The sequence below is a fragment of the Pelodiscus sinensis genome, chromosome 7 (assembly GCF_052426305.1).
Source record: "Pelodiscus sinensis isolate ZL-2025 chromosome 7, ASM5242630v1, whole genome shotgun sequence".
Classification (NCBI taxonomy): Eukaryota; Metazoa; Chordata; order Testudines; family Trionychidae; genus Pelodiscus; species Pelodiscus sinensis.
In genome coordinates this window covers 21,085,763-21,229,941 of record NC_143058.1, presented here as the reverse complement: position 1 = coordinate 21,229,941, position 144,179 = coordinate 21,085,763, and the positions used below count along the sequence as shown (strand labels likewise).

Sequence of the window (144,179 nt, the reverse complement as noted above, 5' to 3'; positions counted from 1 at the left end):
ATTCAGAATTTGGCCCAAGAACTTGTTTTCATGATTGTGGGACTAGTGTCAATAACTACTGGGTTATGTCTACACTGCAGGCTTTTTGCCCAAGAACTGTTTTGCACAAGAGCGCATCCACACTGCCATGTGCTTTTGTGCAAGAGCGTCCATGGCAGTGTGGATGCTCTCTTGCGCAAGAAAGCTCTGATGGCCATTTTAGCCAAAGGGGTTTCTTGCGCAAGAAATCCCTGTTGCCCATCCACACTGCCTCCTTGCGCAAGAGGGCTTATTCCTCGTGGGGAGAGGAATAACTCTTGTGCAAGAAGCCCTCTGTTCCGACGCCTTACTGTAAATTTACTTGTGCAAGAACGCGTGTGCAGTATAGACGCTCCGCAAGTTTTTGTGCAAGAACAGCCATTCTTGAGCAAAAAGCCTGCAGTGTAGACGTAGCCCTGTAGTTTTGATTGCATAATAATTTTCCTCCCTAATCTTCTTTTCTTTTCAGTCACTTCTGGATTTTGTAAAGTTTTTCAAACTTGGTCTCTGGAGCAATCCTGGGGTTCATTCAATAACAAACCAGTGAATGAGAAAACAAAACCTGAATAAAACAAACTGGAGAGTGTCTCTGGTGAACCCCAGCATATAGCCATACGGTGTTCCCAAACCCTGCCTCCAGCGCACACTTCTCTGAACTTCAATGCTCTCAACACAATCCCTTTCGGGAGCATCAATCTTCATAAATATATCATGATATCTTCCTTGTTAAAGAAATGTGTATGTATATATATAAAAAAAATCAACAGTCTAATAATGCATACATTAGAAGGCTATCAGCCCATCATGTACATTTCTATAAGTGTGCCAGAGGAGAGGGTTACCAGCACATCATTCACAGTGAGTCTTTTCTACTCGCTTTCCTCAAATAATCATCCAGGCATGTGAGAGAGTCCCTCTGAGTCTTTCAGGATGTTTCATCTACAACTCGGATCTTCTTAGTATCAGCCTTTTATTACAATAGTGATGAGATTTCAAAAAAATTATCAGTAATTGGTAAATAAGATCAGATCCTTTTCCCCACTAAACAGCTGGAAAGAAGCCATTCTCCAACAGTGTACTTCAGTAAATAAGTAAATCTTTATATTAATCATGTCCACTGTCAAAAGTCTTTTAATAAGGTTCTTTACTATCTATATAGACTTTTCACAAATCCATTGGGAATAATTTGGACTTCATGTTTTCTGAGGACAATCTCAATCTATGTCCAATGGCCTAAAATCTGCTCTGGAAAATTGAGGCCCATTATTGATATCATCTGGAATTCTATGTCTGGAAAACATTCCTTTCATGCCAACTATCACTGACTTCTTAGTAGTATTGTTTAGTATACACGTTTCTAAATACAGAGAATAATAATGTATTAAATAATCCTTTGATTGGCAGGTAAATAAATTAGTGCTGATCTTCTCATAAGGTCTTTGAGAAACTGGATAAGGACTCAGTCTTCTGCTTGTTGGCACGGCTTGTATTTCAAGCAAGAAAAGCATTTTCCTATGACACTGGTGATTTGACTGATGTATGGCCAGTATGGCACCTAGTCTGCCCATTCTTTGCATTTCTCAAATCTTAAATGGCCCTCATAGAAATACTATGGAAAATGCCTTTGAAGGCTTATTGGTGTTACAAACTTACTGTCCTTGAAAAAAAGTCACTCATCTATCGGTCAATTCATGTCGGCAGTTCCAAAAGGGTCTTATACTTCAATAGCAAATGCTTATTTCTTCAGGCAACTCTTTAAGGATTTCCAACAACTCAGCTTTCTCCAATATCCTCCCTTATTTGTGGTAGTCCTGTTAGCTATGGGAACTGACTTTACAATCAGATTCACATAGGCTTGCATCTCTGTCTATAAAGTCTTATCTGGTTTCATAGAAGCCACTGCTCTGGAAAATGAACCCGCAATGAACATTAGTTTACAAGGCACACAGGTCACAATTGAATCATACTTCTGCAACTTTATCATCATTCTTTGTATCCTTCGGTTATAGTCATTTAGCAGTTTGCTAAAAACAGAGCCTTGTGGTTCATTTCAATTTCAATTATCTCTCCATAAATATACTAGAGAAATGGTCTGAGGTAAATAGGGTGAAATTTAATAAGGACAAATGCAAAGTACTCCACTTAGGAAGGAGCAATTGGTTTCACACATAGGGTATGTCTACACAGCAAAGTTATTTAGAAATAACAGCCGTTATTTTGAAATAACTTTACTAGCATATACACAGCCAAACCACTATTTTGAAATTAATTCGAAATAGCAAAGCACTTATTACGAATTTGGTAAACCTTATTCCATGAGGAATAATGCCAAATTCGAAATAGCTATTTTGAAATAAATGCTGTGTGGACACATATCGAAATAGGGGGCCTCCAGCCTTCCCAGGGTGTCCTGGTGGCCACTATAGCCTGAACCAAGAAAACTCCTCTCCCTCTCTCTTCCCTAGAGCCCTTAAAGGGGTTGATACTGGCCACAGTGCCTGTGCCAGCTCCAAGCCTGCAAGCCCAGAGCCAGCAGTCACTGCCCCTGACCCAGTGGCCCCAAAACATGAGCCAGCAAGCCACTGGCAGCCAGCCCTCCACCACTCCCCAGGAGCAGTCTGCTAGCTCCCAGGAGCCTGCCATGGCCCGGAGAAGGCAGGTGCCTTCCTGGTCCAGGGCGGAGATCACGGACCTTATTGAGGTTTGGGGGGGATGCCGCCAACGTCCATTGTCTCCACACTACACAGAGGAATGCGGCCATCTATGGCAGGATAGCTGCCAGCCTGGCCACCAAAGGCCACATGTGAACCCAGGAGCAGGTTTGCATGACAATCAAGTTGGTCCACTGAGCCCTGAGCTTCCCCTCCCCCCTTCTTCCCCTTGTTTCCCCCTTCCCTCCCCCACCCTCTCTTCTCCCCTCTCCTGCCTCCTTTCCCCAGACGCATCAGAGTTTCATTCCCCCCTGCCCCAGTTTTGTTAAATAAAGAGAATTTGTGTTCATGAAAATACGTGTATTTTATTTGACATAAAATGGGTGTTAGGAAGGGGTAAGTGGAAGGACGTGAGGGAGAAATGAGGCACAAGCCCCCAGTGGGGCAGACCAGGGAGGCTCTTAGTGCTCCTCAGGGTGGAAGCTCTCCTGCAGGGCCTCCTGGATACTGACAGCCCCCCGATGGACCTCTCGGATGGCAGCCTGCAGAAAGTGCAGCCAGGCTCACAGCAACACATCCACGAGAAGCACCAGAGTGCCCAGGGGCAGCTCTGGCTCCATGTTGCAGAGTGCTGTGGTGTCCCAAGTGAGGGAAACCAGAGTATGCAGAGAAAAAATATTTTTCTGTCCATCATTGAGGTAGGCAAGCAAGCAGGGAAAGCTGAGAATTGGCTGTCGGGGGGGGGGGGGTCCCTTTAAGCAAAGGCCTTAGATAGCCTCAGGCAGCAGCCACACAAAGTAACTCCTGACCTGATGCTCTGCTGGACCTGGCTCTGGCTGACCTGAAGTGCGATTCAGCATCCACTCAGTGTGGATGCTCTATTTCAAAACAACAAAACGCTATTTCAAAATGCATTTTGTGTGTAGATGCGTTATTTCAAAATAGCTTATTTCGAATTAACTATTTTGAAATAAAATATTTTGAAATAACGCTGTAGTGTAGACATACCCATACAGAAAAAGAAAGAGTATAGGAAAGAGTACTGCAGAAGGGGATCTAGGGGCCGTAGTGGACCACGAGCTAAATATGAGTCAACAGTGTGATGCTGTTGCAAAAAGATGAAACTTGATTCTGGGATGCATTAACAGGAGTGTTGTGAGCAAGACACAAGAAGTCATTCTTCTGTTCTACTCTGCACTGATTAGGCCTCAATTGGAGTATTGTGTTCAGTTCTGGGCACCGCATTTCAAGACAGATGTGGAGAGATTGGAGAAGTTCAGAAGAAGAGCAACAAGAATGATTCAAGGTCTATAGAACATGAGCTATGAGGGAAGACTGAAAGAATTGGGCTTGTTTATTTTTGATGAGAGGACTGAGAGGGGAAATGATAACTGTTTTCAAGTATCTAAAAGGGTGTCACAAGGAGGGAGACTAATTGTTCTCCTGGGCCTCCGAGGATAGGACAAGAAGCAATGGGCATAAACTACAGCAAGAGAGGTTTAGGTTGGACATTAGGAAAAACTTTCTGTCAGGGTAGTTAAACACTGGAATAAGTTGCCTAGGGAGGTTGTGGAATCTCCATCTCTGGAGATATTTAAGAGAAGATTAGATAGACTTCTATCAGGGATGGTCTAGATCAGCGTTTCTCAACGTTTTTAGTAGTGCGGATCACCTATTGCCCCCCTAAACCATTCGCGGACCCCCATCAAAGCCAATTCTAGCCACTTCTACACTTCATTAAATGAACAATGAAACGTAAATAATTAACATTTAAAATGATGCAAACTCATTTCTTACATCACAAAAATTCGACTATACATCTCATCACAACAAATTACCATGACTGGGCCTGCATAGCAATAAATAATAAACTTTTGGCTTACCTAGTGAGATCCCTGATGTTTCATTGACTTCAAAGGCAGGTTCAAGGTCTCAGGCCAGGTTAACTCTTTGGGGGTTCCAGGGTTAGTGGAATTTGTGGGCCCCTCTGCAGTCTAAGGTGGGGCCAAAAATGAGGGATCCAGTGTGTGGGACAGGGGATCCAGTAAGTGGGATAGGGATGAGGGTCCAGAATCTGTGTGGAATATAGTGTACAGGAGCAAGGTGGGGATAGGTGTCTGGCCAGGAGGGCGAGGTGGACAGGAGCAAGATGCTGGTAGGGGCCTGGGCAGGGTGCTGGTGGGAATCTGATACCAGAACCAACGATGAAGTTTCTGCTTCAACCAGTGATTTTGTTGCATGTGCATCCAACAATCCTCATTCTTCCATAAAAATCACTGGACCTGACTCTTTCTGTGAAATATCTAATGAGATTTTAATAGGCATCATTGGTTCTGGTATCAGATATTTTAAACCTTCCTTTGGTTCCTCCTGTTCTACACGTCAATACCATTCATTTTTATTGAGGCGTTTTCTCACAGCTGAATGTATGAACTTTTCAAGATGATTAACCATTCCCTGGAACCACTGGATATTTTTCTTTTACTAGGGATGTGGAATCCTTCAGGGGCTGCAGTCTTCCTCTGATCAAGTTTTACACCTTCATTGGAAATAATGTCTCCAAAAAAATTACTTCTCTAACCACTAACAAACATTTTGTCCTACATAGTTTGGGAGTTGCTTCCAGGACTTCCCAAAGTCATGTCCTTCTTCATTGCACCTGAGATGATGACATCAATTATAATGTTAACACCAGTAATATATTCATAGATCATTTGTATGGTTTTGTGGTACACTTCTGGTGCTGAAGCTATGCCAAAGGGTAAATATAAGAATCTAGATCTTCCAAATGGACAGATAATGGGAGGGACCTGCTTGTTTACCTATGTTCATCTGAAACCAATTCAACCCTTCAAACAGGTCATGATACTCCTGAAAAAGAGTGCCTAATAGCAAGCTTCAGTGTGATATTGTGGTACAGCACCTGTTCTACCAGAATTAGTTTCTCACATGCAGCCAACCTTCTTCCAGCACTACAATGAACAGGAGCTGGTACAAAGTGTTTTTATGACTGATGGTAGCAATACACCTACCCTTCACTGGTATCCTTGTTCCAGAATAACCAGACTGGGTCAGACCAAAAATCCATCTAGCTTAGTATCCTGTTTTCCAACAGTGCCAAATGCCCCCGAGGGAGTGAACAGAACAGGGAATCATCAAGCAATACCTCTCCCATCACCCATTCCAGCCTCTGACAGAGGCTAGGGACACCATTCCTACTCATCCTGGCTAACAACCATTGATGGACCTAACCTCCATGAATTTATCTAGCTCTTTTTTGAACCCTGTTAAAGTTCTTGTCTTCACAACATCCTCTGGCAAGGAGTTCCACAGGCTGATCATGTGCTATGTGAAGAAAAACTTTTATTTTAAACCTGCTACCTATTTATTTCATTCAGTGTTCCCTAGTTCTTCTGTTATGGGAATAAGTAAATAACTTTTTCTTATTCACTTTTTCCACATCAGTCATAATTTTATAGACCTCTATCATATCCCCCCTTAGTCTTCTCTTTTCTAAGTTGAAAAGTCCCAATTTTTTTAATCTCTCTTCCTATGGGACCCGTTCCAACCTCATAGGGTTGCCTTTTTCGGAGAACCTTTTCCAATGCCAATATATCTTTTTTGAGATGAGGCAACCACATCCGTAACCACTGTCTTAATAGAGGATTTTTAAAGTTATTTTAATGTAAAGTTAGTAACAGCAAGTTTTATAATTTCATCTTAAACTACTCTTTCTTTTTGACATTCAGCCATTACGTATCCAGTGAACCAGGGGAATAGAATGCCCTTCTCCTCGGAATTCTTTTAAAATAAAGAATATCTGAGGTTGAGGCTACCAACATCATCTTGTACATAATACAGTTAGATAAAATATTCTGTCATAAAACACAAAATACTCACATTAGCCCAATTATCCTATATTGCTCTTCACTGCTGGAAAACCTAGTTTGGTGCTCACTTCAAGGGCTTCCTGTTGACTATTCTACAGGGGTAATAGTCCCTGCCTCAAAGAAAGTTCTTTTAATCTGGCTTTAAGATGGTGGTGAGGGAGGAGTGGCCTCAACTGCAGAAATTGGAATATTTCAACCATAGCTTTGGGGACTCACCTAGGCACAACAACACTGTGCAGAAAATAAAAGTGTCATCAGATTAAAATGGAGTACCAGGCAGTCTAGACTGATAAAGTCAGAAAAGCTGGTTGATGCTGTCAGGAAATTCAGGGAGTGCTCACTTTGCTGCAAGAAGGAAATGGGGAGAAAATATATTTGGTTCCTAATGGTGCAAAGCACCTTTAAAAGCACACAACCCATTATTAAAATACAAGTACTGAATCATCTTGCCAAAAGTAGATTAATTGGAGCTTCCATCTTAGAAAGAACTCAGAGCTTATTTCATATCCACTTTTATTCCCACTTGCATTAAGTTTCTTATGCTACACCATCTCATTTGAATTTTTTGAATTGGTTTTACATAGTATCATTTACTGATGTACTATCTTTAATTACATAACACATATACACTCTCCAACTGCATTGTTAATGAAAGTGTTTTAATTAAATGGGTCTCTGCATAATATTCAGTCATTAATTCCACATGCTTAGGGTGTTCAGATTCTATTCTTATGGTCTGGGAAAAGTTTTGTACTTTAGGTGAGGGATAATTCTAAAGTGATAGTTTTAAATTTCAAGTTGAATGTCATTATGAGTATTGAAATTACCCTCCTAGCAGCTGGCACTGCAGTTCCTTTCTACCGTGCATTATTAATTCTTCAGCTGAAATACTTCTGCTCTTCCATGTGTAATAGGGTGGCTTTTCCTTAACAGGCGAAGAGGCCTGGGGCCAGCCAACCCTGATTATTAAAGAGACACACCTGACAAGGAATCACCCAATTCCCCTTAGAACATCAGGAAGAAAAAGGCTGCTGGCCTTACAATCAAAAAGAAGAAATTGTTCTCACAGAGAAGAGAGCAGAATATAGATACTATTGGAGCAAATAGGCTCCAGCTGAGAAACCTGGAACTTGGGAGGGAGAGACAGGCAGGGAGGTCTGGAGAGTGACCTGATAAAGAGGCAAATCTGTGGGCTTGAGGAGAGACTTGAGAACTTTATTTTGAATATTTTGTTTATTTAATGATGTATGCCTGTTCCACAGCTAATCTGTGCTCATGTTCGTTAACTTTTAAGAACATGAATGCTTGGAAAATCCATGTGGAAGGACACCTCTGTATTAACAGCAGAACAGAACTAAGGACCTCTGGCTATAATAGCATGAACAGAGAAGGAGAAACTACTGTGTGGATCAGCAATGGCAGTCTGTTTCTGCTGTGTATTTATGAAAGCCTCTTTACAATATTACCACAGTATGTCAATTTTTTGGCTGTGAAAAGCAAGCTGAGCAAACACTGAGATAAGAAAACAATATTGTTTAAAAAATCCAACCACCTGAAAAAGATAACTGTTCAGAAATATCACAGGCCTCAAATACCACAGGCTTTTAATATGGATTTCATCAGAGAAGAAAAATAACTCTTGTATTTTTATACAACAAACCTAATTACAATATATGTCCATATTCCAAGCATTTAATGTCTATATTAAAAGATTTCATCATAATGAAGATAATTGGAAGTCTGACTTTCATCACTATTTAATTAGCATTTGGTGCTAACTCATTATTTCGGTACAATTAATTTGACATCTTGCTCTGTGTCCTGCACACATTTCATTTCAGAGGGCTGTTTTATTGATGGGACTTAAGTAAAGGAAGACACATGCCCTGTCCCTGAGGCTTCTAGAATATACACTATGAAATATGGATAATATGATTGACATTTGAATCTACCCCTGAATATTGAAAGAATTATATACTGAAGATTAATATAAGAGGGCATATTTGTTTAATCCATTTTTTCAAATACATATTTTTACTAAAATCACTCAGACAAAATTGATTAATTAAAATCCTGGATTTTATAGTGAAGGCTTATACAGGCTCATATAATGTAGTGAAGTACAACAAGCAAAGTTCTGGCAGCCCTCTCAAAAAATAGATTTAAATATTCCCTTTCAACTAGCAGTTTTAAGATGGCTGCCAATAACTTGACTCTTCCATGCCATAAAGTAAAGGAGTATGAAAGACAATAGAACATCTCTAATTCAAAGTAATAATTGCAAGACTCAGTAACATAGTGAGCACATAAAGAGGAAAAAATGCTAATCACAAAATATACTTTCCTCATTTTGTCAGTTGTAGTTTAGTTTTAATGATTCAGGGAAGTATTTTATTATTATTGGTGCTTTCTACAGACATAGGAAGCCAGCCCTTACTCCGAAGAGTTTGCATTTTGATAGTTAACATAGCAGTACAACAGTAGGGAAGAGACAGAGATATAGTTAGTGTGCAGATAATGCAGGTTTGATGAAAAAACTTGGAAAATGCATCCTTTAACTTTTCACATTCTAAGTAGAGTGGGGCATGATGAGAAGTAGGTGGAAGATTTCAGAAAACCCAGACGGTTGGACATTCTAACATCAGTAGCTGCACATCTACCTTCTGCGCTAATAGTGAGGTACTATCCCATTATATAAAGGGCACTATAAATGGAAGCATTGCTTTTTAGATAGGAGATAAAACTGAGGTTCTGAACATTTGCAGTAATTAGATATTCCAATGCATTTTTTTCAGCATTATGAGTCTATTATTCCCAGCAAATAAAATACACATTTGGGTAATTTCATTTTGTCTAAAATCCATGTACTTCTCAGTCTAAAGCAAATATATTATTCTTTGGTCCTTATCCGAAATTGTTGCATTATCCTTATCCTTGTGCTGTTAAGCTGCAATGAGCTCATTGGGGGCATAGATTATCCCTTCTTGTCTGTGTTTATACAGTGCCTTGTTCAATGGGTTCTGCTCAACAACTGGTACCCCTAATGCTACTCTAATACAACCAAACAGTGTATGCGCCACTCTTCTAGGGCCTGGCTTCCACTGGTGGGGGCATATGCTGAAGGCACACTAAGTACAATAGGCTTGTGATAAGCTTTTAAAATGATCCATCATTAAATTTAAGAGTATGCCCTTTTCTTCCATCATGCCCTGTGTTGATGTTGTCTGGGTTAGTCCATGTATTGCCCATTCTCCTTTAAAGCTCTTGCAGCAGTGCTGCTTTTTAAAATTGTTAAATAAAACTTGAGTTTAAAACTATACCCTCTCTGGGTAATTTCATGCTCTATTTAAAACAGACAAGTGTGCAGTGGAGTGTTCTATTTACAGCTCCCACAAAAGCACCACAAATACATTTGATTATAGCACTATTTGCAAGCATGAAGTCAGGTAGCAGTGGCACAGTTGTCAGCACTGCAATTCCCAGTTGCAACATATGCAGGATACCAGCATGGGATATCCACAATTCTAGTTACACTCCGATTACTAGTAGCTCTTGACAAGTTCTGAACCAGAGGGCCCAATGCTGGGTAGTGAACCACTGCTGCCTCCTCTGCACTCTTCCTGGCAAATGTATTTTTGGGAGGGGTTTAGAGGGAGGGCAAGTGTTGTGCTCAATGTAACATTCTGAATTAATAAAGGTGAGATCAAGGGCAGACATTCCTCTTCAGAAAACACCTCCATCTCGCTTTGCACCTTTTGAAGATGCGTGATCACCTTGCTACCGCTAAAACTGCAAATATTAAAAAATGGCAACATTCTGTATCAAATACTTTTCACCTGACTTCTGTAGATATCAAAGAACCTTGCAAACTTTAAAGTGCTGAAGTACACTACTACTGTGCTACAGCAGTGGCCAAAGTTCTCCCATCAGCATTAGGATCCCTTTGTGCTAGGCGTCACATGGGCACATAAAAAGACACTGTCTTTATCACCGAAAGGGTGCAGAGGGAAGGTGTATATACTACATACAGTTTTATAAAACATGTATTTGTCAACATACACATTGATCACATTTTTCAAGTGACGAGCAATTTTGAGTACTCAACCTGCAACATCCCGAAGTGATCTGATTATCTGAAATTGCTCGGCTCCCTCCATCTGAAAGTTAGAGCCCCTAAAAGTGGTCTCAAACTGAGTATCCAAAAATGGAGGCACATAAAATCAACAGACTTTTTGAAAGATTTGTCCATATACTTTTAGTAAACATTAGTAGAGTCAATAATTCTTATGCAACTTATGTGTTATGAACAGCACTCTAAACTGATATAAGCTGGATGTTTAAGATCTGCTATAAAAGATGGTTTATCTTTACTTTGTACACTTCACTTTTCCATAGCAGCTGACTGATTCTTGGAAATTTCCTCACTTCTAAGAACACTTTGAATCATGTATTATTGCAAAATTTAAGGAAAGAATATCTTTTGTTTCTTTTATGATTTTAAGAAAAGTCCAATAGCTAAAAGCACAGAATCTATAGCTTTCAAAAGTGACAGAAAAAAATTAAAAGGTTTCATTAAGTTTCAGTATAGCAGTATATCTAAAGAAAAAAAACAAAAATGTATTGAGCTAGTTCTCCTTAAAATAGTGAAAAACAGGTGCTGACTGAAATAAGCATGTTGCTTAAATGGCTATGGCCACCATCATTTTTAATACTACAGGCTCCTGAATAAATTTTTTCAAATCCCATTCCAGGAATCAAAAGGGCTGGATTTATATTGCAACAAAATATTATTCCTGTGTAAAGTCCAAAGAAAAATTGTTCTTCCTGTCCATAAACTCATCACTAATTAGATCCTCCAGATCCATCAAAGGACACTCCTCCCAATCCAAACCCAGAGAAAATAAAGACCATATACACTTGTTCTCTCTCATTACATTTATGTACACAACTATTACTCCGTTGTCCCATTCAGTGCTTTAAATTTGCCAAGTTACAATGGAAGTTAAGTTGTCTATTCACTCTCTACCGTTGGTCTTTTTTGCCCTCAAAAGAAATACATGCACAGCCACATTCAAATTAACATCAGAATTAAAATACGGGCTTTCAACTCTATGGTACAGCTATAGGAACACCCATTTATACAATTCTTGCTTTGCATATAGCACAGCTTAGAGATATTAACTCAGTATTGGTGCACAAACCAACAAAAGGTTAAACTAGAACTTTAATGACTTTTTACACACTAATCCTTTCCTTTGGGTACACACCAAAGTGGTTTTTCTTACAGATTTTTAAAATTGTAAGCCAGTAATTTACTATTGATGAAAAGTGCCAAAAAGACAGTTTTGGAGACTGAAGACTTTTCCAGAAAAGTATTCTGCCAATGTAGATGCGCTTTTCTGGAAATACTTATAACGGAAAAACTGTTCCGTTTTAAGCATTTCTGGAAAAGGGTGCCAGTATAGACGTAGCCATACAGAGGAGGAACACACACACACAGACTAAAACATTAATAAAAGTATGAGTAAAAAGGGTGGCTTTACCCTGACACCAAAACAACGCTAGTGTTGGCGCCATGCGAATATCCTGAGGAAGAGAATTCCACAGCCTGGGAGCAAACGCTGAAAATGCCCTGTTCTGTGTAGATGTTAATCTTATCTCCACAAGTGGGGGAACACGAAGCAAAGCCTCCCCAGCTGACCCCAATCCCCAGGCAGGTTTATAAGGGAGAAGACAGTCCTTCAGATACCCTGGACCCAACTCATTTAAGGCTTTATAGGTCATAACTAAAACCTTAAATTGTTCCTGGAAACATACTGGAAGCCAGTGCAGCTGCCGAAACACTGGCATAATGTGCTCTGTATAAGTAGTGTTAGTTAAAACTCGAGCAGCCGCATTTTGGATCAGTTGACGTTTCCGAAGGCTCTTTAGAGGCAGCCCCACATAAAGTGCATTACAATAATCCAGTCAGGATGTAACAAGAGCATGGATCACTGTGGCCAAGTCATGCTTGTTCAGTAAGGGTCGCAGCTGGCGGATCAAACGAAGTTTGATTTCACATAAACCAATGTCCTAACTTCAGATAGCATTGAGTTTTAAGGTTAATGAGCTGCCGCAGACCTGGATAAGTTATTTTTATTTTTTAATGAGACAATTGAAAGAAAAAAATCAGTTTCTCTTAAGAACAGTTTACGTCCATATTTGTTAAATTCTGTTAAAAAGAACAAATGATCTTTTAAAAATAATTTCGGTGCCCTAAGATTTACCTCTGTAAACTTTTATGAAATGTCACCAGGGGGAAACAGGTAATCGAGAACTATGAAAACATGTAGACGGGCAAGATCACCATTTTGCTGGTAGCACCAACTTAAAGATAGAATATAAAGTATCCTAAGAGGAATCAGAATGCAGAGGCAATTATTTTTCCTCTAATTTACACAATACAAGCAACTGACTTGGATTCACACTTGGTCTCATCCCAAGTGAACAGCTTAAATAGCTGCTTGGTATACCGGTTTTCACAGCACCAACTCTAAAATTCTTATAAAGCATTCTGTAATATTTAAGCTAGCAGCAATTCCTAATCAAACAGTTATAAGGATGCTTCAACTTTGTCTCTTCATTTCTTTTCTTAAAACCCAAATATTACCTAACCATCAGTGCAAAATGGACAGTGGTCATGAAAGAATGGTTACTTACTATTCATAACGGTTGTTCTTCGAGATGTGTTCATTCCAATGTGTGTGATCATGCACTGTGTGCATGGTCCTTGGAAGATGTTTCCCTTGTGATACCCATAAGGTCAGCTGTGACACTCTGTGTGATGATGCCTCACAGCATCATATATACACCCCTGCCAACCCAATCCCTTGCTTCAGTTCCTTCTTATTGGAACAGTCCAACAGAAGTAGGCGGGTAGGTCTGGAATGGACATAAAGAATGCACATCTCAAAGAAGAGTTACAAAGGTAAGTAGCCATTCTTTCTTCAAGTGATTGCTCATATGCATCCCAATATACGATTTTACCAGTAATTTGTACAGAGGAGGGAGTTGGACCTCAATTTGTTGCCAAGTGAAGTACAACTCTGTCAAGTGCCACAGCATCCTGGGACTGCTGGGAGAGCTTGTAATGAGTGGTGAATGTGTATACTGAGGACCATGTAGCAGCCCTGCACTTGTCCTGAATCGGGACTTGTGCCAGAAAGGTTGATGATGAGGCTTGTGCCCAACTGTAATATGCTGTGATAGGTGGGGCTGGCATCTTGGCCAAATCATAGCACAGCTTGATGCACTTAGTGATCCAGGACAACAGGCACTGCAGCGTAATCAGGAGGCCCTTCATGCGGTCTATAATGGAGACAAAGCACCGTCTCGACTGACAGAATGGTTTAATGTGCTTGATATAAAAGGTAAGGGGGTGCTGGACATCCAGGGAGTGCAGCATCCTACCCTGTTTGTGTCATGTGGTTTAGGGAAGAAAGCAGGGAGAAAGACATCCTGATTGATGTAGAAAGGCAACAAAACCTTTGGAAGGATGGGGCCACAGCTACAACTTATCCTTATAAAAAATGTATATGAGGGCTCGGAGGTGAGGCCTCCCAGCTCTGACATCCATCTAGTGGAAGTAACAGCTTCCAGGAAAACCACTTTGTAGGAGAGATAGGCTGAAGAACAGGTATCTAGGGGCTCAAACAGGGAGGCCATGAGCTGGGAAAGCACCACATTCAAGTCCCCTGGCAGCAGCGGCTGCCTCAGCTAAGGGTATAAGGGAGCCAGACCCTTGAGGAAACAGCCCACCACTGGATTCCCAAATATGAATTTCACCCCAAACCCAGGTGGAAAGCTGAGAGAGCCACCAGGTGTACTTTAATAGATGAGACAGCCAGACCTGGTGTTTGAGGTGAAGGAGGTGGTCCAGAAGAAGGGTAAACATGGCCTGCTGGAGGTTGGCACCCTTATTGAGGCACCACAGGAATAACCTCTTCCATTGGGTGAGCTAAGTAGCCCTAGTAGAAGGCTTGGGGCTGCCCAAACACTGGAGTTCAAGGTAGTTTAGCCACGGAGCTTCCATGCCATGAGCTGGACTCCAGATTTGGGTGGCACAGCTGGCCGAACTCCTGCACAAGCAAGTTGGGAACCAGTGGGAGCATTATGGGCCTGGCCATCAACAAGGACAGCAGAAGGGTGAACCAATGCTGCCTCAGCCATGCTGCTGCTATCACCGCCGCTTTGTCCTGTTGAATTTTGAGGACAACCCTGGGTGTTAATGGCACCGGAGGGGACGGGAAGCATACAGATACTGCTCAGTCCACAAGTGGAAAGCATCTGAGACCCTCCACTCCGGCTGTGGCCCTGAAAGGAGCAGAACTGTGGGCATGTCCTGTGTAGGCAGGTCACAAACTGGTCCACCCCGTGACAACCCCACTCTTGGAAGATGGAGCCACATCCACCCTGAAGGCCCACTCATAGGTCTGCAAAGACTAGCTGAAGTGCTCTACAAGGTTGTTTTGCATGTCTGGAAGGTACAGAGCATGCACATGAATGTAGAAGTCTTACAGAGCAACAGCCTCCCAGCAAAGAGAGAAACGAGCACCACTCCGTCGATATAACATCAGAATATCACAGCTAATATTTTATCCATCACCACCCAGAGGTACTTGCCCTGCAGATGGGACAGACACACCTGGCAAGCTAGCTGGACTGCCCTGAATTCCTGGATTTTAATATGCAACATCATTTCTGTGTGAAAGCAAAGGCCTTATGTTAGTCAGTCAGTGCACACTCCGTCTCCCCCAACCTCACACAAAACTCGAGCTTTCATACGAACACGTTCAGTTTTCTGAGATACAGGTTTCTGAGCTTCTGGACAAATGGGACTCTGCAGTATACTCTGATGCTGACTATGGAGGGGCTGTCAACTACCATAGGGGTGTCAGTCCTTCCTCTAGCAGTCACTCTGGTTTGGCTGTCTCCCTCTCACCCTCCATCAGCCTATTTCCATTCTGCCCCTAGCCTGGCAGCAGCGGCTCTTCTCTCTCCTCCTCCTGCCCTTCACTTTCCCCACCAGAGGACGAGATTTAAGACCTCAGGCAGCCTTTAATTGGATTCAGGTGTTCATAATTGACCAGAGGTAATCACTTCTCAGCTTGTAGAAAAAAGGGCCTTTAACATTCCAGGGCTAATATATTGGCCTTCCAGGACTCTCTTGAAGCCATCAGGCTTGACTTTGTCACACCTATCAAGTCTTTTAAGAAAGCATCCAACTAGTGGATTGGAGAAGACTGGCCAGCCTGGCATAAGTGGGTGGAAGGCGGAAATGCCAGCCAAGTGGATTTTTATGAAGACATAGAAAGTGCTTGCTGTTTCAGGTACAGAAAGTAATCCAAGACAGAAGGTATTGTCGAGTGCATAGAAGATGTATTTTTGTGATAACCAAATTGTGATTCTCTTCCATTGGGTTAGGTAGGTGGCCTTGGTTTCCTACTGCTGAGGAGGGTTTCCCTAACTGAATCAGAGCAAGCAAGCTCTTTTGGGTTTAGCCATGGAGCTTCCAAGCCATGAGGTGAAGGGGTTTGAAGTTGGGGTGCTGAAGACCATTGTGGTACTGATTTATCAAGTCGGGGAGCAGTGGCAGAATGATCGGCGTTTCCACTGTCAGCTCCAGCAGAGATGTATAGCAATGCTGGTCAGGCTGGAGCAATCAATATCACTGAGAATTCATCACCCCAAACCTTGAGTAATAACTTGTGGACAAGTAGAAATGAGTGGAAATACGTAAAGGTGGTGGTCCTTTCAGGGAAGATGGAATGTTTCCATGACAGACTGGGTTGTGATTCAGGAAGAAACAGAACTCTGGCTAGTTCCTGTTGTGTCTTGTCAAGAACAAATCTATCTGGGAAATTCCCCACTGCTCGAAGAGTGTTTATGACACCCAGATGGATGGACCACTCATGGTTGTGAAAGGACTTACTGAGATGGTCTGCCTAGTCTTTCTGAGCCCCAGGTAAATAGCCAACTTGATACTCTTTGAAGCATCCTATGTCCCACAGTTTGAGGACTTCCTGACATTGGGAGAGGCGTATGCTCCCCCATCAGTTTACATATAACATCACTGGTGTATTGTCCATCATGACTGACACACACTTCCCCTTTCAAGTGAGCTTCCACACACAGCTTCTAGATTTAACCACCATAGGACAGATTCAAGAGCCAGCCAGGATGAGAAATTATCTCGTCCAGACTGTCCCAATTTGGTTGATACACCAAGGCTAGACATGTGTGAAGGGGTCAGAGCCTCATTCTGGCATACTGCTCTGTATTAGTACAGGCAGCCGTCTGGCCAGAAAGCTTCAGGAAATTCTACACCAGGGATGCTAGGGAATTCTCTGAGAGCTTGTATTATCTCTCAGAGTCTGAAACCAGGATTCTAATAGTCATGCTCTTACCTGTTTTGAGTCCAGTACTGCCCCTATGAACTCTATCCTCTGAACAGGGTAACGTCTGCATGTTCAGTAGAAGGCCAAATTAGTCAAAAGTTGCTCTTACCAGGTTTCCATGTGCCTCCACCTGTGTTTTGGAGTGGCCCTTTATCAGGTAGGGTATGTCTACACTTGCACCCTTTTTTTAAGAGAGGGATGAAAATTTAGACATTTGAAATTGCAAATGCAGCCGGGATTTAAATATCCTGCACTTCATTAGCATATCTGCATTATAGCGTTATTTCAAAATAGTGCTATTTCAAAATGACACTGTTAAGACACGATTATTTCGAGAGAAAACCCTTCTCTTGAAATAACCTTTATTACTCATACAATGAGGTTTACCAGTTATTTTGAGAGAAGGGCTCTCTCAAAATAACCGTGTCTTAACAGTGTGTTATTTTGAAATAGCGCCATAACGTGAATATGCAAATGAAGCATGGGATTTTTAAATTCCGGCTTCATTTGCAATTTTGACTGTCTACATTTGCATCCTTCTCTCAAAAGAGGGTGCAAGTATAGGCATATCACCAGTCATTGAGTATGGAATCACCTGAACCAGCACTTCTGTAAGAAAGCAGCCATGATTATCATGCACTTGGTGAGTACCCAAGTTTCTGCTGAGTTCAGGATTCCAAGCTAAGGATAAAGACTGAACTGATGATTGTGCTTTACTGGAACCTTCTACGAGATGGGGTTATAAATATGTGAAAATATGCATCCTGCAAGTCAAGGATGGCTTATTCACATTCTGGATCTAGGGGGCCCATGTGGAACTTCAATTTCTTCAAGAACTTGTTAAGGTTTTGGCTTTGGAGATTAGGAAATGATGAGAGAAATAACCCTTGCCCCTTAGCTATCAAGGAACTCTTCCATCACTCCCACACTGATGAATAGCTGGACCTCTTGCATTAGGAGATGTTGTAAAGGGTCTCTGAAGAGGGAAGGGGAATGGGAGTGGTAGGAAGAGGGGGAACTGAACTGGAGAGTGAGTATCACAGTTCTACTGGGCAGTGCACCCAGCGATCTGATGTGCTCTGGGCCCATGCATGGTAGGGTATCAGTTGGCATCAGAAGTATGGAATAGTTTGATCTGGAGTTTCAAAGGGTGTGTCATCCTTGGGTGAACCTTCAAAAGGCTTGTTTTTAACCAGAGGGCTGATGGAAGAAGCCTCCTCCTGTTGTTTCTATTATACCTCCTAGAAAAGGCCTGTCTGTTCTGCGGTTGGGAGAATTGAAGCAGGGGCTGAGGTTTATAATACTGCCACAGCAGAGCATCAAAGCCCATGCCTACTCGCATTTCATTGCCCATTTGGCAAACTTTCATCTTGCGTTGCTCATTATCTCCTTTTGGCAATTCCCTGCATTAGTGGAAGCATCTCCTTTCCATTGAATCTGTGTCTGTGCATGGTTCTGCCAAACATTTAAATTATATTCAACTTGGAAAAATAATTTTATTTCCTGTCCATTACACTCTCCCAATTTTCAAGTTGTCAACCTGGTCTTTTTTGCTACACACTTTAACAGATTGCAGTTTTGATTAGAGTTGAGTTTAGCTACAAATATACTTGTGTCAGTGGCAGAGAAGGCTCTACTGCTGGCCATATTAATAGAGATGGCAAGATGATGGTATGGGGAACCCAAGGCCTGGGGCTGGATACAGCCCCCAGCTTGCTTAGATCCGGCCTGAGGCTCTGAGCTCCTGCCCCTGCCTTGAGGAGTTTGCACTGGTGCTTAAGCTCCCTCCTTTCTCCCCACCGCCGCCAGCTCCCGTGGGGCTGAAGCACACAAAATCTGCTAGCCTGGGTCCCCGGGGCTCTGGTGTGCAAAGGGAATGTGGTGGGTGTCACTTAGTTGGGGCCTCGTCAGTGAGGGGGTTTGTTTGTGTTTGTTTTGTTTCTTGCTTCTCACTTGTGTGTGGCCCCCAACTGATTTTTCTGTGGGTCAGTAGCCCCCGACCCAAAAAAGGTTCCCCACCCCTGGATTAGACACACAAACCAGACTACTGAACCTCATGGGAACTTTCATACCTGTGCTCATGCTGACTTTGCAGTATTTTATATGGACAGTGTTCTTCTGAATGTTGAACAAACAATATTTTTAAACGCTAAATTTGGCGTCCCTTTGTGGCTGCAGTAAATAGCAATTTGTTAAAAGGAGCCCTTCTGCTCTTCCAATCAAAGCAAAGGACAGCACCTAAGAGACAACAGATGCTTTACAAACCAAAAAACCGCACGCAAACACACAAATAGATCCACGGCCTAGTCTATGCACAATGTTTCTTTGGGAAAAACAGGTTAAACTCATTCAAATCAAACCACTAGTTTCTTGTTCATCTGAAAAAATACTGCAATAGTGCATTCAAAGCCTTTTAATCTCACAAGAAAATACTTGGCTTGTCCTCACAACAAATCTGCATTTTTCAGAAATACTGGAGCCTGAATATGCAAATAAGAAGAATGTATTAATTATCATTAGTCATTCCTTCACAAAGACTAGAAGTAATTGGAGAAATAATTTGAGAAAATTGAAGTACGTGACAGAACACATTAAGATTCATCAAGTTTCAATTCTCTTCTTCTGTCAGTTTGTCAAAAGTAGATATCTGCTATTCCAGCATTACTGGTTTAAACATTTCATTCCTCCCTCCCCCAAACTGGTGCACCATTTAGCACTTAAATTTTGCTCTGAAATTAAGTAGATCTGACGTGGTACATTTTCTATTTAATGGACAATATTACAAACAAGATTAAGAGAAATGATTCTAAAGTGTTTTCAATAGGCTCAATTAGGAGTGATCCTCACTATTAGTGAGCTTAGAAGGAGAAGGACAAGCAAAACGATACCTATATTGGTGAGAGAAACTTTCAAGCTCTCTTACCAACAGATGGTCCAATGAAAGATTTGCCCCTCTAATATCCTGGGATCACACTCTACAAATGCTGCATAGTAGTTAATTTACAAGTTTGCTAGATGAAGTATCCTATATTGTCACAAGTGACTTGGAAGGTGCCAACATATAAACATGCCAGTTATGCAAGTGGAATAAATTTACCCTTATGGTCCATAACAAAGCATTCATAGAATCTCAGAACACTAGAGCTGGAAGAGACCTCAAGAGGTCATTGAGTCTAGTCCTCTGCTCTCATGGGGCATTTACTCAGACATCTAGTAGAATTTGTATAACATCACTTCAGTATTTAAAAATATAGAAAAAAGATTAGTTTACAAGTCTTTCCCTGCATATCATTATTAAAGAGTTCTGATAACTTCTCAATATAGGACTTCAAAATCAGCATTATCCCTTCGTCAGGCCAAGAATTATTACACACACCACCTAAATGGAGTGCAAGGATGTAATCACTGAAGCAGCTCATTTGGCAATTTATAACTGTTCCAAATATCATTATGGTCTTTTGGAGCCTCTCAGCCTTTTGCTTGAATTGGCAGGGACTGTAATCGGCAAAGGCAGCATACTTATTTCCTGGCATGGGATCCGAGTGTCTTATTAAACGATGATTAAGGACTGGTGACTGATCTGTTACGAGTCTCAACCATTACTACTCCTATAGTGTATGGGTGGAAGAGATGTTATGAAAGCTTTTCTATAGCAGAATACTTGGAGGGGAAAGCAGAGTTATCTATTTTATACTGTCTTCACAGCAGTTCAGACTGGCAATACTTGTTTATGTTGAGCCTAGAATCTTCTACTTATGTATGTTTGAACCACCCAAAGATGTCTCTTACATATACCAGCGGGTATCTTACAGATTAGCCAAGCTCTACACACATTTACATGTAGATCACTGCGCAGGCCAAGAAACACTTGCCAGGTACTGCTGAAGTATGTATGCTGTCCCCTCTTCTCTCAACTGTGGGCTCAGTTGTAGCAAAGGAATAAGATGAGCCATAACTGCAGCCATATGTCACTGAAAGAGCCCCCCAAGAACTTGGGTGAGCCTCTTATGATTAGCTATCCTGGTTTTAAGGGCCAGTTTGAGCCATGGAAATGCATAGCAGGCCAAATGCAGGAAAGAATAGAGCCTCAGTACTTTTCATTTCTTCTCACAGGTTATTTCCTTCAGGCTTTTATTGGTGTGTGAAGACATACAGAAAAGACAGCAGCATTAGATTAGTACAATTTAATGTGCATCTTACTTTCGCCAGCCCTTTGCATGGTGCGTCTGGATATCACTGGAGCATGACTTTGGTAGGGATAGAGTGGTGGCGGTGGCAGTGTGATGCTACAGAGTTCTTCTTGTCTGCTGTGGGGAGGCACTTAAATTGCATGATTCAGTAGCAGGTAATTTGTTTTGGAATGTCAAGGCCCAATAAATATAACTGTATAGGACTGGAAAACAATATGCACCCAATACAAATTAACCATAAACCTTTCAGAGTTACCATTTTAAAAGTCAAAATGATTTACTTGGGAAAAAGGTTAAAATATCCTGGTTCCCAACAATTTATTTGTCAATGCAGTTTGGCATCTTAAACATACCATTTTTTGCAAATATTTGTAATATGTGCTTTGAGGTATGAACAATAATCTGTTCACTACCATGATACTGTATTGCTAAACATTGAGCAATAAAGTTACAAAATATCTGCATATGTAAATACATGCAAAGAAAGAATTTTGAGCTCCAGGCATGGGTGCTACTGACATCTCTGCCACTGACTTTCTATAGGACCTTGGGAAAGTTTTTAGATGTCAGGAGGAAACTTGTACAGTAGTTACCTGTTCTATTATAGTCTAGACACAACTATCCTATGATAATTTTAAACTTGTCTTGCGTTATAGTTACCCTTTGCAAAATGACTAAAAATTGTAGATTCATATTCTGCAGAATTATGTATTTGCTTAAATTTATGAACTGTGAGCAGACCTATTAATTTCCCTGGGACTGCTTCTGGTGCATAAATTAAACGTGCATTTTTTTCTTTTGGTGGGATGAAGGCTACTGCCACCACTATGTGCGTCTTTCAAAGACTTCCACAAAATATGCTTCTCTAATTGCTAGGACAGCAAATAGGAAATCAAGTTGCTTTCTTTTGGCTTGTGCATCACTAGTAGTAAGTAAATTTTGATAGAAAAATTTAACAATTTTAATGATTCACAAGCCATAACAGAATCCATCTCACAAACTTGTACCAATGTTGACTTGCAAAGCCAGAAGTTAGAAAGAGTAATAACATACCTGATTTAACTGACTGCCACCATTCTGATCAGTTGGTGCCATATTAGAAGTGATCATTTTATCGCTGGGTTCCAAAAGTTGACCCAGAACCCAAAATAAATACCAGTGTCAGGCCATGACACCTAATTTTGGAATAGAATCTTTCCAAACAAGTTAAATCCTCTTTACTTCACAGGATTTATTTGTGTATTTTGAAGGACATGAACCTAATTAGCACTGGAATCTTTTAGTACCTACTCAAAATCAAAAAGTCTATAAAGAGTAGTCATGCTAAATTCTACAATCTTGTTTTCTCTCCCAGGAGTTTCAAATGGCAAAGTAACTTATCTGTCACATATATTTAAACAATGAAAAATTCAATGGCATATTGTGCATTTCATTATTAGCACTCTAGTACTGTCCTGGAGTCTCCAGGAATTAATCTTTAATTAAAAATTTTTTGTGTCATGTGAGTAAACTTCCAGGAGTCTGTCCAACCAAAATTGGCAACCCTAATTGAATACATGGCTTCATATAAAACTGTCAACATATAATACTGGATTGAGATAACTTGTTTGCCTGTAGTTGGGATGCCATGAATACTGTCAGCATTAACTATCGGTTGTGGTAGTAGTAAAGTCTCTTGCCCCATAGATCTGAAGTGCTTGCTTCCATTTCTGTGCTTGTATTTCTTCCAGCTTTCCCTAGCAGAATGACTCTTCAAAATAAATGATACAACAATAAAATAAGCTACTCAAGGTAGACAATGGAAAATTACAAGAGAGCCTACAGCAAGACAAGCCATCTAAGAAATCTGGTACACTGAGTAGTCTGCTCAATTTCTGTACCATTATAATTTTAAATGCAATGTCAGTTATGTCTTTCATAAAATCTTTTAAAAAAACTCATCCAGTAATATTTGCATTGGAATTTAACTGTGCAGTAAGTTAGTGACACACGCTACAAACAACACCATTTTTAATGGAAGTTCAGACAAACAGAAAAGCTCAAATTTTGGAATGTTTTCAATAACTCATTGCACTGTATACTTGATTTAAAATAAAGACTACAATAAATTACATTAAGATCTAAAAATAAATCAACATTTTAGATCGAAATTAACTTTAACTAAAACCAGTGTAGCTTATCATGGCTATTAAATATGTACAAGCTACAAAATTCAGGGGAGTAGCACTAAAATATACGTTGTATGAACTGCTCACCTCTTAATCAAAGGTCTGCTCTTGCATTCTTTGCATTATGTGCAGTTGTTAAAAATCTTTTTAATGGCCTACATAGTATAAGGTAAATTTTATATTAGGGTTTGTTTTCTGTGCTAGACCAATATTGCTTGCTTTGAAATTAACTGAGTGAGGACATTGTTATTAACTGTTGGCATGGACCTCAGAAAGATGGAAGTTAACTGAGTTCACTAGACTGACTCCAAGTGAGGTAACTGCTTAAGACCCTAGTAATAGGCAATGGGAATGAAAAGGCAGCTTTGATGTTTTGACCAATGTCAGGAAAACAAGTTGCCTAGGCATTGCTGCACTGGTATTTCTTTATCGCAACAGTCAATATTACCTTTTGATCACTTATTTGATATAATAACCTACCTTGATAGTGTCCATTTCTCAAAATCTGTCTTCTCAAAGCGTTATGCTTTCTTCCAAATCCAACATGATTCATTTTCTTTAAATCAGCAACACATATGGTTCTATGCATTTTTGCAAATATTGAAAGAGTCAGGATACAAAATATCTGCATTAAATAAATGAGCTATCAATACAGCTCAAACCCAAATATTTTCTGATTAATAATGCCATCAGCCCATCTGCTTATCATATGCCTATAGCCAGTCATTTATCAAAGCTCAAGAAAATTATTTTTGAAGGACTCTTGTAAGGTCTTGGTTCTGTGTGAATGTGGTGGATATGGAAGACACATAAGAATATTTTATAGAGCTTCTACTTTCCCTAATTGTTAAACCAAAGGATTTTAGGTTGGGTATCAACCCCATAATCTTCATTTTGGAGATACTGCATGGGCAGGTATTGTCTCAGGTAGGCAGGTCTCAAAGTATTTAGAGCTTTATAGGTTAAAACATTTAAGACATCAGTCTGAAAACAAATCAAAAGCCAGTGAAGAATGTGGATTTTAGTTGTGATATGCTCTCTACTACAAGAGCTACATCTTATGGGGGCAAAGAGATTCTACACTATTTAAAATTTCTCAACTGTCTTCTGTATATGTGTTTATTAAAATACCCTTCTCTCAAGAGAAGATACATAGATAATTACAGTGGCGCCCAAATCCAAAGAAAATACAAGTTGCAGAGAAGAATTCTGTATAAGTAACAACTTTATTGTAACTTGATGTGCTGAAATGCAAAAATATTTTCAGCAACAAGATACAAAAAGTATTTCACCATTAACATCAGCTGATAAAAATTATGGATGGTTTGATGCAAGTGTTTACATATCTGAATTCTCTTAATCATTTCCACCTCAAAACAGGTCTAAATAATTTCATTAGTTTCATTTCTAATATAGGATTCATTTATGTTAACCCTCCTCTCTGAAGTCTCAAAAGCCAGAATTAGCTAGGTTACAGAGAGTAATTAAATCTACCAATGCAAATACTTTAAAAAATGCATTCCCTTTCCAAACTAAATCCATTTACTGCAAACAAAAGCCAAGCTGAGAGACTAAACTATATTAGAAACTAAATAACAATCATGAGATCAATGCCAGTTTAGAAAAAAGTCAAGTCAATTTTAGTGTCAATTCAAAATTAAAAGTATTGGGTAAAGTGTAGATTTTAACATTAATACCGATAGCTATTAGTTGTATCTCAGTTTTCACTCTGGTATCTTCGATAACAGTCTTCGTCTATGAGAGTGAATTATTCTATGAGGGTAGGTAGTACATAGGCCTTATGCAGTCCCTAAACACAGCAATGAGTTTCATTCTAAATATTTAATGCACTGTGAGAATCAAATACTTGAAGAGTAAGAACAAAATCTGTATTCAGTAAAACTGAATTTAAGAACCAAGTAAAAAATGGATTCAAATCAACATTCCATACCTCGTATCTATGTCAATTTAGTTATTTTGTACCAAACAACATTCCCCTTAAGATTTTGTAAAATACTTTTTTAAAGATTTAATATCTTACTAATCTTGTATTCATTGCAAAGATATACTAGAAAAGGCACTCTGTGTTCATACTTCAGAATGCAGTAAATGAACTTCAAGACAAGGATTTTTTAAGCTTCATCCATTCTAAATATCTCCCTAGAAAAGGTTCAAATGGAAAAATGATGCAATCACTTCTACCATCATTCCAAGAGTGAATTGAGTACTTATTTTAAGAAATTTGTTAAAAAAAGACTACCATGCAGAAATCATACACACACACACACAACACATGCAGGGTTCTCCACAGAAAAATAAGAAAATGGTGGCTCATTTCCGAGAATAGTGTAAGAAAGTCAAAACAAGACAGTCACACTTTGTGCTTCAAATCCTTTAAAGAGACTAAATACATTTTCAGGATTTCTCTATGATGGCCTGAAAAACTATACTTTTGTATTATAGAGTTTTACATCTGCTGAAACTGAAACTGATCATTCTTGAGATGTGGGGAATAAAAATGGAGAATCTAAAGAAGGAAGTTGTTCTTACGGACTATATTCTTGGGTCCAGTGAGAACACTGCAGGCGGTTCAACCAAGAATGAGAAGGTAAATAATCAGGGCACACTTGAGAATACAGCAATTATTTTACCTTTTTTCTTAAGAGCGACAAAACTTAAATGTATACATAATAAATAAAACAAAATATAAGCAGATCAATGACATGATTTTCCATTTCTGTAATGTATAGTGTGCACTGCCTAACCAGAAAAATGGACATTTCTACCAATGTAGATATTCCTACAGCACAGTGTTTGACTTTTTTGGTACAAAGTGTGCTATTAAGCTTTTTTTTTTTTTTTTTTAAATCATCAGAACAAAATCCTTAAGCTTCACATTAGATTACTGTATTTTGTAATTTAGAACAGGCTGAACTGGACAATCATAATTATGGTATTAAATATTCAAGTCACTTTGTATATTAGAGCTGCAAGTTTCAACAGCGAGCTTGTTCATGATGAGTTTGAATATATTCATTCTAATTTGTTACACACTGCAGCAAAAACGTCACTATTTTGGAGGGAGCAGGTATCCTAATAAACCCTAACATGAAGAATGCTTAAATGCCAAAATCTTAATTTAGATAAATATTTAAAGAACAATGTGATAAAGGTTAAATTACTTCATAGAGTCTAGTGGGGTGTGGCCTGTAGCATTTAGACACTTGTCTAAGAATGCTTCTTATTTTATATTTAAGCCACAAAGATTTAGTTCAAACACAGTGTATACAAGCATTCAGAGGTTTATTTTTTAAAAACTGGACTGGGCACTTATTTGCTAAAGGTTTACTTGGTAACAAAATATAAAAGCATATATACTTTACCCTACTAAAACTTCACTGGGATTAATTCTGAGAAATCGTAAATAAATTAGGGAGGAGATTTACCTTTTCAGAAGGTAAATCTTAAAATTTCATTGTTCATGTAAGCTTAAAGGCAAACTGAAGTGTTTTATCTTAATAGTATGTTTATAAATTCAATGAGATTTCTTCCCATATCTCACTGTTAAATGAAAATCTTGACAAACAACAAATATAGCATATTATCACCCTTATAGCAAATTCAATGTTATAACTCAGAAAACATTTAGAATGTGCATTACTGCAGCCTCTCCCTCTCCCACATTGTAAACAAAGCTATCAAACACTGAAAACGTTGATATTAAAGCTAAGGTTCATATAATAAAGAACTGGCCCATGATAAGCAGTTTACAAATGTTTCATCCTTTCACATTATGCAGAATTTCAATACCATCCACAATGCTAGTACAATAACTGAAATGCTAGAAAAAGTAAGCTTGTACTTGCAAATACTATCTGACATTTCAGGGATCTATTCCTCCTCCTCGATGTTACTACCACTAATGTGAATGGAAATTGTGCACACATGTTAAGTGGAGAACAGATCCTCTTCCAAAGTTTTGTTTGTCATTCACATGCCTTTCTCAAAAATGTGAAAATACTCAACAATATAGAACGAGAGCTTACAATATTCAGGTTCAATTAAGTCTTCAAAGACATGCTTTTCTTGTTCATAATAACAAAACTAAATCCCATGTGGCTGTGGGCATCTTAAAATGTATTTAAAAAGTTACGCCACAATTACCTGTACCTCATTAATTCATCAAAAGCAAAATATATATGTACCACACAACATACAAAAGTTACGCATTAAAAGTGCATATTCAGAATCCATTTGGCCCATTTCTTAAATTTACATTTGGTCATTCTATGCATCCTTTACTTTTCTATGTACCATAACACGTGAGATATAAATAATTTTTCTTCAAATACAATACCATTCTCTCTTCACAGCAAAACCTTTACCTCTTACCTTATTTTCCATTAAATGTAAACTAGTGATGGACCATAAAGAAACACAGGCAAAAGATTTATTATGTGTTTCTTTTTTTAACGTTTGTTGGACAGCTTTGACATACACACAATAGGCATTACAAACTATATTGAAAATACATTTTTGGGCCAAACCATTGCATATTTGCCCCCACAATGAAAAATAAATTACGTTCAAAGCAGTATATTGCCATTAACAGCCTGTTGGCATCCTCTGAAAGTAAACTGGTTCTTCCTATGCTTTGTACTTGAACTAAGGGCACATTATGTGCCCTTAGCTCAAGTGCTTTTAAATGAGAGTCTAGTTGAAACCTTCCAGTTAGCACAGAACCAAACTATAATCTTCATTCTTTAAAAAAAAATAAAAAAATGGAAGATCCCTTTCAAAAGTTAATCTTCAGTTATGAACTTTACTGCATTATGGAGCTAGTGCAATCCTGCATAGCCTAGTCAAAAAGACAAGGCACAATAAAAAAAAAAATCAAGATACATTAGACTACATGGACTAGAGTCATTGAAGATAATTTAAGGCCTTTCAGTGAACTAGAGAGTAATCAGTCTAATTTAAAGCTGAGGATTAAACCATAAATTATCCAACTGAAAAGCAAACAATAGGCTTTTTCAGCTTCTGTTCTGTGGACAAGGATAACAAAAATTCTTGTATGGTTTGTGAAAACACCTCTGGACAAGGAAGAGTAGAGTCATTTCAGTTTCTCTAAAGTTCGTGGAAGATTTCATGACTGCTTTAGCCGTTTGCGTGGAATGCCAAACTGTGGACACTGTGCAGACGCTAATGCTCGAAAGGCCTCTGCTACCAAGTGAGGATGAGAGTGGATCATTGACTTCCAGCCTGCTGTTTCCATTATGTCTGTTGCTTGGCTGAAAAGAAAAGGTTTAAGAATTATCAGTTAAAATGTATTGTGTCCACATAATGCTGAATCTGGAAAATATTTAGAATGATTTGACATGTGAAATATTATAATTGACTACAGCTGTATGTTATTTGTAACCTACAATGTATTCACTTACAGTTTAGTGAAATTACAGGTCAATGAAAAGAAATACATTTAACATTGTTCTAGAACTGGAATTTTCCCCAGAATGAAGTTATCTACATCATGCCTTCAGCTAAGACTATACTCTAATTGAGTAGGAGTCTTTAAAAAGAGTATCAATGTATTTTATATGTCAGTTATAATTCTTCACTGCTGAACTCACTGACACTATGGCAGCACATGGAATATCCTGGGACACGTAGATATAAAAACTTTTTGTTGAAGGTCAGTAAAGGAAATGTACCCTTAGAAACTGTTCATCAGTTCTAGCTCAGCTCCTCTGCACATTTGGAAGAATGCAAAAATTGACAGGCCATGCCAACTCAACCACCTCCTCAAGACCCACTTCATTTACAACATTTACAGGAAAGTGAGGTAGTAAGCAGCATAGGATAGTTGATTATGTCTTTCTTTCTAAAGTTCCCTTTCTGAATGATTTGGAACAGTCAAAACTGTGTACCAGCTAACCTATGCAACTCTGTGAACTTATCTCTCTAAGGGCATGACTACACTATAGTGTTATTTTGAAATAACAGGCTTCTTATTCTGGAATAAATAATCCCTTAAAAGGAATAATGGCTATTTCGACATTGCTATTTCAAAATAGCTCCTTCCCAAGGCCATTCAAAGTAATTACTCCCCAGTGCTTCCTGGGGCTCTAAATTGAGGTACTGTGTTCACATTAGGAGAACCTGTTTCTCTGTAGTGTGGATGTGCTATTTCGAAATAGTTATTTTGGGCATTGTTATTCTGAAATAACTTATTTCAAAATACCCTTGTAGTGTAGACATACCTTAGGTTCTTATACCGTGCCCAGCATTGGGAATACATTCGCCCCCTTATTTCTCCCTCTCCTTTCTGCTTATTTCACTTATTTGTTGTCTCTTCTTTCACATCAGACTGAGCTCTTTGTGTCTGCCTATATATTTGCAGAGTGCCTAACACAATCGATTCTGGATCCTGGGTGAAGCCTTTGTGCACTGTCATAACACAAAATAGCAGCCCTAGTCTCCCTACCTAAGCTTCATTCTGCCCTAGCTTCTCTCAACTTCATCTGCTCTGGAATAGGGCCTCTTACTTTTCTGCAGCCTCCATGGGCAAAAAAAGAAACTTGATAGGTCTCTATTTAAAAAGTGGACAGGTCGCATGCTGCCATTTCACTACTCCTCACAGCATTTCGGGTTAAGGGGGCAGTAGGGGCAGATGGGAGCCCTAAACCAATGGCAACATGGGCCAGGAGGGGAGGGACCTCCCCTGGTCTGACAAATCCCCTTGTTCTGGACCCTCAGGTCCTGAGGGTGCTGGACCAGGGAGGTCCAACCTGTACTAGGTAACTTGGGAAGTTCTTCTGACAGGAAAAGGTAACTTTATATTTTGGGAATCATTTTACTTACTTGCTATTCCAGTTTTTCCCATCTTTACACCCAAGTTGTCTAAGAACACTGCACCTATGACAGGGAAAATTATACAAAATATTTAGAAGGAAGACATATTTAAGTACGGATATTTAAAGCATTATTTCAAGTGTAATAAAGGAACATTACTTGCCTGTTAATAAAATCTATTGCTTGTGCTTTCAACTGTTCTGCGCTGTGCAAATCTGCGAGGATAAGAATGTCAGCAACGTTTTCAACTGAGAGGTTACTACAGAGTGCCTCCTCACACATGACCTTCAGCCGTTCCAGTGCATACTAATGAAAGAAAAAAACTATACTAATCATTCTTCACACTTATTCTTTCTGCTGTAATCTGTAAGTACAATAGTTCAAAAGAACAATTTCCCCCAATCCTGTGAAATGCTTAGCACCATTCCTTAGGATTGACTAGTGTCCCTCACAGGAGAATTAATAAAATGGCTAAATTACAATTAATTTCAGATTTTAAATTCCCTCCCCTTTTACCAACATGAAGAAAAGCTAAAGAGAAGCCATAAATATTATTTAAATGGGAAGTGCAATATTAAATCAAATCACTGGCTCAATAATCCAGTAAGATATTTCTAGTCCCAGAAATTCAAATGGAAATAAGAGAGATCTCAGAGGAAAATTAAGTAAAATTCCACTCTAAGGGAAGGATCCTTCTAACTTCTCTCAGTGACTGACTTATTCCCTGGCCAGAACATTTAAACTTCTCCTAACTTCTTATCGTCAATGGTATACAGTGACAATGAATTTCAATGATATACATGAGTCCAAAGAACCCTCTCATCAGTTAAATTAGTTGTATTTCATTAAAAGTTCAATAATTATTCCACTAAGAAGGGATGAATAAGGAGTATCCAATTTTTCTCTCTCTCTCTCTCTTTCTGCAAATCCTCCACTCTCCTCTTTCAGGGAGAAATTGTCATTAGGTACTATGCAAACAAATGTATCAATCTGTCATTTCGTTTTTCCACTTATGAACTCTCATATCTGCCATATTTTTGAGATAGCTGGGTTCAGTTCTGGTCACCCTATCTAAGCAAAGGTATAATACTGACATGTAAAAAGAATTCTCTTGTGCATTCTCTTTCTGATTGTATGTGTCTTAACATTGTTTACAGTTTGACCACTGCTTCATGTTGAGCAGGTTCTCATTAAACAGTACATAAACACTACCCACATCTTTTTTCTGTGTGGCTACTTCATTTAGAATCCATCAATTGTACAATTCCAAAGTCTCTAACAAATTTAGAAATAATCTGAATAAAAATAGTGAAGGTGCCACATGTATGTTACTTATTAATATAAATAAAATCAAAATAAAATGTATCTGCGTAAAACAAAGGAAAGCTGCATTGCTCTATATCTTAGTCAAATTTCTCTTTTCAAAGTTATATTTATTTTAGATTTATGGTTGTACTGTTCTCTAAGGTGCTTCTCTTCAGAGCATATACATTAAAGCCAGTTACTCTAAAGACATTTGTAGCAGACTACACAAAAGTTGAATACAGCTGTCTTGTAACATTGCAGAACTACTTTTTATAATACTTTTCATTCATGAGAAAGGCAGAGCAAGAACCATTTCGCAGTTTCTAGTTATTACATTCACTTTATTTAGCAATCATGCCTTGGAGAAAAGTCTTTAATCATAAAGGAACACTACTTCTCTAGTTCTCTCCACTCTGGAGTGCCTTTATCATCTGTCTCAGACTCAATGAGATCTTGAAGATGAGGCACTGTGACAGAGAGGTATGAGAAGAGGACTAAATTACTGTGTCATCAAAGCCTGATAGTACCAATAGAGTAGTTCAGAGGGAATTTAAGAATGGAGTGTTTGACAAAGTTAGCCACTAAGGGGCAGTCAATGCTGTATGTATGTTAAAGAAGGTGGTAGGGTTGATCATGAGAGATACAAATGTTACTTCAGTAACAGGAATATTACTTCAAGATACAATTCCAGGTGAGTATAAAATAATAAACAAATTAGTACAGCTTTCGTACAAGAAAAATCTGTTTCTCTAATCTAGTAAGGGTCGGTGCAAATTCAATTACACAGTTTGGTGAAAAACCTCAAATGAATAAAATGTAGACAAAGTCTAAGGTAATGCATCTTGAAAGGAACAAAGTTAACACTTCATATATGGCTGGCTTTTAAATTAGCTGCACCCACTTTGAAGAAGGTAACTAAGACTTCACAATGAACAGCCAGATGAAATTTGGCTTCTTGTACAATAATAGTGGTATGTTAAATATGAAATGGTATGAGATCATCTTGAATACTGTGGTGTTATTTGTTTCCCATATGAAGAAGGGCAAAAGGAGTAATATTTCATAGGAAAAGTGAAAATATTTAAAGGGTGGGTTTAAAGGATAAATATTTAAAAGGCAAGAATTAAGTAAAAGGACAGATTACAACTATTTAGAGTAATGAAAAAACAAAAAGTTATAGAAGTATTGATAGTTTACAGGTGGTCACTAAAGTACTGTTATTTATCATGTCACAACAGAAAGATCAAGGAGACACTTTTATCAATACTGATTTTCTACCATATACTTCTAGCAGTCAGAGAAGGTTTTATTTATTTTTAACCTTCCCACCACTCAAAAATCTGTTTCTCTCTCCCTTTTCTTGTATCTGTTGGTCCACTGGTTTATTTTTCTTAGACATCAACTGTGGTAGTATTTAAGCTATTCAAATATACATTTTAGAAACAGTTGTTTCTGAAATAATAATTATGAGGACTTTAAAATTACTTACTTTGTCTGCAGCTGCCAACAAGTTGTCAGCCATTTTGTCAAGGTTTGGTGCTTTCCCTGTGTAAATGAATCTCATCATTTCTTTAAAAACCTCAGGGTCCACATCATTTATTTCTACACGATTCTGTTGAACAAACATAAAAAAGGAAAACCATAACATCTAAAAATTTTGTAGTACAAATTTAAGATCACCACCTACTTTGCTTGTTACAAGTTTTTATATCATGTCCTTCATATAGAAGCCTTAAAAATTTATATTGACACATCTAGATTCAATTATCGGCCTCTCATCAACCTCCTCTTTTGCCAGTGGCTTTACCAGTTAGACAGATGGACATCCCAGCTCTTCTTAGGAGTGGCTCGATTTGTACAGAATCTGCTGTGCAAAAATTATCTTAAAGTACATACAGAGAATCCTAAATATGGCCTGTGGAATTTTTAAAAATACATCCTGGCCTGGATTTAAATCCATAAGCATTCCTTGGAATAGCAGAGTCTACAATATTGGAGAGAACAAAAAGTTATTCAGCTGCAAAGAGGAAAACAAGACTTAATTTGCTCAGTTTAATATGGCCAACTTGTCCTGGAAGACCTGGCAAAAACTACATTTTTACCACACCTAAATCCCACAGCTGTTGCAGAAGAATAAGGTGTGGAGACATAAGCTGTAAGAGGCAAGGACAAAGACCTTAAAATGAATACAGAATTGGAAAGGTATTAATGCAGTAGTATTTAGGAGTATAGAGTCCTCACCTATGGGAGTCACTTATGAGAGGAAGCATCATTGTGCCCTGCAAGACTCCAAGGAGAGCCAAAAATTCAGTGAAAATGAGAGCTGCCCATTAAAAATCCTTTGGGATCTAACCAAGAGCAAAATGTGAATCCATGATAATGAAATTCCAGCTACTGCTACTGCACCATTCAAGCTCTTAACAGCACAATGTTAAAAATAGAGGTAATACAAACATAAGCATATATGTTTGAGCTGTGCATAACCCCACAACCACAGACTCAGGTACAGCGAGGCTCAATGAGATGAAATTCTTTTGCAAGCAACCCTAATATTGCCATAGAACTTAACTCATATTCCATAACCTCATGAATATTGAATTAGTCTGTGATATTCAACCATGGATTTTTTCCCTAGATTCTGCAGGTGATCCAGCTCCATGAGCTTTTTTGCAGTTGCATTGCTATCTAGAAGGCTTGGCTCAAACTCTTGCTTCCTATGTCTGCTTGTAACCAACTACACCAGCTCAGCTCCACAAACTTGAGCTGTTGCAGTGTTCTCTAAACAGTCCAGCCAGCTAGCCAACATTTATGGTCAGAATAATAGAACCATAGAGCTGGAAGAGACCTCAGGAGGTCATCAAGTCCAGCCCCCTGCTCAAGGCAGCACCAATCCCAACTAAATCAACCCAGTCAGGGCTTTGTCAAGCAGAGACTTAAAAAACCTCTAGAGATGGAGACTCCACCACCTCCCTATGTAACCCATTCCAGTACTTCACCACCATTCTCTTGAAATAGTTTTTCCTAATGTCCAAACCCAAATCCCTCAGTCTCTTCTCATAGGTCATGATCTCCAGTCCCTTAATAATCTTGGTCGCCCTCTGCTGGACCCTCTCCAATGCGTCCACATCCTTTCTATAGTGGGGGACCCAGAACTGGACGTAATACTCCAGGTGTGGCCTCACCAGAACTGAATAAAGGGGAATAATCACTTCTCTAGATCTGCTGGCAATGTTCCTCCTAATGCACCCTAATATGCCATTAGCCTTCTTGACTACAAAGGCACACTGTTGACTCATATCCAGCTTCTCATCCACTGTAATCCCCAGGTCCTTTTCTGCAGAACAGTTACTTAGCCATTCGGTCCCCAACCTGTAACAATGCTTGGGATTCTTCTATCCCAAGTGCAGGACTCTACACTTGTCCTTGTTGAACCCCCATCAGTTTTCTTTTGGCCCAATCCTCTAATCTGTCTAGGTCACTGTGGACCCTATCCCTGCCCTCCAATGTGTTTACCTCTCCCCCTAACTTAGTGTCATCTGCAAACTTGTTGATGGTGCAATCCAGCCCCTCATCCAGGTCATTAATAAAAATGTTGAACAAAACTGGTTCTAGAACAGATCCTTGGGGTACTCCGCTAGAAACTGACCACCAACCTGACATTGAGCCATTGATCACTACTCATTGGGCCCGACAGTCCAGCCAGCTTTCTATCCATCTTACAGCCCATTTATCCAATCCATACGCCCTTAACTTGCTGGCAAGAATATTGTGGGAGACCGTATCAAAAACTTTGCTAAAGTCAAGGTATATCACATCCACTGACTTTCCCATATCCACAGAGCCAGTTAACTCATCATAGAAGCTAATCAGATTGGTCAGGCACAACTTGCTCTTCATGAATCCATGTTGACTATTCCTCATCACCTTCCCCTCTTCCAAGTGCCTCAAAATGGATTCCTGGAGGATCCCCTCCACAATTTTTCCGGGAACTGAGGCAAGGCTGACCGGTCTGTAGTTCCCTGGATTGTCCTTATTCCCTTTTTTAAAGATGAGCACTACATTTGCTTTTTTCCAATCATCTGGGATCTCTCCCAATCACCACGAGTTTTCAAAGATAATGGCAAAAAGCCTATGCTTGTTGACTGCAAGCTAGAGCCTATCTTGTTCTTTGTCTTCCTACTAGGAAAGGGATAGAGAGCATGCCCTGTAATCCAATTAATGCCCTCTTGTAGTGAAAACTGGAGAGCTGCAGACAGTTGTGGGAAATTCCAACAGAAACAAAAAACCTGAGTGCAGTAAAATGGTGAATTCCAGGTCATCTTGGAAAAATACCAAATTTTGGGTCATGAAATCCATCACTAACGGTGAGGAAGTGGTACATTCACACCTCTTAGAGGTGCTGTTTCAAGTTCCAGACAAACCCAGGAAGAAAAAAACCATCATTTTATGCTTTGTCCATATTTCCAAACGTATTTTCACACACAAAGGCTACAATGAAAACTGAAATTCTAGAACATAATTCTACTCCAAGGGCTGAAATCCATAGCAAATTCTATATTTGCAGAACCCATGGAATACACAGAGTCCAGCCTATAACGGGTTAGATGAGTGTCATCTCCAGAGCTAATAGACCAGGAGGGTTCTAAGATTATGTTACATCTAAGGTTCTACTAGAATAGGATAGCCACTAACTACAGATAGCCTTACCCAAGGAGGAGATATTAGAGTTTGAAGTAACTAGCATGTGATTGTTTCACGATTTTTTAAATTTGTTAGGTTGCCCTGCAATGTTCCCTCTACTTTTTTCCAATACATGTGCAGAATAAACTTTGTTATGTGCACCATGAATAGAAACAAATGCTGATGGCTGCGGAAGCTTTGTTCATCCAGTTGGGTAGACAGTATTTGAATTTATTTTGGGTGGCCACCTAAGCACATAGCTTACTGGGAACACTGATGCCATCTCTCTGTTAACATTTACATAGTGACCCCAAACATTCAGAGCTAGCTTTCACTAAATAAGAAGAGAAAAGGTCAAGTTTGCATGAAGTAGCATGGATTTACTTTAGTGTTTTTAGACGGTGCTTGGAAAGCTAGCTCAAACCCAGCCAAAATATGCAGTACAGTTAGCTATTCTGCACTAGATCCCCAATTCTATGGTGCTTCACTATGAAGTTAATTTGAGTTACAACTAACCATAACTCTAGTCGCATACATATATACATTCCCTTTATTCAAATGTGGTGGTGCTTTTCACTCTAGTTGGCTGATTTATAAGTCACAAGCTCCAGCTGGAGTAAGCACAATTTATCAGCTGCTAATACAATCTCTATAGTGTGTGTGCAGACTAGCTTTACTTGAATGCCACTAGTTTTGCAATAACTTCCCACAATTCTCCTTGTGTGCTCAGAAATGTCAGAAAAATTTTCCCAATTAATTCGGAAACAATTCAGAGTGGCTCATCTTACTGCAGCAGAAAGGATTATGGAATATGGCCCCCGAAGTGCTACAAAAAAAATATGAGTGCAACACCAGCAGAGACAGAGAAACACAAATGTAATTTCACAAAGTGGCCACTCATTTGAGCTATGCTAGAGTTACTGACATTTGATGGCATCAGTTCAATGATACCTTGAGATATCTACCTGACTGACCCAGGCCTATTAAGTATTTACTTTTATCTTTATCAATCCATGAAGTACAATATTTTCTATCATTCTTTTTCTTTGTTAACAGAACGGGAGTGGTATCTTAAACTTCGAGTCATGCTTACCTTTTTGCTTTCCTCCATTTCATGTTCAAACATTGCATTAAAAACTGGTGAACGAGCTGTAGCAAAAGAATTAAACATAAAATACAATTAAAGAGAAGGATTTTAACAGCTTTATTAATAAAATAAAAATGTTAGAATACAAAAGTAAAACGTACCTGCAAGGACAGACTTATGAGCTTTGAATTCTTGTCCTCCTACATAAAAACTGCAATCTGTAAATCTTGTGGTTTCCCAGAGATTCCCTAAATCTTCTGCTAGTCGACATTCAGGTACCTTCAAAGTGTTTGTGTTGGACTGTCCTGATATATTTACTGAATCTTGGACCACACTTACCTAGCAAAAAATTACAGCAAGACAGAAACTCCTTTATAACTGAAGGCCAATAATCATTACATTATAGCACCTACACTAGAATTCTTAAAGTAAGAATGTTTGATGCTTTTGTTTCTCATTTACAACTCTAAACCAGTCAAAATGCAATATTAGGAAGGAATAAAAATTTCAAACAGAGTCTTGGTGTTATGAAACAATACTGGAGCCAAAGAAATGTATCTTTTCAATTATAGAAATAATTAATCATTTAGCTTAGTTACCCTAACCAAGACAAAAATTAAGACCACAATGCCAGAAACAGCATAATAAAAAGGTCAGAGATTAAATCAATGCAGACATTATTCTTTGGAGAGAAATTGAATCTCTAATTAAAATTATTGCTATTTCAGAGACAAAAGGAAAAAAATTAGACCATTCATGCACTTGAGACACAGAGCACATATTAGTAAACCAAAAATGCTTAAAAGTTCTCTCTTTACTGAATACAAATTGATTATGTGAGCACATGATCAGAGTTTCATAAAAGTGATCTTGGGTAGTTCGTATTAGTAAGTTAACTCTGATTAATCAAAATGAATTTGTACATCTTTATTTGAAGGGATGGAGTGAAAGCAAATTAACTAGATACAAGTAAAATACATCCTCTTCACTATTGTTTGCCTTTGCCCTACTGGGGCACAAATCAAATGTAGATATGTTCCTCTTAGAGAGATTAAAATTGGCTCTTCTAAAAAAGTGAGTCTATAGGTGGAGTATAAAGGCACTATGTAAACTCAAGTAGTGAAATGTTTGTTCATAAGATGTGAAATTTGGTTTTAAACTAAAATAAAATAAGATGATTGCGAAACGTGCATCTGACTTTTCTGCATATTTTGTTTGTTTTTTTTGTCTTTGGGAAGGAAAAGAAAGGTGCTAGTGGAGTTCTTCTGATGTGGTTTTGAGGGTTTGTCTACACTACAATTAAAAACCTGCTGCTGACCAGTGGCAGCTGACACTCTTGGACAGGCATGTCCAAAGTCCGGCCCGCGGGCCAATTGCGGCCCATGTTCCGGTTTAATACGGCCCCCGCTTCCTCCCCCTCTCCTGGCTCCCCGGCGCTCTTTTGAACTGGCGCGCCCAGCGCGCTGCTTCCGGCCGCGCCGCCGCCGCCCATGGCCTCCGCGGTCCTAGAGCCTGCCCTGTAGGGCACGTCCGCAGCCCCGCTCCCCCACTCGGCTGCGGGTTCGCCCTGCCCACGGGCCACCGTGAGGCCGGCGTGCCCTGCGCTCTCCGCTCGCCTCCGACCCCGCGGGCCCTCCGCCTTGGGGCTGAGAGTGCGGGGACGGACTCCACAGCTGCAGAGATCGGGAAATGTCTCAGTACCTGTGATTGGAGCTGTGCACTGTTAGCTTCCTGGCGGGCTCAGGCACGTGGAGCTGTGAACACGCCCGAGCTCATCCTTAGACTCTTCACCACACACAGCCACAAAGGCAAGAGAATTCTTGTTGGGCAGTGTATTAGTGCAGTGTATTACTTGGGCAGTGTATTACTTAGACCAAAACCTCTGGCACTGCGCTCACATGATCCCTTCCCCTTCTGGTCAATTTCAAAAATGGCGACTGTAAATAAGAGAAGGAAAGTTGACAGTGAGGGCCGCCGCTTTCAGGACAGGTGGAAAGTGGAATATTTCTTCACTGAAATATGGAATCACTGTGTTTGTCTGATATGCCAAGAGACTGTGGCTGTTTATAAGGAATTTAATGTCAAGGGACACTACCAGTCAAGACATAGCACATACGACAAGCTCACAGGGCGCGACCGCAGTGAAAAGTTGAAGCAACTTGAAGCTGTTTTAATGTCACAACAGCGATTTTTCATAAGAGCCCGTGAGTCAAATGAAAATGCCACAAGGGCGAGCTATGAGGTGGCAACGTTAATTGCTAAAAATTGCAAATCTTTTGCTGAGGGTGACTTTATCAAAGAATGCGTTATGAAAATGGTTGAGAATATCTGTCCCAAGAAGAAGCAAGAGTTTGCCAACATTTGCCTGGCTCCTAACACTGTAGCATGGAGAACTGAAGAGATTTCATCAGATATTAAGAGACAGTTGACGTCCAAAGGAGTGGATTTTAACTTCTTTTCAATAGCCTGTGATGAAAGCACGGACCTATCTGACACAGCTCAGTTGCTGATTTTTATGAGAGGGGTGGACGATGAAATTAATGTGACTGAAGAGCTACTTGACCTCCAGAGACTTACGGACCAAACAAGAGGAAAAGATTTATTTGTTTCTGTTAGTTCCGCCATAGATGACATGAAACTGCCTTGGAACAAAGTTACTGGGATTATTACTGATGGGGCACCTGCCATGGTTGGTGAACGAAGTGGATTATCAACCCTAATCTGTAACAAGGTGATCGAAGAAGGAGGCAAAGCTATTAAACTCCATTGTATCATTCATCAACAAGTTCTCTATGCTAAACATCTCAAATATGATCATGTTATGAAACCGGTGCTAAAGACTATTAATTTTATTCGCTCTAAAGCCCTGTGCCACCGCCAGTTTAAACAGTTTCTACTGGACATCCAGGCTGAATACGAAGATGTTTTATATCACAACGATGTAAGATGGCTCAGTCGGGGGTCTGCACTGCAGCGTTTCTACTCTCTCAGAAAGGAAATCGGAGAATTCTTGGAAACAAAGGGACAACCAATGCGAGAACTATCTGATCCTATTTGGCTGGCTGATTTAGGGTTTCTAGTTGACATAAAGCATCTGAATGTACTGAACACGAGTCTTCAGGGGAAAGATGCAGCAGTGAACCAGCTTTATTCACACCTTAAAGCCTTTGGGACAAAGCCGCAACTTTTCATAAGGCAGTTGTCACAAACACAGCCCAATACCATACATTTTTCAGCGTTGCAGGAAATAATGAACAGTTTTCCACAGGACAATATCAGTGCGCAAACGAGTAGGTATGCAGCAGACATCGCATCTCTGGCTGGGGAGTTTAAATGGCGCTTTCAGGATTTTGCAGCTATTGAAAAGGAGATCAGCCTTTTCTCCTCTCCATTCTCTGTTGACCCCGATGATGCTCCAGATCAGCTGCAGCTCGAGCTCATTGAGCTGCATTGTGACAGCGAGTTACGCAGTCGTCACCAACAGCTCTCTCTTGTGAACTTTTACCGCCAACTGGATAAGAGCCGGTTTCAAGAGATTCGAACATTGGCTAAGAAAATGCTGAGCTTGTTTGGCTCAACATATATGTGTGAGAAGACATTCTCTGCTATGAACTTTAACAAGAACCGCGTGAGGACAAGACTAAGTGACTCTGACCTGCGTGACATTTTGCGCATCAAAACCACTGCCTTTGAACCAGACCTAGCCTATGTGCTGCAGTCCAGATCTCAGTTTCACCCTTCACATTAGTGCAGGCAAGTTTTTTTTTCCAATTGAGATGAATACATTGTAAAATCTTAGTTAATGTCAGTTGGTCTAAATCAGTTATAAATATATTTGGACACAAAATGTATAGTTGGTGTTATGTTCCTGTTCATATTTTTTGAACTTAAAGGTTGACAGACAACCTTTATTACCAATAATATGTAATGTACTTTACAATGTTCCTAACATATATTTCAGCTTCCTGGATTTTTTTTTCATCTGGCCTTCAGATATGAAAGGCAGAGTGATTTAACACCTGTTTAGATTTGTCATCCATGTGACGAAATGAAAAGTATGCCGTTTGCAATAAACTTTGCATAAAATAGTTAATTTGCATTTAATTTTAATAGTTCAAAGAATGTCAGGCAAAATGGTCGGCCCTCATGCATGTTCACTTCTTCAAATCTGGCCCTCTTTGAAAAAAGTTTGGACACCCCTGCTCTTGGGGGTCTTCATGCAGTCCAGGCTTTAGGACCCTGCAAGATGAGAGTCCTAGAGCCCAGGCTGAAGCCTGAGCCTCAACACCACCACTGAGTCAGCTGGCACAGAGCAACCACAAGTTTCTAACTGCAGTGGAGACATACCTTGAGAGCCTGCTAACAGACTGAACACCATCTTTTTATTTTGTGGCGATGGGGAAACAAATAGGAAACAGTTCAGCAGTGGGTCTGATTTGGTGACAAATGCTTAGAAATTAAGCTTCCTAAAAGAGAGTAGTGAGCAAAAGCGGTGCTTAGAAACACTGGATGGATGCCAGTCCCCAAGGTCTCCTTGACACCATTTAGGAAGGTAGCAAGTTGGCCACTAATACCAAAAAAAGTTAAGAAAAACAGTTTATAGGATCTTCATCGGTAATTCCTCAAACCAAGCTAAAGGAATTTAGGAGTGGACTAGGTAAGGTGAGAGGTCCTTACTGAGCTCTTGTTTTGGATTTCCAAAGTCATAGAATGTGTGTGACAAGCCCCATGAATGCATCTGAGTTCATCAACTTCATCTGAAAAGTACAAACATCAGATAAGGAAAGGAAGTATGGGCCAATGGTTAAAGCACTTCTTGGGTTCTATGCCCTGTTTCGTAACAGACTTTGGGCAATACACTGAGGCCTGGGTCTATACTACAAAATTTTGCCAGTTTAGCTAGGACAGGCTACAGTGTGGAAAGGGAATGAACCTCCTTTAATTGATATGGAATGGTAACACAAACCTATAGAGGGACACTTTAACCTATCTGGACACTTAATTAGCTTCATTAACATAGGTCGAACAATTGCTAAGATTGTATATGATTCTGTTACTTCCACCCCAAGTCATCCGATGAAGTGGGTTTTACCCACAAAAGCTCATGATACTATATACATGTGTTAGTCTCTAAGGTGCCATAATATCACTTGTTTTTAAATTTACAGACTAACATGGTTACCCATCTGAGAATTATTAACTGATATGGTTATTCTGCCCACCTTGCTATTCCCATTATAGATGCAACTATACTACCATAAGTGTGTTTTTCCTGACATAGTTAACGTTATTCAGGAGGTGTTTTAGGTATGCTAGCAGAACTCCTTCTTCTGGCTTATACTGTAACTGCATAAGGGGGCTCTGTTCATACAGGCATACCAACAAAGGCTCTGAAGTGTATTCAAGACCTGAGTGTGTCCCTATGCTTCAGTTCCCTCTCTGTAAAATGGGGTACAAGAGTACTTTCCTGTCTCACGGGTATGTTGAGATGACAAACATTAAAGATTGTTATTTTTATCATAATATGAGAGTAAGGCCACACAAATACCTAGGTGATATAGATAAATATCCAGAAAAAGTCTACAACACTGGCTTAACTTAACAAGATATTATCTATTTTTTTCATATCCACAATTTTAACGTTAGACTACACATTTTATTACAATAAGAGATAATGAACTAGCTATTTAAACAGTACATATGACTCTAAAATCTGAGTTTCACAATCTCTGCTCTAGCCATAATAATTAGTGCCAGTTTTTGGATGTCTGTTATAGGCATTTTTCTATGGCTGTTTAAAACAACCCTGAACTATGTTTTTTGCCCCTATAAATCCTTACCACCATGAGTTAATAACACAACAATTAAAAACTTCTCAGGGAACAAATATGCAATTACCACACATTTTCATAGTGAAAATACAGCAAATGGGGCTTTAGTAAAACTTAAAAGACCACAATGGCACCACCAGAAAGTGGAGGGTCACAGCTCATCTGCATGTTAATATGTACACAAATGGTGCAATTCAGTAAAAGTACACAATTCCAAACAGAGTAGGAAGGGGAAATAGTTAAAAGACTACCTTGCTATGCATTCCTTTCTCCCTGTCACTGACAACCACTTCATCCCTACAATCCCCGTCATTTCTTCTGTTAGGAAAAGGGGATGGGAGGATGAGAATGGGAGAAGATAAAGATAAACCTTAGTCCTTTCTTTATGAGTCTATAAGAACAGAAAAAGTTTAAGGCCAGAAGGGATCATTATTATGATAATTTACTGCCCCAGGCCACAGAAGAACTGGGACAACCCCCTCTACAGGCTGCGCCTCTCTCCGCCTCTGCTCCACTCTCATCCCACCTTTTTCTCATGATCTCTGCCAATCTTGTACATGGGAGACCAGAATTGCACACACTGCCATGGCCCCTGGAAGGTAGGGCTCCGCACCCTGGAAGGGGTGGAATCAAGGGCGGAAGGGGGTGAGGGCAAGGACAGTCAGCCCTTAGCACAGCCCGGACTGTGGTATTGGGCCACCTGCAGCCCTTAAAAGTTACGCAGAGAAGAACCCTGGTACTCCTCTTGCAGTTCAAAGGGGCTCAGGGCTACAGCCACCAGACCCCAGGGCAATTGCCCTCTTCGCCCCCACCTGCACACAGTATTCCACATAAGGTGTTCCCAGTGCTTTGTGTAAATGTACTAATACTTCTCTATCTCTACTGGAAATACCTCATCTGATGCATTCTCAGATTACATAAGCCTTCTTTATGACAGCACTGCATTGGCAGCTCATAGCTATCCTGTAGTCAACTAATATCTACAAACATTTCTCCTTTTCTGCCGCTTCAGAGATTGGTGTTGGCTGCACATCTAGCACAGGCTATTTGTTGTGTTTGCATTTTTGTTCTTCCTTCAAGATGGGTGTTAATGAGGCCCCGGATTTGCCTCTTTCATAACAGAACACACAATTAAAATTCTAACTGCCTCAGATTAAAACTATTCAAATTTTTAAATCTATTACTAGATAAAGAAGTACAATACATGTACATTATAATGCAAAAAAGAGCTTAAATGTAAATGAAATTATTAAATTTTTAAAAACATTACTGAAAATGGATTAACAATCACGTTTTTACCCACCCTCCTACTATTCATTGGTGACTCAGCTTGGTAAGCAGCTGCACTCTGCTTGGCTGTTTGAACACTACATTCTTTGCTGCCACTGAAATTATTACCATATCCTGTTGGGTCACAGGAATAACTCTATAGCATATTACAAAAGGAATTATATGTTCACTAACAGACTGAATAAACCACCTCCCGCCTGCACAGAAAGAATTGTGTGAAGTTGTCCCTCCTTTACTATGAGTGCTGGAACTCCATGCAGTGACTTCCTGTGAAATCCATATCTAAATGTATCTACTACTTTGTTTTCAAACTGTACATACAGTAGATTCACATATTAGTATTATCCTTGTTGCCAGCAAAGTTATCATTGTCCAATGGTTTGTTAATAAGCAGCAGGCAGGTTGGTGGGGCTCTATCCATGGAACGAAATGCTGAGAACATGGCTTCTCTGGCTGAAGATCTGTAAAGGGAAATCACGCCTCACCAAAGTCATGCTGACATTTCTCCAACATATTGTTTTTAGCTATGTGTCTGGTAATTCTGTTCTTTTCTATAGTTCCAACTAATTTGCCAGGCACTGAAGTTATGTTTACTGGCCTGTAATTGCCAGGATCACCTCTGGAGAAAAACTGGCATTGCATTAGCTATCCTCCAGTAATTTGGTATAGAGGCTGATTTAAGTGATAGTTTACATACCACACTTAACACTTCCGCAGTATCATGCCTGAGTTCCTTCATAACTCTTGGGTGAACACCTTGTGACTCAGTGACTGCTTAATGTTCCAAAACCTATTCTACTGACTCTTCAATCTATGACAGTTCCTCAGATTTGTCACCTCTCCCTGTGGTGGAAGGAGAGGATAAAAGAGGCAGTAGCAGGAGAGGTGGGCACTGGAACCCTGCAAAGCTGAATATGACTTTTCTTCCTGACAGCTGTGGAGGTAGCAGCAGGGAAGCATGAGGTCCATGGATCCACACAGTATCTTTGGCCCTGTGAGTTGAGTGGAAGGCTTTAGGGAGAGCAAGAGGGGAGAGAAACACGCAGCTCTGCAGACTGCGAGACACAATCGTGACCCTGAGGAAAGCCCTGGTACTTGTGGTGCAGCCTTCCTCCCCAATGCTGCTCTGCTCACAGCCTTCCCAACAGGTCTCCAGAAGAGGATCTCTCATTGAGCAGGGATGAGGACTGCCCAGCCCAATCACCAGGCTCAAGAAGGTTTGTGGGGCTGCAGCCAGGAAAAAAAGTACTAGGATGTACCAAGCACTAGCCCTTCTTTCCTTGACTGCAGCCCCACAAACCTGCCTGTAGCCAGGATCTTCCTGGCTACTTTGTAATTACAGATTTGTAGTTAGCAACAGTCTCCAGGCCTGTGTATAAGTGATGCAAAAACAGGGATTCAGAATTAAAGCTGAAAACAAAAAAAATTTTTTGGTGGGTTCCTTTGTCATAGGACCTTAAAATAGTGTAAAGTCTTTCATGCAGCAGCCTAAAAACTACAAAAGAATAGGGGAGCAAGTGCAGTTTTAGCAGAATTTCAACCTTAATATAGCCTTTGCTTGGTGATAAGCCAGAAGTTATTTTAACACATCTATTGTATACTTCTTAATGTGATGCATCTGTCTGCCTTTAGAGGCAGAATATCTACAACACTTAATATTAACCATATTAATATTGATATTTTGAAAATATGGAGAACTTTATTAGGGAAGAAATAAATATGTTTTGAGATTAAATAATATGTTTAAACTTACTGTTAGGAATATAATTTCTTAATAGAACAGATTATCTATATCTATCTATATAAATAAAATTTCATCCTTTAAAATTATATACTGCAAATCATTTTCAAATATAAATGCCATCAGGTAAAATAATTTGATACGAGACAGGATGTAAAAAGAACTCATAAGACTCCTCACATAACCATGAAGTATTTGCTTTTATTAACCAAATAATTGTATTCAGAATATATTCATCATGTAACTAATTTAACTTGTCTGTCTAAGTGAAAATAAGATGCACTATATTTACACCATCTAGTCTCAGGGGTCACATTTCAATTATTCTTCCAACACAGCATAATGACATATAATTAAGTTGTAATCTTGCCAAGACAATTTTACACATTTCCTGTAAATACGGAAATCAAAGTAAACTTATTAGTGGTTAAAGCATCTATCATCCCCCTAAGCCGCTAATCAGTCCATGACAGCAGCAATAACCTGCCAATGTATATTTAATACCAGATGCACTAAGATCACAACCCTTTTTTAAAAGTTATAAACTATCTTACTGGATTTTAAAAAGACAATTTAGGTTACTGGCATAATTCATTATGATTTAAATTTTATGTAATTGTATATTTATTCATAAGGCTAAAATTAACTCAATGATATACACTAAGTTTTCAGGTATTTATTCTGTTCTGCTTTAACTGCCATATGTGTACAAGAAATATTATATAAATTTAAATGGTCTCTCATGAACAGAAGTTGCTGAAATTAAGACAACTATTCATCAAATAACTGATGTCCATTTTACTTGAGAAACTTTGTTCATTTGCTAAAATACACTAGTCATGAACATAGTACTGTTTCCTTTTGACATATAGCTTGTTTTATAACAATAATCAGGATCCAAAAGTATTCCTGATGTCCCTCAGGAAAGAGAGAGAAAGGGAAAGAGAGAAGAAAGAAGTAATCAACACACCATATTCATATTTATGGTTTTAAACTTGCTAATTTACCATATTGACAAGGAAGTGTATAATATTGTTAAATAGAACCTTTTTGCTTAGATATGAAAAGCTATGTTAATTAGTTAAAAACCCTTACCTCACAAAATAATGTAAGCTTGTCATCTGGTAACAAACCATTAGCTTCATCAAGTAAAAAATCTCTTCTGATAAACTTTTTAAAACCCCAATCCTTGCCTTGCACAAATCGATATGCTCTTTGGCTTTCTGGTAAAAGATAAAAGACAAACAGAACAAGCATGGTCAAACAAAGCATTCTGTATAACAGAAAGATAACCAGGGTACGCTGAGCTTTTAAAAAAAAACAATTAATGAAAAAGCTTAAGAGTTAAATGTATTTAGCTATGGTTAGTTTGACATAGTTCAGATGTGTCATTTGTTAGAAAAATCCATTACTGAGCATGATCCTACATTTCTCTAAACAAGATCTACTTTGTTTTTAAAATATTTGTCTAGAATAATTTTTTCTAGATTATTCTAGGTGACAAACTTATTTGTACCAAACTGAGGACTATTGATTTAGATAACTCCTCTATAGTTACCAGCTAATTTGTGTAATAACCCAAACTGGCTGGGAAAATTTTTTTCCAACAAACAATTCTGAATATTCAAAAGCAAAATTGTTTGAGAGGAAGGACTGGCTTTGATGACTTTAAAAAACAAAAAAACCCAGAAAAACCCTCTAGCTTTTCAAGTCAAAATGACCTTTTCATTTAGACATTTTAAAATTATTTTATGATAATATAAATATAAATGAAAGCAGCTGTTTTAATTTTGATCTCTCAACTAACGTAATTTGAATTCTTTAGATTTTTGGTTAGTGAATTTCTCAAGATTTCAACTCAAGATACAAGCTTAGGTTACTGTTTTCAACAGTTATAAATCTTGTAATGTCAAAGATTACACAGGTGGAACTGAGTTAATGAAGGCACAATATGGGGTGCAGAACCTTTATTACAGGGAATAATGTGCAAGAGAGAACTCAGCTTGCCTATCAATTAGGATTGCAAAACCTCCCAGACTGGCCAGGAGTCTACCCGTATTGGCATTGATCTGTAGGTGATAACTGGAAAAAAAACAAAAACAAAAAACTGGAGAGATTTTAAGAAGCCACTAAAATTCCATTTGGCAGTGCAGCAAGACTAAGGCAGACTCTTCCTGCCTGCCCTTGCTCTGCACTGTGCACAGAAACAAGTGGCACATTCCTGTGTCTCCGAGGTGCAGGGGTAGCCAGGGGATCTCTGGACACTGCCCCCCATCCCAAGTGACAACTCTGCAGCTTACACTGTCCAGACCTGCAGCATGCAGAGCTGCCTGGCCATCCCCGAGACTAGAAACCAGACATGTTGGTCACTTACGGAAGCTTCCTGAGGTAAGTGCCTCTTGGCCAGAGACCACACCACTTCTCCCCTCTCATACTCCAGCTTCCTGCCCCAGCCCCGAGCCTCCTCCCTTACTTTGCTCTCACCCAGTAAAAGTGAGTGATGATGGGAGAGAGCAAGCAAGCGAGGCTGTTTGGCCTTGGATAAGGGGCACAGCAGGAATGTTTGGGTTTGTGTAATTAGAAAGTTGGCAACCCTGCTCTCAACAGCTAAATTGAGCTTGTACGACTGACAGTTTGATAAACAATCTTTTACTTGCACAATGATCTTGAGACTTGAAGTCAGATATAAATATGGAAACCTCCACCCCACCTCCACATCACCAAATGCCACTTTTCATTTTACCCTGGTATTAGTTCAGTGTACATATAAGCCAATATTATGGCCATAAAATTTTTCCTGGATCTTATATTTACATGTAGGTATAAGACATCCTAAATGTTTTAATAATCAAGCCTTTTTCGTAAAATGACAAACCAAAAAATCCTAAATTATGTAGAATGCCCATGAACTTTTATTTATGGCATTTCCCTCACATTCAAGTGCCTGGCTTTGCGATCTGAATTCTCCGCTCTTGAGCATTATTATACAGTTTTAAGTTCCACAATCATATTTTACTTTTCCCACACCATAGTATCTTTTCTCATTCAGTGCATAAAGTAGTTTTTCAATTGCCCAATACCTTGCTTACTGCAACACTGAAATCCTGTACTGTACTGAATACAAAGTTAATCATTTTTTCATGGTCTTTTCTAGTGTCCTCATTATGGCAGTATCTGAAAAGTTTCACAAACATTTATCTATCTTCACATTTTCTCTAGCATCTCCATTTCAGATGTGGAGAAACAGGCAAACCAAATGACTATCTAGCACAATGGTTCCCAAACTTTTGGGCATCACACCCCCTTTTTTATTTTTGACCCCCCCCCCCCAAACAGCAAAACTTGAGCAAAAAAAAGAAAAACAAAAATAGCAGCAAAACTTGGGGGGGGGGGGGATTTAAAGGGGGCGGCTGGGTCACCTCGCGCCCCCCCTGGAATCCATGCCCCCCAGTTTGGTAACCTATGATCTAGCGAATCAGCAGGTAGGAGAATGGAACCCAAACTGGTCTCAAGTGCTGAGTGGAGCAAAACAATTACTTTTGATATCTTATGTACAACATTCCTCTTAACACAAGACAGAATGATATGGACTCTACCTTGGGTGCACAGCGACACTGACGCACTATCAGAGATTTGCATTAGCAGTGCCCCTGGCTGGCAGCGCATATGAAGTGCCAGCATGAGCGGTTTGAGTGCAATACTCCGCATGTGCAGCCGGTTGTTTTCTGTTCCTTCTTGACCCGGATACCTGTGAGTCCGAAGTCGAGGGGAGGAAGGGTGGGTGGTGGAGCACCCACGGGAATAACCATCTCAAAGAACTTCATTTACTGCACAGGTGAGTAACCTTCCCTTTTTCTTTGAAGGTCCCTGAGGGTGCTTCACCTTAAGTGATTATGAAGCAGTGGTCATGTTAATAGGTGGGAGCTCAGGAGTGCATGACTATGATGGCGAGTATTGTTTAGCCAAATTTCGTTACAGAGTCTGCGAATGTCCGGATGGCATAGCGCTGGGTGAATGTGTGTGGACACCCATGTGGCGGCCTTGCATATCTGTTCCATTGGAAGGCCTTGTAGGAACGTGGTTGTGGCCACCATGGCTCTTGTGGAGTGAGCTCTTATGTTATGAGGGGATTCCTTTTGTGCTAATGTGTACGCAAGTTATATGCAGCTAGATACCCATTTCGATAATCTTTGTTTTGATATAGCTAAGCCTTGTGATCTCTGTGTCATTGATATAAATAATTGTGGAGATTTTCGAAAGGGTTGTGTGTGCTATCGGTAAAAGGCTAGTGCCCTGCGGATGTCCAAGGCATAGAGCACCTCCTCCCTTTGGTCTTTATGCGGTTTTGGGTAGAAGACAGGTAAGCATATTGGTTCGTTACAGTGAAAGAAGGCAAGTACATTTGGTGTGAATTTTCAGTGTGTTCGCAGAACTACTTTATCTGTGTGGAATATTGTGTATGGTGGGTCCGACATGAGGGCCCCCAATTCACCTATACGTCTTGCAGAAGTAATTGCGACAAGTAATGCTACCTTCATCGATAGGTGTAATAAAGAGCATGTAGCTAACGGCTCGAAGGGTCTGCCCATGAGCCTTGTGAGTACTAGATTTAAGTCCCATGATGGTATTGGATCCTTAGTTGGCACATAAATGTTTTGTAGGCCATACAGGAACCTTTTGACCGCTGGATGGGTAAAGACCGAGTGTGATTGTAGTGGGGGGTGGATGGCTGACATGGAAGTGAGGTGTGCTCTATATGTCAGGATGATGAATCTGACCGTTGCATTGAGTGAGCAGAGCTCGAACTGGTGGGAAACAGCGTGGTGGACGGATGCTCATCTGTATGGATATGACGTTTGCCTGGGCCAGTTGGGTGTTATGAGAATCATTGCATCAGAGGGAACAGAGGGAATGCATAGTATGGATTAAGGATGTTAAGTATCAATTAATTTACTAGTCGAGTAGTTGATGAAATTTCCATTGTTAAGGAAGGGCACTTTGTACTCACTTCTGGCTCAAGCTGCATTTGAGCAGAACTCCAAGCTGCCCCTCCGCACTTTTAAAAGGGATACAGCAGCAGCAGTTGCTGCACCCCCTCCCCCAAACACCCTCACGCTGCCCCTCTGCATTTTTTAAAGGGACGCAGCAGCGACAACTGACTTGTGCTGAGACAGACAAGTGGACAGGCTTCTGCTGCTGCGCCCCGTTTAAAAGTGCAGATGGACAGCATGAGGAGGATCAGGGAGCTGGCTGCCTCTGCTGCGTCCCTTTAAAAATGCAGAGGGGCAGCATGAGGGTTGTCCTGAGACCCTGCAGGGGACCAGAGAATGAGCCCGTGTCTTGGCATGCTGGCTCCTCTGTCCCTCTAAGAGTGCGGGGGGGGGGGGGGTGGAGGAAAGGGGGAGTGATCAAGTAGTCGATAGTGCTACCCGATAAGCTCCTGCTTATTGGGTGGTTGACTACTCGACTAGTCCTTCACATCCCTAGTACAGATGTGTTTTTCACTGTATGGCGAAGGTACCTCCTAGTGAGTTGTGTCCTATGCCCACTCTGGAGCAATACCGTGGGCAATGGGAGTTGTGTTGTGTGGCAAATAGGTCTATCGATGAGAACCCCCACTTCTTGAAGAGGAAGGTTAACACTGATGGGTTTATTTCCCATTCATAGTTTTGCGGGAACTGACTGCTTAGGCTGTCTGCAAGAGTGTTGTCCTTGCCTGAACTTAAGTTGTGACCAGATGCATCATCCTTGGAATGTACCACTCCCATAAATGGGTTGCTTCTTGGCAGAGCTCGTATGATCTGGCCCCTCCATGTCAGTTGATAAAGTACATTGTAAAAGCGGCGAGGAGTCCTGTCGCACCTTATAGACTAACTGAAGTGTAGAAGAATAAGCTTTCATGGGCAAATACCCACGTCGTCAGATCTGACGAAGTAGGTCTTTGCCCACGAAAGCTTATTCTTCTAAACTTCAGTTAGTCTATAAGGTGTCACAGGACTCCTCGCCGCTTTTTCAGATTCAGACTAACACGGCTACTACCCCTCTGATATAGTACATTGTCAGGATCTGTACAGTTCTGTTCTGAATGAAGGAAAGGAAGCGTGCGCATGTGTGTCTTACTGCCCTGAGTTCGAGCACTTTGTGTTTCTCTATGTCTTGCTAGGTCCACTGAGCCAGTGTTACGTGGTGACCCAGGTGAGTGCCCCATCCCATCAGTGAGGCATTCGTAGTGATGGTGGAGTTCTTTGGAAAGAGACTCCGGTACATATGTTGTCGTGTATGGTCGACTACGTGAGGCAGGCCTTTATCTTGTTTGGTATGGCGATTTGTTTGGTTTTGTGATGGATGCGTAGCTTGTACACCATGCGGAGCCATGCTTGTAGAGATCTCACGTGGAGACGGGTGTGTGGCACTACAAACGTTGCCGTGGCCCTGTGGCCTAGAATTTGCAGGCAGTGTCTGTCTTATCACTGGGCTGGGCTGCACCGTTGAAATCATTGCTTTATTGCTGTGAATCTATGTTCCAGTAGAGAGGCTATGGCTATTGTGCAGTCCAACTGTGCCCCTATGAACTCTAGTATTTGAGTTGGTGTCAGTGTGCACTTGACTATGTTTATCTGGAGCCCCAGATTGTTAAATAATTCAATGATGGTATTGACCACCTGAGATGTATGGCTCTGTATAGTGCCTGTTAAGAGGCAATCGTCTAGATGGGGTATTGATGCCCCCTCTTTCGTAAGTGTGCAGTTACAACTGCCATGACCTTCAAGAACACTCATGGGGCTGTTGACAGTCCGAAAGGCAGCACTCTGTACTGAAAATGTCTGTCTTTTATCCTGAAGGGCAGAAAGCGTCTGTGCGTCAGGTGGATTGATATATGAAAATAGGCGTCCTGGAGGCTGAGGGTGGACAACCACGCTCCTTTTTCCAAGGTAGGGATAAATTGTGGCAAGGGTCACCATTTTGAACCATTGGTATCTTACGAAGCAGTTGAGTTTCCGGAGGTCCAATATGGGTCTCCACCCTCCTGATTTTTTTGTGGTCAGGAAATAATGGGAGTAGAACTTCTTGCCTTTGTACTTTTGTGGAACCTCTTCTATGGCTCTTAGCATGAGGAGGCATTATGCTTCTTGTAGGAGCAGCAGCTCATGAGAGGGATCCCTGAAGAGGGGCAGGCAAGGAGGAGAGGACGAGGGGATAACTTAAAACAAGATACAGTAACCAGTTTTTAATGATTTCCAGTACCCACCTGTTGATGGTGATGGACCTCCAGGCTAGATAAAATGGGGCTAATCTGTTTTGGAGGGTTCGAATTGCTGCCTTGGAAATGCTGGGGTTGTCTGACCCTCAACCAGTGCTTCAAAATGCTTGTCGAGATGTAGATGGCTGTTGAGATGTTGACTGTTCGGAAGGTTGCCTGCGCCTGTTTGGCGTGGTCTCCATCTGTTGTCATAATGATGTTGCTGATTAAAGCATGTGGATCTATACCTTTGTGTAAATGGTCTACCCTGCTTTCTCTTTGTGACAGGTGCATGGATGTCCAGAGTCCTTAATGTTGCTCTAGAGTCCTTGAGAGTATGTAAGGAGGTGTTTGTGGACTCAGCGAAGAAGTTGACCCCATCAAACAGCAGATCCTCTACCCATCAAACAGCAGATTGCACTTCTCTGGGGAATCCTGACAACTGAAGCCAAGATGCTCGCCTCATCACTACTACAGAGGCCAGGGATTTGGCAACTGAATCTGCAGAATCTAACCGCCTGTAAAGCTGTTCTAGATATTAATGTTCCTTCCTGTAAGCTAGCCTTGAATTGATCCCTTTTGTTATCTGGAAGCAATTCAATAAAATTTGCCAGTTGATCGAAGGCATGATGTGTATATTTTGCTAGTAATGCTATGTAATTGGCTATTCGGAGCTGGAGGTTTGCCGATGAGGATGCCTTTCTGCCCATCGTGTCCAGTCCTTGTCATAGGGGACAGTTCGGGTAGCCTGTTTGCTCCTGTGCTTAACTGAATCCACCACTAATAAATTCGGAGGTGGGTGGGAGAAGAGAATTCTGCTTCTTTTGGGGTGACCAGATGTTCCTGGCCAGCTCCATGAGCCTCATTCATTGGGCATGCTAGTTTCATGTGTGTAGTATGTTCATGAGTTTGTGTTGCATTTCAGGCATGTCTGTCAGGGAGAGCTCAACTGAGTCAACAACACTCTTGAGGAGTTCCTAGAATGACCTGAAGTCATCTGCAACATTGGTGGCAGATGCATAATCGTATCAGCAATGGAAGCTGATGCCATATTTATAGAAGTAAGTGTGTGTGTGAGAGAGAGAGAGAGAGAGAGAGAACAAACACCACATGTACTGTCCTCCCCGTCCCTCACCATATCTGAACTGTGTCTGTCTGGGGAGCGTTCGATTGTAGCGCTTGGCTTTTGTGCTGGAGAAAGGTACTGTGGTAGCTGCATCTGTTACATATACTGTGTTCTAAATGGTACCCATTGGTCCCAGTAAGGTCAGTTTGCTGTGATAGGAAGTGGGAGCCATTGATGCGAGTGCCAGTGCTGGTTGGGCTTGCGTGAGTATTACTGTATGTGTTGGTGTGAGTATGTGTTGCCGTTTAGTTCATCCTCACTAAACACCGGTACTATTGATGTGGCAGGGGTGAATGCCTTGATGTATGTGAGGTCCCATTGGTGCCGAAAAGGGGTGAGCCTGGTACCGATGTGACTAGGAGATACCCAGCGGTAGTGAACTGCGGCATTGGTGCTTGGTTTTTATGTTTTGTCAGCACCAAGTGTTTATCGGGTGCCGATAACACTGCTGTGGAGTTCCTTACCACTTCTACAAGTGGCTTTGTTGGTGCTGACAGCGCTTTAGCGCTCACTGCTTTGTTCTCAGCATGGCTTTGTTGTGGTGTCTATTGCCACTTCCCAGCACGGTTTTATCTTTGCCATGGCCAGTGCCGACAGTTTTGTGCTTGGTGCCAGCTCGGAAGGCTTGCCTTTCGCCTCTGTCTGTGCCTTAGTTGTAGTGTGAGTACTTAGCTTGGGGTCATGGCCCTTTTCGGTGCCGTCCCCATCAGCTTACTGCTGCTCTGACCCCTTTATTGTCTGGGTTTTGGAGGCAGTGCTGCTACGTAGGGAGCACTTTCTCGAGGGAGAATCTGTCCCCGAGGAGGAAAGAGACCTCTTCTTGGGCTGTTGCACCCTGTCACGGTCTCTTCCACTGGGCACAGTAGTAGGTACTCTGTCCGATGCCACCCCCAGTGATGGTGCGTCAGGTGAGGAGGGTAGTATGCTCTGGGTCTGAAGCAGGATGAGTCATCTTCTCCAAATGAAGAATTTTTAATTGTATTTTCTGGACCGTCTCTTTCTGGATGTTAGTTTATTGCAGCGAGGGCACTATTCACTAAGGTGCTCCTCCCCCAAACAGCGAACGCACAGGTCGTGTCCGTCAGAGACTGATATGGATAGCTTACAGACTGTGCACCTTTTAAAGCCAGGTGATCCTGGCATGACCAAGATAGAGTATGTTTCTGCATGTTATCGCCGAGAGTTCAATGTTCTGTAATCTACTATACTAATTAAAATGGAGTAACTAATAAAGGAAAATATATTCATTTAAATTTTAAGGTAACGAGCTAACAAATATCTACTACTACTATACCTTTTGTGGTAACTGTTGATCTAACTATGTACAAGAAAAAGATTAGTCGTGAGGTGAAGCGGGCAACAGCTAGGCTGCGACCGGCGGCGGTTAAGAAGGAACTGAAGCAGTGCCTGCGCATAGGGGCACCCCGCGTGCGCCGCTGACCAGGGGCACTGCTATTACAAACCTCCGATCGGAGTGCAGTGAAGTTGACCCATCTAAGGTGAAGCATCCACGGGATCCCTTGAAGAATTACCTTTTTTGCAACTGTGATGAGAAGTCCTTTGGCACCTTATAGACTAACAGATTTATTGGAGCATAAGCTTTCATGGGCAAAGACTCACTTTGTCAGACTAACAGGGCTACCCCCTGATACTTTTTTGCAACTGTATCACATTAACAACTCATTCCATATGTGATTCAGTTTAACCCCAGACCTTTTTCAGCAGTACTATTGCTTGCCTAGCAATTCCCCATTTTGTATTTATGCATTTGAGATTTTTCCTTCCTATGCAAAGTACTTTATCAACAAGATGGAACTGAAGTGTATCTGATCAATTTTATAACAAAAAAAGTATCAAGAATCTAAATGAGAATATGTCAAGCTATAAAATTGCTTAAATAAATATGCATAAATATCATGTATCCTCCTAATTAGCAAAAAGTGCCAAGTTTAGTTTAATATCTATATTTAGTTGCAAGTTAGCTCTTTTAAAAAAAAGGTTATCAACCAATGAAACTCAACCTCTCTTTAGGGAAATAAAAAAAGTACAGATGAAAAACAAGATTCAAGTCACTTAAATAAAGTTTTCCTGCTTTCTAATTTAAATCTATGGCATTAAACTGATTTAATCAAAGTCAATCCACTCAAATTCAAGGTACCCAGGGGCATGCTTTTGATTCTTCTGACCAATATCTCATAACACCTACTGTAAAACTTCAATCACAAAAAAATTTCCAGAAAGAAGATAACAAAACATAAGTATCTTTAGAATTCGCCTAGCAATAATTTCCAATTTCGTGAGTTAAAATTAGCTATCTATATAAAATCACCAACGAAAATTTAACTGAAAACACAGCCGTTTGTAAGTAGGGTGAGATACATAAGGCCCATAGGCTAGATCCAACCCCTGGCTTACATGAATCAGGTCTATGGTGGACTAATTTAAATCACAATTTAAATCACCAAAAAAAATTTACTTAAGTTTCCCCACTGTAATGTCTTCACAATTCTTCAAACAATGGCGCAAATCTGATCACTAAAACATGTTAATTTGCAGCTCAGTACAGTATTTTACAACTTTTTTTAGATAAAAATCAAGTTATTGATTTAGAAAATAGTGCAAAATACTCACTACCTGTGTCAAGCTGCAGATGTAGCAACAGGGTATTAGGACTAAACCATACACACAAACACAACAGCACTTACATTTTATTAATATAGGGAGTCTGTCTAAAAAGCCAAAGACACTGCCCATGGTCTTCAGGTGCACTCAATTTCCAATTCAGAGATCTGTGTAGGTAGCTGTGACGCGTCAGGACCCGCTTGGGATTGTTACCTGATGTGCTGAGAACCCACTAAGCCTGCTTTCCCTGACAGCCTGAATATCTTGTAATCTTGTCTTGGTGTGCCAGACACACCAGCCTGCTGCAACACAGAAAAGGACCACATTCTCCAGGATGCAGACACACACTGAAAGCAGAGCAGCATGAGACCTCTTCCTAGCGCCATCTTATGTTGTATAGAGATCTGTACTAGGGATGTACGGGAGCGAGGCAGCAGGGGAGGGGAGGGGAAAACATGAGCCAGTGCTGTGCACTACCCCCATAACCAGTTTTCACAGACCAGGAACTAAGGGTATGTGCCATATCACCCTCAAAGTTGCTCTAAGAAGCTTCTTTCACAGTTCTTCCCGCAGTTCAGTCTGAGATGTTTACAGTCATTCTGAGAGGAGTTCCAGGGGAGAACTGATGGCAAAGATTACCTCATTCCTATTGCTTAAATAAGTTTTGCAAAAAGCAGGAATCCTTTATTTTCAGTCTAAATGTTCCTTCTACTCCTGTGGGAAAAACACAGCATTCAAGATGGATCTCTGCCTCAGGTGATATGGCCACATGTCTTAGTAGAACCTACCATAAGCCATTCCTCTCATTCTCAAAGGAAAAACATTCTATTCACTGATCACTGTCCTGAGTACTGGGCCATTAAGTTTCTTGAGTATTACTAATGGCTCTTATTTAGCAAAACTACATTAGTAACACAGGTTTTGTACTTCATATTTCTAACATAAAATACAGGAATGGTATATGCACACAAATAAAGAGATACACATTCAACAGACTGTAACCTTAATACGTCACATGAAATATTTTGCATAAAGCATATTCCAGTTACATTATATTGATACGCATATTCTCAAAGAATATGTCACAGCAGCATTTTGAGTATCTGAACTTTTAAATAGTTAAATAAATGCATTGCTGCAGCCTCTCACTGTATTTGATATTTTTCTTAAACACTCCAGCTCATTGAATCATATAGTTATAGAAATATCTGAGCTGTCTTGTAAAAAAAAACAAAAAACAAAACAAAAACAAGAAACCCAAAACCAAACACCTCTACCTCACCCTGAGAGAGAAAAGTTGGAAAATAAAAACCAAAGAGACAAAAGCAGGATGTCTTATAAAAAGAATGCCAACATGTTTTATTTCTTTACATCTCATGGTCTTTTGAGGCTCTGGCTTATGATTTTTGAACGCTTGGAATCATCCACACCCCAGCTGAGCAGAAGTAAACTAAAGTCCGTAACCTCTGTTTGGAAGGAATGACAAGGAATGGATCACTTGATGGTTACCTAGTCTGTTCTTTCTCTCTGGGGCACTTGGCACTGGCTACCATCAGAAGACAGGATACAGAGCTCAACGGACTTTTGGTTGGAGTACGGCTATTCTGAGTTTTCTACACATGTTTAAAAAGATGCCAATATAAAGAGTATTTCAGTTTAATGTAATTAATATGGAAATCAATCAGCAAACGTCAGCATATGTCACTGCAATTATCCACAAATATAGAAATCCTTTATTAAAAGGAAACAAAATTAAGGTAACATAAAACAGAATCCACTACAAGAGCCACATAACAGAATAACGGCTGAATTTGAAATGACCGTGGTTAGCAATGTATAATAATTAACAAAGTTTAAGAAGATTAGCTCATTGTTCCTACAGATGGAAAAGAAGAAATAAAATTGTTTTTAAATCAAATGAAGATCCTATGAGGACCTTAAACATTAGATACTTTAAAGTTTGCCTCGGAGTTAAATTCTGTTTTACTAGTGAAAGTGAGTTAATTTCAGAGTTATTTCATGGGGATTGCCTTACAAGCCTGCATTACACAATTTGCAATTCCACTTACCCATTGCTTTTGTTTCTTCTCGTTTAGCATTCAGAAGGGAAAATTTGAATTTTGCTCTGACTTCACTTTTTGGACAACTGACTAAAAGCAAATATAATGACAGGTAGTCTTTGCTTTCATCATCTAAACCCTTTGGGTTTACTCTCAGGCACCTGAAACAAATGTAAAGGACTAAATTTTAAAGTGGACAGAATCAATTTAGAAACATTTTGATAATATATCATGATGATGTACACCAACAAGTTAATGTTTCCCTTGTACTGCCCTCCCACTTCATGACTGCTGTAACAATGACTTTCTCTCACAAACACTAGATACTTAATATTACAAATCTCTCAGAAACTTCTCTTGATTCACTAATACATTACTTAACTTTCCAAACCCTTACGTGAGAAAGGCCACAAGCAACTGACAAATATAAGAGATCTTACCACTTCATTTTGTCATTTGGCCCTGATGAAAATGTAGAACTCTTTAAAACTTCACCCATTTCTTCTCGGCAAAAACTGAAGTTATTAATGGTCCACATGTAGGAAAATTTTACTACTTTAACCTGAACAAAAGATGTAGAAAATTACTTCAGTTTTTAAATTCACTTGTCACATGAGTAACTGCTACCAATGAGAACTATCTGAACTGTCAGCACTGTTCACATTTTTATAAGAAAACTATTTGCCTAGATTGAGCTTGTGAAAAGAAAAGCCCAATCACTGAAGTTTGTATGAGTTACCTGTGTGTAACACCAGCTTTCAGCTACAGGTCCACTGGACATCTCTCCAGGTGGTGGAGGGGTGGGAACTCTCGACATTGCCACCTTTATTGCAGATTTACAAAATCAAGGCAGCAGTCTACACTTCAGCAATTTTCCTATATAAATAAAGAGTACTTTATTTAATTAACTGGTTAACCATTTGCATCCTGATTTTAGGTAGTATTAAAGACAGAGCATAAATTTAATTAAAAAAAAACGAAGGGAGCTGTATTACTAGCAATAAGCTATGAGTACCTCCATAAGCAATTGCCACGTCCACTCCCATACCCCAACTGGGGGAGCAGCAGTGCACGAGCTGCTCGCTCTGTTGCTCTCTGCAAGCTAGGTCTGGCGGGGAAGGTCGGGGCTTTCTTCACCTCCCTGCCCCCCACACCATGCCCTCTGAGCTGGAAGCCAGAGCTGGTGCTCCAGCTATGGCTTCGCGGGCTCCCAACTGCATGGGGGATGGAGGCCCAAGCGATCTCCCGCACCCCACCCCACTGGGGAAACAGCAGAACAGTGACACACTGTCTGGAGGCACTCCCTGTTACAAGGGGGGCATAAAGCCAGGTAAGCATGCCTTCTCCCCCCGCCCCCATGCCTAGACCCCCGCACTCCAAACCTCTTAACTCACTTTCCTCCCCCCGCCAAGACCCCATGCACGCAGCTTACTCCTACATTCTCCTTTTCTCCTCCTGGCCAGATACCCTACTCCCAGCCCGCTGCAGTCTCCCTCCTGCATTCTCCCGCTGCAGTCTTCCTCATACCATACTCCCAGTGCATTCTCCCTCCTGACCATACACCTTACCCCCAGCCTGTCCTGCACTCTCACTTGCTCCTGTACTCTCTCCCCTGGCCAGACATCAACCCCCACTCTGCTCCTGCATCCACCATTGCTCCTGCACCTTTCCTCCTGGCCATACACTGCACACTCCCTTGCTCCTGCTCCCTCCACCTGGCCAGACAACTTACTCCCAGCCTGCTTCTGTACTCCACCTCACCTCCAGATCCTGTACCTCATCCTTATCCCATTTACTGGCAGTTTTCTCCCATATACTGATCCCTCATTTTTGTCTCCATGCCAGAGCCTAAGAGGGTCCATAAAATCAACTAACTCTGGAACCCCAGAAATGTAAATCTGGCTTATGAAAAGCCCTGAACCTCAGTCCTTGTCCCTTTCCCTCGCCCCGTGGGACTGGAGCGCCAGAGGAGTAAGGTGTCTCAGCTGGGGGCCATATCAGTAACGGTTGGAAGTTTCTGGAGTTTTTTTGCTTGTCACTTGTGTGATCTCCAAATAATTTTAATATGAGTCAATGGCCCCTAACCCAAAAAAGGTTCCCCACGCCTGCCATAAATAAAGAAAACATTGATACCTTCTGTGGTGGACAAAAATTAATACTTTACTTTATTTAAAATAAAGTTTAATAAACTAACATGAGACAGATAAAACACTCAATCTGTTTAATAATTTAAATTAACCCATTCTCCTTAGCTGCAGCACTAGCAAAATGGCTTGGGTGTAATTATGCAATTAATGGTAAGTTTCCATTAGCAACTGGTGGTCCACAGAAAGGTTTACATTGACCTTGCTCTGATTTTGGTTTATTATCTTTGCCAGAAATGCCATGAACAGAGGCCCCACCTACTCCTCACCCCTATTATTCTTTGCAACAGAGACAATGCAGCATCCCTAAACAATCCTCTATAGGAAACTGGAGCCCCATTACAATGTGTGTGGGGAAAGAATATCTTCCGTAGACACTCCTAAATTTAAGATTCCAAGAAAAGTGCTACTACCATGCCGTCAAGAGAGGAAAGTCAGGAAGTGCTTCACAACCATATTTTTTTTTTTATCCAAAGTAACTAGCTTCCTCCTTGAATCAGTTCTGGTTCAACAGTTTAACCTCAAAAGCAGAAGAAAGTAAATGGTCTGTGCTTTCCTGCAGCATCATAATCTTCACCTCCTTATCACTCAGTCAGACTTTCAGTTAGCCTTTTCCAAATCGATGTGCTAATGAGATTTTTTTTAAAGTTGTACATGCAGCATACAATCTCAGTTTTACTGCAGTACATTTTTACTTGCGCTTTCTTTTTCCTGCTGGTTACAGTTCAGCTGTCAGAGGATCAGCTACATCTGTCACTCACTTTAAAAGTCTCAAAACAAGTCTAGTTAGCATTTATAAGAGTCTAAAAGCTAAAGTATAAGATGTTAACTACCTTAAAAGGAGCTATAGCACACATGAAATCTTTATGGAAAAGAGTTTTACTATACATAGCTCTGTGTGTGATTACATGCTAAAGCCTTCTAAAGTGGTATTGTAATCATATAACATTTTAAAATATATGCATTTAAATAATGGGCCACCAATAGTTTATTCTTTAGCTATTCAGATCATGCTCTACTCCTAAGTAGAGAATAAAATTTATTGAATACCTTTGATATGAAGTTTATTCACATTTTTCTCCCCAAAAGTTAAGCAGTGAAGAATGACTTAGGAAACCTGTTAAGATTTGTAACACTGGTCCTCATCTACAATAACCCTGCCATAAATCTAATTTACATAACCTCAACTAAACCAATAGTCAACATACTACAGTAGTGCCTTGCTAACCAGGTGGATACAGTGGAACAATTATTTTAGGCAATTATATAGCTTTACTTTTTACTAGATGGTAACTCATTTTTTTACTTGTGATTTGTGTCAAGCTGTGTTTGGACAGAAATTCAAATACAGTTAAAATGCATCCTTTTTATTAAATAAAACTTTCTTCAATGTGCTATATATGGAAGAAAATGTATCAAGTCATGTTTTCCATTTAGAACTAAATAATTTATTAAACAAAAGAAGTTTATAATTAGTTAATTTAACTGATTGTTACTTATGGCTGGTTAAAATGGCTTTAACGTCATTTTGTCAAGGCAACCATTTTCCTTCCCAAGTCCTACAGATACTTTAAAAAAAAAATCTCATTCATGAGAAGCCTTATTTACTACATTGCTCTGTTGAATTAGTCTTGTAAACTGACTGACTGTTCTTAAAAAAAAATTAACTACATGTTATTGGAAAGAAATTCTGAATCTGAGGACAAAACAGGACAGTCAAAAAACTAATTAAAAGGACCACTTTTGTTTCAAATGTCAAACTGCATTTCCTGCATACCAAACTATACTAGACAATTTCCTGCTGGAGGACACAGCATTTACTCAATATGTATTTACCAAGTAAAGGCTATGCAGTTTGCCAATCTGATCATTTGTTACTTTGAAGAGGATGCTGAAAGTCAGAGGTAACTCTAAAAAGCCCATACAAAATACTATTTACCTAATATTTACTAATTCTTACTACACTCGCTATTCTGGCACTACCATCTAAGCACCTAATATATGCTAATTTAATTACTTTCCTTCAATTACTAAGCATTCTAATTTATATTGAGTATGTCACATTTTCATGTAATTATAAATATTCCTTGGACTATGTATGTATTTAAATTAGATTATGTTTATATCTTAAAAATATTAGTAATAAAGTCTTGCTTTCTTGACTACTTTTTGGAGAACTTGTTGGTTAATTTGTATGAGGAGCAAGAATGTCAACTTCAAGGCAGATTCTTTCATAGCACTTTAAAAACACACGCTGACAAGGACAATTTTCTAGTCTCTGCTTTAACATCACTCAAGTCCTGCTCTCTGTCTTAGCTACTTTTGCCTCCTTTCCATCTTTGTAGTTTATTTTCTAGCAGATTTAGAGCTACATACGCCATACCACATTGAACACCCAGATGTGTTCAATGACCCAGATCTTGATCAGAGCACCCACTGAAGCAGCAAGAAATTGACAAGATGGTTCACTTTCACTCCTACCTTAAAATCAAAGCAGCAGAACATGAGTTTTGTTAAATATCTATGCACTTTAAATGTGAAACTGCTTTAGTCAAAACTCGGTTTATCCAGCAAAAACATACAACATCCCGAGCTTTAATTGGTTGGTCTTCAAGGCAGTATGATTCTTGATCTAAGTCTCCTATCTTAGCTGCCTGGGGTTTCCAATAGGATTGTGTCAAGAATGAGTACCCAGGTAGTAAAAACAGGGTAAAGCAAGCAAACGCATATTAAGTTTTTATACTTTAGAATAAGTACATGTAAGCTAAACAAAGGGGTTACCAGAAACTGAGAGGGAGCATATTGCTTCTAAAGATCCTTTCCACTGGAACCAGAAATGCATACAGGAGTTTTAACACCACTTCATAATTATATTTACCCTCCATTTCAAACCAACACTTCACAGTCATTATTTTAGTGACACTGGATCTGTATCTTACCCATGAATACAAGAAGCATTAAGCATGTAAGTTCACTGTAATAATTCTAATATTCCATTTCTAAACCAGTATATTCCTATTTTTAATATGAAGGTAGATTAAAAACAGGAGAACTGTTGATAGAGATGCAGTCTTTATAATTGGTTGATCATAAGTTTCCCATTTTATAAAATGTCATCTTCTCCGTGTCTCTCTTGTAGGGATAACATATCAATGTATTAAAAATGTGATTCCCACAAATGGAAGTGACTCCCCATAATTTGTTCCCCACAACTTAAAGTGTTTAGATTTATTATTAATTCTTCTTATTATTATTATTTGTTAAGATTGTTAAATGTTTAGATTTATTATTATTATTGCCCCTTTAGAATATAATGTATTAGGTCATGTAACTTAGAACTGTTAAGAATATAATCCTATGTAGCCAGAAACAGCCCCCCCTCTGTGCTCCAGGGCATGCTCAAGCTTGTGCAAGGGGCTGCTTGAAATTGACATTGCAGAGCTACATTGTAACAATGCATTGTCAAGCCACTAACTCTGCTATGGGAGCCAAGCCCTGTAATTGACTAAGGGCATTGTTACTTAAATGACGCCTGTTCTCTTTAAAACATTGTAACTTTATTCAGCACTCAGAGAATGTTTTAAGCAATACCACCCAGAAACTTTTTGTAACTACAACTCTGAGATATGTAAAATTATTATTATACAAAAATATTGTATGGGAAACATTAATTAAGGAATGTATGTACGAGAGAGAGTGCATGGATGATGAGTGAATGGTTCTGAGAGGTGCCAGCCTGAGAATACAGCAACAAAGGACTGAAGAAAGCGTCAGGTGCCAGTGCAACCAAAAGGTGTCAAGTGGAGAAAACCCAGTACTGGAGGTCCACCCGATGAGATCACTGACGAGCACCTGGCAGCAACCCTGGAGACATCAGCATGATGCAGCAATTTCCATAGACTGGCATGGGAAGAAATTCCTATAAGAACTGGACTAAAAAACTATGGAATCGGGAGTCCAAGGTTCTGCTGCCAGCCTACCAGGAGCTTCAGATGCGCATCTGATCAGGACTTTGCTCCCCACTACCATCACTTGTGTACAGAGTACCTGGCCAGTATTCTGTCACAAGCAACTTCCAGGCTGGTAACTATACACAGAACTTGAATGAATGGATGTATGAATGAATGGTTATATATAAGTGTATAAGGGTTAAGTAGTGATAGGAATAAGTAGTTAAACAACGTTGTTTGCTTCTATCTTTTCTTTATTTTTTTATTATTATCTTTACAATAAATGTGGCTTTTTGCCTTATCCCCCTCATAAGATCCTGCTTGCTTTTATTTGGTATAACACTCTCTGATGCTAATAGAGAAACAAACACGAACTCCTGGGAGGGGGAGAAGTTTAAACACGCAATAACTCAGTTTTATGCTCCTATAACATGCATCATCAAACAGACTTTGAGAATGATCTCATCTATCCACTTAAGTCAATGACAAAGAAAAATGGGGAGGAGTCAGATAAAAAATTCTGTAATATTATTTATTTTAGATCTGAGATATACTGAGTGATTGCTAGAGAACAGGGAAACTTTAGCACTTTCCTCCAACCATGTATGCATCTCAGGTAAAGACTGGAAACCCAATATCCTAGTTATCTTAACCTATGTTTTCAGTTCTTATTTTCCAATTATCATTTGTGTTCTACTCTCAAAGTTTGCTTTTTTTAATGTTATTTTGAGGTGTTCAAAACTAGACTCTGTACTTCTCTGAATTCATTGCTGTGAAAAGTATAATAGTATTCTTTCTTGGCTCATATATATTAGAAAAACTCAGTTATCCTTGCATCAATTATTTTACAACACAACGGATAAAAATTTAATTAAATATAGACTTATTTAAATTCAATAGAGAAAAATGCACCTACAGGCAGTCCCCGAGTTATGCGGATCCGATTTATGTCGGATCTGCAGTTACGAACGGGGCTTTTCTCGCCCCGGAGGACGCGAGCGGCAGGACGCCCAGATGCGCCGCGGTCCTGTCGACCGCGGCCTCCGGAGCGACAAAAGCTGCTCCGAGTCTCCCTGGTCTGCTGGGGGGGGGGGGGGGACTCCCCCAGCAGACCAGGGAGACGCAGAGCAAAGCCGCGGAGGACGCGGGCAGCATCTGGGCTGTCCCGCTGCCCGCATGCTCCGCGGCTTTGCTCCGCATCTCCCTGGTCTACTGGGGGGAGCCCCCCCCCCCAGCAGACCAGGGAGACGTGGAGCAAAGCCGCGGAGGACGCGGGCGGGACCGCGGCGCGTCTCGGCGGTCCCGCCACCCGCATCTCCCTGGTCTGCTGGGGGAGGGGGCCACAGCTAGTGTGCCCCCCCCCCCCCCCGCCAGCAGACCAGGCTTTTCTCGCCGAGACGCCTGGGGTAGAGCAGCTGGGGTGCTGCCGGGTGGTCCCGCAGCGCCGCTCCTCGGTGCTACTGGACCAACCCGGCAGCACCCCAGCTGCTCTGCCCCAGGCGTCCCCAAGTCAACCGCTGCTGAAACTGACCAGCGGCTGACTACAGGAAGCCCGAGGCAGAGTTGCTCTGCCCCGGGCTTCCTGGAATCAGCCACTGATCAGTTTCAGCAGCGGCTACTTGGGGACACCTGGGGTAGAGCAGCTGGGGTGCTGCCAGGTGCGGCGCTGCGGGGACCTACCCAGCAGCGCCCCAGCTGCTCTGTCCCAGGCGTCCAAATTCAGCCGCTGTTGAAACTCATCAGTGGCTGATTCCAGGAAGCCCAGGGCAGAGCAACTCTGCCTCGGGCTTCCTGTAGTCAGCCGCTGGTCAGTTTCAGCAGCGGCTGAATCTGGGCGCCAGTTCCGACTTACATACAAATTCAACTTAAGAACAAACCTACAGTCCCTATCTTGTACGTAACCCGGGGACTGCCTGTATTTAAAATTAAACGTGAAACTGACAACCTATGTTAAGGTCTAAACTTATTACAATAATTTAAATGAAATAAAATATATCAAACTGTACATATTTACTGCCAATTTTTAAAGAGTCACTGAACAGGTGGCAGTCACTAGCTATGTACTAGGAATCAAAGTTTGCTGAAGTGCTAAACCCATGCTGAAGTGCTAAGTCAATAGATGCAAAAAGAATACCTTAAGTTCACTTTGTTCAGCCAATGCAGCTCAATGACTAGTTTATTCACAATTAAGAAATCAAATGGAGTTGAAAAAGCAAATAAATTGGTTTTCCTCTTCCAAACTACAAATAAAACTAGGTGTGAACATGAGAGGATGAGGTCTACCAGTTCCAAAATCCTGAAGTAATGAGGACAAGAAACAATTAATTCAATTTTCCAGTTAGATTCTTCTTTTGCTTAATAAATTACTTAAGCTTAAATAAAAACCACGTTAATTTCTGATAATTTATGTAACCAGCATACTGATGAACATTATTTCATAAAGCTAAAATACTGTTTTGTGCATTTTTAATTCAAGTTTCCATCCAAATATATCTTGACAAGCCACAAGTAAAAAAAAAAAAAAGTGATCAGGAAAATATAATTAATTCTTTTCCTAACATAATAGAAAAGAAATGATAATCTCAATAAATGTAATTAAAAAGTTATATAACTGCATAAATATGTGTACAGATATAATAATGTATCTTTCCGGTTAACCAAAAGGTGTTTCAAATTTAGTGTAAAAAAGGCTATATGTAGTTGCAAAATAATATATTTTAATGGTTACCAAGCACATCTGAATCTAACTTCCTTAAACAAAACAACTAGAGTACAAATGTAAAATATAGTTAAAATCGGTTACTTAAATCAAGTTTTCCTACTTGCCAACTTAAATCATAATTTAAAATCTGCAACTTAAATTGTTTTGATTTAAATCAATTCACCCTGCATAATATTACAGGAAACTGCAGAAAATAGTGATTAGGTCTTCTAGCCCATTGTCCCTAGGAAGAGACATCTAGTCCAATTCCCTGAGAATTAAATGCAAGATTGCTTCCTACAGTATATTTCTTCTGCATTACCCAATCTACTTTTATTTGACACAAATGATGGTTTTCCACTTGTACTCCTCTTGGGAGACTATCCCATTCTAATAGTTTATTGCCATTAGGATTTTTCTTGGTACACAAACAAATGTTCCTTTCCCTGCTTAGATTACCAACCCTACTCCTCTCCTTATACAAGCTGTTTGCATGTGACACTACCTTACAATGAACAAAATCTCTTTTCAAACAATTTCTAAATTAAATTTAAAATGTGTAAGACTTGACATTTTTCATATTAAAACAAAAGAGGTCTGAATAAGTTGAAAGGGTTTTTTTATTTGTTTTTGTTTTTTATTTGTTTTTGCAACTGTCATATGGATGCATAAACTATTTCTTTAGCAATCTTGCAAAAAGCATCTCTCTCTTAACTTGTAGGATTGGGAAGGGCACTGGATTGTCCTCTCTGTAGACAGTAGAATCATAGGACACTAGAACTGGAAGGGACCTCAAGGGGTCATTGAGTCCAGCCCCTTGCCCTCACAGGAGAAGCAAGCACTCTTTAAATTATCCCTGATAGATATCTACCTAACCTGCTCTTAAATATCTCCAGAGATGGAGACTCCTCAACAGGCATGTCAAACTGTCATCTGGAAGGGTTTACCCAGCCCCATCAAAGTTTTTTGCAACCTGCCAGTACATTTTCAGAAAGACTGAAGTGCACGTCATGCTGGCCAGGAGCAACTACTCAACGCCGGTTGGCTGAGCAGCTCTCTGCATGGTCCTCAGTATGTGCTTACAGCTAGCCAGCCACTCTGCGCACTGCCGCCAGCACGAGGTCACAGCTGGCCAGCCACTCCGCGCATGGCCCCCAGGACATGGTCACAGACAGCTGGCCGCTTTACTCCCTCCACCCCAGCACCTAAGGAAGTGTGGCGGTGGCAGCAATGTGATGGCAGCGGCTCTGGAACCCAGGCATTAGTTGTGGGGGAGGAGGCAGTCATTAGGTTAAGGGGGGAGCTGGAGGGTGCCTGCCTCTGGGGTAACGGGCAGGCATTAGATCGTAAGGGCTGGAAGTCCTTGTGTAGGGATAACATATTAATGTATTGAAAATGATTGCTCCAAATGGAAGTGACTCCCCATAATTTGTTCCCCACAACTTAAAGTGTTTAGATTTATTATTAATTCTTCTTCTTATTATTATTTGTTAAGATTGTTAAATGTTTAGATTTATTATTATTATTGCCCCTTTAGAATATAATGTATTAGGTCATGTAATTTAGAACTGTTAAGAATATAATCAAGGGGCTGCTTGAAATTGACATTACAGAGATACATTGTAACAATGCATTGTCAAGCCACTAACTCTGCTATGGGAGCCAAGCCCTGTAATTGACTAAGTGCATTGTTACTTAAATGACGCCTGTTCTCTTTAAAACATTGTAACTTTATTCAGCACTCAGAGAATGTTTTAAGCAATACCACCCAGAAACTTTTTGTAACTACAACTCTGAGATATGTAAAGTTATTATTATACAAAAATATTGTATGGGAAACATTAATTAAGGGATGTATGTGAGAGAGAGAGTGCATGAATGATAAGTGAATGGTTCTGAGAGGTGCCAGCCTGAGAATACAGCAACAAAGAGCTGAAGAAGGCGTCAGGTGCCAGTGCAACCAAAAGGTGTCAAGTGGAGAAAACCAAGTACTGGAGGTCCACCCGATGAGATCACTGACGAGCACCTGGCAGCCACCCTGGAGACATCAGCATGATGCAGCAATTTCCATAGACTGGCATGGGAAGAAATTCCTATAAAAACTGGACTAAAAAACTATGGAATCGGGAGTCCAAGGTTCTGCTGCCAGCCTACCAGGAGCTTCAGATGCGCATCTGATCAGGACTTCGCTCCCCACTACCATCACTTATGTACAGAGTACCTGGCCAGTATTCTGTCACAAGCAACTTCCAGGCTGATAACTGTAACAAATACACAGAACCTGAATGAATGAATGGATGAATGAATGTTTCTGTGTATAAGGGTTAAGTAGTTAAACAACGTTGTTTGCTTCTATCTTTTCTTTATTTTTTTATTATTATCTTACAATAAATGTGGCTTTTTGCCTTATCCCCCTCATAAGATCCTGCTTGCTTTTATTTGGTACAACATTTGGCTCTGGGGAAGGGGAGAGGTATTAGGTTAGGAGGGGGCTGGAAGTCCTTGGCTCCGGGGAGGGGCTGGAAGTGTCTGCCTCTGGGGGGAGGGGAGGCATTGGACCACAGCTCTTTAGCTCTTCCCCTTGTACAAACATGCAATTAAGTGTTTTCTGCATGATCTCACATACTGTTTCTCAATTAGTATGACAACATTCAGGTTTTTTTCCCGCCAAATGGAATGGAATCAAGAGTACAGTAATATATAAAAACGCAAGGGTCTGATTTGTGGTTTCCAATTTAATTCTCAAATGTTAAGTACCTAACTATACTACTGTGTTAATATTTGTCATATGATTTCCTTCAAATGTAGGCATTGCCAAATCAGCCAATGGGACCCTCTAGTCTAGTCCAGTATTCTAGCTACACAAATGGCCAATACAAGATGTCACATGATGGGGCTGTGAATGTGTTTGCATATGTCCACAAAAAACTATAGTGGACAGTTATCCCCAGATAGGGAATGTTTCTTCTTCACTCTCATCAGTTTGTAGCTGGCTTATGACCTGAAACATAAGTGGGGTTTAATCTGTTTTTTATCCTACCTATGGTATTTTAGATGTTTTCATCATATATATAGTAGCCCAGTGTCTGTACGTATGTAACGTTGACGTACACGGTCACGGCCCCCGGCCGTGTACGTCCTTGCCCTGCTCCCCTTCCCCCTGTGGTGCTCTGCGCCGCTCAGCCGGGTCCTGGCGGGGGAGCAAGTGGTGGCAAGCAGCCATTTGGGGTCCGCGGTCCCCATCCACTGCGGGAGGGGAAGGGGGGGGCGGTGACGTATACGGCCACGCCCCTTGGCCATGTATGTCAGCGCCTCCCCTTTCCCTGCCGGGGCCTGGCTGAGGGGCACAGCACTCAGCCCAGCTGCCATTGCGGGAGGGAAAGGGGGCAAAGTGGCGACGTACACGGCCAGGGGTGAGGCCATGTACATCACCGCCGCCCCTTCCCCTTCCGCTGTGGTGCTCAACTGAGTGCTGCGCCCCTCCGCTGGGCGAGCAAGCAGCGCAAGAGGTCGTTTGGGTTCCCCCACAGCGGGAAGGGAAGGCGGGGAGGTGACGTACACGGCCCCGCCCCCTGGCTGTGTATGTCACTGCCCCACCCCCCTTCCTCATGGCAGCCCGGCGGGGAAGGGTGGCAGGGAAAGATGGAGGGGAGAGAGCGAGAGAGAGCACGCTCAGGAGAGAAGACCTGAAAATCCCGTCATAGGCTAATTGGCTAATTATAAATAAGCCTTCATCCTGCTATTTCATGGCAGAGAGTTCCACAGATGAACTGGGTAAAAAAAAAGTTTCCTTTTATCAATTTTAAATTTGTTGTCATTTAAGTAAACGTAAAAAGATATTCAGTCAAGACAGGTAAGGGCGCACCATCGATCTTTGTAATGGCATTACAATATTTTCAGTGTTATAGATTTCACCCAATCACATTAATAATTATATGTTTATGCCAAATCTCAGACTTACAAAGTATCTCAAATTTTCACAGAAGCCTGTTCTATGTGATTAACCACTTTCTATATTTGTTTTTATTTCAACCAAACAACTTATGTATCATGTAAAAAAATTAAAAAGTACCTTAAATTTATACTATGAGCAAATAATTTTACGCATCAAATTACTACATTATATTCAAACAAGACCTGAAAAAATATTATAAAATATACCTGAAACAAACTATAACAATAAATAAGACTTTCTGATAGAAGTACATTTTCTTTGGTGGCCCTGAAAGCTATCAGTTTTCATTTGTGTGGACCTCAGTAGGCTTTGAGTTTGATATGCCTGCTCCACAACCTCCGTAGGCAACGTATTCCAGTGTTTAACCACCCTGACAGTTCAGAAGTTTTTCCTATCCAATCTAAACCTCCCTTAACGCAGTTTAAGCCCATTGCTTCTTGTCCTTTCCTCAGAGGCCAAGGAGAATAATTTGTCTCCCTTCTCCTTGTAACACCCTCTTAGATACCTGAACACTGCTATCATGTCCCCTCTCACTCCTCTCTTTTCTAAACTAAACAAGCCCCATTCTTTCAGTCTTCTCTCATACGCCATGTTCTCTAGACCTTTAATCATTCTTGTTGCTCTTCTCTGGACCGTCTCCAATTTCTCCACATCTGTCTTGAAATGTGGTGCCCAGAACTGCATACAAAACTCCAACTGAGGCCTAATCAGCTCAGAGTAGAGCAGAAGAATAACTGTGTGTGTCTTGCTTGCAACACTGTTAATGCACCCCAGAATCATGTTTGCTTTCTTTGCAACCGCATCACGCCACTGACTCATATTCAACTTGTGGTCCACTATAACCCCTAGATCTCTTTCTGCCGTGCTCCTTCCCAGGCCATCGCTTCCCATTCTGTATGTATGATACTGATTGTTCCTTCCTAAGTGGAGCCTTTGCATTTGTCTTTATTAAACTTCATCCTATTTACTTCAGACCATTTCTCCAATTTGTCCAGGACATTTTGAATTATGACCCTATCCTAATTAGGGTCACAACCCCTCCCAGCTTGCTATCATCTGCAAACTTAATAAGCCTACCTTCTATACCAATATCTAAATCGTTGATGAAGATATTGAACAGTCCCAAAATAGACCCCTGCAGAACCCCACTTGTTATGCCATTCCAGCAGGATTATGAACCATTAATAACTACTCTGAGTACCATTATCCAGTCAGTTATGCACCCACCTTATTGAAGCCCCATCTAAGTTGTATTTGCCTAGTTTATTGATAAGAATATTATGCGAGACCGTGTCAAACGCCTTCCTAAGTCTAGGTATACCACATCCACCACTTCTCCCTTATCCACAAGACTCTTTATCCTACCAAAGAAAGCTATCAGATTGGTTTGACATAAATTTATTCTTACAAATCCATGCTGGCTGTTCCCTATCACCTTGCCACTTTCCAAGTGTTTACAGATGATTTCCTTAATTACTTGCTCCATTATCTTCCCTAGCACAGAAGTTAAACTAACTGGTCTGTAGTTTCCTGGGTTGTTCTTATTTCCCTTTTTATAGATAGGCACTATATTTGCCCTTTTCCAGTCCTCTGGAATCTCTCCTGTCTCCCATGATTTTCCAAAGATGATAGCTAGAGGCTCAGATACCTCCTCTATCAGCTCCTTGAGTATTCTAGGATGCATTTATTTCATCAGGCCCTGGTGACTGGCAGGCATCTAACTTTTAACTGGTTTAAAAAAAAGCTACCACATATACTCGATCATAAATCCGTTCATTCATAAACCAACTCCACCTCCTCCAAGTTAACATAAAATTGTGAAAATCACAATAACCCATTCATAAGATGACTCTATATCAGTGGTTTGCAAACTTCCAGTCCTAGCTTGCCAGAGAAAGGTGCTGGCACATCAGGACATTTTATATACCTGGAGCAACTGCAGCCACAAAGCTTCTCAGCTCCCAATGGCTGCTGTTCACCATTCTCAGTCAATGGGAGCTGAGAGAAGCAACAAAAGCTAAGGGACATTCTGGCTGCCACTTTCTGCCACTCCTGTTGACCCGGAAAGATGAACAGTGGCCACCAGGAGCTGAGGAGCTCAATGCATACAGACACTCCAGGTACATAAAATGTTCAAATGCGTCAGTGGTTTGCCATGCTGGGCTGGGCATTGAAGTTTGCTGATTCCCTGCCCCCCCCTTTAAAAAACATTGGTAAAATGCAATGACCTGTTCATAAGCTGACTCCCACTTTTTGCTACATCGTTTTTTACCAAAAAAATTAGGTTTATGATCGAGTATATATGGTAATTATGGAACAGATCCAGATTCAACTATAAGTTAAATCAGATTTGCAAAACTGACCTAGGTGCAAGTTTATTTGGTCACTGTTTGCCATGTCATTTGTCTGGAGAATGGAGTTTGGATGATAGAGGGAGGAGAAATGACTTTTCCTAGACAGGGATTCTCTATTGTTTCCCAAATTTATTTGGCCACAGAACCCTTTTAAACTCGGAAGAATTTCGAGGAACCTCTAGGGAAAATCTGTCAAGCAAATCATGAGATCAACATTTAGGGTACATCTAGACTACATGCCTCTGTCGCCAGAGGCATGTAGATTAGGCTACCAGACATAGTAAAATGAAGCGGCGCTTTAAATAATCGCTGCTTCATTTAAATTTACATGGCTGCCGCGCCGAGCCGACAAACAGCTGATCAGCTGTTTGTCGGCTCAGCGCAATTGTCTGGACGCGCGGGTGTCGACATCAAAGGTATTTGTCGACCACCCAGGTAAACCTCATCCTAGGAGGCATACCTGGGTGGTCGACAAATACCTTTGATGTCGACATCCGCGCGTCCAGACTATTGTGCTGAGCCGACAAACAGCTGCAGCTGTTTGTCGGCTCAGCGCGGCAGCCATGTAAATTTAAATGAAGCGGCGATTATTTAAATCGCCGCTTCATTTTACTATGTCTGGTAGCCTAATCTACATGCCTCTGGTGACAGAGGCATGTAGTCTAGATGTACCATTAGTTTAATTGCACATATTTAAAAACAAAAATATTTCTGGGCAAATTCTTTTTATATTTTGTTTAATACTAAAAGTTGGATTTGCATATCTGGTGCTGCATTCAGTCAATTTCTGCATTTTGTTTTTGTTACTGCATAATTCAAGAACCCAGTTTCGCACAAGTATGTGCTGGTGAAGGTTAACAACAGACAAATTGCACGTCTTGATAAAGCTGAATATTCTTGACATAGGCTGTCCCAAAACAATCAGAGAAACTTCTTTAAATTTTTGTATTAATTGGCCATCTGAAGTGATTTCAATTAGGTTTTCATAATCTTGCATAGAAAAACTGACTAGCTTTCCAGTTATACTTAATGGATTTCAAATCCAGTTATTGCTGTCATTTATGGTTGGAAAATACTTCATTATGTTTGTGTATAAATCACAAAGATGATCTGCAATGTCCTGGCCAGGAAGAAGAGTACAGGAAAAAGCTTGAGGCAGAGTTGTCTGGCCAGGAGGGAGGGTACAGGAGGGTCTTGGGGCAGGGTGTCTGGCCCGGAGGGAGGATACAGGAGGGGACTTGGGACAGGGCGTCAGAGCAAGCTGGGAATGCGGGCTCTTGGCGGGGGGGAGGGCAGTGAGGGGGATATGGGTGCGGGATCTGGGCATGGGGGGAGGGGAGACGCTTATCTGGCTTGGCACCCTGCTGCAGTAGGGAAAGCCTCCAGGCAGCATGGTCTTGTTCCTGGGGGCGGGGGTGAGAGAGAGGAGGATGCATGTCATCCAGGAGTTGACACCTTCATCAGAACAGTCACCTTTCCACTGTGTCTTGACATGGCTTTAATATTAACTGAGGGATTTTTAAGTTATCCAGGAATATTCTTTGTAAAAGTAGAGGAGCTGCAGCACCAGGTCATGCTTCCTGCTGGCGGGGCGGGGCGAGAGTTGTAGAAACCCTGACCTTCCCTGCCAGATCAAATTCTGCCACTTCCCCAGCAGGGTGGGGAGGGGTGCAGGGGAGAGATAGCAGAAGTACATGGGGGGCAGTGAGCCCGAGCACACCCCGGGGGAAAGGAGAGGGGGCGGAAGGCAGCAGAGCTGGAGCTGGGTTCCATGCAGGCAGCAGTTTAAAAACGCCGAGGTCAGAGAGCGTCTCCTCTGCTCTAGCCACACCTCCCCCTCCGAGCAGCAGCAGCAGCAGCAGCAGCAGCACCCGCCGCCGTAAAAGCTGCCGTCTGCACATGAGGCGGCGGCGGCTGCGGCTGCAAGGCACTGGGACAGGGCAGTCCTGCAGGGTGAAGAGGGGCCACACCATGCGGGGGGGAGGGGCCGCCCTTGCACCCCACACCCTGCTCCCCCTGATCTCTGCCCCCCCAGCTCTGTGCTGCCCATTCCCTGCACTGCCCATAGACCCCAATCCCTCTCCGCCTCCCGTTCCCTGCGTCCCATTCCCCGTGTCTCCACCGCACCCTGCTACCCCCGATCCCTGCACCCCTCTGGCTCTGTGCTGTCCCTGCACCCTGCTCTTCCTGTGGGTCGGGAGTGAAGGTTGCTTGCCCATAGGGAGGGGCTGGACAGGGCAGGAAAAGGCTGCTGTAACCCAGCAGCGAGTGAAAGGGGGAGTTCACTTGAAGCGCCTTTGCCTTTATGGGAAAAAAAATAAAAATGCTATGTGTTATTTATAGGGCTAAAATGCCAGGACAAAAAAGAAAAACAAAAAAAAAACCCATTGCAAAATGCAAGCGTGTAAAAGACAACAACAAGGGGGGGGGGGGAGAGAGAATGCTTTGCTTGGGGCAGCAAAAAACCTACAGCTGGCCCTTGGGGAGGGGAAGGGGCTGGGAAAAATATGAGGAAGGGGCTTGTGCTGAGGGAAGGAGGTCAGGCGAAGAAGAAGGGGAAAGCACCAAGGGACAGGGGTGCAGGAGAGACAAATGCCAGGGGGCCAAGTGCAGACAACGAAGAAAAGGGCAGGAGGGGAGGTGTCAGTGGGGGGGGCAGGGTGATGCTGGGAGAGGAGAGGGTAAGGGCACTGGGGGTTAGAGGGGAAGGGGGAGGTGCTAGGAGAAGGCTTGAAAGAAGGGGTGTGCATGAGGAAGGCGGGGATGAAGCAAGGCATTTGTGAGGGCACAGGGGCATGAGGGGAACTGGGGCAGAGGATGGTGAGGGGGTGGGTAACAGGGAAAAAGAGTAAAGGGGGCAGGGGCAGTGAGGGAAGGGGGAGGCACGAGGAGGGTGCAAGTGCCAAGGGATTCTGGGGGTGAGGCAGAAGGGCAGACACCTTAAGGGGAGGGACCAGCCTCAGAGGAGAGAGGCAGGGCAGGTGTGTAGAGGGAGGTTTTAGGAGAGGGGAAGAGGAGGGGTAGCTTACACGATCAGAGTGGGGCTACTGGAGGAGTGGGCACAGGACGGAGAGAAGGGCTGGCGGAGGTGGGCAGGTCTCAGGAAGGCTGAGGGCAGGAGTCAGGATAGCAGAGGATGAGGGGTTGGGGGGCAGCAGGCACCAGGGGATCTGATGGAGCAAGGGGAGGAGATGTGGCAGCAGAAAGAAAAGGTAGAAGATATTTATTAATAACTTATTAGTAATTACTGTTCTTATTTTTATTAGGAATTTATGCCATTTAAAAAAAAACACTTTTTGTGGGGGAGGGTGGCGAGTCTCTTTTTTCTCTGGCGAGTAGGGTTTTGTGGACCCCCGTTGAGGATATATTTCAGTCTGCATAGTCTGTTTCTCAATTGGTTAGAAGAAAAAGAGAATATCAGTCTTGATATGGGCTTTGAATTTAAGTCTATGTGCAATTAAGACTAGCCATTTCTTCTAAGATTCATTTTTTCTAACATAGTATTGATGTGATGTGGAGATTTCCTGCCTATTTGGGGAGCAGCACAGAGTCATCCTGTACACATGCCTGCTTAAAGTACACATAGGATTTTCCTGACCAATCTCCTTTCTTCCTCATGCTAAGAGGAAGCATTCCTCATTTGCTCAGCTCACTCGATATCTTTCCTATAATTATCTAGATGGAAAAGTGCACCACGATAGTAGGGACTGTACTTCTTTTTGTGCTGCAGGTCTCCTTTGATTTTTTTGATTTGATTAATTTAAAAGCACTTCCTACTATGTTGCTATATATTGGCTCATTAGAGAGCCTACGTGAGAGGATATTTTAGAGGTACCCCTGTGGACTGACCTTCCATGGTCTTAGGTAAGCAGAGCTGGTATTGTTACACAGAATTAAGCATATCACACCACTCATATTGTAAATATCAGGCTTGTTGGGCTTGGAGTATCTACCACAACAGCCACGGTTAGGAAAATTTCACTTAAAATATATCTGCTAGTCCAGAGGATCCCTTGATTTTCAGTAATAGAGAGGTAGCTGTGTTAGTCTGATCTTGCTAAAACAAAAGGAAAAACTGTAGCACTTTAAAGACTAACAAGATGGTTTAATAGATGATGAGAAGTGGGTCTGGCCCATGAAAGCTCATCATCCATCTTGTTAGTCTTTAAAGTGCTACACAGTTTTTCCTTTTGATTTTCAGTGACATAGTGGGAAATAAGGCGTCTGACCATGCACACCATGTTCTAGCATCAGACTTGCAAGCAGCAAGTCTACTACCACCTATTTTTCTTTATAATAATTATTTTAAAGGAAACATTTGGGACTATCAATCAATCAGGATAAATGTACTTGTGGGCCCAAACACTCCTTTTCTAGGGGCTCATCCAGAGTTATACAAGAATCTGGAAAGTACAAACCCTCCTTTAAAAAGTTTCTAAATATTATCCTCCTCCCTGGGCTCCAGCTTCAAGTCCAAAAGATCTGTCCTTAATCCCAGGAAGATGAATATGAAAAGCATTCTTTGCTCTGTGGCCCCTTTCTTAGAATATGCACATATAAAGGATAAGACAGATTGAACCTCTTAAATCTGGGACTTTTTGGTCTGACAACATCCATGGTCCGGCAGGATCATGGATGTTGCTGGACCAGAGAGTTCTGGCGCCCACGAATGCAAGCTAGTCAGGCAGTCCAGTGGAGGAGAGCCCCACCATCAGATGGGTGAGCCCCATCCCCAGAGGGCCCTGGAAAAGCAAGGCAGCAGCGGGACCAGTGAGCCCCATCCCAGCGCAGCAACAGTAGGGCAGCCGCGGAGCCCTGTACCGGTGTGGCAGCAGCCATGGAGCCCCATTGCGGGGGAGCCCTGTTGGGGCACAGCAACAGCAAGACTGCCAGCAGCAGGCCAGCCACAGAGCTGAGACCCCAGGAAGCCCGGGCGGGACAGAAGCGGGGCAGCTACAGAGCCCTGTCCCTGAGAAGACTTGGCCAGGTGGGGCAGAAGTGGGGCCACAGCAGCTGGGGAGCTCCATTCCTGGAGAGCCCCAGCTGGCTGGCAGCAGCATGCTGAGCTCAAGCCCTGTAGCAGCAGGGCTGGAGCGGAGCCAGCTAGAGGGAGGGGCAGTACCAGGGAGGTGGATGGCAGAGGACTTCCCCTGATGTGGCAAATTTCCTCGTTCAGGACTGTCGGGTCTCAAGGGTGCTGGACCCAAGAGATCCAACCTGTATTATGTTACTTTTGTTTTACAGGATCGAGCCACAGAAATTTTCCTCTGTAGAGAAGTGGTCAAAATCTTTCCAAATTTCTCAGATTTATTTGAGGAACAGAGAGAGAAATTAACCCCTCAGGATTCCAACAGTAAGTGCAACTTCTCTGTACTAGATATTTACCCCTTCTTTGTAGAGTGGAGGGAGAACAGCATATATGTCCTGAGATATAGAAACTGGAAGGGGAAACTACACCTGCCACTATGGTGTAGGAATGTGGAAGGTTCACTCAAGATGAACCCTAAGTGGCCTTGAATTTTACATATGTTCCCTAACCTTCTGCTCCAGGAAAGGGCTGGAACAAAGGGCTCCCTCCTTTGTTTTACATTTTCTCACAGTGAGCAAGGCAGAATTACATAAGCATGAGAAATGGGGCCCTTTACTGACTACACTTGTTCCTCCATGTGTAGGCTGCTCACTCTCTCGTCCCTTCAAGAGTGACTATTTGGAGGAGAGTAAGAAAGTTGTGTATGATCAAGGGATGGTTTGAAGGGGCTTGGGTTAGCACAGCAGTAGTATACGTAATGCACACCAAGCTGGATCCAGTTAGCACAGACTTTTTTGTGCTCTGATCTTCTCTATTTCTCTGGTTGTTTAAGAGATGTTCTTGCCAAAGAAGCCTTCACAGATAGATTGCACTAAAACCTACTTCTGCCAGCTACCTCAGTATCAGACAAGATGTTTCTAGCAAGCTGGCTACAGACTCACCAAGCCTCAACAGTCCAGTAATGCTTATAATCAAATAAGCCAACACTAAAAATAAAAAGGATCCTTCTGGGGTTATTTATCCTATTTTCTTGTTGCTCAGAGCTGGAGGTCTTATCAAGTCTTCCTGCAACTGCTGGAGGCAAAGGCAGAATGATATGGCTGGCTCTTCACAGGACTGACTGCTGCTTTCATTGATAGGTCTGGTTTTACCTCCCAAGGCTTTGCATGCTGGGATAAGGCCAAACATAAGGAATCTGCAAGCTTCCCCTGCAAAGTAGTATTAACAATTAAGAGCAAAGACGAAGGTCAATAGCATAGGTAGACAAAGACACACAGCATGGACCATTCTTACAATGGAACACCTCCCTACTCACTGATGATCAGGTATGCTCCCTGTGACAACACAGCAAATTGCTTTAACAACAAATATATGGAAGTGTTTAATATAATTTAATAGTTGGAAATCAAGAGAGCCAACACAATATGATCAGCCTTGCTTTATGAAGACTATAATTTAAGAACTGCTGGACGACAGTGCACCATTATAAAAGTTTATCTATAAACCCTAACTGCAGTTATCAGGAATCTAATAAAGGTACATTTGATGATGAAGCTATCTGAAATAACTGTTACCTCACAAAATTCAGGTAACTGCAGTGAATAACTCATTTGGGGCTGCTACAATTTTTGCTGCGTTGTTTGCTTCAAATTCTTATTAATCTTTAAGGGTGCATCTACACAGCAACCTAAACTCAAAATTGAGCTATGCAAATTGCATATCTTATTTTGAATTTATTTCAAAAGAGTTTATTTTTAAATTTGGCACATCTAAACAGCACCAAATTTCAAAATAATGTACCCTATCACTCGTGCACAAGGTTTACCGGAATGGTGAAAAATATTTTGAAACAACAGGCAGCTTCTGTACATGCAGGGAAGCTACTTTGGGATAACTCCGGTATCCCAAAATAGCTGTGCAGTGTAGACGTACCCCAAGATCGGTTCTTTGAATAGCAACCCGATCCTGAATAAAGAATGTATGTTGCATGTTAATATTATAAGTTTCCCTAAATCAAAAGATTTTTTTTTAAATGCCTAAAATTTAATGTAGTACCCAAACTAAGGACAACCAAGACTGAGCAATAATACAAGTTACCTTGCTTAAATCACACGATAATCCTATTAACATAACATTTGGCTCTTTGTAAAGCTAGACTGCTAGCTCATCAACTTTACTCACATTCTTCTGTAATGTTACTAATGTAGTTTTCCTCCCACCTCTTTTATTCATGCAATTCTTGCAGAGAGAACTCATCTCAATTAGTTACAGCCCCCAGGAGCAAGGGGTGTCTTTAGTAAGAATGAAGTGTAATTGTCCATGAAATTAGTAGCCATTTAGAATGTCCAATGCATTGACTGATTTCAAATGTCTTTATTGACTTTTTTCATTCTAGCCATTTCACCAATGTATTATTCCAAATGTTTTTAAAATTAACCTCCATTGCATTGCAGTCAATCCAGCTATGAATCAACCATAAATTTGATTACTATACATACAGCTTATTGCCACTATTACTATTTTCCTTCAAAAAAATTAGAGAAAAATGTATGTACTCAGACATCTAGCAGAACCATCTCGGAGATATTCTGCAGGAAAATGAAGAGTATGCAAGTACTATCAATTGAATTCTGTCCCTACTTCAATTATAACTACTATATGACAAATACTTCACAGTCCATCTTCTCTTGCTGACAGCCCACCAGACTGAAAGGCATCCCAGCCTCTTCTTCCATTAAGCATCTACAGAGCCCTGGTTCAGGAACTCTCACAGTTCTGGAGTCCTAGTCTCACTCTGAGAGTGCAAATATCTCAGTGTTTCTTAAACTTTTTAAGATCACAGACCACCGAACAATTTTTTTCATGAGGAACACCAAGGATTTGTTGTTGTTGTTGTTGTTGGGGTGGGGTGGGGAGGGAAAGAGTCAGGGAAATGGCCTTTAATGGTAGACATTTTGAACTCTATTGTTCTCTGCAGCACATCTCCAACTGCCTCGTGGCACACCGGTGTGCCGCAGAACACAGTTTAAGAAAAACCGGTCTATCTAATACTGCCTCCTGAGGGCAGTTATGACATGCTCCAGATAACTAACCCATGAAACCAGTATGGACTCCTCAGACTTCCCTTAACTTCAATATTCCCTTTCTTAGAATTCCATTCAAATATGATCCTTCTGGTGCATCTCTTCAAAGGGCACATGGTTGGTGTAGAACAGTGGTTCCCAACCTAGGGTCTGGGGACCCTGGGAGTCCATGAAGGTATTGCAGGGGGTCCGTGGAAAAAAAAAAAAGATAAATAAAAATGATTATAGAAAATACGTTTTAAATAAATTACAAAGTTACAATCAATTAGTATTGGCTTTGATGGGAGTCCGCAAACGGTTTGGGAGAGTGATTGGGGGGGGAGGGGGAGATCCACACTAGGGAAAAGGTTGGGAACCATTGTTGTAGAAAACAAGAGATTGCACGAGATTTATATAGTATTGCTCTTTAATAAGTATGAGAATTGTAGAGTTGAGGGATATAAACATTTGTTTGAAAATGTAACCTTGTACCCTCTAAAAATCAAAGCATTTACACTGTGCGCGCTGCAATATAAAGCTTAAAGCCATGGAGCCAGTCTGCAACCTGTGGTGAGGGGTGAGGGTGGGGGGGAAGAAGTGGTCCAGATGTGCAATAGACAAGGGCTGCTTTGGGGGGCCCCGCTGAGCTGGCGCAGACCTCTGCCTAGGCAGGGTAGGGAGCTGCTGCAGTCCCTACCGGTTAACTTGGAACTGGTAAGCCTTACTCACTAAGGGTGAAGGATCCTGACTAACCAGCTAGCCATTTACATCCCTAATAGAGATCTATACAAGGGGGAAAAAAACCCATACTTTATACACATTGCCCTTCACTGGCTCACAATTCCCTTGGCAATTTTAGGGGACCTTGTATGTTCACATAAAGTACGTTTACCCTTCACCCTGGACTCATTCAATTCCTGCAGTATCTTTCCTCATCTTAAGATACCGGAAAAAAAATTGCCAAAGAGAAAATAAAGAGAGCAAGCTTTTATAACCATCCTGTCCTCAGTCTCCTCCTTAGGGTGACTCCCCTCCTTGATCAGCCTTAACAAGTGACCCTAAGTGATTTCATTATTAGGTAAACCTCTCCCCAAAGATCCTTTGGGAAGGGACCTGATAACCTAGCATGCTACTTTCTTTTTCTAATAAGAGACCATCAATGTTTAACAATTGTTAACTGTTACAACTTTGCCACTACGCTGTTGGACTTTTAGCCCATCACGCAGGTAAATAAAACAGTAAAGGCAACTGGCTGCATGTAACTTGAAAGCAGAGTTTGCAACTTGGTAAAGATGCACAGAGTTCATAATCTAACAGTTCTTAAATTGTATAGATAGATTTGGCCAAATCATTACAAAATAAAATTGCAAATTTACTCTGACAGATACATGCTTTTCTATAGTGAAAACAAATGATCTTTTTAGGTTACAATTAATTGCCAAAACAAGCCAACTACAGACAATTTATTTGGTTAAAAAAATATCAGTGACCTTATAAAAATATTTAAAGCCATACAAAAATGGAATTCAAAATTAAATATAGCCTTTGAACAGGGTGGATAAAAATTGAAGTTTGTTTTTACAAAAAATAAAAAATCAGATTTTTTAAACTTTAAATCAGTTTAACTTTAAACTTCCTTTTAAACCTACTGAAAATTAAATTTGAAATTGTTTGTATAATTCTTAGCACAAGAATGGGCAATAATTTTTGCCCAGGGACCACCCCAGGAGGGGCGGGGCCTAAACAGGAAGGGGCAGGGAATAAACAGGAAGGGGGCTATCCCACATCATGATTGGTCTGGGGTGGAGAAGCCCCCTTGCCCCCCCCTTCCAACTAGGCACCCATGCCGTGGAAGAGGATTGGCACGCTCCCCCTCCCCCAGGCCAATCAGGGCCAGGGAGCACACGAAGCCTCTTCCCACCCTGCAAGGAGCACGTGACACTTAACTGGCCTGGGGGCGGGGGAGCACGCGGAGCCTTCTCTGCTCTGCCTCCATCACGTGCTACTCGCAGGACCTACTAATTTGCCTGGGGGTGAGGGAGCAGGAGGGCCTCCACGGGCTGGATCCACCCGCTTGGTGGCCTGGATCCAGCCCACAGAGGCCTTTTTGCCCACCCCTATTTTAGCACGACAGGGTTCTTCGGTTTATCTCACTAGAAAAGGAAAAAGTAGTGTACTACCAACATTGTCAAATTAACAATCTGCTTGCTCTGACAGCTGTCCATTCATACGGTGATAATCCCTTGCCTTGCCTGTTCCTTCAGTCCTTCTCCATCAGCACTGGTACTCTTTGCTGTTTCAAGGAGTAAGGAAAGTTGACGGGAGTGTTTCTCCTTTCAACCTCCTGCTATGGAGACGGTGCCCAAATTGGCTTATGGTACATCGACAGCAGCAATGTTATGTATGTAGCTGGAGTTATGTACCTTAAGCCTACCTTTCTCCCTTCGTGTAGACCCGGCCTAACTCAAGAAAGGCGATATACATGAGAGGGCATGGATCAAGAAGTAGAAAGTGCAATCACAATGAGATTCCTCTACAGAAAAACAGAGAGAAAAGGGAATATGGCAGCAGGAGTTCAGACACACGATTCTCAGCCAGTAAACTAACACCTACACAGCAAAAAAAACCCAAATGTGCCACATGTCTCAGAACCTGGATCAACTGGCACAGGATTGTGCTATAGAGATACAAATAGCAGAACAGATTTCTGCTCAGGTTGGAGCCTAGGTCCTGAATCCCAGAGAGGTGGGTGGAACTCAGAACTCAATCTGAAGCACCAGGAATACCTACTCTGCTATTTATGGCCCCATATCCTGAGCCTGAATCAGTTGATCCAGGCTTGAAGACTCGCTGTTGCAGGATTTCGTGCTTTTTGTTTGTTTTTTGTAGTGTAGACATTCTCTATGGCAGGAGTGGGCAAAAGCCTCTCAGCGGGCCAGAGTGACCCGCCGTGGGCTTTGATGTGGCCCGCAAGGCAATTATAGGCCCCGCTCCCTAATTACAGGCCCTGTGGGCGGGGGGAAGAGGAAGGGAGAGCTCAGCTCTGCCCCTCCACCCCCCACACTGCTGCTACAGAGGAGGAAGCACTGGGTCTGAGGCTCCTCAACAGCCACCTGCCTGCGGTGACTCCGGGGCAGGCTCCAAGCTGTGTGGCCACAGCTGAGACACCTCTGGGAGCGGCCCCGGATCACATGGCCACATCAGCAGTGTCTGCGGCCTCCAGGACTGCATGGCCGTGGCAACGGGGCCTCCCTCCAGGGTGACCGGGACCTTGTGGCTGCAGCTATTGCTGCAAGGGAGCACAAAGTCAGGTAAGGTTTGCCCTCATGTCCAGATTCCCCCACCCTCCAGACCCAGCATCCCCAGCTTGCTCCGACACCCACCCTTGTTCCTGCTCCCTTCACCTGGTCAGACATCCTACATCCAGCCTGCTTCTGCATCCCAGATCCTGTACCTCATCCCTATTCTAATTGCTGGCAGCCCTGTCTTGCACACTGTACCCCTCATTTTTGTCCCTACCCCAGAGCCTAAGAAGGTTCCATAAAATCCACTAACTCCAAAACCCCAGAAAAGTAAATCTGATATACGGAAAGCCCTGAACCTCCGTTTCCTCCTTCCTTTCCCCTCACCCCGTGAGGAGTAAGGTGTCTCATTTGGGGCCACATCAGTGAGCGTTCGGCGGGGGAAGGGTTGGAGAAGTTTTTACTTCTCACTTGTGTGGTCCCCAACTGACTTTTTGTGGGTCAGTGATCCCAAAAGGGTTCCCCACCCATCCCATAAAGAAAGAAAACTTTAAAACCTTTTGTGTTGGATGTAATATTTTACTTTATTTAAAATGAAGTTTGATAAACTAACATGAGAAAGTTAAAACATTTAATCTGTTTCATAATTTAAATTAAACTGTTCTTACTAGCTGCAGCTGGTTCAGAAACTAAGGTCACTGTACGCAATAGGGTAGATCTCAGCCCCGCCCCTTCTGCCTGAGGCATCGCCCCTTCCAGGCCGGCTCACGGCCACTTCCGAAATGTGTGAAGTGGCCCCCTCTTCCAAAATTATAGCCCACTCCTACCCTATGGAGCTTTGCCAACTTACGTAGCAATTTGACCTATCAGAATTGACAGTCGCATGTGTGCCAGAGTGCTCCATAGTCAACTGAGCTGAGATCTTCTCTGTAAAAACATTGTGTTAACTCGTATACCAGATGACAACCCACATCTCAAATGATGTGGGACCACCTAAGCTTGGATGCAAAGGCAAATATATTACACGAGCTGATGATGGAAACATTGTTGTTGATACTTCAGCATATATCAGTGGTCCCCAACCTTTTGGGGTGCCGGGCACCCATGGGCGGGGCCTCACATGCGCCATGCGCCCTGGGGTGTCGCCGTGCGCCCAGGGTCACACATGTGCCACGCGCCTGGGGGTGGCACCACGCATGCACCACACACCCGGGGCGGGGACTGGGAAGTTGCCGGGGCGCTAAAATGGCTCGGGCTGGCCCTAGTCACTAGGTGGGTGCACATAAATGCCCCGGCGGGCGCCTTGGCACCTGAGGGCACCACGTTGGGGACCACTGGCATATATGATGCTATCAATGGAAACACAATTAACTGAGTGCTCCAGTGTAAACAAACAGTAAAAATAACAAAACCAAGTTTGGAGTAACTCATTGTCAATGTCTGTTGAAAAGGATGCCATTTTAAAAGATTTAACATGTTCTAACCCTTCAAGAACTCACAATTGATATTCCCTAAAACTATCTACACTTCACTTACATCCCATAAGAAGTTCAACACCAAAATCAGGGAAGAACACTATGATTAATCTCAGTTTATCTGAAGTAACTCAGTTTTGGCAATCCTTCTGTCCAGGTAACCTGAAATCAGCTGGCACAGAGTCACGTGTAATGAACACCTCCTCCCTCACCTGATGGAAAAACAGCACAGAAGGGAAGTCATTTGATAATTTGACCTATTTTAATTTCTCAAAACTGTATTTAGTTTAACCCATGTAAAGCATGTTCTTTGGTCATTCCCCAACAAAAAATATTACAGAAATATATAATTATAGCTGTTACTTCTTCATTTTGACAGGAAAATGTAAGTTACTTTGAGAGAAATAAGCCAGTACTAGTGATGTTGATAAGTAACTAAATTATCTAAGCTCATAAATTTCCTAAATTGACACACACATATATAAATTCAAACAACACTGGCAGTCAGTTAAGAGATTACATAACATCATGTACACTGTATCTGGTACATTTTTAAAATGAGGTTCTATCATTGACAAATAAAAATTTTCACCAGGTCGCTGAATCCAGGGTCCTTTGCTCTGTCAAATGGTCTCAAAACAGGCAAAGCAAGTTAAGATTTTAAAAATGTTTGTTCCGAAACCGAGCATAAATATACCTGCAAAACTGCAGATAAAAACCAAGCCAAAGTTACAAGCAACTGAAAATGATACCCTAAAAATGATATCTTCCATTACAAGCTTTCAAATTTACACAGACCTTGAAAAGCTCCTCTCTCTCACCAAAAGAAGTTGTTCCAATAAATGATCAGACCTAACCCTCCTTGTCCCTAAAACTGAAACATTTGTGCATCATACAGACAGAGCCTCATGCTCTTACATGCACATATACGCACCTCCACAAAAAGCTAAGCAACAGTGAGCAGTCATCTTTTCAAGATGAACAACAATTTCTATAGAATCTAAGCTTTCATTAAAAAAAAAAATCTAGTCCTTATCGTTGCAAACATTACCTTCCAAACATAGATCAATGCAAATTAAAACATGTCTGTGCCAATGTGTACAAAAATAGCCGCAGCAGTGTGGTGACACTAGCTTTGCTAGATAGGACAACCACTGCACTGTAAGTAAGATGCCTTACAGGAATAATTCGGAAAACAAAGTATTCTGGGAAATGCAGCAATTTAACAATGGGATATATATGGTGGGGACACTGAAAAAGGAGATGAGAAAGGTTCTAATGACTCCACCATGCAGATGATTCTCCTTGAGTGGTAGCAAAAGGTTTCCACAAAAAGAACTTGTCACGGAACCATTCACTGGGTGAAAAAAATTATTTTTATTGCAGCATAGCTTAAGGAGGACTCAAAGAACACAGAAGAGACTTTGATAGGCCTCTCACAAAGATATGGGGAAAAGAAAAATAGCAAACAAGCAGAACAATGGTCACACAGTAAAGCTGCCAAAGAAAAAGACTCAGTGCAAAAACTGGAGACACATTCAATTGCTGTCCATCCCTAATTAAGATATTTACAGAACTTGGTTCTAGACAGAACCAAGAAAGCTGTATATTCAAGGAGCTGACAACAATAGGCACGACTGAGACAGGAGAAATCATGCACAGCTCAAACAGTAGCCTTACACATCTCAGAACAGTTGATCGAATAGCAGTAACTTTCTAACCATTTCATTGATTTCCAAAAAGCCTTTGATACAGTGGATAGAAGTACTATGGCACTATGAAATTCCTGTAGAAAGGATTTTGATAATTCAGAGCTTCTGTGAAAGAGAGAGACATCAAATACATAACATCAAATTGATTAATTTGTTAGATATGACCACAAAAATCAAATAAGGATGTCTTATTTCACCTAAGACCTTCATCTAATAGCAATGGATGGGGTACTGCGAAAGTTCGCTATATAGGTTATATGATCTCTCTCAGAGAAACCATAAGAATTGTTTTTTGCTGATTACATCAATATGATGTCCATACAGAGATAGGTAAGCTAAAACAAATGGATATCCAGGCTTATGCACAACTAATAGGGCTGAATTAACACAAAGAAAACACAAACATCAGAATCAACACCAAAAATCACCAATAGCATTTACTGGAATTGACATAGATGAAGTCTGTTGTATTAAATGCGATAAAGTATGGGCTCCAAGAGTGACTGATCAAAGAGTTAGCATGATTCTTAAACTGAACTGTTTTAAAAAGGATTCAGTCTACTTGGAATTCACACCATTAATTTTTTAAATATTTTATTACAGATAGAGAACAAGGAAAAACAGTTAAAGTATTTGAAACAAAAAAAGTGAGGATTTCCTTTTAACAATGTCCCTTGTGCCCTATCTCTTTAACTGGAGGGAGTTTCTCTGGTATACAAGTCTCTTACATTATATTGAAAATGATAAGAACAGTTGTAACAACTGCCCTTCTCTTTTCCCCAAAAAGAAGTTAGCTGACATGCTGAAGCTGATATTTTTGCTGCTGCTGTTCATGTATGATCTCATTTCCGAGACACAAAACCAGACAAACCATTATCTTAAAAACAATCCTTGATTTACATCTGAAGGCCCTTCCTCTTCTACTAATCCAGTCTTTCACCTTTTCCTCTCAATACTTATAATAGTTTCTGGTGTCATTTTATGAACTTCCACTTTTAACGGTGGAGCTCACACTTACTGGCTGTGTCTAGACTGGCAAGTTTTTCTGCAAAAGCACCTGCTTTTGCGGAAAAACTTGCCAGCTGTCTACGCTGGCCGCTTGAATTTCCGCAAGAACACTGACTTCCTACAGTCTGAAATCAGTGCTTCTTGCGGAAATACTATGCTGCTCCCGTTTGGGCAAAAGTCCTTTGGCGCAAAGGGGCCAGTGTAGACAGCTCAGATTTGTTTTGCGCAAAAAAGCCCCGATCGCGAAAATGGCCATCGGGGCATTTTTGCGGAAAAGTGTCCATGCCAATCTAGACGCTTTTTTCCGCAAATGCTTTTAACTGAAAACTTTTCCGTTAAAAGCATTTGCGGAAAATCATGCCAGTCTAGACGTAGCCACTATGATAACTGAGCCAACAATTTTACCCTAGGTCTAAAAACATTTTGACAGAACAGAAAGCAAAACATATGGAATGGATAAAAATATTAGAGGAATAATAGCAAAAGCCTTTGCAACCCTAAAGCTCATCTGGAGAAACAGAAATCACGCCCTCCAAATTGAAGTTGAATATTTAGTATCATTGTAAAATCTATTTTACTACACAGTACTGCAACCTGGAGACTTATCAAGATGCTAGGATCTATACACTCAATTTTTATAAACAGCTGACTTAACACAAACCTTAACATCACATCCTGCAAGAAAAATAATCACAAATTAAGAGCTTTGAAAGATAGTCAGAAACACCGGTAAGGCAGAAAATTATGGATCATAAATTGAGATAGCCAGGACGCACAGAGAGGAACAAATTAGGGATGTTAGATAGCAGGAAATAGAATAGTTGACTAACAGCATGACTTCTTAGCTAACTAGTCGACTACAGCCAGTGTGCTTCCAACTCCACTCCCAGGGATTCCCCCTGTCATGCCACTGCTGCTTCTGTGTCAGAGGCAGTAGCTCAGGGTGCCAGGCAGGAGCCAGTTCACAAGAGGAGCCAGTTTAAAAAACAGCTCCCGTTCAGACTGGCTGCTTGCTGCCCCACGCTACTGCCTCTGACACAGAGGCAGCAATGTGTAGTGGAAGCAGCCCCTCTTTGTGGGGGGGGGGTCCAAGCTCCCCCATGAACAAAGGCTGCTGAAAGGGGAGGGGCCAAGGTCTGCCACAAAGCAGCTTCTGCCCACAATGGACCAGGCTAGCCACGGACAGACGCTGCTCCAGAAGCAGCCCCTGTCCACAAGGGGTCCAAACTCCCTGCGGACAGAGGCTGCTCCATCTCCCTCAAAGCAGCTTCCAGCAATGCTGAGGCTGGGAAGCCCCTGTCTGCAGGTGGTCCATGGAGATGTGAAGCAGCCTCTGTCTGTGAGGACTCAAACCTCCCATGGACAGGGCAGCCTCCCCTCCCCCGCACGCTGCTGCCTCTAATAGAGGCAGCAGCGCGGGATGGGGAGGCGGCACCACGGAGCTGGTACTGGGGGGAAATCAGCTTTTAAGCCAGATAGATTAACCAGTAAGTCTAGGACTAGAACTCCCAGACCTAGTACAATTTGGAATGGCACAACAGAAGTAGAACCAAACATCATTAAAATTGCAAGGGGAAAAGCCAGGACTGCATCAAGAAATTATGCAAAGCAATGGTGAAGGTTCTATGTTAGAATCATAGAACTGGAAGAGACCTCAGAAGGTGATCAAGTCCAGCCCCCTGCTCTAGACAGGACCAATCCCAACTAAATCAACCCGGCCAGGGCTTTGTCAAGCCGAGACTTAAACACCTCTAGGGATGGAGACTCCACTACTTCCCTAGATAACCCATTCCAGTGCTTCACCACCCTCCTAGTGAAATAGTTTTTCCTAATATCCAACCTGGACTTCTCCCACCACAACTTGAGACCATAGCTCCTTGTTCTGCCATCTGTCACTACTGAGAACAGCCTCTCTCCATCCTCTTTGGAACCACCCTTCAGAAAGTTGAAGGTTGCTATCAAATCCCCCCTCACTCTTTGCTTCTGCAGACTAAACAGACCCAAGTCCCTCAGCCTCTCCTCATAAGTCATATGCTCCAGCCCCCTAATCATTTTGGTTGCCCTCCGCTGGACCCTCTCCAATGCGTCCACATCCTTTTTGTAGTGGGGGGCCCAGAACTGGACACAATACTCCAGATGCGGCCTCACCAAAGCCGAATAAAGGGGAATGATGACATCTCTGGATCTGCTGGCAATGCTCCTCTTAATGCAACCTAATATGCCATTAGCCTTCTTGGCTACAAGGGCACACTGTTGCCTCATATCTAGCTTCTCATCCACTGTAACCCCCAGGTCCTTTTCTGCAGAACTACTACTTAACCGGTTGGCCCCCAGCTTGTAACTATGCTTGGGATTCTTCTGTCCCAAATGCAGGACTCCGCACTTGTCCTTGTTGAACCTCATCAGATTTCTTGTGGCCCAATCCTCCGATTTGTCTAAGTCATTCTGTATCCTCTCTCTGCCCTTAAGGGTATCTAACTCTCCCCCCAGCTTAGTGTCATCCACAAACTTGCTGAGGGTGCAATCCATCCCCTCATCCAGATCATTAATAAAGATATTAAACAAAACCGGTCCTAGAACCGAACCTTGGGGCACTCTGCTAGAAACCGACCGCCATCCTGACATCGAGCCATTGATCACTACCCGCTGGGCCCGGCCTTCTAGCCAGCTTTCTATCCATCTTACCGTCCATTTATCCAATCCACAATCCCTTAACTTGCTGGCAAGAATATTGTGGGAGACCGTATCAAAAGCCTTGCTAAAGTCAAGGTATATAACATCTACTGACTTCCCCATGTCCACCGAGCCAGTTACCTCATCATAGAAGCTAATCAAATTGGTCAGGCACAACTTGCCCTTTGTGAATCCATGCTGACTATTCCTAATCACTCTCCTCTCATCCAAGTGCCTCAATATGGATTCTGTAAGGATCCCTTCCATGATTTTTCCAGGAACTGAGGTAAGACTGACCGGCCTATAGTTCCCTGGATCATCCTTCTTCCCTTTTTTTTTTCCCCCCCAAGTAGACGAGGAATAAGTTAGTAAGTCAACTAGGGATGTTAAAAAGTGTGTTTTTTTCTAAACATGTAACCCGGGGTGGGGAACCTTGGGCCCAGAGGCAGCCTCTACCTTGCCATGATCTGGCCCTCAAGGCTTGAGGCTTCCCCTCAGCATTGGAGTGTGGGAGCTGCTGCTCTAGCCCTCCCTGCTGTCCCCCCACAGGGCTAGAGCACACAAGATCTACTAGCTTGAACCCACCTAGGCTATGATGTAACAGGATACTGTGGGGAATGTCTTTCTCCTTCTCAGTCGGAGGGCCACATCAGTGAATGTTTGGTTCCTTGCTTCTCATTTGTGTGCAGCCATCTGATTTTTCTGTGGGTCAGCAGCCCTTGTTCCAAAAACAGTTCCCCACCCCTGGTGTAATCGCTGAAATTTGAAGTGGTTACATGTTTACACACAGGGGAGGGGTGGTTATATTTAGAGTTACATATTATTGCACATGAGTGTTTGGTCAGGTGGTGCACAGGACAATATTAATGTGGCTCTTTTGGTTAATCATGATTGTAAATGTGGCTCTGATAACTGGGAGGTAATTTGTGAGAAAATATTAAATTTCTCAACAGCTTGTCATAAATAGAATCTCAGCAATGTAAAGCAAGTGTGTTTTTTAAATAAAGGTTTCACTATTTAAATTTAACCAGCAGATAAAAAGAGATGAGATGCCTATTATAACTAAGGCAGTACCAAATTCATGGCCATTAAAAACATGTCACGGACCATGACATCTGGTCTTCTCCCTGTGAAATCTGTTCTTTAGTAAGCTTTTACCCTATGCTATACAGAGTTCATGGAAGAGACCAGCATTTCTCAAATTGGAAATCCTGACCCAAAAACGGGTTGCAGGGGGTTACAAGATTATTTTAATGGGTCACTATACTGCCACTCTTACTTCAGTGTTTTCAGAGCTTGGGGGACAAGTGTCCAACTCTGAAGGCAGAGTCGCACCAGCAGCAGCACAGAAGCAAGGATGGCAATACTATTCGATGCCACCTTACTTCTGTGCTGGTAGCACCTCTGCCTTCAGAGATGGGCTGCTGGGCTACTGGCCAGCAGCCACCACTTTGCAGCTGCCCAGCTATGAAGGCAGTGCAGCAACTTGCAGTAGCACAAAAATAGGGGTAGCAGTACTGAAATCTACATTAACTTTGCAACCTCCCTCCCCACACACACATACCATGACAGCTTCAGATTTAAACAGCTGAAATCATGAAATATTAGATTTTTAAAATTCTATGGCCATGAAATAGTCCAAAATGGACTGTGAATTTCATAAGGCCCTAATTATAACAGGAACTAAAATATTTTACATGGTTTAAGCAAAATTTGTTTTTCTTTTACTGGTAAAAATGTTTGAATTCTTTTTCTCTCTACATATATACAAAAGTTTTTTCCTGCGGAACAACAGAGCGGCATCATCATTCTGTCATCGTGTGTGTCTGTGTAACACTCACACTCACACACTCACTCTCCTCCCCGGGCCTGGTACTTTCTCTTCCTCCCCACCCCCACTATGTGGGTCCTGTTACTGGCGCAACAGAGCAGCTGCTTTTAAAACACCAGCAGCTACCTGCCACATGGTAGCTGCCAGTGCTTCAGCCAGCCACTATGCGGCAACTCAGGAGACCGGGGTGTACCTAAGTCCCGATCCCCCGCTCTTGGGTCTCGCCACCACCCACCCACTCACCACATGATCCTGTCCCCTGCTGTCCTTCCCCCAGAAGCCCAGCAGCAGCCTACCTTCAAGATGCAAGGAAGGTGAGTGCTGCTGTTGAGGAGTCGAAGAGCCATATTTAGATCTCTCACGAGCCATAGACTGCCAACCCCATTATGGGGTTAGCAGCAGTGAAGAGAGAGGGATGAAGATGGGTAGCTGAGGGAGGAAGGGCTGTGGGACACAGAGTGACGTGATGACGTCACAGAAATAATCTTATAGGTATAGTAAGATATACACACATATACAGTATTATATGCATTTGTGTCTTTCAATTTATATTTAGCTTCAAATAAATTTTAAAACAAATTAAGAAGATATCCAGAAAGCAAAGAACGATGGCTTAATTTTTTATTTTTTTTTAAACGACAATGATATTTAGAAATACAATACTCTGCAAACCAAGGTATTTTACAGAAGCCATACTTAAGTCTGATGTTGTTTGTAATCAATTACTTTAGTTTAATATTTAGTGGTCTCATTTAGAATACTTTATTCTGTCAGAAAAAACTTTATTTAAATTTTGCCTAAGATTTCCCTAAAATGATTCTCAACAGCATGATCCATCAGAAAACGTTACTAGAGGAAAAGTCATTGCAAGTCTACTTCTTAACAGTTTAGAGATAAAAACAGAATGTGAAAATGAGGAGGAATCTTGGTACTACAAATTTTTGTTATTATATAGTGCCTATCACCGTAGCATCTGAGCACCTAGAAATCACTACGGTAACAAGAGAGAACAAAATTCAGTACAGGTGCAGCGTGTAAAGAGAAAAGTGAACTACAGTACAAAAATGCTGAAATTTATAAAACCCTTGTAGCTCAATGTGGAGACAAAAAAACCAAGCAAAAATCAGTAGGAAGAGAAATCATCAACTTAAACATTACTAAAATCTGAATACCTCTTACTACAAACAAAAGATAAGACTTTTTTCCCCCAAATGCTTTGTGAGTTTGACAATAACTGGTTTAACTATTTTCTCTGCATAAACAAACACCCTAATTTTCAGCTCAAAAAGTTCAGATTCTCATAAAAATCACAAAAATTGATGAAGGGATTTAGTAACTGAAATTACTTTTATTGAATTTTTGGAAAACAACTAGTCTTCAAGCTGATAGCTCTATGAATTGTAATCAGTATGCACTGACTGTTAAAAGACAAGTTTTTCCCCATTTTTAATTATTATTAGATTTTTGTCTTGTTTATCTTTTTCTGGACTATAAGTCTATGGATAGCTACTAACAGTTTTAATTTGCCATGGTCTTCTAGGGTCTCATGGATAATCATACATAAGAGACCCTATTTGAATTACCAGATGATTGTCAAAAAACTGCAGCTGAGTTGCGAACAAGTGATGGAAAATTGTGGAAAAGTAATCATGAACTTAATTATTTAGGGTAATATTATTGCATTTCTGCAATTTTTCTGCTATTGGAAGCCCAGAGCTGAAAGCAGGGGCCCCAGGACTACCACAGTCAGCCCCACATGGTTGGGCTCCCTCTATCAAAATTGCAGTGGAACCCTAATATTGCAGAATACACAATTCCTGCACTATTGCAAGTTAAATAAGCCCTTCATTATGTAACTAAAAATTCAACACATTACATACTTTGAAAACAATAAATTGTTAGTTGTTGAAATTAAAGTCTGATAGAAGCCTGTATAATGGCTATTCAGTGTAGCACAAAGACTCAAGCAAAATATTCCTGGATATTTTAAAAACATGTCAACTTGAGATCTAGTCAGTTTCAAACGACTCAGTTAGAAGTAGTTTTAGCTACTGCACTTAGCTTTGTGGTATTCTGTGGTTTTACAAATATTATTTTAAAATATTTCTCTTTACTGTATGGTTGTCAGAGATCCACACAAAGGGGAAAATGGCTGTGTAGCAGAAACAGTGAACCTGGGATATAAACACACTCTTAAATTCAAAGAACCCAGAAATAGAGGGAAAAATGTGTTTCCGTGCTCTCAGGTGTAGGGACTTTTAAGGGTTGGTTGTTACAATGTTAGGTAAATTTCAGACTTAGGTGTACTTTCTAAATTCCCTGTGTCCCTTTACACATTCACCATGATTTATATTCGTTCAGAACAGTTAAGAAAAAAAGATTGCATAGCAAAATTATAAAACAGGAACAAATCAACCTCAGAAGAACATTTAGAAACAGACTTGGCTTTGTCTAAAAACTTTAAATAAAAAAGCCCCATGTTGTCCCACATGATTCCGCAACATCAATTCCAGAACCAGAAGAATTTCTTTGTACTGTTGAAACCACGTGATAAACAGCATGATTTATTCTGCAGAACTGTGATAAAGAGAGGGAAAGAACCCAGCTTGAATCTCAGATACCATACTGACTTTGAATGACTGACAGAAACTCCATCTTTTAATTCATGTAAACACATTTAATCTGAAAGCCTCTATTCTCAAACATGGAAAAAAAATTCTACAAAAAAAACCTAACTAACTCTGGTATCTGAGGATGAGTAACACCATACAAAGTTTGGGCATTATTAGTAGTAGTAATATTTATATTTCTACAGAACACTTTAAAAGTAAACTAAGCTATATGGTTCACAATATTTTCAAAAACTTTAAAAAAAACAACAAATACTCTAGTAACTCCTTAAAGACTAACAAAACATGTAGATGGTATCATAAGCTTTTGTGGGCACAATCTACTTCTTCAGATGACAGAAGAAGTGTGTGGTGCCCATGAAAGCTCATGATACCATCTACTGGTTTTGTTAGTCTTTAAGGTGCTACTAGAGCATTTTTTTTTTAGTTTTTCCTATTACAGACTAACTCAGCTACCCTCTGAATATTTTCAAAGTTAATGCTTTGTTACAAGACAAAACATTTTCATGCTTAAGTCATACTTTTGAAATTGGAGTATTTTTGTTCTTATTAATTTTGTTTATTCATGTTCTTTTCCTTATTAAAATACTATCTTCCCTTTTAATCTGTCTTAAAATGCCTTGTCTACACAACTGAACTACCATATCAAGACACTAAAGGTGAACATAATCTTTTAACTGGATTTCATTGAATCACATAGCCAAGTGAAAGACTACTTGAGACAATTTCATTTTCTGTCCATACTCCACAATTGTAGCTACTTTTAGGCAAGAGACAACTGTGTGGTCCCCAACACATTGTGGTGCATGAATCAAGTGTGATACCAAAAATACTATCCATTGACACATTTAGAATCAAGTTACACAATCTTAAGAAGAACAACATAAATTTTTGTTGTTGTTCTGAGGAGGGAGATGTGGAATTTTCTTAGAAGGATACAGCCCACATCATCATATTGAGTCAAAAAATAAGTAGGAAAAGTCCAGGCAATATGCACAAGATAAACAAACAATGATAAAACAAGATTCTGGATAGTCACTTTCACAATTTCCTCAGCCAATGCCTGAACTGTTTAGTTCATACTGGAGCGTCTCTCTCTTTTTCTAAATATTATAAAGATGTATACACAGAAGAAATGGATCACAGGCTGACCTTTTTAGCTATGGTAGGTTAATGATTAGGTTCAGACAAGTTATTTTTGGGATAGGGAAGGATGGAGACCAGTGTTTCCTGTAATGATAGTTCATAGAGAAGTTTCCCCAAATTCATTCATCTGTTAGAATAGCACTCATCTAAAGTAGCTGCTGCAGCATTCAGATCCACAAGTATCAAGAGCTCAGCAAAAGGAAGCAAGTAGATCTCAACCTTTCTGCCCTGCTTCCAAGTTACTATCCAAGTGGGCTCCACGTTTAAAACAAGGAGCCTATGGTCATCAAAATCCTAGATAGAGGGGAAAGCCAGAAGAACCTCTCCCTCAGCTTCCCTTGAGAGCGCATAAAAGAGAAAGATGAAAAAAGTGGGGTGAAAGGGACACTGACCCTTCCCTGATTCTGCCCTGCTCTGCATCATCTCCCAGATGAGCCTGAACTCTGCGCACCTTCTTTGCACACACACACACACACACACACACACACACACGTCTTGTGGGGCAGCTGCCAGGTGAAGGGAGGCCCTGCCTGTTCAGAGCCCCAGCAGGTGTGGGATTCTGGGGTGGGGAAAGGGGGAGGCCTCGCTCCCTACCCATCTGGGCTGCAGCGTGCTGGAGGGCAGGCCTCGCGAAGTGCGTTAGGAGAGAAGGTCCGAGATCGCGGCCCCCCCGCTGGGGCCCGGGGCGGGAAGAGGGAGGCTGCGCTGGCCGGGAGGGGGCGGCACGTAGTCCTGCCCCCGGGGGTCCCAGGCATGTCCAGGCGCAGGAGCGCGGGCCTCCCTATCGCGTGCGGGGCCCGTGTGCCCCGGCGGCCGAGCAGAGGCCAGGGGCGGAGACTCCCCCCAGCGGGGACAGGCTGAGGTGCCCTGGGGGCCCGGGGACTTACCGGAGCGCGGCGCTGGCTGGGCGGCTCGGCGGCGGGGCTCATGCTGGCGGGCGCTCACTGGTGCCCGGCGGGAGGCGGGAGCGGCCAGGAAGGGCTGTCGCGGAGCCACATTCCCGCCCCCTCCCAACCCTCCTCGCTGAGAGCGCCGGGGGCGAAGCCGAGACCCCCCCCTCCCCAACCCACCCCGACCCCTGCGCGATGCCTCCCGGCTCCCGTACAACCCCAGCTGCCTCACTTCCGGGCGGGAGGGGGGCGGGTGACGCTGCGTGCAGGGATGATCTCACATCCGGCTTCTCGCGGGGCTGGGCGCTGCCACGTGCGGTCCAAACGAGGTCTCCAGCGGCAACGCCTGCAGGCTGAGCCGGACTGGGCCTTGGTCACGAGCCTGGGGCTCGCGTGGCCTGTCGGGACCGGGGCGCGCGGCTGGGTTCGCCCCTGCCCGCCTGGCTTCCTTGGCAACGCTGCTGGCTAGGAAGTCAAGCGAGGCCGCGTTGGCAAGCGGGCGGCAGGGCCCGGTTGTGGATTCTCCAGCCCCTGAGCTTTGTCACACGCCGCCCGTTAGCCCCCCCCCCCCATTGCTGTGGCCACGCCCAGCCACCCCGACCGCATCCTGAGCCTTGGCCGTGCTGCGTGCCTGGGCCAGTGTCCGTCTCCCTTAGGGCTGTGCGCCTTTGAGACTGGCTCGGGGTCATCTCAGCTGTGCCCAGTAGAGCGCTCACGGGCTAGGTTTAGTGTTTCTACTGGTGGTGCACATTCACATGTGCCTCCATGCACACAACACAATTTATTCCAGGCGTGGATGGGAAAAATATCCACACAGGGATGGAAAACATCGGAGCAGTGTTTCTTAAAGTGGTCTGCAACCTGAGAAACCTAACTGGGGTTCCAGGTTGTTTATGTCCTAGCTCCACAGACAAATGCATTGGGTCTGGTTCGCTTGAGCGTCTGTGGCTGCAGAGCCAGTAAATAAACACACCAGAGCGACCAGTTAGCAGGTTCTTTAGAGTGGTTTTGTGGACCACTTTGAGAAACTCTGGATTAGAGAGCACATTGGCCAGCATACCACTCATCTTCTAGCTGAGGAGTGAAGTTTAGTCCCTTGGGTTGTCCCTATGGCCTTAGCTGAGCCCTCTCATGCAGACAGCCTTGAATAATGAGCTCATATTCTGATTTTTTTGTCTGCATGAGTAACTAGATAATTTGAATGCAAGATCTTCAGCTCTAAAACACAGGCCTCTGGGGTTATGGCTACACTACAGAGGTTTTTTTGGAAAAATGGCCATTTTTCTGAAAAAACTTCACTTACATCCATACTGCAATTGCATTCTTTTGAAAAAAAAAATCGAAAGAAGGGGGGGGGGGGGTTTCCGACACTGGTAAAACTTTCTATGAGCTCTTTTGGAAAAGGCATGTGTGAACAGAGAAGAGGGTGTTCTTTCAAAAGAAGAGGCAAAAGCTCAGGTGTCCTGAAGGCCACTCCGTCCATAGTAATCACAGCTTAATAGCATTAATTCAGTGTGGAGGCTATCTTTCAAAAAAACAGATTGCTTTTTTAAATGCACTTTGGCAGTGTGGATGCTCTTTTTTGGAAGATGTTTTTTAGGAAGATCCCTTCTAGAAAAGCTTCTTTCGAAAGACGCCTGCAGTCTAGATGTAGCCTGGTGGTTAGCCATTGGCAGATTTTCTATAACTGATCCAGTTCCTAGAGGGGAGTACAACATTTTGTCAGGAAATCAGACAGTTTTGTGAAATCAGTGCGATATTAGGATACCTGGCTCTAAGCATTTGTTCCAGTGGCTAGAAATGACTTAGCTGAGTGAGCTTTTGCATTTTCTGAAAGGCTATATTACTAAGAATTGAGTATAGGTACGTCTCTAAATTATGGATTTTTTTCGAAAGGAGCTATGCAAATTCAGTGCTAATTTGCATGTCTTTTTCCGATTGCTTTTTCAAAAGTGGGTTTTTCTAACGTGAATATAGTCTGGATGTGTTTTTTTCAGGAAAAAAAAACCCTTTTTTGAGAAAACCGTTCTTCCTAAAAAAAGGTTTACAGTTTTTCGATAAAGGGTTTTTATTTTCTGAAAACATGTCCAGGTTGCTTTCACTTTAGAAAAACCTGCCTTTGAAAAAGCGATCGGAAGAAGATATGCAAAATTTGCATATCTCCTTTTGAAAAATAAAGTCATATTGACCTGTGTTCTAATCCCAGCTCTGCCTGTAATAAACCAGATTGAATAAATTTGAGCAGTTTATCATACCGTAATTGCCTAGGCTACAGTAAACCTTTAAAACACATTAGTTAACATCACCTTTATATTGAAATATTGCTATGTTGTGTCAGGATGATGCCAACCTACATCCGTACTATTTACATTATGGTATCACTTACAGGCCCTAGTCAAGATCACTGATCCTTCATTATACGGTACAGAATACAGAAGACAATCCCTGTCTCAAAGACTTTATGGTCCAATTATATGAAACAGTTAAGTAGAAGGAAATGGAGAGAGGAAATGATTTGCCTAGTGTCATTTTGCAGGTCAGTAGCAGAGTCATTAACAGAAACCAGGTCTCCTGCATGGCAGACTAGTGTTCTAAACCAGAGGTTCCTAGAATTATTTTGTTGCATCCACCCTTTAAAGATTTATTCACATCCCCTTCTTTCTCCCTTCTGAAGCCCAGCACTGCCCTCAAACCAACTGCTTTGACTCCCCCCATAACCTTTTTTTCATTCTCCCAGGCTGCTGCCTCACCCCCCATCTGTAGCTCCAGCTAGCCCCTTTCTCTCTCTGCCCAGGCCATAGTCCTCATCAGGCTGCACCTGTCAACTTCGCTCACTAAGTCCAGATGCTGCCCAGACCCTGTTCTTATGGGCTCAGCATCTATGGCAGGGGTAGGCAACCTATGGCTTGCAAGCCAAATATGGCTCACTAGAGAGCCAAATTTGGCTCTCTTGAAGCTCAAGCTTTGCTTCCCCCTTTGCTTCCCCTGCAGCAGGGAGCCTGAGCTGGCGCTACAGCCTCGCAGCCCCCTGCAAGATTAGAGCGCCAGCGCCAGCTGCCTGCAGAGTGGGGAGAAGGGAACCCTGAGGTAGCCAGAAACGGAGTGCAGAAACGACTGCATGATGCTACTCCCTTCCCCTTCCCCTGGCCGGGGGCACAGCAGCTCACTGATGCACTTCCTGGAGGCTTTCCCCACTGTTCCAACTTCAGTGGGGAAAGCCTCCGGTGCCTGGGAGTGGCACGCAGTGCGAAAACAACTAAGTGCCTCCTCCCAGCCTCTCATGCCCAGTCCCTACATCCCCAGCCTGCACATGTATCCCCTCCAATGCTGAGACCCCATACCCTCAGCCAGCTCCTACACCCTCCCTCCTGGCCAGACACCATGCTCCCAGCCTGATCCTGCCCCCTGGCCAGACACCTTCCCTCAGCCCGCCCCCGCCCACTCCCCCGTGGCCAGACACCCACCCACACACCCTACCCCAGCCTGCTCCTCCACCCTCCCTCCCACCTATCCAGATCTCACACTCTCATCCCCTCCTGCCCAGATCCTGCACCCCATTCCTATCCCACTCAATGACAGCCCTGTCTCGCACACTTAACCTCTCATTTTTGGTCCCACTCCAGAGGCTAAGGGGGCCCACAAATTCCACTAACCCTGGAATTCCAGAAGAGTAAATTTGGCCTGAGGCCTTGAACCTCAGTGCCACCTGCCTGCTGCTGTTCTCCTCACCATGGGGCTGGTGCACCAGGGGAGTGAGGTGTTTCTGTTGGGGACCACATCAGACATCATTACGTGTTGGACATACTACTTTACTTTATTTAAAAAGGAAGCCTGGCCAACAATCCCCCAACTGGGGCCCAGCCTCGATCTGGCTGCAGAGTCATAATATTCCTGCACCTCACCCCACACTCCAACCCTGAGCCCATTATACACTTGAACCTCCTGCCCTGAGCCCCTCATACCACCGCATCCCACAGACTCCAGCAGCTCCACATTACCAGTCCCTTGCCATAACACTCCTGTACCACCCACACGCCCCAATCCTGTGCCCTTAGCCCATCATATATCCAAACCCCCTTCTCTGAGCCTCTCACATACCCCAACCCAGGCTCCTGCACCCCACATCCCCAAATCCCTGCCGTAAGATTGACAGAAGATAGCCTGAATGTGTGCATAAAGTTGGATTTGACTAGTCATTATGTAAACTTCAAAGAAATGTGAAAAAGACGCAGTAGCAGAAGTCCCATTAAATAAAGTCTCTGAGTACAATGTTTCATTTATGCTATTGTTTATCGTTATGTAAATTATCAATAATATTAAGTTGTATATTTTCACTCATGCAAATGGGCATTCTTGAGCTAAGCTTCTGGATGGGGTTGGGAGTCCGGTGCGCCACAGCGGAGCTGCTTGGTGGGTCTGCTAAGTGGACACTGGAGTCTCAGCAGGGCCCGGAGTGCCCCAGTGGGGCTCCTCCACATGCCCCAGCTAGGCTGTTCAGAGTGGCAGGAAAAGGAGGAGAGGCACCAGCAGGGCAGCTGGGCCTGCAGCAGTTCCAGGGCTGGGGGGCAGATATGACCACCTCTGGTCTGGCAAAATCCCTTATCCGGGACCATTCAGGTCCCGAGGATGCTAAACTAAGGAGATTAAACCTGTAATTATATATAGTAACATTCTTTACTGCTTAGGAGCTTGTTTAGTGAAAGGCATTATTTAAAAAGGTAATATTACCAGTATAAAAAGTTGTGGCTATAGCATTTTCCACAGTCTGTTGCTAGATTTTATAGACTATGATTTAAAAAAGACTCAGTCAGGTTTTAAAGCAGACATTTCATCTGCTTCTCAAGCAAATTATTTTTTAGCATTTTCTATAAATATCTGAGTAGTGAAAGTTATTGTGGAAAATCAATTAGTCGCTCAAGACACTGAAAATGACACACTGAACCCTTCCTCTTTGTTTTCCAAAAGAAGGTACTTCACAGAAGCACTGTGATAAGACCCAAATGTCTTATTTTGTTGCACCTTTTATGCTTTCAAGAGAGAAAATGAAGAATATATTTTGCACAGATAGATCTATGCACAGTTTTGTCTTGGTTGTGATTAATGACGAGACTGATCTATACAAAAAGGAGCAGACAAATCCTAACAAAGTTTCTTTGTCTTTTGAGCACTTTCAAAAGTAAGAAATTCCACTTGAACTACTTTCAGTTGTATATAATGATGCAGCTTTGCACTAGGAGTAGAGGAAATTTAAGATGCAAGGGTACCCTAATGATTTTTTCCAAATGTGTTAAATGTAGTATGTTTCTTTATAAGAAACTCACAAGCAAGGGAAATATATAGTCCAAATGCAGTCTTGAGAAAATGTAGAGTTGACATTAGTATATCAATAAAAACTATATAAATAAATATATAACTATATAAATAAAAGATACTAATGTTACTAATAACTAATAAAAGTTACTAATGTTGCAAAGACAAACACTGAAATTAAGCAATATTACCTTTGTTCACTTTACTTTGGTGGCTGCATTATGACACTCTAAGTATATGATCTCATATGTTTCTACGGGATCTCTGACTTTTTTGTACAGGATACACAGTGACAGTGCTGAAGGCATGAGCGTGGAGACAGCTAGCTGTTCAATATATCTTTTTAACTTCATCACTATGTGAGTAACCCTATAACTTATTTACTGAACACCATCTATTCATTTCTTTGAGAGGTTTTTTTGTGGCTTTTGTCACCATAGTGTGTCACAAATACTTTATCTCCCATTTACCAGAGTGGAAATGTGAAGAAATACTTCTTAACAGATGGGGAACTGAGGCACAGAGATAAAGGCCTAAGCTTGTGAAAGTGTTAACTAAGTTTAGGCACCCAAAGTGAAACACCTATGTCATTTTTCAGAATACTTAGTACTTTATATATTCAAGTCACTTTATAGACATTAAATAATTAACCCTTCCAGTATCTCAGGTAGTAGGTAGTTACATATTAGTACTATCATTTATAGATGGGAAAACAAAGGAAGAAGGGTGAAGTGATTTGCCTATGTCCGTCCGTTTCAGTGACAGAAACAGAATTAGAATTCTGGACCATCTGACTCCCAGTTTCACATCCATTTTTCCAGACCACTCAGCCTTACTACAAGAAGAGCCACTTCTGCTTTCTATTGAATCTATCCGGGGACCACTGATTAAGGCATTTCCCTACTTTCCATGCTTGACTGTACAACTTGAACATTTTTTCTTTTAAAGAGCTTGTGTGTAATTTTCTATGGTTCTTTCTAAAAGGAAAAGGGAAAAAGTTCTGTTATAATGCATGAATTGTTAGTTTGCACATAAGTTGCAGTCAAATGCTTGAAGTACAGCACTATAGAGAAAAGTATCACAACAGCTAATATAGTGACCACATTAGCTAGCAGCAGGAACCAGAAGTCATTCTCTGTGGCCAAGAATGATTTCTGACACAGTGAAACAAAGGGTTACAAGACAATATCCCTCCAAAAATTTAAAAAAAATGCAGGCTGTCTTTTTTCTCCCCATAAAACTCTTCTAATGGGTATGTGGTTTGATGCCTCCCATCCCAAAATTAAACATAGTGTTTCCTTGAATCTCCCATACCTTTCTTTCCCGTGTCCTCTATACCCCATCAAGCAGATTTAAAAACACATGCAAGTACCCCCAGAATCCACTCATACCTCAGCCATCCACAAAGTATGCTCTGTCATCATCCTCCTGCTCATGCTCTCTCTTCTCTCCCACCCCTTTAGCCTCCTGCTGCTATTAGCCATTGGAGAATATGTTGCAGGACACTGCTGCTATATTTTGCATCCTCTTCCCTCTACTGGGTCTAAGCCAAGGTGGGAAAACAGAAAATGGTTTGGTTGAGGGAGCATTAAAGAAAAGCAGTAGGACAACCTGTTCTGAGGGACTGGAAAGACACCATTTTTCTAGAAAGAGGAGGTTGCAGTTGGGGAGCATTGGTAGAAAATGAGATTTGGGGTGAGGCTCATTTCTCATCCCACCCCTCCTCTGTTTGGGGCTATGGTTCCATGTAGCTATTTAGGAAAATGCTGGGGGGAGTACTTAGCATGAGAAGTCTCTCTGGGGATGGAGCATGCTATGTGCAGTTGGAACATTCACAGTTTGTAGCATTATAATGCAGACTACAAATGGCAATATTTAGCATTGTAAAGTTATAATTCAGCCACGTCAGACTCTGAACAAATTCACAGGGATAGGCAAAGGCATTCCTTGATTGCACGGTTATCACACCACCAAATTTCAAATTGCTGCAACCCATAGAGGGATTAGAGGCATTTCAAAAACAAAGAAATAAATTTTATAATGAAAAGTAGAAGGAAGTCTAAATACTGGGGATCAGTGCCACTCCTCTCCCATCCCTCTGATACAATTAAAAGTAAGACTGCAAATCAGAACTGTCAGAAGAACAATATCCTCTTGGTTTTTTTAGGAAGAAATCTCTAGGTGGAAGTCACCTGGGACAGAATAAATTCCTGCAGTCGATTTTCCACGATTGAATTAATGGGTCTAGTAAAGACACGCTAATTGGAACTGCAAGGGTGCTCCCATCTGCGCCAGTAATCCTGCTCTTATGAGGAGTAAAAGAAGTCAAAGGAAGAGTGTGCTCCTGTTGACCTCCCGCTGTGTGGATGGCACCAAAGTGCCATCCACCAAAATGTGTATGGCACCAAAATACGTAATTAATGTAGCTGGAATTGCATACCTTGACTCGAATTTATGCCCTAGTGTAGACCTAGCCATAGACTCACTTCATTTTCTCCTATAGTTAAAAAGCGAGTAAGTCACATTTCAGTTTTAAATGTATTGTAATAACTGTATCCCTCCAATCCCCCCCAAAAAAAGAAAAAAAAAAGAAATCAAGAACTCATATTTTCTCTCACACACACACACACACACACACACACACACACACATTTTTTGTTTCAGCCAACACTTAGGCAGACTTCTTACTCCAGGAAGGAACAGTAAAGAGTGGAAGCTTTGTTCTGTTTTCAGTTCTTCATTGAGACTTGACACTGAAGCCCAAGTAAATAGAGCACTTGCTCATATACTCTGCAAATGCAAACTTCATATTCATCACAGTGCAAGTGATAAGAGATATTGGGTATACATACAAACAATCTATAAAGTCTGAGTCACATTCAGCCATGAAAGCAAATGCAAAATTACCACTACAAAGCCTGTGCCTTTTGTTGTGGGTACATAAGCTACATATCTAAAATTATGTTTAGACTTTTATCCTATGAATGGCTCAGTGGCACCACAAATAGTAATGATGACATCTCAGTTCATTCATCTGATCATGTTGTCAGTTTTCTTGTACTCCAAAGTTATGTATAGGGGAGACAAAGATCTCCCATATACCCTTTTCTCTGTGGTGAAAGGCATCTATTTCAGCACTAGGTTATTTTGGATGTTGTGATTTCTGTCATGCTGGCCCTTCAAATGGTTGTCTTGTTAGCCCTAAGCAATATACTTAAGTGCAGTTGTACTGAAGTTTCTGTTTCGGCATACCCAAAAGCTGGATGTAGCCTTGCATCATCTGTGCTTCCATTTCCCTGCTGTTCTTCAACCTGCACTAGCCATATGCAAGGTCTAACCTTTGGTCAAATCATCTTCAAGACTCTGACTCCTGCTATGGCCACACAGTCCTTTAATAAGCCAAACAAAATAGAAGGCCACTAAATCTTCAGCCCTTGTTGGGGTCAGGTGGCCAGCCCTCTCCCTAACAAGAAAATCCTCCTCTAATGTAGTGTTCTCATATCTCCCAAGTCCTCTGCCCTGAATCTGCTGACCATCCATCCTTTCAGGCAAGCCTCGGTTGCACCCCAATACTGTCATCTCTATCCTGTGGCACCTGTGCCTCAGTCTACACCACGGTCTTGAGCTTGTCCATTTTTCCACCTTGCCTGGGAGCCAGGAAACCCTTCTGTGGCTCTAATCTTTCCTCAGGCTTCAGGGTCGCCTAAGGAATAGACCTCTGCTTTTCTGCCCTTCCAGCCAGCCCCTTCATAGATAGCAGACACTCATTGCAGTAATTCCTCATTTAACACTATAGACGAGTTTCTGAAAATGTTCATGATAAGCGAAAATGTGCTCTGCGGAGTCAATTTTCCCATTAAAAATAATGGAAAAGGTGGGTGTTGCGTTTCAGGTGGTGGTGGCAAAGTCAATTTTTTGTTGGTGCTGGGTCATCAATGTCAGCATTAGATATCTAGCAACACAAGATATCTCGCAACACAAGTCACCGCAGTTTGTTAAAACACAAAGATAAACATGTGAGTGAGCGGAGGAGCGCTGTGACTATGTGTATTCATCCACTCATGTGTATTACCACTGTTTTCACCAACTTATACCGCCACACAAAGTAGTCCACCACTTGATTATTTTTGAGTTATTTTGGGGACGGTTGTGTTATTTGAAAAACATTCCCTAAAAAAAAATTGTGCTATTGCAAAACCGTGTTAAGCGGGCACATGTTAAACGAGTAATTACTGTACATCCTTTCCTATGTATCTGCTTCTCAACTGATCTGCTCTGTCCACTGTTAAATCCATTCTCCACTTGGCCACACCCTCCCTAAGTGCAATCAGTGAGGTGACTAGCACTTTCCAGCTCCCTTAGCTATTTCAATATTTGTGTGGGGTGAAAACACCCCCTCACAGCACTTCTTTCAGGAGGAATCCTTTTGACCCTCTCATGAATAAGATCTTCATTCACCTGATCTTAATTACTGTACCATGTCTTGAATAACTTTGGGCACAATCCTGAGAGACATGGTGTCTTCATCTTCCATTGATCTCAACATCAAACAAGGCTGGGCTCAAATTATAAGTTCTCTGAATCCAAAAATAATTACTTTGTAAAGTACAGAATAAAACGTTATACCCATGATTTTAATAAACTGTATAAATACTTAAAGTATTTCCCTTTAACAAAAGTCTAAATTGTGCAAGCCAAATATATCAGCAGATAACTGTATGTGCATTAGTTCGTCTGCAAATGTGTACAAAAATTGCAGTTATCACTTTTGTGTGAGGTACTTACACATGCAGTTACCTGTTTGTGTCCAATTCTGCATATTTTGCATAGAAAGAGCCCCCGTTTTTTGAAGTTTTTGCCCTTTAGTGCTTCTGTTCTATTCAGCACCTTCTCCTTCAACTCACTCCGATCTGTACTTCCTGTGTGAAATTTTTGCAGTAGATGTGGTTTGTGTTGCAAGTATTCTGAGTTCAGCAGAAAAGAACAATTAAATAGCATTTTGTTCTGCTGACCTATACATGATATACGTTTATTAATGAACAGAAACAAATCACTATAACCTGGGTACAATAAAAGGTGATATAGCAATGCCTTTGATGTTTCCCAGACTGCTTTTTGAGCTCTGTAGGGCCGATATGGTATTGCTACAGAAGTTTGCCCTTACATACAGAGAAGTATAGAGAATATCTGAAAAACTGGTATACAATATTTTGTACTGCATACAAAACTCTGTAATAGTACAGGTTCAGCGTCTATGGTCCATATTTCTATAGTTTGGCACTATCTATGGTTCTGTGTCGACTTGAGTGCTCCCAGGCTGGAGCATTTATGGGGAAAAGCTGGGCCCTGTGCTCAGCAACTCTTCCCCTAGCCTCCCAGAATATCTGGAGTGCCACAAATAGCTCATTTGTGGTGCTCAAGCTCAGACAGAAATGGAGAGGAGTGGGGTCGGGGGAGGAGTAGGAATGGATGTGGGTGGATGAGGAACCCAACAGTCGGGGGCCAGGAGCACAGCTCAGCCAGGGTCAGCAGGAGGGGCCAGGAGTGCAGCTTGGATGCTGTGGTGCTCAGTGCATGCCCACAGGTCTGCACTCTCAGGGCTCTGTATCCACCCCGCCTCTTCCCCTAAGTGCTTCCCCCCACCATAGGCTCCGCTCAGTCCATATCAGCCCCTCTGTTACCATTGCAGCAGGCCCACAGCCAGTGGCAACAGAGGAGCTGGCATTGACCTACCCTGTTCCAGTTTTGTTAAGAGTGCCTCTGTGTTTTGATTTAGATGCCCGATAGAAGAATATGTTGTCACAGACTGAAATTACTACTTTAAGTAAGTGATAGAAATGCTATGCTTAATTTATGCTATCATGTGACAAAAGTGTCCATCTGCTATGTACATTGGACAAACGTCTCAGACACTTCGCCAAAGGATCAGTGCCCACAAAACAGATATTAGACAGGATCACAAAGAAAAAAAAAGTTTCTTGCCCTTTCAACCAGAAAGGACATTGTCTCAATGACTTGATTACCTGCATCCTGCTTCAAAGGCCTTTTAAGACTACACTTGAAAGAGAATCCTCTGAACTGTCATTCATGCTCAAATTCGACACTTTACACTTAAGTTTGAATAAAGACTCCAATTATCTTACCCATTACAAAGATAGCTTCCCCAATTATCACCTCTAATATCATTAGCTCACAGACATTTATCTCCCCCCTCATCCCCTTTCTGTTCTGAAATTTGATTTGTCCTTTTCATATGTGTTCATTTTTTTTAATTGTATCCTTTGGTATATATGTTTGTGACAATTTTCTTCCACTATTTGATCTGAGGAAGTGAGTCTGGCCCACGAAAGCTCATCGCCTAATAAACCATCTTGTTAGTCTTTAAAGTGCTACATAGTCCTGTTTTTTGTTTCAGTTACTTTAAGTAATAGAGACATAGGGTACATTTTTCAAAACACCAAAGTGATTTAGGAGCCTCATTGAAAGTCAGTTGGACCTAGGATCCTATGTTATTTAATCACTTTTGAAAGTTTTGTCTATAATTAAATAATTTATTTTGAGCCAAATTTTCAGAATTAAATTCACCCCATTTGGAAGCTCAGCACAAGTCCTACACATTAATTTAGTCCCACATGAGCCTTCAAATAATCTCACTTCCATGGAGAGGGTCTATTCCTTAAGAAATGTCTTTCGGGTTCTAAATATCTATTTTTAAATACATTCACTAATGTGTTATTGAAATTAATTTTTAAATAGGGTTAAGATTTCAGGGATTCAATAAAACTGACATGGCATGTGGAAAATGTTAGAATGTTGCTACAAAGTCATTAAAAACAGTGGAGATCTCTCCCTAGTGTTTGTTGCATACCATAGACCGTTATTGCCACTGGATCAGATGTAATATCTTTTGTACAGCTCAATGTTGTTGTAAGTTCTATATTTCTTATTAAGAGAAGTATCCCATGACTGATATTTTCTTGTTTTTGTTTGTTTTCATTGTTGACAAGCATTTTAAATCTAATAACATATTGTGATGTGTAACCCTGATAGTTTCCTTTCACTCAGGGGTTTTCTAGCTCAGAATGTGAACATTCACATTCCTAGAGTAACAGCATTCATTGAAGTAGCTCAGAGGAATAATGTAATATGAGTAGAATGCATCATTCAATACTGCATATGCCATCTAGCTAGAAGGTTTAAAATAGTGGTCAGGAGAAATGGATTAAAACAGACACTGGCCTCTTGAGTTGGACCCTCCTCTCAGATATGAAGTGTAATGATCTGACAGTTCCTGTTTGCCCCAGGAATCATTTTGTAATACTATAATTGGATGTGTGGTATATTTGAGATTTTAGATATTTTATCTTCAACTGCAATACCAAATTTACATAACATACATGCTAATTGGAGAGGGAAATTAAACTATAAGCTCTTATTCATGCTATTCAGATAAGGCAAAACCACATTTTTGTCGAAGGTGAAAGTAATGAATATTTTTTTGAAATAATTTATTGACACTGTTGGGGGTTTTTTGGACAAAAGAAAACCATGACTGTAGTAGTTGCTTGGATGGTATTTTATCTTTTCACATGCAAATTTCTCCCTGTATTTATTTTTATTGTTAGAATTACTAAGATTCCCATATGTAAGTCCATAAAAACCCCTGGATCCTTAACATTCAAAGATAAATCATCTTGCTTGTTTTGACTGATTTCTGTCTCGATATTCTTGCCATGCTTTTTACTAAATACTGGGATTGTAGGGTCTAAACTTCTCTTGCTAGTTTTGCACCTGAGTTACTCCATTTTTTCCAAGTGACTTAGACCTGATGTACATCAGTATAAATGAAAGAAAAATCAGACATGCTGATTCTGCAATGGTCACATCTCCAAAAAAAAAAAGAGTTAAATTATAGAACATTAATAGCTACACAGTATTCTGTTCAAATAAATTACTTATAGAGCGCTATGGGGTACAAAATTTTGTATCTGCATCTGTATCCACAATAATGAGCTATGGATATCTGCAGTCATATCTGTGGATATGGATACCCATAGATATAAAGCAGATATCTGAAAATTTGGAAGGTTTGTGGCAACTGCTGGAGCTGAAGGTTTGCAATAATGAATATGCAAACATGCAAATAAAATGTTACCAGTCTGCCAAAAGTTTGTAAATGGGTTTGGGGTATAAAAAAAGGTTGGGAACCACTGCCCTAGAGTACAACTGTGCATGTTCGTAAGGTGAACTCTAAAGAATGATTCTCATCTCAGTTGATGTTTGATTATTTACTGAGTTCATATCCCACAGATAACTAACACAGGCAGCAAGGGACCCAGCCATTGGGAGCCCTCAGCCCTAGTGCCCTTCCCATTCCCCACTGCCCCACTTCCCAGCAAGAGCCCAGAGCACCCCTGCTGTGACCTTAGCACCAAGTGCTGCTGCTGCATCACCCCCAGCCTGGAGTCTTAAGCATCTGGACCACACAGCAGCAGCCATCGCAGTCCCAGAGCATCTTGTGGTGAGGCAGTTACACTCCCAGCTCCAGAGTACCAGGCAACCCAACGGCACAGTCCAAGCACCAGATGGGCAGCGCAGCCACAGCCTCAGCTGCCCTGTATCCCCATAGCAGCCTCACCAGTCCCAGTCCCTGGGCCAGGACAGAGCACCAGGAACTGCAGGAGGGGACCTACTATGGCAGGGCATGGGCAGGCTGTTTTGGGAAGCCTGTGAAACCACTCAGTGAAACTCCACTAGCCCTAATGGAGAATGTAAATTGAAGATTATGGCTCTACCCAGTACAATGAGACCTAGAGAAAGAGGGTCAGAAGTTTGGTGTGACATCAGAGGCATGGGACTGTAGGTGGGGACCCAGCTGCTCGCTCTCTCTAAATGTAGAGCCTCAGCATATAACACTGGCCACTCAATAGAAATCTCTTCTCTGCAACTCAGCCTGCTGTATTACTTACTACTAAGGAAACATCCCTACTTCCTCGCCCTAGCTAGGGGAGCCCTGCAATCACATATTCCCCCTCCTCCTTGGCTGATGAAGTGAAGACCCAAAGGGAAACTCAGGTGGGAGCAGCTGCAGGAGCTGATGTCTTGCTGAGTTGGTGGGAGAAGGGAGGGTCCAGTCATGAGTTCTGCATCCCCTTCTTTTTTAAAAACATGATCTGCCCTGCTGGTGCTGAATTCCCTCCGAGATGGAAAAGGAAGAGAGAAAGTCCCTTAAGTTGCTCCTTCTCTAGGACAATAGTGGAAGTCAGACTACACGGACACCCGCCCCCTCATGTCTCATTTGGGATGTGGAGACAGAAAAATGGTACAGAGCGGAGTGTGATGCAGTGGGAATTTTATGTAATATTTGGTATGAATACTATATGTGCCTCTGCTATATTATTTACTAGATGCAGGGTAGAGGGCTGTTTACTCTTTGCAGAAACCATGAGAGGGTGATGCCTAGCTGTCTTGCAGTTGGAGCCCAGATCCACAAAGAAAATGACAAAGCCAAACAATGGGACATTTGCTACCTAGCAACTAATGACCAGGGTGGCCCTTCCGCTCTGCAGGAAGCCAGCTGTGTTTGACCAGCTGGTCAACAAAGGACGGAGGGTATGTCTACACTAGAAAGTTAGTTCGAACTAACGGACGTTAGTTCGAACTAACTTTCCTATGCGCTACACTAGCGCTCCGCTAGTTCGAATTTGAATCGAACTAGCGGAGCGCTTAGTTCGAACTAGGAAAACCTCATTTTACGAGGACTAACGCCTAGTTCGAACTAGCTAGTTCGAACTAAGGGCTGTGTAGCCCTTTAGTTCGAACTAGTGGGAGGCTAGCCCTCCCCAGGTTTCCCTGGTGGCCACTCTGGCCAACACCAGGGAAACTCTATGCCCCCCTCCCGGCCCCGGACCCCTTAAAGGGCCACGGGCTGGCTACGGTGCCCGTGCCAGGTGCAAGCCTGCCAGCACCCAGCTAGCAGACCCTGCACCTGGCACGGCACAGAGCCACCCACCCGATGCCCCCCAGCCCACCCCCTCTTGCCGGGACCAGGCTGGCGGCTCCCGGGAGCTTGCCCTGGACCGCAAGAGGCGGGCACCTTCCTGGGCTAGTGCGGACATCGTGGACCTCGTCCACGATCTCCGCACTAGGCACAGGAAAGTGGCCGTCTAGGGCAGGAGAGCTGCCAGCCTGGCCACCCAGGACCAGGTGTGCATGAAAATCAAGGGGGTCCACTGAGACCCCCGACCCTGAGCCCTGAGCTTACAATGGCCGTCCTGGGTCAGACCAAAGGTCCATCTAGCCCAGTAGCCTCTCTGCCAACAGCGGCCAACCCTAGGAAGCCTGGAGGGGATGGACCGAAGACAGTGACCAAGCCATTTGTCTCGTGCCATCCCTCTCCAGCCTTCCACAAACTTTGGGCAGGGACACCACTCCTACCCCCTGGCTAATAGGACTCCATGGACCCAACCTCCATCACTTGATCTCACTTCCCTTTAAACTCTGTTCTAGTTCTAGCCTTCACAGCCTCCTGCAGCAAGGAGTTCCACAGGTTAACTATTTGCTTTGTCAAGAAGAAGAACAACTTTCTCTTACTAGTTTCAAGCCTGCTACCCATTCCTTTCCTTTGGTGTCCTCTAGTCCTTCTTTATGGGAACTCAGGAAGAACTTTTCTGAATGCACCCTCTCCACCCAACCCCTGCTTTTAGAGACCTCTATCCTGTCCCCCCTCCGTCTCCTCTTTTCTAAGCTGAACAGTCCCAGTCTCTGTAGCCTCTCTTCATCTGGGACCTGTTCCCAACCCCTGATCATGTTAGTTGCCCTCCCCTCTCCCAGCCTTTCTCTTCCCCTCTCCCACCTCCTTTTCCCAGTCTCCCCCAGTTTTTTTCAATAAAGACAGAGTCAATGTTGGAAGAAACATTAGCTTTATTTTGTACATCAATAAGAAGGGGGGCTAGGGAAGGGCAAGTGGAAGAAGGTGAAGGAGGAATGGGGCACGAGCCCCCGATGGGGAGGACTGGGCTGGCTCTGCGGGCTTCTGGGGGTGGAAGCTCTCCTGCAGCCCCCCAATTGCCCCCTCTCCCCAGATGCCAGCCTGCGGCAAGTGCAGCTGGGCTGATGGCCGAGTGGTGTGATGTGCCCAGTGTGGGCACTCAGGGCACTCCAAGCCAGAACTTCTTTGCAAGCGGGGCACCCCTTAGAACTGTGTGTCCGGGGTGGGGGTCGGGACCCTTTAAGCGCAGCCCTCGGCTAGCCTGAGACAGTATCTCCACGCTCTAAGTCCTCCTTTTATGCCCTGCCGGCACTGCTTCCGGCCATCATTAAGCCCTGTTCAGAGTCCACTCAATGTGGACTTACTAGTTCGAACTAGCAAAACGCTAGTTCGAACTAGTTTTTAGTTCTAGATGCGTTAGTTCGAACTAGCTTAGTTCGAATTAACTAATTCGAACTAAGTTAGTTCGAACTAGCGCTGTAGTGTAGACGTACCCGGAGGATGGTAATCAGAATGGCCCATGCTGTAACTTTCTTCAGTCTGTGTTAACAGAAGACTTTCTACTATGTGTTACAGACATCAAATACTTCCTATTGTTTTTAATGTTGGCTGAGAGTCATTTAAATGCTACAGGTGGGGATGCTTTGCTCCTTCTACCCATACAGGTTTCTCTCAGATGTTCAAATAAGGAGGACTTGCTGAAGGGAGCTCTTGGTGTGACACTGAGGTGCTGAAGGCTCCAAAGTTTGGTCCACAGTGAAGCCAAGTGGCTTACCCTTTTGAAAGATAAATTTAAAAACAATGAATAGTATGGTAGCACTTTAAAGACTAACAAAACATGTAGACGGTATCATGAGCTTTCGTGGGCATAGCCCACTTCTTCAGGTGACTGAGTGAGACCCTCTCTCCTTCCCTCTCTCTCTCTCTCTCTCTCTCTCTCTCTCTCTCTCTAACTGTAGAGCCTCAACACATAATACCTGCCACTCAACATACTTAACAAATACCCCAATTTTATAGGCATAATCCTAATATTTGGGAATTTGTTTTATATAGATGCCTATAACATCCCTCACCTATCCAGATTTCTCCCACTTGTTATCTGGGCATCCTATCCAATGAGGTCCCCCAAGGACTGTTCCAGTGCTGTTCCAGCACATCAAACCTGCAGATCTATGACACAGAATTTGTACAAAATCTCCTGAAAATGATCACTCTTCTAAGATGCAGACAATACCATCAGATAATGCAAAACTTTCTGGGAAAGGTCGCCTTGGATTTTTTTAAAGAGACATACATGTTCTCTAGCTTAGTTACTGGCAAGTGATAGTATTCATGGAAAAAGGAGTGGAAAATGTGCCGCTATGCAACTAGACAATCAACACATATATACCTACACTTTTGTTTGCCAGACAGTTAGCCTGCTTGGGAACACAAACTCTTTTTTGATACATTTTTTCTCTTCTCTCTCTAAGGCTACATCTACACTTCAGGGTTTTTGCACAAGAAGCTTTTAGCGGAAGAGATCTTCTGCAAAAACGTCTTGCGCAAAAGCACGTCCACGCTACAAAAGCACCTTGCAAAAGTGAGGCACTTTTGTGCAAGAGAGCTTTTACACTTCATGGACGCTCTTGCACAAGAAATCTCTCATTTCCATTAACAGAATGGCCATCAGAGCACCTATGCTTTTTCTGATAGGCTCTTTTTGCATAAGAAACCCCTGTTGAGTATCCACAGACACCTTTTTGCTCAAGAACTCTTGAGCAAAAAGGAGTTATTCCTTGTTGAAAGAGGTATACCTATACCGCAAAAAGCCCTCTGTTCTGCCATTCTACTGTAAATTTTCTTGCATAAAAATGTGCTTGAGGTGTGGACGCTCCGTGGGTTTTTGCGCAAAAATGGACTGTTTTGCACATAAATCCTATTGTGTAGTTGTAGCCTCAGAGTATGGATTCACAAGAATAAAAAGCCAGTGACTGGATGGGCTCAGCAGATTCAGCCTCATGGGGTCAGGCTCTGGGACTGAAAAATTGCTCTGTAGATTTTTGGGCTCAGGTCTAGCTCGAGCTCTGGAACCTTACAAGGGTGGTGGGTTCTAGAGCTGAGGCTTGGGTTGTACAGCAGTTTTTTCCCCCCAAGGCTCAAGTCCCATGATCCTGAGTCAGCTGACCTGGGCCAGCCACAGCCATGCCTCTGGTCTTTTATACCTATATAGATGTCCCTCTAGGTGCTCAGATACCTTGGTAATGGACTCCGACTGTCCACGTTCTCTTCCATTTTGTTGCCTATGTAACACAAGATGCCATTCCGCATCATCGACACCTGTGGAAACAAAATTGGCACCTTCCCCCTCCTCCTTTAACCACTTTCTTAGTCCATTTTATGGGTGCAGCACTTACAACTGAATATAAAGAGTTAATATTCCCACTAAACAAAGCTGCAGATTTACATTGCTTCAGGTCTACAATGTGTTTGGGGGTTTCAATTAAAAAAAGAACCTCATGCTTAGGTAAGTTGTTTTGCCTCCAAAAGATATGGGACACATACTCTGCTATTTTTTTCTGCCTACACAGTGACTAAAAATGGCCATGCAGATTTTTTTTAACATTTGATTTTAAAAAATGCTCTCTGACAGAGACCTTCAGCCTCGAGTGAGTTTTTGTGATCGGTTCTAAAAATCTGAAACTAGGCATTTATATTAAAAAGACTGTCAGGTCCTTCACTGTCAGTGATAGCAGGTGCCATCACATTTTGCTGTCTCTAGGGGGAATTCTTCTCTTTGTTGCTGCTATGATTACATTGCCTGACCCAGGAATTTCATTTCAGCTATATGATCAGTTCAATATGTATCTCACACTTCACAAGTGCCAACTCATGAGGAGGGATTTTTAAATGAATTTTATAAAATAACTTTAAAATTAAAATATAGATTAATCTGCAGAGACAATGGTAGGCATTTTCTTATTGTAGTTTCTTATTGCTTGTGATATTCTTTTGTTATGTAATGAAAATGAATAATAGACTCTCAGGCTAGGTCTACACTGTAGCTTTTTCCAATTGCTTCTCCGGAAGCGGGGCCAAATGGTGGAAAAGCCTCTTTCAGAGGAGCCCTTATTCCTTGTAGAACGAAGTACACAGGGTTCCCCAAAAGAGCATGTTTGCTCTTCCACAAAAAAAAGCGGAAGAGCAAATGCGTTCCTTGGATGTGGCGGAGTTTTTCCGGGATACCCGCAGTGTAGATGTACACTAAATTAAAGTTGTTCGGTAACTTTGCATTTGATAAAAAATTATTTCTCTTTCTCTCAGAGATCCCAAAAAGTAGTTTAGACGTAACATTTGATTTTTATAATATGTTACTGTAAATAATAAATAGTACTGGAATGTAATTTCACGAAAAACAGTTTTGTTGGAATTTAAATCTTTCCCTGCAGTATTTGCAACCCAAACACTGATGCCTGGGGCTAGTCAGGATGTCAAGCTGACTAGTATATTTTTGTTGTATATAGGCCTAATGAAGTTTAAGAAGTAAATAAACAGCCAGCAAAAATAGCAAAGTGGAAATTGTGGTCCTGATCCTGCAATTGGAGCCGCATAGATGAATGCTTACTCTCATATGGAGGCCCAGTGAAGAGCTCCATGCAGGTCAAAGTTTCATCCATGCAGATCAAATTGTAGATTTAAGGTCCCAGACCAGCACAGACTAATTCATTTATTATTATTTTCTTGTTAAGCCCCATAAAGTGGCATTGCAATGAACAGTAAAACCAACACATGGGAGTCATTGGCCAGTCTTCACACTGGGCTGGAGAAGCATGTCATATTACATTCCATCCCGTCTGCCACTTTTGCTGAACCTTGCCCAATCCCTACAAAACTTGCTTCAGCAATCTTCCTCTGCTCATCTCACCCATCTGTCCTGAAAACTCAAGGTTTCTACATCTGATTGTCTTGATGATATGAGGTATCATGCTATGGTTATACTGAAAATTCTGGGGAGTGTTTCATCACTAGGTAACATCCTGCAATTACCTAAGTATTTCAGTGCGATAGCAGAAAGCTTCTTACTCTCCTGGTTTTTTGTGCCCACCTCTTGCAAGCATATGGCAAGATGCTGAAGACTAGAGGCTGCAGCAATTTAATTTGATGCTTCATAACAATATCTTTGCTTCTTCAAATGTGGCTGAGCATCACTAGAGCAAGAGTTGCAAGTCCAATTATCTGTCAGATCTGTAAGCAAAGATTTAGGCCTTGATAACACAAATACTTAAGCATTCTACAAATACATTAGAACAGCGATTCTCAAACAGTGAATTGGGACCCCAAAATGGATTGTGACCCCATGTTAATGGTATGACAAAGGCTGATTTAGACTTGCTGGAGCTCAAGGCAGAAGCCTTGGGTGGTGAGGCTTCAGTCCTCCCTCCTGGAGCAAGGTAGTAATTTTTATTGTCAGTAGGGGCTCATGGTGCAATGAAGTCTGAAAACATCTGCATTAAAAGCAAGAGGAAGAACAAGGACAGGGTATTCAGTGGTGGGGAAGAGGAAATAATAACAAAAATGTGGAAATGGAAGAGGTGCTTAAAGATTTCTTTGTTTTGGTTTTCACCAAGAAGTTTCATAGTAACTGGACATTTAACATAGTGATTGCCAGTGAAAATGAGGTCAATCAGAGGCTAAAATGGGAAAATAACAAGTTAAACTTTACTTAGACAAATTAAATGTCTGTAAGTCTCCAGGACTGATGAAATGCATTCTAGAATACTCAAGAAGCTGACTGAGAAGATATCTGAGTCATTAGCGATTATCTTTGAAAAATCATGGAATACAGAAGAGATTCCAGAACACTGGAAAAGAGAAAAGATAGTGTCCATCTATAAAGAGGTATATAAGGACAACCTGGAGAATTACAGACCAACTTCCGTACCTGGGTATCTGTCCGGGGGGAGTGGGCAGAAGTTGACTGGGCAGGATGTCTGGCCAGGGGAGAGGATGTAGGAGCAGGTTGGAGGTGTGGGATCTCAGCGGGGGATGGGATACATGAGAGGTTTGGGGGTGCAGAGTCTGGGAGGGGGTACTTACTTGTTTTTGCACTGCTCCCAGGTGCTGGAGGCTTTCTCCTCTGCTATTGGAGCAGCAGGGAAAACCTCCAGGAAGTACATCAGCATGCTGCTGTTCACCTGTCAGGGGGAAGGGAGAAACAATGTGCAGCCATTTCTGACTTCCTCGGGGCTTTCCCCACTCTCCCTCACAGGAAGCCAGCGCAGATACTCTAATCTTGTAGGAGGCCATGAGGTGGTAGTTCCAGTGTGGACTATCTGCTTCAGTGGGAACAAGCGGGGGATTGGACTGGAGCTTCAAAAGAGCTATATCTCTCCAGTATGCCATATTTGGCTCGCAAACCATAGGTTGACGACACCTGGGCTAGATAGTACTGTACTTAGTCCTATGATTCTGTGCTTAACTTTATGGCAATGGAATTACTTAAATCATAATGGTTAGCATGTGCTTAAGTCTTTGCCTGATCAAGAGCTAACATATTATGTTATTTCAGGTACAATTCTCTAAGGGCATGTCTACACAGAAGGGCTAAAGTCGAAAAAGCAACTATGCAACTTGAGCTACATCAATTGTGTAACTTAAGTCAAAAAAGCTTATTTCGGCTTTCAGCGCTATCTGCACAGCAGGAAGTCCTAGTCAGAGCACTTTTCTTCTGACTTCCGTTACTCCTAGTAAAATCAGGGTTACAGGAGTCAACATTATGTTGAAATAACTGTTTGCTGTGTATATGCAGACTATGTTATTTTGGAATAATGTAAGTTATTCCAAAGTAATGCTGCGGTGTAGACATATGCTAAGGTGGTACGATTAACACAGTTAAGGAAGTTAGTTAAAAAAAATTGCTAATAGTCTCCTTTTAGAGAAAGTGAACTTTGAATGAATTTCCTTTAATCGTTAATGTTTTTCTCCCCCCCTCCTAAATTTAAGATGCTTATGCTACTATGTAAAGAACAGTATTATCAATTGATCCTGAAAGCAGTCTTGAAAAATAAAACATGTTATTTCAAAGTCATTGCCAGCCATAAATGAAACTTTTAAAAGATGCATTCAAACTGAACAATGAAAGACTAGGCTTGTAATCCAAAACATCTGTTTGGTATAACAAGGTATAAGATATTAGAAGACAATAACAGCAGGTCAAAAATAAAAAGAAGAAAAGGAAGCAAGAGGCACAGATACATAGAGTAGCTTGAGGCAATACAAGGTTCTTTGAGTCATGTCTCTAATGATAATTTTAAGGACATTACTGAATATGATCAGTGTGTTTTGATAGGCAAGGCATATATCAGCAATGATATCTGGCAGAAAAGAAACTGAGATAAATTGGCACACAAAAAAGCTTTAAGTTCAGTTAATCAAAGTGTCTGCCTAAAATACATTTGATTTGTGGCTTTGGTATCTGACTGTTGTAGACATCTGCTTTTATTTTTCAGCCAATAGTCTGTACAAGAATAAATAATTTGGTAGTGTCTGGAGCGACAGTCAAGATCACTGGTTTTAACACTTTGATGAGCCTCCCTTTGTTGGCCTGTTGGGCTTTATCAACCATTAGGGACATTAATTTCTCCAGTTTGTTTTCTTCAATATGGTTTCTCTGCAGATGCTCTCAAGGAGCTGAGGACAGGTGGTCAGACTGTATCAGTAGAAAAATCACACCAACCAGCCTATAATGTAAAGTTATGTCCCAATTTGCCTCTCTGCTTTTCTGGCAACTTGATCTATGGCTGTAAATTTTGATGGGTATGGTGAATCCCATAAAAAACATGTACCCATCCCCTGGCTCTTACTTCTGGCCTAGACAAAGTGCATTTTTGATGAATATGCATAGACTTTAGGACCAGAAGAGGCCGTGTGATCATCTAATCTGCCCTCCTGCATAACACAGTCCATAGAATTTCAGAGTAATAATACTTAAACTCTTATACAGTATTTTTCATTACTAGATTTCTAAGTGCTTCAGAATCTTTAGTGAGTTTATCTCCGCTATATCCTTATGATGTAGGGCACTGCCATACCCATTTTATAGATGGAGAACTGCGGCACAGAGAGACTAAGTGACTTGCTTAAGATCACATAGAAAGTCTGTGGCAGAGCAGAATAGGGTTGCCAATTTTAGTTGAATAAATTCCTGGAGGCTTCATTCTAGGACATTATCTTTAATTAAAGATTAATCTTTAATTCTTGGGGACTCCAGGACAATCCTGCAGGCAGAGCTGTCTGGCAACCTTAGAGCACAGAAATAAATCTAAGTCTCCCAAGTGCTTAGCTAATGCTCTAACTACTGAACCAGTAATAGCTGCATCAAGCTGACTAACTTCTTTTAAAAGGTACTCCATTCTTGGTCTAGAGACTTCCAGTAATGGAAAAGCCTGTCTGATGAATGGCCAGCCCCAGGATTTCCTGTGAAGACATGCGTTCCAGAAGCCCTGTCTTCACCTTTGTAATAATCTCTCAACAGTGATGCTTTGCAACCACATTAATCTCTGGCTTTATCTGGGAATGTGAAATATTCATGGAACCCGAAGACCAAAGGCAGAGAGGCCTCATTGAAGCTACACTTCCCCATCAAACACATATTATATATCTTGACTAGAAATGTTCTCAGAGTTGTGAATGTGATCAGTTAAGGAATGCAAGCCTCTATGTCCTTTACACAGATTTAATTTTTTCCTTGCCTGGAAAAAATAACCTCCCACTTCTTAGATGGTGAACAGAAAGGTCAACAGAGTCCAATTTCAGTTTTATACACTATTATATCCAGAGGGTTATTTTTTGCCATTGGATTCTATAGCCTCTCCCAGTGGAAGTCCTAACCTCTCCATTTGCTAACCCAGGAAACATCTTTGATTCCCTTCCTACATTCCAGGGAAGGAGTCTAACCCTTGGCTTCCAAATATTGAAAGGGGTTGTAGAAGTTCCATCATACTGTCCACTAAATCTCATCCATAGAATGCCTGTTATTATAGGATAAAGTGCCATTTCTGCCCCAGTTCAAGCTGAACAAACTTCTAACAAGCAGGCTTTCTCTAAAGCCAACTTAAAATAATCATAGAATCATAGAATCATAGGACTGGAAGGGACCTCGAGAGGTCATCGAGTCCAGCCCCCCGCCCTCAAGGCAGGACCAAGCTCCGTCTACACCATCCCTGACAGATGTCTATCTAACCTGTTCTTAAATATCTCCAGAGAGGGAGATTCCACCACCTCCCTTGGCAATTTATTCCAATATTTGACCACCCTGACAGTTAGGAATTTTTTCCTAATGTCCAATCTAAACCTCCCTTGCTGCACTTTAAGCCCATTACTCCTTGTCCTGTCCTCAGAAACCAAGAGGAACAAATTTTCTCCTTCCTCCTTGTGACACCCTTTTAGATATTTGAAAACCGCTATCATGTCCCCCCTTAATCTTCTTTTTTCCAAACTAAACAAGCCCAGTTCATGAAGCCTCGCTTCATAGGTCATGTTCTCTAAACCTCTAATCATTCTTGTCGCTCTTCTCTGTACCCTTTCCAATTTCTCCACATCTTTCTTGAAATGTGGCGCCCGGAACTGGACACAGTACTCCAGCTGAGGCCTAACTAGTGCAGAGTAGAGCGGCAGAATGACTTCACGAGTTTTGCTTACAACACACCTGTTGATACAACCTAGAATCATATTTGCTTTTTTGGCAACAGCATCACACTGTTGACTCATATTCAACTTGTGGTCCACTATGACTCCTAGATCCCTTTCCGCCATGCTCCTTCCTAGACAGTCGCTTCCCATCTTGTATGTATGGAACTAATTGTTCCTTCCTAAGTGGAGCACTCTGCATTTCTCTTTATTAAACTTCATCCTGTTTACCTCTGACCATTTCTCTAACTTGCTACGGTCATTTTGAATTATGTCCCTATCCTCCAAAGAAGTTGCAACCCCACCCAGTTTGGTATCATCTGCAAACTTAATAAGCGTACTCTCTATCCCAATATCTACATCATTGATGAAGATATTGAACAGTACGGGTCCTAAAACAGTCCCTTGCGGAACTCCACTTGTTATCCCTTTCCAGCAGGATTTAGCACCGTTAACAACAACTCTCTGTCTACGGTTATCTAGCCAATTATGCACCCACCTTATCGTGGCCCTATCTAAGTTATATTTGCCTAGTTTATCAATAAGAATATCATGCGAGACCATATCAAATGCCTTACTAAAGTCTAGGTATATGACATCCACCGCTTCTCCCTTATCCACAAGGCTCGTTATCCTATCAAAGAAAGCTATCAGATTAGTTTGGCATGACTTGTTCTTCACAAACCCATGCTGGCTATTCCCTATCACTTTATTACCTTCCAAGTGTTTGCACATGATTTCCTTAATTACCTGCTCCATTATCTTCCCTGGGACAGACGTTAAACTGACCGGTCTGTAGTTTCCTGGGTTGTTCTTATTCCCCTTTTTATAGATGGGCACAATATTTGCCCTTTTCCAGTCTTCTGGAATCTCCCCTGTCTGCCATGATTTTTCAAAGATCATAGCTAAAGGCTCAGATACCTCCTCTATCAGCTCCTTGAGTATCCTGGGATGCATTTCATCAGGACCTGGTGACTTGCTGACATCTAACTTTCCTAAGTGATTTTTAACTTGTTCTTTGTGTATCCTATCTTCTAAACTTACCCTCTCTCTGCTTGTATTCACTACGTTAGGCACACCTCCAGACTTCTCAGTGAAGACCGAAACAAAGAAGTCATTGAGCATCTCCGCCATTTCATCATAGCCAATGCCTGTTTATATTAACCAGCCCCATCATTAACCAAGTGGTCTCCAACCTAAGCAAGAGAAAGAATTCTCAAATGGATTTTAAATCCTAATTAGCTATCCCACATTTCTCCTTTAGATGCCCTCCTGTCATCTGAGGAGCAAGGCTTCACAGGAACTATGATTGGGCCCAAAGAATAAGGGAGGTGTTACTGTGTATATAGGGGTTCCAGAAGGACATCAGTTGGAAACAAAGATATATAGGCTTTATCTCAGAAGTATACGCACCATGCTTCAGATCCTTTAAACTTCTTCTAATGTAAAAGCTTTGGCTATTTTTCATTCAAATGGACATGATCACACGATAACTAATGAAAAGCAATTAGCATGTGATGTTCTCTCAGCAGAGCAGATATTTCTGCCTGTGAAAAGACTGTGGTACAAGGGCATTGTGTTTTTGTTGATTTATTTAAGAAGATAATTCTATCAAAATATCTTCTTGAAATAATAAATATTATTAATCACAGAACTTTGCATGTACATAGTGCCTTTCATCAGAGAATCTCAGATAATTTTACAATCATTGAGACATATGCCATTCTCTGTGTTGGGAAATTTAGCAAAATATCCTGCAATGTAGCCATTTACCAGCCATTGACGGAGCCATGTAGATGAGTTTACTAGACATAGGAAAATGAAGCGTCGATTTAAATAATCGCCGCTTCATTAATATCAAAATGGCCTCCGTGCTGTGCCGATCAGCTGTTTGGCAGCACAGTGGGGCAGTCTAGACGCACTGCAGTTGACAAGGGAAGCCTTTGTCAACTGCTCCGGTATGCTTCGTTAAATGAGGTTTACCAGAGCGGTTGACAAAGGCTTCCCTTGTCGACTGCGGCACGTCCAGACTGCCCCGCTGTGCCTCCAAACAGTTGATCGGCACAGCTTGGCGGCCATTTTGATGTAAATGAAGCAGCAATTATTTAAATCTCCTCTTCATTTTCCTATGTCTAGTAAACTCATGTACATGGCTCCGTCGACAGAGCCATGTAGTCTAGACATACCCTGAGTGCTAAGATTTGTGAAGCTCTTTTTGTATGAGGGACTTTCTAGAAGACTTGACCCATGCTATTAGAATACAAAGGGGCACTGAAAGGTTGCTTGGTGCAGCACAGGACAGATCTGGAAAGATCAGTTTGAAGGATCAGTGTAGCTCAGGGGTGGGGAACCTTTTTTGAGTCAGGGACCATTGACCCACAGAAAAATCAGTCAGGGGCCATAGACTAGTGACAAGCAACCCCCCCCCCCCAATATATTCTCACTGAGGCAGCCCCCAATTGAGAAGGAGAAAGACACTCCCCATATTCCCCTCGCATCCCAGAGCCTGGGAGAGGGGGAACAGACTAGTAGATTTTGTGTACTACAGTCCTGTAGAGGGGTTGTGGGTGGCTGGAGCACTAGTGTGGGCTCCCCAAGCTTGGGGGGGGGGGAAGCCCTGAGCCTTGAGAGTCACATCCAGGCAGGCCTTAGGTTCCCCACTCCTGCTGTAGCTCATACTGTGATATTACAATATTGTGACCTGCTGGTTATTACCACCATGCTCATTACTATGCCTTGACTTCACTGCTAACCCCTCCTCCCCTCCCCCCGCGCCCACACACATTTTTTAACTTTGGCAGTAACCAGAGGTGAAAGTAAGTGGTTGTGTCCTGGTGCACCTCTCCAGCAAGAGCTGGCTTAGATGCTGCAATATCATCAGGGAGCTATTTAAAGTGCTGGAAGGGACCTGGGTTGTAATAGGACAGTTCCTTTAAGAAATTTTAAGTTGTTTTCACTGCTGGCAGTAACTCATGCGCATGAGTTACCTTAAGCATCAAAACAGTGAAGAGAAGGCACTTTAGTCTTACTGTGAGGTAAATTTGGTGAGACCAGTTCTGTATCCCTGCCAGACCTGTAGTACTGACCTCACCAAGTTCTCCTCGTAGTAAGATTAAAGTGCCTCATATTCACTGTGATTTTTGATCTTTAGGTAGCTCATGAGTGTTAATTATCCCAAGGTTTAAAAAACTACATCTTCTTTATCAGTGAAGACAAGGCCTTACTCAGAACTAGTGCAATCACCAGAATTGGTCATGTTTGTGTGCTTCTGTAAACTTACATGTCTGGATGCATGATATGTTAGAAGCAAGCCAGGAGAAAGAATGGCGCTGGCAGTGCCACATTACTGTGTAGAGAAGGTTTAATCTGGCAGTGGAGGAGAGCAGCCGCTGTTCAGCATTTACTCTTCTTTACCTTATTCTCTGTGGGTATGTCTACACAGCAAAGTTATTTCAAAATAACAGCCGTTATTTTGAAATAACTTTCCTATTGTCTACACAGCCAAACTGCTATTTTGAAATTAATTTGAAATAGCGGAGCACTTATTTCGAAATTGGTAAACCTCATTCCACAGGGAATAACACCAAATTTGAAATAGCTATTTCAAAATAAGCGCTGTGCAGACACTTATTTCAAAATAGGGGGCCTCCAGCCCTTCCCAGGGTGCCCTGCTGGCCACTCTGGGCACAACCAGGAAAACTCCTCTCTCTTCCCCACGCCCCAGAGCCCTTAAAGGGGTGCCTGTGCCAGCTCCAAGCCTGCCAGCCCAGATCCAGCAGTCACTGCCCCTGACCCAGCGACCTCAAAACATGAGCCAGCAAGCCACTGGCAGCCAGCCCTCCACCGCTCCCCAAGAGCAATCTGCCAGCTTCCAGGAGCCTGCCAGGGCCCGGAGAAGGCGGGTGCCTTCCTGGTCCAGGGCGGAGATCATGGACCTTATTCAGGTTTGGGGGATGCCCCCAGCGTCCATGATCTCCACATTAGATGGGGGAACGCAGCTCTCTAAGGCAGTATAGCTGCCAGCCTGGCCACCAAAGGCCTCATGCGAACCCAGGAGCAGGTTTGCATGAAAATCAAGTTGGTCTGGTGAGACCCCCAACCCTGAGCCCTGAGCTTCCCCTCCCCCTTCGTCCCCTTCCTCCTCCTACGTTTCACCCTCTTTTCCCCAGTCTCACCAGAGTTTCATCCTCCTCCCTCTCCCTCACCCCCTCCCGTTTGGTAAATAAAGAGAGTTTGTGTTCATGAAAATACATGTATTTTATTTGACATCAGGAAGGGGGGTTAGGGAGGGGTAAGTGGAAGGACGTGAGAGAGGAATGAGGCACAAGCCCCCAGTGGGACAGACCAGGGAGGCTCTTAGTGCTCCTCAGGATGGAAGCTCTCTCACAGGGCCTCCTGGATACTAACAGCCCCCCGATGGACCTCCCAGATGGCAGCCTGTAGAAAGTGCAGCCAGGCTTGCAGCAACACGTGTACGAGAAGCACCAGAGTGCCCAGGGACAGGTCTGGTTCCATGTTGCAGAGTGCTATGGTGTCCTGAGTGAGGACAACGAGAGCACACAAAGACAATATGCTTTGTTGTCCCTCATTGAGGTAGGCAAGCAAGCAGGGAAACCTGAGAACCAGCTGTCCAGGGGGGAAGGGGAGGTGGTTCCTTTAAGCACAGGCCTCAGATAGTCTCAGGCAGCAGTCACATAAAGTAACTCCTGACTTGATGCCCTGCTGGAACTAGTTCCAACCAGCCTTAAATGCGATTCAACGTCCACTCAGTGTGGATGCGCTAATTCGAAATAGCAAAATGCTATTTCGAAATGCATTTTGTGTGTAGATGTGTTATTTCGAAATAAGCTATTTCAAAATAACACTTTAGTGTAGACATACTCTGTAGGAGTTGAAGAGGAAGCCAGAGATTAGCTGCTGGACATGGCATGCTCCTTTTGAGTGCTAGATGATTTCTGCATAGAATTTCAGCCAGGATTTAATGTTGGTTCAGCCAGCAGTAGTTCCCGCATGCAGGTTCACTCCAAAGATAAGTTCTGCAGCTACTACTGGAAGACACTAGAAAAGAAAAAAGTCCATGCAGTTGTGTGGAAGCACTTGGCCTTTGTGGTGATGATTCTGACTCCTGCAAATATTCTGAGATCCCTAGATCACAGGACACCTGCAAATTTAGAGACAGAGCACTTGCCACAAGGCTAGGGGAAAAATCCTAAATCCCAGATGGGAGAACTGCAGGAAGCTCATAGCTTCCAAGACCTTCCATGGGAGAACAGGTGATTGCTAACAGGGAGTTTTGAGAGGGAGTTCGGAAGGGGAGAGGGAAGGATGGGAGGTTCTCTTGCCTTTCTTTTTAAATCCCTTTTCCAGGACATCAGCGATGGTTGGTGATGGGTCTGCTGTTGTTACCTGCACAGCGTGTGCCATGTTTGTCTTCCTCCCGGAAGAGAGAACGGATTTCATCTGCACCAAGTGCAAGCTGGTCGACATTTTGGAAGAAAAAATTAGAGGACTGGAGGCCCAAGTGTCGACCCTACGCTTGATCAGAGAGGATGAAGACTTCCTCGATAGAAGGCAGCATTTAATCCTTCAAGCACGGCAGGCAGAAGAGCCAGAGAGGGCAGTATGTGACCAAGAAGAGAACTGGCAGCATGTAACTTCTAGAAGGGGAAAAAGGCCAGCATGGGAATCCCCCGATGCTATAGAGGTAAGCAATCGCTTTCAAGCTGTCTCCACAGGCTCTGCAGTGCTGAAAGCTCTGGAAGGGACCTCACAAGGAAGAAACCAGAAGGGAACACCATCTACTGGAAGGCATGGGATGCGTAGTCCTACGGATGGGGGTTCCACGGCCACCACGCCCAAAAGGAAACGACGGGTGGTGGTGGTCGGGGACTCCCTTCTAAGAGGGACTGAGCCATCCCTCTGCCGTCCAGACCTGGAATCTCGAGAGGTGTGCTGCTTACCGGGAGCTCGCATTCAGGATGTCACTGAGAGGCTTACCAAGCTGATCAAACCTTTGGATCGCTACCCCTTCCTGCTTCTCCACGTGGGAACTAATGATATGGCCAAGAATGATCTTGAGCATGTTACTGCGGATTATGTAGTGCTGGGAAGAAGGATCCAAGAATTTGGAGCACAAGTGGTATTCTCCTCCATCCTCCCTGTTGAAGGGAAAGGACTGGGCAGGGATCGTCGAATTGAGGACGTAAATGTGTGGTTGCGCAGATGGTGTCGCAGAGAGGGCTTTGGTTTCTTCGACCATGGGAGTCTGTTCCGGGCACAAGGATTGTTAGGAAGAGATGGGGTCCACCTAACGAAGAGAGGAAGGAGCATCTTCACGGGCAGGCTTGCAAACCTAGTGAGGAGGGCTTTAAACTAGGTTCCTTGGGGGACGGTGACCAAAACCCTCAGGGGAGTGGGAAAGTCGGATACCGGGAAGAAATGCAGAGAGGAAGGGGCAAGAAAAGAGGACCCATGTTTCGAATGGAGAAGCTAAGACGATCAACTGGTTACCTTAAGTGTTTGTACACTAATGCGAGAAGCCTGGGCAACAAACAGGAAGAACTGGAGGCCCTGGCCCAGACCAAGAAATATGATTTAATTGGGATAACAGAGACTTGGTGGGATGACTCGCATGACTGGAGCGCTGTCATGGAAGGGTATAGACTGTTCAGGAACAACAGGCAGGAGAGAAAAGGAGGAGGAGTTGCACTATATGTAAGAGAGCACTATGATTGCTCTGAACTCCAGTATAAAGAGGGAGAAAAACCTGTTGAGAGTCTATGGGTTACGTTTAAAGGAGCAAACAACAGCCTTGATCTTGTGGTTTGTGTTTGCTACTGGCCACCGAATCAGGTGGATGAGGTAGATGAGGCTTTCTTCGGACAACTGAGCGAAGCTTCCAGATCGCAGGCCCTGGTTCTCGTGGGGGACTTTAATCACCCTGACATCTGCTGGGAAATCTAAACGGCAATCCAGAAAGTTTTTGGAGAATGTTGGGGATAACTTCTTGACACAGGTGCTGAAGGATCCGACCAGGGGCCATGCGCAGCTTGACCTTCTGCTCACAAACAGGGAGGAACTAATAGGGGAAGTGGAGGTGGGTGACAACCTGGGAAGCAGTGATCATGAGATGGTAGATTTCAGGATCCTGACCAAAGGAAGAAAAGAGAGTAGTAAAGTACACACCTTGGACTTCAAAAAAGGAGATTTTGACTCCCTCTGAGATCTGATGGGCAGAATCCCCTGGGATGTTAACATGAAGGGGAAAGGAGTCCAGGACAGCTGGCAGTATTTTAAAGAAGCCTTGTTGAAGGCACAGAAAGAAACCATCCCGACGCGTAGCAAGAGAGGCAAACATGGTAGGAGACCGGACTGGCTTACAGGGGAAATCCTTGGTGAATTTGAGCACAAAAAGGAAGCTTACAAAGAGTGGAAACTTGGACAAATGACCAGGGAGGAGTTTAAAGGTATAGCTCGAGAATGCCGGGGGGTTATCAGGAAGGCGAAAGCGCAAATGGAATTGCGACTGGCTAAGGATGTGAAGGATAACAAGAAAGGTTTCTACAGGCATGTTAACAAGAAGAAGGTAATCAGAGAGGGTGTGCGACCCCTATTGGATGAAGGAGGTAACCTAGTGACAGATGATGTAGGGAAAGCTGAAGTACTCAATGCTTTCTTTGCCTCTGTATTCACGGACAAGGTCGGCTCCTGGACTTCTGCGCAAAGTGACGGAAGATGGGATGAAGATGGACAGCCCGTGGTGGGTAAAGAACAGGTTAGGAACTATGTAGAAAAGCTAAACATACACAAATCCATGGGTCCGGACTTAGTGCATCCGAGGGTACTGAGGGAGTTGGCAAATGTCATTGTGGAGCCCTTGGCTATTATCTTTGAAAAGTCGTGGAGATCGGGAGAAATCCCGGATGACTGGAAAAAGGCAAATGTAGTGCCCATCTTCAAAAAAGGGAAGAAGGATGATCCAGGGAACTATAGGCCGGTCAGTCTTACCTCGGTTCCTGGAAAAATCATGGAAGGGATCCTTAAGGAATCCATATTGAGGCACTTGGATGAGAGGAAAGTGATTAGGAATAGTCAGCATGGATTCACAAAGGGCAAGTCATGCCTGACCAATCTGATTAGCTTCTATGATGAAGTAACTGGCTCGGTGGACATGGGGAAGTCAGTGGATGTTATATACCTTGACTTTAGCAAGGCTTTTGATACGGTCTCCCACAATATTCTTGCCAGCAAGTTAAGGGATTGTGGATTGGATAAATGGATGGTAAGATGGATAGAAAGCTGGCTAGAAGGCCGGGCCCAGCGGGTAGTGATCAATGGCTCGATGTCAGGATGGCGGTCGGTTTCTAGCGGAGTGCCCCAAGGTTCGGTTCTAGGACCGGTTTTGTTCAATATCTTTATTAATGATCTGGATGAGGGGATGGATTGCACCTCAACAAGTTTGCGGATGACACTAAGCTGGGGGGAGAGTTAGATACCCTTAAGGACAGAGATAGGGTACAGAATGTCTTAGACAAATTGGAGGATTGGGCCACAATAAATCTGATGAGGTTCAACAAGGACAAGTGTAGAGTCCTGCACTTGGGACGGAAGAATCCCAAGCATAGTTACAAGCTGGGGACCAACCAGTTAAGTAGTAGTTCTGCAGAAAAGGACCTGGGGGTTACAGTGGATGAGAAGCTAGATATGAGTCAACAGTGTGCCCTTGTAGCCAAGAAGGCTAATGGCATATTAGGTTGCATTAAGAGGAGCATTGCCAGCAGATCCAGAGATGTCATCATTCCCCTTTATTCGGCTTTGGTGAGGCCGCATCTGGAGTATTGTGTCCAGTTCTGGGCCCCCCACTACAAAAAGGATGTGGACGCATTGGAGAGGGTCCAGCAGAGGGCAACCAAAATGATTAGGGGGCTGGAGCATATGACTTATGAGGAGAGGCTGAGGGACTTGGGTCTGTTTAGTCTGCAGAAGCGAAGAGTGAGGGGGGATTTGATAGCAGCCTTCAACTTCCTGAAGGGAGGTTCCAAAGAGGATGGAGAGAGGCTGTTCTCAGTAGTGACAGATGGCAGAACAAGGAGCAATGGTCTCAAGTTGTGGTGGGAGAGGTCCAGGTTGGATATTAGGAAAAACTATTTCACTAGGAGGGTGGTGAAGCACTGGAATGAGTTACCTAGGGAAGTAGTGGAGTCTCCATCCCTAGAGGTGTTTAAGTCTCAGCTTGACAAAGCCCAGGCTGGGTTGATTTAGTTGGAACTGGTCCTGCCTAGAGCAGGGGGCTGGACTTGATCACCTTCTGAGGTCTCTTCCAGTTCTATGATTCTATGAACTTACACAGAGATAGCTTGTGACCCATTCTTTCAATGATTACTGAAAGAAAATTCTCTTTATATTGCTGCAAATGGCATCCACGCATCACAGTTTTACAAACCAGTGTGGTTTTGCTCACACAAAATGTCACAAATGACACAATTATAAAAGTAGTCTCACAGCCATGAAAACTGACAGGATATACATTTTTCTCTGTGCTGTACCTTGGACGTAAACTGAAAGCTAAGAAGACAGCACACATTCCTGCACATGAAAAACATCCACCAGAATCTTCTTTCAGGGACAGCTTGAAAAGACAAATTGTACTGGAGTCTCTCAATATGTCATAGTAGGGAGCAGCTTCTAAGCTGTTGAGAGATGCTTTTGAATGAATCATATATCATTTTATCGTAGAATTTATAAATTCTGCTAGTTCAGGGTTTTTTCCTCCTCACAGTATCAGAAATACATCACCCAACTATGACCCAGTATATATTACCAAAGTAACGGAAGACGAGTACCTCAGTAATGCATTTATGTATATTACCATTTCTAGGGCTTAACAAACCCTGGCGAGAGCTACTCACCAGCCCTGCACCATGCATGTGCCAGACCAGCATTGCGCATGCGTGCAGCACCGGTGAATGGGGCGCACAGAGCGATTGGCTGAAATCTACTCTCCACGGGCAAGTATATTCAACAGTTTGTCGAGCCCTGGCCATTTCAACCATCTTTTATTTATATCTCTAAAACTGAAACATCCAGGATATGTCTACACAGTGCGCTCTGCCGGAAGAGGCAGTGCAAACAAAGTGCAGATTAGCATTTTCTTGCACTTCATTTGCATAATCTCTTCCGGTCCGTTTTTGCACAAGCAGTTTTTGTGCAAAAACACGCACTGTGGACGTTTCCTTTTTGTGCAACCCCTCCCTTTTTGTGCAAGATACTTATGCCTCCCCCAGGGTTTTTGCACAGAAAGGAAACATCCACACTGCTTATTTTTGTGCAAAAACTCGTTGCGCAAAAACAGACCAGAAGAGATTATGCAAATGAAGCTAGAGAAAATGTTAATCTGCACTTCATTTGCATTGCCTCTTCCGACATAGCATAGCATAGACATAGCCTGGGGTTTAAGTTCTCAGGGTATGTCTACACTACAAAGTTAGTTCGAACTAACGGACGTTAGTTCGAACTAACTTTAATAGGTGCTACACTAGCGCTCCGCTAGTTCGAATTTGAATCGAACTAGCGGAGCGCTTAGTTCGAACTAGGTAAACCTCATTTTACGAGGACTAACGCCTAGTCCGAACTAGCTAGTTCGAACTAAGGGCTGTGTAGCCCTTTAGTTCGAACTAGTGGGAGGCTAGCCCTCCCCAGGTTTCCCTGGTGGCCACTCTGGCCAACACCAGGGAAACTCTATGCCCCCCTCCCGGCCCCGGACCCCTTAAAGGGGCACGGGCTGGCTACGGTGCCCGTGCCAGGTGCAAGCCTGCCAGCACCCAGCTAGCAGACCCTGCACCTGGCACAGCACAGAGCCACCCACCCGATGCCCCCCAGCCCACCCCCTCTTGCCGGGACCAGGCTGGCGGCTCCCGGGAGCTTGCCCTGGACCGCAAGAGGCGGGCACCTTCCTGGGCTAGTGCGGACATCGTGGACCTCGTCCACGATCTCCACACTAGGCACAGGAAAGTGGCCGTCTAGGGCAGGAGAGCTGCCAGCCTGGCCACCCAGGACCAGGTGTGCATGAAAATCAAGGGGGTCCACTGAGACCCCCGACACTGAGCCCTGAGCTTACAATGGCCGTGCTGGGTCAGACCAAAGGTCCATCTAGCCCAGTAGCCTGTCTGCCAACAGCGGCCAACCCTAGGGACCCTGGAGGGGATGGACCGAAGACAATGACCAAGCCATTTGTCTCGTGCCATCCCTCTCCAGCCTTCCACAAACTTTGGGCAGGGACACCACTCCTACCCTCTGGCTAATAGGACTCCATGGCCCCAACCTCCATGACTTGATCTCACTTCCCTTTAAACTCTGTTCTAGTTGTAGCCTTCACAGCCTCCTGCAGCAAGGAGTTCCACAGGTTAACTATTTGCTTTGTCAAGAAGAAGAACAACTTTCTCTTACTAGTTTCAAGCCTGCTACCCATTCCTTTCCTTTGGTGTCCTCTAGTCCTTCTTTATGGGAACTCAGGAAGAACTTTTCTGAATGCACCCTCTCCACCCAACCCCTGCTTTTAGAGACCTCTATCCTGTCCCCCCTCCGTCTCCTCTTTTCTAAGCTGAACAGTCCCAGTCTCTGTAGCCTTTCTTCATCTGGGACCTGTTCCCAACCCCTGATCATGTTAGTTGCCCTCCCCTCTCCCAGCCTTTCTCTTCCCCTCTCCCACCTCCTTTTCCCAGTCTCCCCCAGTTTTTTTCAATAAAGACAGAGTCAATGTTGGAAGAAACGTTATCTTTATTTTGTACATCAATAAGAAGGGGGGCTAGGGAAGGGTAAGTGGAAGGAGGTGAGGGAGGAATGGGGTACGAGCCCCCGATGGGGAGGACTGGGCTGGCTCTGCGGGCTTCTGGGGGTGGAAGCTCTCCTGCAGCCCCCCAATTACTCCCTCTCCCCAGATGGCAGCCTGCGGCAAGTGCAGCCGGGCTGATGGCCGAGTGGTGTGATGTGCCCAGTGTGGGCACTCAGGGCACTCCAAGCCAGAACTTCTTTGCAAGCGGGGCACCCCTTAGAACTGTGTGTCCGGGGTGGGGGTCGGGACCCTTTAAGCGCAGCCCTCGGCTAGCCTGAGACAGCATCTCCATGCTCTAAGTCCTCCTTTTATGCCCTGCCGGCACTGCTTCCGGCCATCCTTAAGCCCTGTTCAGAGTCCACTCAATGTGGACTTACTAGTTCGAACTAGCAAAATGCTAGTTCGAACTAGTTTTTAGTTCTAGATGCGTTAGTTCGAACTAGCTTAGTTCGATTTAACTAATTCGAACTAAGTTAGTTCGAACTAGCGCTGTAGTGTAGACGTACCCTCAGAGATTATTTCCTAGAACCACCTCATCCACACCTGTCTCTCATTTGGTGGTTGTAGGGGATTGACCCCCGGGGGGGGCTTATGTCTGCCCCCTCAGTCACCAAAGCGTTGTCTGCCACTTCACGCAACTCGCTCCGTGCGTGCCCCACGGCGGTTGGGGGAAGGGGGTCCGGGCCCGCCCTCGCTCCGGACCCCAGCCCAGGGCCCTAAGGTAAGGGGAAAGACTCCCCACCTAGCAGGGGGGGTCGAGCCCCCTAAACTCCCCTGCTCTCAGGGTCCGCGTCCCTGCCCTGGGCCACTTCTTCCCCCAGAACCAATAGGTTCACCTGGGTGTTCCCTCGGCCCCCACCCAGGGCCTCCAACACCCGCTTACGCTCGCTGGCCTTTGCGGGGAGAGCCTCTCCTCTGTGTCCTCCCCTCTTGTCTGGCTCCCGGCTGCTTTTGAATCAGCCGCCGGCCGCAGGCAGATGACGTCAGGGCCCTCGTCCGCCTGCGGCCCCTCCCAGGGGCGGGCGTCATGTGACGTCCCCCTGACGTCACTCCGCCCCCGTCCCCTTCCGGCGCTATTTGCCGGCCCCGGCTCGTCACCCGGCCGGGGTGCCGGCTCCCCCGTTCCTGCTCCGCCCTCGGCGGTCTGTACCGCCCCGGGGGGTGTGCCCCCCTGCCGTGCCTGCGGCGTCCCGGCGGCTTCTCTCGCCCCCGCCCGCCCCGGCTCGTTCCCCGGCCGGGGCGCCGGCTCCCTTGCGCTGGAGCCGCGGGCGGCGGGCTGTGCCGTCCCGGGGGTTGAGTCCTCCCCCCCTCTCCGCGGCGCGCCGGCGGCTCCCGGGAGGGGCGGGGCTGCCCCGCCACACGCCTTCCCCCTTAAGTCTGGTGCCCCACTCGCCGTCTCTATTTCCGGGTTCTCGGCCACGCGGGACAGCCAGTCTGCATTTCCATTGTTGGTCCCCGGACGGTGTATGACCCGAAATTGGTAGGGCTGCAGGCTGAGATACCACCGCAAAATCCGAGGGTTGGTGTCTTTCATCTGCTGCATCCACTGCAATGGGGCATGGTCCGTCACCACGGTAAATTTGTCACCTACGAGAAAGTATCTTAGTGAGTCAATAGCCCATTTGAGGGCCAAGGCCTCCTTTTCCACTGTCACGTACCCCCTCTCCCGAGGGAAGAGTTTGCGACTTAAATAGAGGATGGGATGTTCCTCGCCCCCCTCTTCTTGCGTCAACACCGCTCCCAGTCCTACTTCAGACGCGTCCGTCTGAAGGGTGAAGGGCTTATTAAAATCCGGTTGAGCTAGTACTGGGACGCTTACCAGCCGGCCTTTTAGTTCCCGAAATGCGTCATCACAGGTTGGGGTCCACCTTACCCTTTCTGGTTGTCCTTTCCGTGTAAGGTCTGTAAGAGGCGCTGCTAGCGAGGAAAAATTAGGGATGAACCGCCTGTAATAACCTGCCAGCCCCAAGAACTGCCGCACCTTTCTTTTCGTGGTTGGGACCAGGTGGTCCCGTACTGCTTGAACTTTGTCCACTAAGGGTTTGAGCTTTCCCCTCCCCACAGTGTACCCTAGATAAGACACTTCGGTCCTCCCGAATTGGCACTTCTTTGGGTTGGCCGTCAGCCCTGCCTTCCTCAGGGCTCCTAACACGTTTGCTATGTGGCCTAAATGCTCTTCCCAGGACTCACTGAATATCACGATATCGTCGATATATGCTGCCGCATAGTCCTGGTGGTCTCGCAGGACCTGGTTCATGAGTCTTTGGAACGTGGCTGCGGCCCCGTGCAACCCGAATGGCATGTTCCTAAATTGATACAACCCGAAAGGTGTGGCGAACGCCGTCTTTGCCTGGGCCTCGGGCGAGAGTGGGATCTGCCAATACCCTTTGGTAAGATCGAGGGTTGACAGGTAGGTGGCTCTGCCCAGGCGTCCCAGTAGTTCGTCTATGCGGGGCATGGGGTACGCATCGAACTTCGAAATCGCGTTGACTTTGCGGAAGTCGATGCAGAACCTGGTCGACCCGTCTGCCTTAGGTACCAATACAATGGGGCTTCGCCATTCGCTGCGGGATTCCTGTATCACCCCCCATTCTAGCATGGCCTGGAGTTCTTCCTTCACCGTGCCCCATAACTTTCGCGGGAGGGGGCGCATATTATCCCTCACCACTCGGCCGGGTTCTGTCTCAATCTCGTGCTGTACCAGCGGGGTCTGCCCGGGTCGGCCAGTCAATACTGGCCTGAACTGGTCGAGAAGGTGGTGCAGCTGTTCTTGCTTCGGGCCCGGTAGCTCCTCTCCAATCCTTACTTCCTCAATTTTTACTTCGGATTCCCCCCACGGACCCAGCTCGATATCCGTGTCTCGTGGTTTGATTAGGAGGACCTCCCGCGGGTGCCACTTCTTCAAAAGATTTACGTGGTAAATTTGAGTGTCTCGCCGGTTACGGTCCACCCGTATTTCATAGTCTACCGGGCCCAGCCTCCTTATTACCCGGAAGGGCCCCTGCCAGTGGGCCAAGAGCTTGGACTCCCCACTGGGTAGCAATAGGAGGACTTGCTCGCCAGGCTCGAACTCCCTCACCTGCGCTTTCTTGTCATAGTAGGCCTTCTGCCCCTCTTGCGCCTTTCCTAAGTTCTCTCGCGCCCGGCCCGCCAGAGTATGGAGGGTCCCCCTCAGTTTTTGCACATACTGGGCTGCCCCCAGGGCGGGGGAGACCGACGTTTCCCATCCCTCCTTTACTAGGTCCAAGATTCCCCGCGGCCGCCGCCCGTATAACAACTCGACAGGGGAATACCCGAGTGATGCCTGTGGTACCTCTCTGACGGCGAACATCAATGCGGGGAGGAGCTTGTCCCATTCCCGGGGGTCATCTTGGGCGAACTTCCGGAGCATCCCCTTTAGCGTGCGGTTGAAGCGCTCTACCAGACCGTCGGTCTGGGGATGGTACACCGACGTCCGGAGCTTCCGGATCTGCAAGGTCCTGCACAGTTCTGTCATAACTTTCGAGGTTAGGTTCGTTCCCTGATCCGTCAGCAGCTCCCTGGGTAGACCGACCCACGAGAACAGCTTGACCAGTGCCTCTGCAATAGCGGGAGCCGTAGCTCTTTTCAGGGCCACCGCCTCGGGGCAACGGGTGGCGTAGTCTACAATGACTAAGATGTAACTGTGCCCCCGCCCTGATTTCTCCAATGGCCCCACTAGGTCTAATGCCACCCGTTCAAAGGGGGTCCCCACTACCGGCAGGGGAACAAGGGGCGCCGGTGGGACCCGGGTCCCGGATGACCGTTGGCACTGTGGACAGGAGTTACAAAAGTTCTTAATCTCTTGGTATACCCCAGGCCAGAAAAATCTCTGGAGTACCTTCTGCTGGGTTTTCTCCGTGCCCAGGTGTCTGGCCCATGGGTGTTCGTGCGCTAGCTCCAGGACCTTCCATCGGTACGGCCTCGGGACCAGCAGCTGCCATCTCTCTTCCCCCGGGAGTTCCCCTGGAGATACTCGATAAAGGCGGTCGTCTCTTACCTCAAACCGGGGCCCGTCCGGTTGCTTGGGCGGGTCTTCTCCTGGGGCTTCTCCCGTGGTGCGCACCTGCTCCCAGGCCGCCCGTAAGGTGGGATCTTCCCGCTGCCGTGTAAGGAAGTCCCCCTCCTCTACGTCGAGTCGGGTCTGCCGCGATGTCTCGGCCGCCGGGGCCACCCCTGGGATTGCTTCTTCCCCCTCCTGCTCTCCTTGGGCTACCAGGGTCCCTTGTCCCGCCTCGGGCTCTTGTCCGGTGTTCCGGCACCTGTCCCACTGCCCCAGGAGTTGCTTCAGGCCGGGCCAATCCCGTCCCAGCAGGAGTGGGTATGCTAATCTTGGGCCCACGGCGACTATACAGTTTCTTTCCACCTCCCCATCCCCTATCCGTACCCGGGTTGTGGGGTAGTAGTGGATGTCCCCATGAACGCATCGGAGGGCTATCGGCGCGCCCCGGGCCCGCACCGGGTGTATCACGTCCTTCCGGACGATGGTCTGCCCGCACCCTGAGTCTAATATGGCCTCCACCGGGTTCCCATTAACCCATAGCCTCCTGATTACCTGCGCCGTGCTGGCCGCCCTCCTGTCCGTGCCTCCCGTGCGTCTCTGCCCGAAGGTGCAGTCCATCAGGGTGCAATCTCTTTTGTAATGGCCCTCCTGGCCGCACTGGTAGCAGACTACCTTCGGGGCCCCCTCGGGCAGTGGGGTGCCCGGCCCCGTTTCTGTTGCTCCATCCATCCTGGCTTCCCCCCCTGGGCGGCTCCACCGTGGTGCCAACCTTCTTGTCGGAAGGGGCCCCAGAGAGCTCCCGGATCCTCCTCCGGTGTGTTGGGTCCCTGCCGGCTTGGCCGTCCCCGTCTCGCTCCTCCGAGGTTCTCTCGAGGTTCCTGTGGCTTCCTTCCCTACCGGCCCTTCGGCGGCCAGGTAGTGTTCCATAAGGGTCACCACCTCATCCAGTGTCTCTGGGAGGTGCCGCCGGACCCACTGCTGTCCTTCGGCCGGGAGGATGCGGACATACTGCTCCAGTATCACTAGGTCGGCCACCTGGACCCCCGTCTTTGCCTCAGGCTCGAGCCATCGCATCCCTGCTTCTTTTACCCGCTGAGCCACTGCCCGCGGTCGCTCGCGAGGGTCGTACTTGGCCTCGCGGAACCGGCGGCGGTGGGTCTCCGGGGTGACCCCTAGTTGATCTAAAATTGCCTCCTTGACTTTAAAGTAGCATAAGGCGTTGTTGGCAGACATTCCCCGGTAGGCCAGTTGGGCCGGCCCCGATAGGTAGGGTGCAAGGAGGGTCGCCCAATGTTCCGGCGGCCATTTCGCAGCGGTGGCCACCCTCTCGAATGTCACCAAAAATGCCTCTGGGTCGTCGTCCGGCCCCAGTTTCGTGAGGCGAATAGGTAGTTGGGTGCCGACCCCCTCTCCCCCTCCGGTCCCTCCAGTTGCCCCGGGTACCGTCACTGGTGTCCCTCACGCCATCTGCTCCTGCCGCTCCTGGAACTGGTTGAGGAGTTGTTGTAGCGCTTGCATTTGCTGCTGCTGCTGCACTTTCTGGGTCTCCGTCCACCATTCCAAGACCTTGTTTGCATCCATCGTGTCCTGCTAATCGATACCTTGTTAATTTCGCTTACCCCGTCCAGGCCCCCGTTCCGGGGCCTACAGTGCCCACATTCTCCACCACGTGTAGGGGATTGACCCCCGGGGGGGGCTTATGTCTGCCCCCTCAGTCACCAAAGCGTTGTCTGCCACTTCACGCAACTCGCTCCGTGCGTGCCCCACGGCGGTTGGGGGAAGGGGGTCCGGGCCCGCCCTCGCTCCGGACCCCAGCCCAGGGCCCTAAGGTAAGGGGAAAGACTCCCCACCTAGCAGGGGGGGTCGAGCCCCCTAAACTCCCCTGCTCTCAGGGTCCGCGTCCCTGCCCTGGGCCACTTCTTCCCCCGGAACCAATAGGTTCACCTGGGTGTTCCCTCGGCCCCCACCCAGGGCCTCCAACACCCGCTTACGCTCGCTGGCCTTTGCGGGGAGAGCCTCTCCTCTGTGTCCTCCCCTCTTGTCTGGCTCCCGGCTGCTTTTGAATCAGCCGCCGGCCGCAGGCAGATGACGTCAGGGCCCTCGTCCGCCTGCGGCCCCTCCCAGGGGCGGGCGTCATGTGACGTCCCCCTGACGTCACTCCGCCCCCGTCCCCTTCCGGCGCTATTTGCCGGCCCCGGCTCGTCACCCGGCCGGGGTGCCGGCTCCCCCGTTCCTGCTCCGCCCTCGGCGGTCTGTACCGCCCCGGGGGGTGTGCCCCCCCGCCGTGCCTGTGGCGTCCCGGCGGCTTCTCTCGCCCCCGCCCGCCCCGGCTCGTTCCCCGGCCGGGGCGCCGGCTCCCTTGCGCTGGAGCCGCGGGCGGCGGGCTGTGCCGTCCCGGGGGTTGAGTCCTCCCCCCCTCTCCGCGGCGCGCCGGCGGCTCCCGGGAGGGGCGGGGCTGCCCCGCCACAGTGGTATACTGGGCTTCAGCTCTTTGGGAGGTGCCAGGGCTCAGGGCTTCTGTCAAAATGGGAGAGGAAGCCCATGGGCCATGGGTTTGAAAATGTTTTCCAGAGCTCTGTTCCAGATGGCTCCTGCTGAATTTAAGCCCTGAAAATATCCCTGTTGAATAGAGTAGAGACATGTCTATGCTCTGGACTCAATTGTAGTTAACCCAGCCAGAATTTTTCTTAGGACTCTTGAGAGACATGCTGCGGTAGTAGAGCTTCAGGTGTAGCATACATTATACTGACTGCTGCACAAGGAGGGGTAACATCACCCCATCACCGGAGAGGAATATGATAGACAGACAACAGGAGTTTGAACAGAGAGAGACACAGGGCTATTCTGCTGACAGATGCAAGCCAAAAGGACACCCAGGCCGTGGTCCTGCCATGCTGCATCCTGCAACCCCAATCCTGCATACCACTCTTTTTCTGTGACCCAATCTTTTCATCTCTAGTGTGACTCTTCCCCTTAAGGTCCTGCCCTGGTTCCATCTCTTCTCATCCCCACTCCACCTTTTCTGCTAAGGCCCTTCCCACCCACCATTCATGGGTCAATGTGAGTTAAGTCCTGCTCAGGCAAGTGCTGGAGAACCAGCAGAGACAGGGGAAGACTCAGGTGTAACTGCAAAATTACTTGATACAACTTATTTAAGCTTCTACGGGAGGAAATTGGCAAAGGCTACAGAGACTGAGAAGGGATGAGAGGTAACTGAGCCAGGAGGACAGAGACCCAATGAAAGCAGAGTGCTATGCCTCTCGGTGACAGGGACATCTAAAAAGTGGGGGCAAGAAACCTAACCCAGAAAACAGGAAAAAAAGAAAGCCTGAAAGAGTCCAACCTTTGAGGAGTACAGGAAAAGGGGAGGGAGTGTTTTGCCCATGGTCAGTAGAGTCACCTACAAAGAGGGTGTTTCTGGGTGCCTCTATACTGCAGGACTTAACTCGAAATAAGCTACACAAATTGAGCTACGTTAATTATGTATCTTATTTTGAAATAGCTTATTTCAAAATAGGGAGCGTCTACACAGCACTCTTTGTCCGACTTCCCTTATTTCTCATAAAATGAGGCTACATCTAGACTGGCATGATTTTCCACAAATGCTGTTAACGGAAAAGTTTTCCGTTAAAAGCATTTGTGGAAAAGTGTGTCTAGATTGGCACGGACGCTTTTCCGCAAAAGCAATTTTTGCGGAAAAGCGTCTGTGCCAATTTAGACGCACTTTTGTGCAAAAAGGCCCCGATTGCCATTTTCGCGATCGGGGCTTTTTTGCGCAAAACAAATTTGAGCTGTCTACACTGGCCCTTTTGCGCAAAAGCTTTGCGCAAAACGACTTTTGCCAGAATGGGAGCAGCATAATATTTTTGCAAGAAGCACTGATTTCTTACAGTAGGAAATCAGTGGTCTTGCGGAAATTCAAGCGGCCAGTGTAGTCAGCTGGCAAGTTTTTCCGCAAAAGCATATGCTTTTGCGGAAAAACTTGCCAGTCTAGATGCAGCCTGAGGGTTACAGAAGTCAGGGTATGTCTACACTACCCTGCTAGTTCAAACTAGCGGGGTAATGTAGGCATACCACACTTGCAAATGAAGCCCAGGATTTGAATTTCCCGGGCTTCATTTGCATAAGCGGGGAGCCGCCATTTTTAAAACCCCGCTGGTTCGAACCCCGTGCAGCGCGGCTACACGGGGCACGAACTAGGTAGTTCGAACTAGGCTTCCTAGTTCGAACTACCATTACTCCTCGTGAAATGATGGGAGAAGACAACACCAGAGAGGGACGCAGGCTGGCAAAACTAATCCCCATCAAGAGGTGCCGCTCATGGTGAGTAGACCTCGAGATAGGGGGAAACAGAGGGAAGTGTGATAGTTTG

The 144,179-nt window shown here is 43.2% G+C and overlaps 1 protein-coding gene across 3 annotated transcripts; it reads right to left on the bottom strand.

The window, feature by feature from the left end:
• Nucleotides 1-24,560: 24,560 nt before the first annotated feature.
• Nucleotides 24,561-99,126, bottom strand: SPOPL (speckle type BTB/POZ protein like). 3 transcript variants are annotated; one of them, XM_075933309.2, is made up of 12 exons: nt 98,987-99,126; nt 93,078-93,248; nt 59,927-60,063; nt 59,628-59,749; nt 59,197-59,348; nt 47,235-47,362; nt 37,439-37,616; nt 37,284-37,339; nt 33,000-33,122; nt 30,369-30,511; nt 30,215-30,268; nt 24,561-28,644 (listed from the first exon to the last, which is right to left on the bottom strand). In XM_075933309.2, the coding sequence occupies exons 3-12, from the start codon at nt 60,002-60,004 to the stop codon at nt 28,500-28,502; spliced, it is 1,179 nt and encodes a 392-aa protein (XP_075789424.1). In that variant the 5' UTR covers nt 60,005-60,063; nt 93,078-93,248; nt 98,987-99,126; the 3' UTR covers nt 24,561-28,499. The 3 variants fall into 3 exon arrangements, with proteins under 3 accessions (XP_075789424.1, XP_006117102.1, XP_089635839.1); XM_006117040.5 differs by lacking the exon at nt 93,078-93,248 and having other exon boundaries at nt 98,987-99,125; XM_089779713.1 differs by lacking the exons at nt 93,078-93,248; nt 98,987-99,126 and adding an exon at nt 98,694-98,936.
• Nucleotides 99,127-144,179: the final 45,053 nt, after the last annotated feature.

Coding starts and splice junctions, on each gene's coding strand:
- SPOPL (XM_075933309.2), bottom strand. CDS start 60,004: ATGTCGAGAGTTCCCACCCCTCCACCACCTGGAGAGATGTCCAGTGGA. Junction 37,617..47,234: donor AGCTTACATTATTTTGTGAG/GTAAGGGTTTTT, acceptor ATTTTTTGCTAG/GTAAGTGTGGTCCAAGATTC. Junction 28,645..30,214: donor GGGAAAAACTGGAATAGCAA/GTAAGTAAAATG, acceptor TTTTCTTTTCAG/CCAAGCAACAGACATAATGG.